Here is a 144179-nt window from a genome sequence, read left to right as displayed (position 1 = left end):
CAATTTACGAATTCATAATTAACAATATAAATGTTAATGAATCAATTAAATTATTTTATTATGGCACGTAAATGAATGTTAATGTATTGGATTTAATTTGTTTAAATGAATGTTAATGTATTGGATTTAATAATGGAAATAATATAAGTATTAAATATTGTGATCCCTTAAATCTTGGAGTAATTGAATCTTGAAATGTAAAATTACTTAATAACCCTAAACTAAATTGACGTGTAGTTTATAGCTGAAAAAAGGGATTAAATCTGGCCATCCGATTTTTTAGATCTAAAGGTCCATATTAGTTCCTATTTTATAGTCTAATCTTAGTTTTTATTTTAGCCTCCCCTATATATATATATAGATCTAGAGAGAGAGAGAGAGATACCTGGGCACGGCGGCGGCGGTCGGCGGGTGGAGACCGGAAGCAGCAGCAGCAGGGGGAAGCGGGGGGGGGGGGGGGGTGTCTGTTGTGCAGCGCAAAACTGAAAAAGAAGGGAATACGCGTGACCTATATTTTACACATTACCGACGGCAAAATCGCCGTCGGTAATTGTGTAAAATTAAAGATTTATTGCAAATTATAAAATCACCGGCGACAATTTTGTCGTCGGTAATTGGCCGGTGATTGCGAAAGTGTGGGTCGCCTGAAATGCCGCCGCCGTGCCGCCGATAATTACCGACGGGAAAATCGCCGCCGATAATTGTGGTCGCTATTTACGTGTTTTTTTGTAGTGGTACTGAATCTATAATTTTGACAGATACCATTTATAAAATACCAAAAGTTTTTTTTGTTAACGTACGACTACATTTCTTTTATAGTACATTGTTATGAATATTGTATAAAACTAAATATTTTAAAAATTATAATACTTATGTCTCATATTTTTTTCCCAATTTAGATATATATAATTTATAAGGACAAATCTAATTTAATTTAATCTTGATATTTTTAGTGTATCGATCCTATCATTGAAACAAGTGAATGAGTTTTGACATTAGAAAATGGCTTAGCGCGTTTGAAGCCTAAGATTTGGAGCTTTGGCTATCCATATTTTCAATTTTTATATATCGCCGAATATTCAATTCTCTGCTGGGCAATTTTCTTCAAACACAAAATCTCCTGTACATATCCATGATATTAGTGTTATTTCAATATAACGTTAGTGTCATTTCGAAATAGTGTTATTTATATAACATGATAATTAATGTCTTTTTGTAAAATAAAATAATATTAGTGTAATTTCAAAATAGTGTTAGTGTTTGTATCATTTACATCCGGGTGTACATAGACCACCTCTTCTTCAAAAGCTTCAACCAATTTTAAATTTTAAAAGTACATTTAATAATTGAGTTAAAATTTTACTAAAACTCCAAAAATAGTGACACAAAGATATGGGCCATGTGACATGTCTTCCATAGTAGATAAGAGTGAGAAGATTGCCGCCTTTCATCTGCTGTATACTAAGATATGTGCTGTAAGGCCAATTATTGGCTATTGTTTCACTCATTATTATATTAGTAGAAAGTGAATGCTCCGATGACGGCAGTTTCCGGCAACGGCCACAGATCTCATGTATTGGCGGTTCCACTCCCTGCCCAAGGCCACGTGAAGCCGCTGATGAGCCTCTGCCGCCAAATAGCCAAACACGGCATTAAGGTCACCTTTGTTAACGCCCAATCTATACATCACAAAATACTTTCTGCAGCTGCTGCTGAAGAAGAAGATGATGATTGCGGCGGCAACGTAGTGATGGCGACAGTCCCCGACGGGTTATCGCCCGAGCACGATCCGAACAACCCCTTTATGCTGTTTGAAACTCTTCAAAAGACGATGCCGCAAACATTGCCAGAATTGATTGAGAGGATTAACAGTGACAATCCTAACGAGAAAGTTACGTGTCTCATTGCCGACCTCTCGTTTTCATGGATTTTCGACATTGCAGATAAGATGGGACTCGAGCCTGTCGGCTTCTCTCCGCCATCCGTGGCCTGCTTGGCCATGGCGTTTCACGCTCTCAAAATGTTGGAACGTGGAGATCTCGATACCAATGGTAATTACTCCGTTTATTGTTGAGGATTAGTTTAAATAGATCAAAATTATAAGGTACCTATTACTAGTATTTAGTAAGCGGATTGAAATTTTGTGATAGAAAACTTTTAATAATTTTTACTATTTAAACTAATTTGGGTCATATTCAATCTTGTATATTACCAATCATGACGTCCGGCCTCTTGGTAGTCTTCTGTTAGATAGTGACAATGTTGTTTAGTAAGGGCTAAAGATAATTTTCGACAATATCAACAAATTTTGATAATAGAAAAAGAAAAAAAAAAAATGGTAGGGGCTTAGTGTGTCCGCCCCCTACCCCCGGTATATATTACATAAAATAAGAATCATTTTGATCATTAGATTATGAAATTCAAGATCTGCAGTGAGTTCGTGACTTTACTACACGAATTTGTGGTCTAGGATTCGAATCTCATATGTAGCGATAACCATTTTATTGAATTTATTACTCCCTCCGTCCCATGAAGCGTGACCCATTTCTTTTCGGCACGAGAATTAAGAAATTGGTATTTTGTGTGTTAAGTGTGGTAGGTGAAAAAGTGAAAAGGTGAATAAAGGGTAAATTTTTTACCATTTTTAGAAATAGGTCAAGCTTCGTGGGACAACCCAAAAAGGAAAGTGGGTCACGCTTCGCGGGACGGAGGGAGTATTATTTTAGACAATGAATTCATAATGTTACATAGAAAATTTATAATGAACTTATTTTATACAATAAGAGGACGTTTACTTTACATGATTGATAAAATGAATAATTGAGTATTTTTATCATCAAGAGTAGAATTATTTCAATCCCGCCCTTTTGATGGGATAAGAATAAAGCAAAATTAGCTTAAATGATAAAAATAATCATGGGTCTTAGGATATTCCAAAGTTTCAATCCAACAAAGTAAATAAGAGATTAGTCTTACTATTTTTATCTATCAAAGCTCATCCTTCAAAGTAAATGCCTACCAAATATGATTTGTATAATAATCACTCTCATGCAGTCAAACTCTCTAACATTCGGAACTGCAGGATCGCTCAAGAATGGAGATGTAATTAGCTTGTCAGACGATACACCCGCTTGGAGGAACGAAGAGCTTCCATGGCGCTTTCCCGACAACCCAAAAATGGAAAAAGTGGTGATTGAAGCGATACAAGTTTATAGAAAAGCTAGTAAAGCTAAGTGGTGGCTATGCAACAGTTGTTATGAACTTGAACCCGCAGCTAATGAGTTGCTCCCCAACGCCTTGCCTATCGGGCCCTTAAATTTACTCGACTCCATTACCGACGGATCCGATTCCAGATCCACCAATTTTTATCCTGAACATTCATCCTGTTTAAGCTGGTTGGATAGCAAACCGGATGGATCGGTGGTATATGTTTCTTTTGGAAGTTCAGCAGTTTTCTCCCAGAAACAGTTGGATGAGTTGGCTCTCGGGCTCGAGCTATCGGGCCGGGCTTTTCTGTGGGTCGTCCGACCAGACCTTGTAAACGGGTCGTGCATTGCATACCCTGATGGGTTCTTGGACAGAGTAAGCGGGCTCGGGAAGATTGTGGAGTGGGCGCCTCAGAATAGAGTCCTTGCACATCCTTCGATTGGATGTTTTATGTCGCATTGTGGATGGAATTCGACTATGGAAGGCGCGAGCAGAGGGGTCCCTTTCCTATGTTGGCCCTATATGTCAGACCAATTACATAATGAGAGGTACATTTGTGATAAGTGGGAGATTGGATTGAAAATTACTTTTGATGAAGGGGGGATTAAATCGAGGTATGAAATCAAGAAGAAAATTGAAACATTGTTTTCTGATAATAAGTTTAAGGAAAATGCATTGAAACTGAAGGAAATGTGTGGCAAGAGTGTTAGCATTGGAGGGTCGTCTTGTAAGAATATGAAGAAATTTATTGATCATCTTAGGGGATGAAGGACGATTGTCAGTATTGACTCTAAAATTTATATTTCTTGTCCATGTAAGTATTTTTTTTTTAAATGATCCAACACTAAAACTTTGACATTATTATTATTATTATTATTATTATTATTATTATTATTATTATTATTATTATTATTATTGATGTTGTGGTTGTTGTTGTTGTATACATGAGGTATGAGTTGTACGAGCAAACATTGAATTCAAATTAGATCTTTAGGCTAGAAGAAATTGGACATTTCAACTCTCAATTAATTGTGGTTTGTATGTATTGTATTGGGATGAGATCCAATGTCCCACAATTATATGTTTGTCACTATGCCGTCTCACTCTTATATCTATTATTTTAATAATAATTTTATAAAAATAAAATTTATTACAATTTTATGAATTATTCTTAATATTTATTTCAAAAAATTAAGGTTTTGAAAATTATATAGAGTTATGAATTTATCAACATATTATTAGCTAATAAAAGTGAATTAAATGATAAAAATAATTATATACTTTAGATCAAATAAACTCTCATTAATAATTATATACTCTAGATCGGCGGCGAGCAACGGTGCAGGAGGGACCAATGGTGGGTTGGTTATGGTTTGATAGGAGGAACGACGACAACATCGTGACGAACGGCGACGGCGATGGGCGTAGGAACCAACAACGGCAGTACTGGCGAGGGGAGTTGGAGTTTGAGGGGGGTGAGTTTTGGTTGAGTAATTTTTTATGGGTAAAAAATTGAGAATGTAATTTTGTAATTTTGAATTGAAGATACAAATGAAATAGTTGTAGTTATTTTCTAATTTTAAAACTATGAATATGGGTAAAAAAGTCATAAATGTTAGTATTATTTTCTCATTTTTATTGTGTTGGCTATTTTTCCATTTTTTATATGAGAAAGATTAATTGGCCCATGAACTCATTTAAATATTACTAGGATAGGAAACGTGCGTTGCACGTGTTATGCTTGATAGTAGTATAATATTATGCTAAAAGTTACCATCATACTTAATGCAATACTCAAAATATTATTGAAAAAATGATTGTGAATAAAATTTGAAATAGCTATTGAATTTTTAAAAAGTCAAATATTGCTGGTAAATAAAAGATTAAAAAGTAAAAGCAAATACGTCAACTACTAATTAGTCTAAACTATTAAATGTGAATCTATATTCACATCAAATCTTCTCTACTTTGACTTTGATGGGTGGAGAAAATTTCTTTTTCTTATTTTTGCTTCCAGAGATAATTTTTTCCAACGTTCAATCATCATCATCTTCATCGTCATCGTTTGTAATGTCAATATAATCATCAAGAAGTTTTCTTGTGATTTTTTGTTTCCCCCTTCCTTGCACTTCATAAGGCCGCACTTGTAATTCTGCCACTCCAGTTTTAGCTATTTTTTTAATTTCTCCCACTTCATTTGACATGGCCTTCTTGCCCATTTTTTTTCTTTTCGGCCTTTTGTTTTGTCGTGGGTGCCTTCTTAATTATTTCTTCCCTTCCTTCTTCGTGATCTTTTGAAGCCCTTCCTTCTTCTTGATCTTTTGATTCTTCAATTGATGGTACCATCAATTTGATTACAACATTCATCGGGTCACATTCTATCTTTTGGATTACACTTGCTATAAGAATTAGCTTTCCCCTATCATCGACTTTTGCATGCTTTATAGTAGTCATAAACCGTATTTCTGTTGAATTTTGAGTGTCCAGACCTCTATAGTATGCAAAATCATTTTCATCCTAGAAAATTAGTGTAATACCCGGGCTTTTGATGACGTGTTTAATTGCTTGAGTTTGAGTAATTAGGGTTTAGATCCCTTGTTTGATTTACTTTGTAAATAGATGAGGAGTTATATGAAGTTTTCTTGTTATTTTTTTTAAGATGTTGAGATGTTCTTTCGATGATGTGAGAATGATGTGGGATTTTATATCCGTATTTGAGTTTGAGTATTTGAATAATTCGAGATAATTATTTGAATGAGAACGATGAACTCGGAAGTGAGATCTGAGTCCGTTAAGACGTTTTTGAAAATTTTGACTTTTTGACGATGAATAGTAAAATACTGCTATTTCGTCTTTTTGTCGACTTTCAAAATCTTACGTGCACGTCGTCGAGAAATATTCTTAGTTTTTCGATACAAGTCCAATAATGAAAGTTTTTATTTTTGGACGACGAGTGAATAGTAAATCGGGATTTCTCGATAAACGAACCGAGCTCGTTTATCAGAATTTTGAGAACGAGCTTGCGTTTTCTATATTTATATAGAATTACGAGTGCAATGAAAGTGAGTAGAGGTTGAGAGGGCGAGTAACAAAGAGTATGGGTTGTTAGTTGTTAAAACGAGACGAGACGAGATATTTAACGACTAACGGGTTAATATCCTAAATATCTAACCTACCCTACCCCTAACCACCCCCAAACCTCCCAAAACCCCTTTCCCCTCACTAACTCACGCTATATCAGCCCACACCACACACACAACTCACATATTCACACACACAACACCTAAAACACACACTACACACGCCATTTTCCATTTAAGCTTGGACGGAGCTTTGACCTCCGATTTGAGCACCGAGACGAGCGCCGATCATCTTTTCGATCACGTATTTTATTTTCGATTTTCGTCGACGTCGAAAAACGTCGATTCTCGACTTTATTTTGAAACGACATCGGATCGTCGTGAAATTTTAGTATGTTGTTCTTGGGTAAATGTTGAGCATGTTTAATGAAGGGAGTAAGAACGGAACGAACCGTAGCTATGAAACCCATGAGGGCAGCCCCGTTTTTCACATATTAGCTTGTCTTTCGATTTTTGTTTGATCGTTTTGACTTGATATTTGTGCTTAGGGGTATGCTAGAATCGATATATATTAAATTCGTATTTTTCCAAGCACGAAAATTGTATAAATTTTTAGAGTATGATTATTTAAATTCGTGAAGTTTGAGACGTTGCATAATGAATATTATTGCGTATATGTGTTCTACGATATCACATGAGCATGCTAATTGATTTACAATTTATGGATGATAATTGTTGAACGAAATTAAAACTGGAATTCTGTCAAAATTTTACAGCAGTTTCAAGCTTATGTTTCGATGAGTTTTCATTGCTTGATGGCTCTGAAATTTTAGTATGTTTATCTATGATATGTGTATTTCGTTGCTGCAAAATTTCATGTCTTTTGGATGATGTTTGCTATTTTAAAGATATTTTGAAAAATCCTTGACAGAATCTGTCAACTATTGGTAGACTTCACAAAAACGTTTATATCTATTAATCCATGAAGGATTTTGCATCACCGTTTTTTTTAAACGAAACTAGACTTCAATACCTTTCTAAAAACATAAGATTTCGATTTTTATGACCTCTGAAACAGAGCAGTTTATTATTTCAAAAATGCCCTGTTCTGCTGTCATATTTGTCCAACAGTAAAAGTGTATGAGTTTCATTGTTTATTTGGCAGATCATATGAACGTTTTCTCTTGTGAAATTTTAACCAAATCTTCAAGGATACCTTTAGTTTTGGATGATTAAATTTGATGGAATTTTATTAAGGTTTGCCTTGGTTTCTAATGGCCTAAACAAAATTGGCAGAAACTGTCAATCTTTGACAGCCTGCACTAAAAGAGCAATATCTCCAAAAACCTTTAACCTTTTTGGTTAACTACCATTTTTAGAGTGAACTATACTTCATGGAGTTTTTGAGATCAATTGGTATGAGAGTTTATGATGATTGAGTTGGTTGTTATGAATTTTTAAAGATGACACAAAAACAGCAAAACTTTCTAGAAAACAACTTGATTATATTTGTTTTGATGGATGATACGATATGACTAAATGGTGTGAGTTGTGAGAGTTATGATTAACGCACATAAATGTTGGTATCTGACACTCGAACAATTGGTGTCGAGTATAAATGATAGTTTACTGATAAAGAGTTTTGATGATTTTGAATTGTTTGGTTTGCGTTGAAAAGATGTCAAGATGTTAAGTTTTGAGTCGAGAGACGAGTTCACGTAGTGAGATTCACGCGTTGAAATCTCGTGGCTGACATTATATATGAATAGGTCATGTCGAAATTTTTAGTGAAATTAGAATTTGAGCATAGTCAATTCTTGTTGACCTGTGACTCAAATACATACCTAATGGAAAGTTTAACTTTCTAATTGGTTAATTAGACGAGATGAGAGCGAATAGATCTGCTAAGAAAGTGGACTTTTCGATGTGTTAAATATTTCTTTTAATTGAAGCGCTGCTAATTATAACATAAGGATGTTATAATTAATGAGTAATGACGAGAGATAATAATTGTTATATTGATTAACAATCAAGAGAGATGAACATTAGAGATACTAATGTTTCATAAAAGAAATTAGATTATTAATCGAGGTTTCTTTTATAACTTCTCACCAATTCTTCATAACGATGAAGGTCCTGTTGGGAAGTAACGACTTGAGGGAGAGAGTGACGTTACTCATTGATACAGAGACACAACGAGGTGGGCATTACTTTTACTATACGTATATAGAGATCCCCTGCGTGTCGTAGGCCTCTTATACGAATGAATGCATGAGATGATTTAACTGTTAATTTCAGTTTTATATATCTATCAAATGAGTTTAATGTTACATTTGAGCAAGTTATTTCGTTACAAAATATTTGAGTTAAAGTTATTTCAAGTATTGTCTTGCCATAAAATGTTTAAATTTTAGTATGATATCTATCTGCTTTGGCTTTGCCAATGATGCAATCGAATTCGGGTCCTGAGCAGTTGATAGCTATCCTGCCAGGGCTAGTGTACACCAGTGACCGTGAGTCATCTAGCGGGTTGGCCGGTCAAGTGACCGTGAGAGGTGGCCACCTCTCCGGCACAAAGTTCCAGATATGATAGATTACAAGAGAACTTAGTCTGCAGACGAACTTTAAGAATCACAAATGAACTTAGTAAGCTTGGGCCTTTTTAGCGAAAAACTCCCTTGCTGTACTGTTTATGATGGCATGACAATTTACAGTTTTGAAGCATGTATTTTTATACCTAGGCATACGTGCCCACTGAGTGCTTTCGTACTCAGCCCTGCATATGTTTTCTAAATGTGCAGGTTGAGCTGATGTGATGATGGTGCTGCAATGAGCGGAGTCTCCAGGGTTGTTAATAAATAGTTAACCTGTCTAGAATATGTCTTCATACATATGTCTAGCTACTTTCCGCTACAAGATGTTGTTGATGTTATAGTATGTTATGTCATACTTTGAGTCTTAAGAGAATGGTTTCATACGATGTATAACTTGATTAATGATATTAATTAAGTTTTATGCTGTCTTTCATAGACTGTTTTCAATTGAGTATTAATGAATAAAAATGACGAGTTTTATTAAGATGAGTAAGTTTTACGGCTATAAATGACGCCCCTTTTCTTCCCCTTCTTCTTTAACCCCATCCCTAGTCGTGGATCACTCGACCTAACTATCCATAGTTAGGGCGGGCTGTGACAGAGTGGTATCAGAGCGAAGGAAAGCTCTGAATTAGAAGTCTTGAGTTTAGTCTAGAATGAGTCACTAGACTAATAGTTATTAACAACCGTGAGCTCAGCGCACCATCACACCAGGCTCAACGAGGTATGTAAAATTTCAAAGTTTGTTTGACGTTAAATTTTGAAGAGCATGTTGTTGAGGTTATATGATGAGTTATGATGTTATACTTTGAAGATGCATAGTTTGAGTTTGAGGATTACAACATGATTAATAATGAGTTATTATGTTGTAAGAGCATATGTTGACGTTACATGATGAATCATGAGAGCGTTTATATCATATGATGTTATATGATTGAGGATGCATAATTATGAGTTATGATGTGATGTATTTGAGATGTTTTGTGATGAGAATTGTTTGAGCAGTTGTGATAAGTCACAATGATTTAGATGAAGGAATCTAATGTCATTGTTAAGAGAGATTTTCTACTAAGTAGAAGGATGAAATGAGAACTTAGAGCTAAAGCTTGAGAGAATTAGCAATTGCTTTAAGTACTTGTTTGTATGAGTTATGAGTTTGAGTTATGAGCTTGAGTATAATAGCATGATTAATGATGAGTTATTAACATGCTGCAATGAGATATTGTACGATATGTTTGAGATGTTTTATGACGCGAGTTTTGCTCACGCAACCTTAATGGTACTTGAGGAGGTATCATGAGCCATAGTCTTTGGAGATGGCTTTGAGAGAGAATTGTTGAGTTGTCTTACTGAGTCACGATGATTTAGATTAAGGGATCTAATATCATTCTTTAGAGAGATTCCCTACTAAGTAAAGATGGGACGAGATGAGAATTTAGATATTTTGAGCTTGAGTTTTAAGATAACAGTACTACTTAGTAGGAGTTTTGCTAAGTTATGTTTTGTTTATTTCTGTTGCTGGAGCCAAGTAGAGTTAGTTCCTAGAGTCACCTTTAAGTTCTCCTTATAGGTTGGCCAGGACTGTTGTGAGATCGAACTCAGGGAAGATCAGATACGAGGACGAGGCGTACAGTATGTGGTACAGAGATACCCTAGCAGATTTTCAAACACATGTTCATAGACTATGAAAGGATGAAAGCCTTATGGTTGTTACTAGACTGGATGGCATCGTGCACCTAGTCCCCGTGCTACCAATCGAGTGGTAGGATTGAGCAAGGAAGAAAGCCACTCAATATGATGGGACATGTTGTCTTGAGCATTGGACCCACAGGAGATGAGATTTGTTACAGATACCCAGATTTTCTATGCGGATCTACTGACCGGATGCTTGTTTTCTACCAGGGACTCTAGAAGAGTGTAGTAGATATCGAGTCGATCCTTGAGTATCAGTTACCAAAGATGATAAAATGATAAACGATAATGAGGATGAGAAGTAGCCGAGGAGGGCTAGAGTTGATGAGGATGAGAAGAGAAGTCGATGTAGACTAGAGCTAAGGATGATCTTGAGAGTATGAGCGGTACACCCTTGTTTTTGATTAGTTTCAATTACATTGCGATCTATATAACTTACTTAGAAGATACTGATACTTGAGCTTTTGACATGCTGATAGATAAGCATGCTAATATAGTACCCTACTGATGTTAAATAGATGGATGTTCCTAGTGTGCTTAAGTAGCAACTAGATGAGTTAACTGGTAGCAATTACCGTAGGAGGTCCAGACCGAGACATAGTACTATTAATGGTGTCGGTTTAGAAGGGACATTACGATAGATACTATGGTTTTTGTAGGGTTTTTATAACCCCTTTATGTAAGTCCTCTAAAAAGAGGCATTCTACTGATGGATATATTAGGTTGACCAGAGTGGTCTTTTTGTTAGCATTTCGTGAGTGCTTATTGCCTTACAGATGAATGTTAAGGTGACCGTGAGGGTTTCCTTAAAGTGAGTTAGTAAATTGAACTTGAGTTTCAAGGATGCTTAGAGCGTTGGTCGAGTTGAGTTTTCCTTTTGTGATTTCAAAATGCCTCAAAGATGTCATCAAGAGTGTGATGTGAAGAATAGGCGGGATAATACTCCGCCACCACCACCGCAACATGAGAGGAGAGTAAAAAAAAATATTGAACTTTCGAAACAAGAGTCTAGAACATAGGACCCTGAGTTTAAGCTTTTAGCTTACTGGTGTGAACTTAAGTTTTGTTATGTATAGTATGTTGAGGGTTTAGAAGACACAGAATTTCCAAGTTCGGGATAGTATATCCCGTGTGACTGGGGAGTGATTATGTTGGACCTGGCCAGTCCGCATGATCCAAATCTCAGTAGACGTGTTTTGGGTTTATAAACCCACGTGTTTCAACTTTCGGTTGAAAAGCCAGATGGGTTCTTACTCTAGGTCATTTTTGTTCGACCTGGTAGTTACTTCATTCTACCCTCTGGTCATTCATTTGAGTCTCTTGAACAATTTGTTTTGATGTCGTTCTATGGTTGAACCCTTACAACTTTTGAGTTATCCTAGTAGATTCTTTTAATGTATAAGACTAGTGAGAGGCACGTCAGAGGACTTTAACACCTGAGCAACTGGTAAACTATACTTGAGAACAATTGAAGACTACTCTTGAGAAGTATATATGTACCAAGGAGTACAGTAAGCAGAGAGAGGCTGATTATCGAAGTTTGATGCAAGGAAAGAAATCGGTTGTAGAGTATAATTGAGAATTCTGTGAGCTATCACGTTCGCTCATCAGAAGATGGATACTGATGAAGAGATGTCTAAGTTTTAAGTGTTGGTTTAAGGCAGGACTTTAAGGTAGTATGGGCAAGTTATTGGATGCACCAGTTAGAATCCTGTTTAATACAGGAGCCTCGCATTCTTTAATTGGTTGAAGCATGTTACCTTCAAACTCGAACCAAAAACAAGCTAGTCCCGAGTTGAGAGTAATCACTCCTGTAGGAAGAGCTACTACAGTTTCTCACATGATTTCTAACTTAGAGCTTGAGTTAGGATCACTAAAGATGAAAGCAAGAACCTTGCACTTAATGCCTATGTGGAACGTAGACATTATTCTAAGGATGGAATGGTTAGCAGAGAACTTTGGCCCGATTGATTGTAAGAAGAGACAGATAGCTTTCCAACCACCTGGGAAGGAACAGACATGTTTTCACGGCATTGATAGAAAGAAGAGAGTTCCAATCATTTCGGCACTTCAGGCGTCGAAATTGGTAAAGAAGAAAGGAGCACAAGCTTACCTAGTTTACTTGAATGATGAAGGAGAATCAAGTAAAAACTTTGAGGATGTAGTAGTGGTAAGGGAATATAGAGATGTATTTCCCGAGGTCTTACCAGGATTGCCACCAACAAGATAGTTGGAGTTCACTATCGACCTAGAACCTGGATCAGCACTAGTGTCGAAGGCACCCTATAGAATGGCGCCTAAGGAGCTACAAGAGCTGAAGATTCAGCTACAAGAATTGCTTGAGTTAGGTTTTATTAGACCTAGTGTATCCCTGTGGGGAGCACCAGTCCTTTTTGTCAAAAAGAAGGATGGCACGTTGAGAATGTGCATAGATTATCGAGAGCTGAATAAATTGACACTCAAGAACAAATATCCTTTACCAATGATAGATGACTTGTTTGATCAATTACGAGGAGCGAGCTTTTTCTTGAAAGTTGACTTGAGATCATATTACCACCAGTTCAAATTTTGACAGAAGGATATACCTAAGACAGCTTTTCAAATGAGGTATGAACACTATGAGTTCATAGTTATGCCATTCGGTTTGACGAAGGCACCAGTAGTTTTCATGGATCACATGAATCGAGTGTTCCATCAATAACTGGATAAATTTATCCTAGTTTTCATAGATGATATTCTCATCTATTCGAAGAATGAGCAGGAGCGCCAAAACATTTGAGAACGATGTTGGAAACGCTAAGAGTTGAGAAGTTTTTTGCCAAATTCACCAAGTGCGAGTTTTGGTTGAACGAAGTAACTTTTCTAGGACATATTGTATCATCCGAAAGAATTAAAGTTGACCCCGTCAAGGTACAAGTTGTACATGAGTGGAGATCACCAACTACGCCTAACGAGATTCGCAACTTTTTAGGTTTAGCAGGATACTATCAGAGGTTTATTAAAGGATTTTCCATGATAGCAAGACCGAGAAAAGAAGTTAAGTACAATTGGAAAGAGGAGTGTAAAGAGAGTTTTTAAGAGCTTAAAGGAAATTGACTACAGCACCAGTGCTGCTAGTCCCGGAAATGGATAAAGAGTATACCATCTACACAGATGCGTCAAAGAATGGGCTAGGATGTGTTTTGATGCAAGAAGGAAGAGTTATAGTCTATGCATCACGACAACTTAGATCCCACGAGATAAATTATCCAATGCATGATTTAGAGCTTGCAGCCGTTGTGCATGCCCAAAAAAAAAAAAAAAAAAAAAAAAATTTGGAGACATCATCTCTACGGAGTTAGATGTGAGATTTTCACGGACCACAAAACTTTGAAATACTTTTTCAAGCATAAGGATATTAACATGAGGCAAATGAGATGGCTCGAATTAGTAAAGGATGTTAACTGCGACATTAATTATCACCCTAGCAAGGCCAATGTAGTAGCCGATGCATTGAGCCGAAAAGACTCGTCAAAGTTAGGATGTCTTCTCACGAGAGAGGATGAGCTTATAAAGGACTTTGACAAGATGAGGATAGAGATGATAAAACCACCAGGGACGATAGCGAGTATTGTTGCGACGATGCCTAGTTTGAGGAAAATGGTAATTGAAGCACAAGGAAAGATGAGACAATGAACAAGTTACGAGAAAGGATAAGAGCAGGAGATCTCAAGAGTTACAAAAAAAAAAAAAAAAAAAAAAACATCAGACAATGCTATCTTATTTGAGGGGAGAAGATGCATTCCCCGCGATGATGAACTTAAGAATACGATCATGAGTGAGACTCATGACACGCCTTACACCGCCCACCCAGGAGGCACAAAGATGTATCAGGTTGTGAAAAATAGATTTTTGTGGGACGGAATGAAATGAGACATAGCTTCGTTTGTAGAGCGATGCTTAGCTTGTCAGCAAGTGAAAGCATTACACCAACGACCCTATGGGAAGTTAAAATCGTTGGAGATTCCCGAGTAGAAATGGGATCACATAACGATGGATTTTGTGACAGCTTTACCCAAAAGTCAAAGAGAAAATACAGCAATTTGGGTGATTGTAGATCGACTAACAAAATCTGCACATTTCATACCGATCCTAATCGCGTATGGACCAGATAAGTTAGCACAATTGTACGTTCGTGAGATTATAAAATTGCTTTGAGTACCGATGTAAGATCACCTCAGAAAGAGATCAATAAAAAAAAATTTACATCACGTTTTTGGATGAGTTACAGAAAGAGTTGGGTACAAGGATGAATTTTAGCATAGCAGACGATAGAAGATATGATAAGAACTACTATCCTTGATAGAGGAGTACATCGGGAGAATGTGTTGCCACTAATTGAGTTTGCCTATAAGATGTGAGACAAAGTTTTGAGATAGGAGACAAAGTTTTCTTGAAGGTTTCACCCTCAAAGGGGATGAATAGATTTGGAGTTAAAGGACAGCTTAGACCCAGAGTTATAAGTCCTTACGAGATATTGCAAAAGATAGGTCCAATAGCGTATAGGTTGGCTTTGCCACCTAGCTTTGGAAATGTGCATAACGTGTTTCACGTGTCACAATTGAGAGGATATATATTTTCGACCCAAACCATGTGGTTTACTAAGAAGAAATGATCTTAGAACCAGACTTGAGTTATGAAGAGAGACCTCAGATGATGCTAGATCATAAAATTCGGCAATTGAGTAATAAGTCGATTGCATTGGATAAGGTCCAATGGAGATATGATAGTTAGAAAGAAGTGGAAAGAGAGCTTGAGGATAAGATGTGAGAGAAGTACCTGAAACATTTACAAGAGGTACAAATTTCGGGACGAAATTTATTTTAAGGGGGAGGGTATGTAATACCCGGGCTTTTGATGACGTGTTTAATTGCTTGAGTTTGAGTAATTAGGGTTTAGATCCCTTGTTTGATTTACTTTGTAAATAGATGAGGAGTTATATGAAGTTTTCTTGTTATTTTTTTTAAGATGTTGAGATGTTCTTTCGATGATGTGAGAATGATGTGGGATTTTATATCCGTATTTGAGTTTGAGTATTTGAATAATTCGAGATAATTATTTGAATGAGAACGATGAACTCGGAAGTGAGATCTGAGTCCGTTAAGACGTTTTTGAAAATTTTGACTTTTTGACGATGAATAGTAAAATACTGCTATTTCGTCTTTTTGTCGACTTTCAAAATCTTACGTGCACGTCGTCGAGAAATATTCTTAGTTTTTCGATACAAGTCCAATAATGAAAGTTTTTATTTTTGGACGACGAGTGAATAGTAAATCGGGATTTCTCGATAAACGAACCGAGCTCGTTTATCAGAATTTTGAGAACGAGCTTGCGTTTTCTATATTTATATAGAATTACGAGTGCAATGAAAGTGAGTAGAGGTTGAGAGGGCGAGTAACAAAGAGTATGGGTTGTTAGTTGTTAAAACGAGACGAGACGAGATATTTAACGACTAACGGGTTAATATCCTAAATATCTAACCTACCCTACCCCTAACCACCCCCAAACCTCCCAAAACCCCTTTCCCCTCACTAACTCACGCTATATCAGCCCACACCACACACACAACTCACATATTCACACACACAACACCTAAAACACACACTACACACGCCATTTTCCATTTAAGCTTGGACGGAGCTTTGACCTCCGATTTGAGCACCGAGACGAGCGCCGATCATCTTTTCGATCACGTATTTTATTTTCGATTTTCGTCGACGTCGAAAAACGTCGATTCTCGACTTTATTTTGAAACGACGTCGGATCGTCGTGAAATTTTAGTATGTTGTTCTTGGGTAAATGTTGAGCATGTTTAATGAAGGGAGTAAGAACGGAACGAACCGTAGCTATGAAACCCATGAGGGCAGCCCCGTTTTTCACATATTAGCTTGTCTTTCGATTTTTGTTTGATCGTTTTGACTTGATATTTGTGCTTAGGGGTATGCTAGAATCGATATATATTAAATTCGTATTTTTCCAAGCACGAAAATTGTATAAATTTTTAGAGTATGATTATTTAAATTCGTGAAGTTTGAGACGTTGCATAATGAATATTATTGCGTATATGTGTTCTACGATATCACATGAGCATGCTAATTGATTTACAATTTATGGATGATAATTGTTGAACGAAATTAAAACTGGAATTCTGTCAAAATTTTACAGCAGTTTCAAGCTTATGTTTCGATGAGTTTTCATTGCTTGATGGCTCTGAAATTTTAGTATGTTTATCTATGATATGTGTATTTCGTTGCTGCAAAATTTCATGTCTTTTGGATGATGTTTGCTATTTTAAAGATATTTTGAAAAATCCTTGACAGAATCTGTCAACTATTGGTAGACTTCACAAAAACGTTTATATCTATTAATCCATGAAGGATTTTGCATCACCGTTTTTTTTAAACGAAACTAGACTTCAATACCTTTCTAAAAACATAAGATTTCGATTTTTATGACCTCTGAAACAGAGCAGTTTATTATTTCAAAAATGCCCTGTTCTGCTGTCATATTTGTCCAACAGTAAAAGTGTATGAGTTTCATTGTTTATTTGGCAGATCATATGAACGTTTTCTCTTGTGAAATTTTAACCAAATCTTCAAGGATACCTTTAGTTTTGGATGATTAAATTTGATGGAATTTTATTAAGGTTTGCCTTGGTTTCTAATGGCCTAAACAAAATTGGCAGAAACTGTCAATCTTTGACAGCCTGCACTAAAAGAGCAATATCTCCAAAAACCTTTAACCTTTTTGGTTAACTACCATTTTTAGAGTGAACTATACTTCATGGAGTTTTTGAGATCAATTGGTATGAGAGTTTATGATGATTGAGTTGGTTGTTATGAATTTTTAAAGATGACACAAAAACAGCAAAACTTTCTAGAAAACAACTTGATTATATTTGTTTTGATGGATGATACGATATGACTAAATGGTGTGAGTTGTGAGAGTTATGATTAACGCACATAAATGTTGGTATCTGACACTCGAACAATTGGTGTCGAGTATAAATGATAGTTTACTGATAAAGAGTTTTGATGATTTTGAATTGTTTGGTTTGCGTTGAAAAGATGTCAAGATGTTAAGTTTTGAGTCGAGAGACGAGTTCACGTAGTGAGATTCACGCGTTGAAATCTCGTGGCTGACATTATATATGAATAGGTCATGTCGAAATTTTTAGTGAAATTAGAATTTGAGCATAGTCAATTCTTGTTGACCTGTGACTCAAATACATACCTAATGGAAAGTTTAACTTTCTAATTGGTTAATTAGACGAGATGAGAGCGAATAGATCTGCTAAGAAAGTGGACTTTTCGATGTGTTAAATATTTCTTTTAATTGAAGCGCTGCTAATTATAACATAAGGATGTTATAATTAATGAGTAATGACGAGAGATAATAATTGTTATATTGATTAACAATCAAGAGAGATGAACATTAGAGATACTAATTTTTCATAAAAGAAATTAGATTATTAATCGAGGTTTCTTTTATAACTTCTCACCAATTCTTCATAACGATGAAGGTCCTGTTGGGAAGTAACGACTTGAGGGAGAGAGTGACGTTACTCATTGATACAGAGACACAACGAGGTGGGCATTACTTTTACTATACGTATATAGAGATCCCCTGCGTGTCGTAGGCCTCTTATACGAATGAATGCATGAGATGATTTAACTGTTAATTTCAGTTTTATATATCTATCAAATGAGTTTAATGTTACATTTGAGCAAGTTATTTCGTTACAAAATATTTGAGTTAAAGTTATTTCAAGTATTGTCTTGCCATAAAATGTTTAAATTTTAGTATGATATCTATCTGCTTTGGCTTTGCCAATGATGCAATCGAATTCGGGTCCTGAGCAGTTGATAGCTATCCTGCCAGGGCTAGTGTACACCAGTGACCGTGAGTCATCTAGCGGGTTGGCCGGTCAAGTGACCGTGAGAGGTGGCCACCTCTCCGGCACAAAGTTCCAGATATGATAGATTACAAGAGAACTTAGTCTGCAGACGAACTTTAAGAATCACAAATGAACTTAGTAAGCTTGGGCCTTTTTAGCGAAAAACTCCCTTGCTGTACTGTTTATGATGGCATGACAATTTACAGTTTTGAAGCATGTATTTTTATACCTAGGCATACGTGCCCACTGAGTGCTTTCGTACTCAGCCCTGCATATGTTTTCTAAATGTGCAGGTTGAGCTGATGTGATGATGGTGCTGCAATGAGCGGAATCTCCAGGGTTGTTAATAAATAGTTAACCTGTCTAGAATATGTCTTCATACATATGTCTAGCTACTTTCCGCTGCAAGATGTTGTTGATGTTATAGTATGTTATGTCATACTTTGAGTCTTAAGAGAATGGTTTCATACGATGTATAACTTGATTAATGATATTAATTAAGTTTTATGCTGTCTTTCATAGACTGTTTTCAATTGAGTATTAATGAATAAAAATGACGAGTTTTATTAAGATGAGTAAGTTTTACGGCTATAAATGACGCCCCTTTTCTTCCCCTTCTTCTTTAACCCCATCCCTAGTCGTGGATCACTCGACCTAACTATCCATAGTTAGGGCGGGCTGTGACAATTAGATATTTAAATTAACATCACGAGTAGAATTATTTAAAATTGATACTCCCTTCGTCCCACTTCAATTGGCACACTTGCCTTTTTTGTTTGTCTCACTTCAATTGGCACTTTCCTAAAATAGTATGTTGTCCCTACTTTCTCTACTCACATAAAATAAGTGGACCCTACCTACTTTACACTCTTAACTCTTTATTCTTAATCTATGTGCCCAACTCAAAAGTGCCAATTGAAGTGGGACGGATGGAGTACTTTTTATTTTGACAAACAACTATTGACGAAAAAAATATAAACTTACACGACTAATTGAAGAAATATACTCATCCACCAAGCATCCTTCATATAGTGCTGCAACCTCATCGAACATTGTAATATTTGCATCATAATCTCCTTGTGTGACATTTAAGGCTATTCTATTAAAAATGTTAATCATAATGACATATATTTTTGTATTAAATTTTTATGTGTTTGTACTTTGGTCATTACCTCAGTGTTGTCTCAACAACCTCCTTATTGCATTTTTTGCATATTGTGGTTTCGGCATTCTTTGGGCATGATATTGAGTACTTTTTACAAGAATTATACCATATTGCTGCTTTATTTTCAACCTCTTGAACTATTCCCATAAAACAATAGTAAGATTCTTGAAAGAGAAAAATAGAAAATTGTGATAATTAAAAATAAATCCCAATTAATATATAAGTATAGATCAACGAAAAGGAAAAGAAACTAAGCAACTAATCATTTGCAAGATTATTCTATTCGATTTCTATTACTTATTTAATTTGTTAGCATGTACCTTCACCAATATATGTTGATTTTCTTTAAGGTCTTTCAATGTCACTTCCTTTGCATTTGTCATTTTTTGAATCATTTTTGATGTTGTTATCATTAATGGATCATAAGTTTCACATGATCTGCATTTAACATAAGTATAAGACAAGTTAAAGGATTGATTTGATTACTATATTAATAAAATAATAAAATAAACCTTTAAATTAATAGTTTTTATTATTTATTCCATACCTTTTGCTCCATATGTTTAATCTCTGGACATTCTGGTGAAATTTACAATACGAATCTCACTATAGCTTGCAATTGCAAAGCACCTGACATGCAAAGTATTTTGTTATTTATGGTGCTAATATATATGTTGTTATTCATGGTGGTAAATCATGCATGCATAGTTAAAATTTTAATTTATATATTACCACCATGAATAACAACATACATACATACACACACACATATATATATATATATATATATATATATATATAATATAAATTAAAATTTTAACTATGCATGCATGATTTACCCAAAAACTTTTTTGCAGTGACATTTGTGATGACAAAATAAATTGGATTTTGATCTAAAACTTTTTGTAGCTTATCTGCTTCATTTATGGCCATATCTTTCCAAAGATTGATTTCCATAAATTGATTCCTGTATCATTAAAAAGAATTAAAAGTGAATAATTGTGAAGTTTTTTTTATTTGAATTTTATAAAAAAATAATTTTAACCAGGAATAATATATAAAACTTAGCAAACATACATACCTTGTTCTTCGAAGATGATATCATGTGCACTCATACTTGTTGATAGTGATGAAGTAGTATTGAGATTCTTGTTACCAAAGAAAGGTGTTGTTGCAATTATCTTTTTGATGTTTTGATACCAACCTGTTTCACATCTTGGAAAAAGGAGTGGATATTGCAATGGATCATAACATCCGTAATAATGTTTTATTCTATGTGTCTCACGTGAATGAGCAAGAACCACAATATCTCGCTCAAATGGTATGTTATCATTATTACCTTCGATCCATATCGCTGCAACTTGATCTGCAAAGTTCACATCTTTTGAAATATGATGTTGAGCATTATCCATTGATTTATAATCTTTCAATCTTCGAAAAACTTTTGCATGTGGATTGACTTCCAAAATTTTTATAAGCTTCTTCACTACTATCTCTGAGATATTTTGATTTTGCATTATGCTTATTCTGTGCTCTACCTCCCTTCCTGTTCCATAAAAATATAATTGAAAAAAGCAAGGGGTTGAATCTTGTGCTATCAATTCCGAAAGATCATGATAAACCATTCCTTTGTGCTCCGAAAGAATAAATTCCTCGTGTTGAAGATGCAAGCTCTTTATCCAATTTCACTTCAAATGAAGTAAATGAGAATATACAATTGTATGAGCGGATATTTTTTCGGAAATTCATAGCTTCTTGTGATTCGGATGTAAACAATTCATATAATTCTTAGGGAATTTCAATAAATGGAAGTATAACCTTTTCATTATCGCAACAAAAAGTAGGAGGCTCGTATTGAAATTTTGTAGCTCCGCAATAAATGTAATCAGATACATTTTTTAATGCATTTAGTATAGAACCTGGGTGCATAAACAACAAATTTAAATTTAATAAAATATTATGTATCAATAAATAAATATGATTCTCAAAATATTGTATTACATACTATTAATATAACATGAATTCTGTTGTTTTAAGTTCGAACATTTTCTTTTCATTTGTGAAAGTCTTCTTTGTCGATATACCTCTGTAGCTATAATATCACATATAAAATTAAAATAAAATTAAGCAAAAAAATCCAATTCATGAAATTAAGATGCAGTTTAAGGACACATGTTTGAGATTGATCATGCTATATTGGCATTATATTTAAGATCTTTTTTTTTTTCACCTAGAAGTGAGTTTGATGTAGACAAAAAATTCTGAGTACTCATACTTCAGCACAAAGAAGAAAAATAATAGAAAACCTGTAATATTGAGGTTTGAATCATAATTGATTAAAATATGATAACAAACTTATTATAAAAAATAAAATAAAAAATAGCAAACATAGAATTGTGAGAAGCATCAGATACCAAAGGATGTCAAAAATTAAAAAACCTTTTTTTGTTTTTGTTTTGAGGGCTCATCCCCACCTTTTACGTATGTATACATTATAGAACCATTTAAATATAATGAATTGTTGCATCTATATATCTTGTATACTCATGAAACTTACATTCAACTATTCAAGGCTTCAAGCGAAAGTGCAATAGATTTCAATTTAACGGAGAGTTACTTATATTTGATCATAAACTTTTAAAGGCTTCAATCCGATTTACTTATCTTTATTGATAAAATAAGATTCCTCTTTTTTCTTTTATCTTTTATAACTAGAACGATCTCCCGTGCGATGCACGGCGAGTATCAAAATTAAACGACATCAATTACTCAATAAAATCATGTGCATCGTTATTAAACGACATTAATGACTCAATAAAATCTTGGATTTGAAAATATAAATTTTCAACTTTTTATAAAGTGTAATGATAATTATAGTTATTAAATAATTAATAATTATTTGATAATGAAAATTAGCATTATACATTATTATAATTATAAAGTATGATGCATCATAGTAAATAAATAAATAAGTAATTCACAAATATAAAAAAAATATTTAAAATTACATTTTTTAATATATATACTAATTTCATCTACAAAGTTATATTAAAAATAATACAAAAAATCTATATATATGTAAACACAAACACATGATATTTACTTATTTTTATCTAAAAATACAAAAAATTGAAAAATAACTTAAATTAATATAATAAAAATACGTAAACATGTCATTAAAGAGAAAACTAACACTCATTAAAATAGAGAGGAAAGAACAAAATATATTTTAAATTATCATAACTTATTCATTCTAAATTAATTTTTCATCAAAAGAGGAAAAATAAGAGATAAATTTTCTAGTAGAGAGAGAGAAAAAAAATATAATAACAACAATTATTAAATTACGATAAAACAATTACGAATAACAACAATAATAATAGAGTATAAAAATAAAAGATAAAATAATAAAATAATAGAGAAAGAGGAAGAGGAGAGAGAAAAATAATTACCATAAAAATTTTAACTACAATAATTTGTTTGTTTCAAATTCATATTTTATGATTCTTATACCAAATTAAAGATCTTGTCATTATCTTTAATTTAAGATGCATATTTAATATCTTTTCATATATCATTTTTTTAAAAATCACTAAAATATGAAAGATAGAATAGAAGAGAGAAAGAGAGAAATTGTATGGAAAAAAATAGTGTAAAATGTGTGATAGAGAGAGGAGAGAGAAAAAGTGAAAAAAGTGCATGGTAGAAGGAAAGAGAAAAATTGGCGAGAACAAAAACTGGCATTTCATATATATATAGATAGCACTATTTAATAATAAGATTTCCATTCAGGAATAAGTTTTACTTATTTTGGCTCATATTATTTTTAATTATGAAAAAAGAATAATAATGCAAATATATATATATATATATATATATATATATATATATTGTTGCCCAACCATGCGTTTGATTGAACGTGGTAACGTAACAGTATTTGAAGACAAAAATAGACATACAATAACATGAACTTTACATATATATAACAGAGATGTAATTCTCTCCTGATAGAGTGAAAATTAAAAAAGTTTACTGCCATAACACGAATATAAGAAAGGTCAAGTGGTTTCATATAGAATCATAGAACAACAAAGTCTACATCCCATGAAAAAGGAAGAAGAAATTGCACTCAAAGGTAACCATATTATCATATCTTCTTCTGTTAATCATCTCCTATTTGCTTTTCTGCCCAAAAGTCATTCGGATAATAACCTGGCTGAATTGGAAAGTGAAGCTATCAAAGAAGATGAGCGAGCAGTATTAATAGAAGGTGGTCTTGCTAAATCTGCATCTACAAAACCATCCAGTCCATCACTTAAGAATAACATAATAAGGTCGGTTATCCTAGTGACTACTTGAACAAACTTATAATTAGATCTCTTCTCATAACTTAGCCAAGCACATACGAAGCAAAAAATAAAATAAAAATTAATACACGCCCCCTCACGCACAGAGGGGAGAGTAATTGTGAGATAAATCATAACAAACCACAGGTCCGTGGATGGGATCAGATGCGATGAATTGCTGGACGGCGGCACTATTCCGATGGTGCAAAGGTCTACCCGGATTGAGAATTTTGGAATAATCGTTGAGATGAAAACTCTTCTTCACATAATGTGTCACACCCCAATTCTTGAAACAAATACTTTAACCGGGGTACGACTCATCATTTAAAATGAACAAGGGAAAAACCTTGTGAAATCCAAATAAAAGGGATAACAATAGGGCTTAGCCCCTTTGGATGAAGAAAGACAGGTATTCAAGTGATACAAATCCATCAACAAATATAATAACTTTAGGATCACAAGTTTAGTGTCATGTTTCAGATAACCAACATTTATAGAATGAAATGCTTGCGAATTAAAAGTCTCGGCTCAACAAAAGATATTGTTTAGAGTCACAACATAATAGGTCTTAAGTTAAGGAAAACAAAAGACAGATACTGGCTAATTCTACAGCGGAAGTCAAAATATGGAGTTGAACCTTAGCCTCAGCTCTGCCCCGTCATCACTTGCCGTTAACCTGAAAACATTTGAAAATATTTGGGCTAAGTACTAATGTACTTAGTGGGCTACAACTTTAAAACATTTCATAACCTGAAGAACAGTTTATCCAATCATACTTGACATGACTTAGAAGGTTTTAAAGTGAAAGAACTTCTAAGCATGTTAAAACATTTCAATTATATAGATACATATATATATATATATATATATATATATACTTAGTTTGCGCGCAGATGTCACACTTATTTCTGTTACTCGCTATGATCCCGGACCTTTTAGCCACCGACGGATCCATTTCTCCCATTTACTTGAACTGAGGGCGTAACCCAGACAAGTTTACTTTTGACCTCGGGACGCTACCCAGGCAGGCCCTTTCATTACATGCTTCGGAACACATCCAGCAAGCACCCTTATAACGCCTCTTAGTTAGTGCCCGAATGGAGATCAACCCACCGAGTCAGCTAACGGTGTACACAATTCTCAAATAACGTGTTAGGCTATAAGAGAACCTCAATTGATTCGTTGTGGCGAGCATTAAACAGAGCAGAGTGCACATAAACATTTTATTGGATAAACAGTTTATATTTCACGAACATTTAAGCTCAATAGCTAAATCATACATTTGGAAAAAATAAGCCCACCTGTTTAGGCAAAGCCTGTCGTTTAACCTTAACTCTGAATCGGAATAGCAGTGCTAATCCTCCTGACGTTCAAAGCCTACAAGAAATCTATTCTTAATAGGTCTCTTTAATCTAAACTCAAGTCACGGTAAAGTGCTTAACATTCTATGATTCACTTAGCCCGGTTTTCAAAATTTAATGAATAAATAATTGAAAACATTTCTCTTGAGTTAAGAACACCAACAATATTCTTACTCATCGTTCTTTAATAATTGGAATTATAAATAAAACCAATTACATCATAAATACTTTTATTGCAAAGTAAAAGCAATTTCATGTCATGCTTAGCATATAATAAGTAATTACTTAAAATATGTACATAATAATAATATCATATCATTATGCAAATTATTCTTTAAATAAATTAATCAAACTAAGTAAGTTTAATTAATTAAAAAATAGGGCAGCCCAAATACATAAGAAGAATTGGGCCTGATCATTTAAATATAACCCAGCCCAACAAATTAAAAACTTCAGCCCACTTCACTAAATAAATAAAATGGACCCAGCTAATTAAATGAAATAAAATCAGCCCATCTGAAAAAAAGAAAGGCCCAAAGAATTGGCCCAAACCTTAACCCTCCTCCCTTATTCAAACACACGACACACACACGCAATTGAAATCTGCTCTCTCTCCCTTCGACACCAGAAAATTCGCCCCCTTCTCTCTCGGAAATTCCGCCGCCGCGGAGACTCGCTGGGGAAGTAGCAACGACAAGCCGCGCCACCCTCGGCTCTCCCTTCACTCTCTCGAATTCCGCCCCCATCACTCGCCCTCTATCTCACCGAACCCAGAACTCCCTCCGACGACTGCACCAGACCAGCCGCCGCCGAACTCCCACCCTCCTCACTCGAATCGGCCGACAGCAGCAGAAGAAACGGACTGCCGCCGCGCCCTCCATCTCCCTCGTCTCTCTCTCAACCCTCCCCTGTTCACAGATCCGGCGGTCGCAGCAGCGGAAGCTAACCACCGCCGCCCTTCTCACTCTCTCTCTCTCTCTCTGCGCACTCCGGTCAACAGTGGCGCGGAACCACCGCCGACCGTCGCCGGCCCTCCCCCTTGATTTCGACTCACACACAGCAAGCACACATACTCAACATCATAAGCTTCTTCACCCTTCTATTTTCGATTCAACAGAAAAGGCATTTTGTAATTGCTTTTACACACATATGTATTGTAGATATACAAAGATATATGCATATATATATAAAGTTTGCATCTTTACAGCTTTTGAAGTTCAAACTCATACAATTGTTGGTTTGCTATGGATTGAAAGTATGAATGCAATTTCCAGCATTTTAACATATGAGAAAAAAATAAGTAGCTACTGATTCTTGAAACAACAAGACCGAGTCTCAAAGAGTAAGGTGGTTAGAGGTATAACCTCTAAGTATGGATTGCTTGTATGGTTTCGATTGAAGCTTGTTGATGAGAAGAGCTTGCTGTTTAGAGTTGTGGATGAGAAGAGCTCGAGAAGAGCTTGCTGTTATGAAGGTGAAAATCAAGTGGGGGTGGGTTTCTTTTCAAGGAAGAAAGAAACAGTGCAAGCTACGTGGCTTAGCCCTCTCCACAATCCCCTAATCACCATTAATAAAATATCTAGAGGATTAAGGAATAGATTGGGCTACATGGGCTTGGAGGTGTGGGTTGGATCTATAAGTGAATGAGCTCTCATTTGGTTAATCAAATACTTAACTTAAGGGGTCCAATATAAAAATCAAAGCTCAACACATAAAATAATTAAAGTCCAACATAGACTTTAATTTAAATCTTGTAAAAATAAATATTAATTATATGTAAAATATTTCACATATACACATGCTCATATTTAAATTAATATGCAATGCACAAAAATTTAAATAACTTAAAAATTTACAAATGCTTTCGTAAATCATTTTTGTTGGAATTTAAATAATTTCTTTTTCTCAATCCGGCGTGAATCATCTTAAATCTAAGTTCAAAATTATTCTAAACTTAGCTCGAGGAAACGGGGTATTACATAATGCAATAAGCTTTAGAGTTCAATTAGTACACAATATGTATAATAATAATATATATCGCTTAAGAATACAAAGATTTGTGATTAGTGTAGGATTCTTCTTCTTCTTCTTCTTCTTCTAATAATAATAATAATAATAATAATAATAATAATAATAATAATAATAATAATAATAATAATAATAATAAAATGATATTACATTATTACCCTAAAAATAAATTAAAAAGTAGGGACATAATAGGCAAATCAAATTTTGTAAAACAAGGCTCTTTTATAATAGGTATAGATTCTTTGAAACTGACTTATGTCTTCTTTACCGAACAAAATAAAACTTATAAAAAATTAAGGAAAATAAATTAGGATAAACAGAAAATAGGGGACACAAATTAAGGAAATGGTCTTAATTTATTTTCTTTTTTCAAAAACAAAAAATAAAAAATACTAAATAAAACTAAAAAAATTTTCTATTTTGAGCTTGAAATGACAAAGTTGACCTTACTTAAATCGCAAACTTTGCTGAAATCGCAAATTTTAATTGCCCGACATGCTCAATCAATGCAAGCTAGTCAAGCATTAGTGATAAATGCAATATTAATGCTCAACCATTGCGTGTCAACACCGTCATGTATATCGAACATTAGTGTATTTGTGGTAAATACATTAATGTTTGATATGCTCGCCCTCTCGAGTAGAGTATTAGTTGTAAATACATCAATGCTCGATATGCTCAATCATTGTGAGTTCAACAATCGATCATTATTAGAAAATTCACCAATGCTCGACATTTGTCGATTGCGAGTCGAGCATCAATGAAAAATAAAATAATGCAATATAAGGTTAAAAAAGTCTTAAATAAGTGTAATTATAAAAGATCAGTATTTCTTAGGTTTTATCTTTCAGATTGAGTGTATATAATTTTGTCCCTAAAAAAAGTTGATTTGCAATACCCTACTCTTTCCGTCCCTCTAAAGTTAGCCCCAAGAGAAACGTCACGAGTTTTATTAAACGTTGATAAAAAGTTGTGTTGAAGGGTTGTAATCATAAAATTGACGATAAATCAAGTATAATAATAGAATGTAACTAAATTGGGGCAAATTTTTTAGGTAAGGAGGGAGCATAACTTAATAAAAAATCAGTTGAAAAACAAAGAATCCACAAAAATATCTATCAGTGTACTATCATTGTGCTATCACTTCATGATTGCCTTCTTGTGGTTGAACGTAGATCTGAATTTTGAACCACATTAGAAAAGCTCAAATTTCGTTCTAAACTCTTCAAATTTTAGTGAAAAGAGGGGGCGATCGAGCTCCGATGGCGGCGGTAACCGGCAACAAACCTCACGTATTGGCCGTTCCACTCCCTGCCCAAGGCCATGTGAAGCCGCTCATGAGCCTGTGCCGCCAAATAGCCAAACACGGCATCAAGGTCACCTTTGTTAACGCCCAATCCATACATGACAAAATAGTTTCTGCCGCCGCAAATGCAACATCTGCTGCTGAAGAAGATGATTCCGTGTCACAGCCCGCCCTAACTAGGGATAGTTAGGCCGAGTGATCCACGACTAGGGATGGGGTTAAAGAAGAAGGGGAAGAAAAGGGGCGTCATTTATAGCCGTAAAACTTACTCATCTTAATAAAACTCGTCATTTTTATTCATTAATACTCAATTGAAAACAGTCTATGAAAGACAGCATAAAACTTAATTAATATCATTAATCAAGTTATACATCGTATGAAACCATTCTCTTAAGACTCAAAGTATGACATAACATACTATAACATCAACAACATCTTGCAGCGGAAAGTAGCTAGACATATGTATGAAGACATATTCTAGACAGGTTAACTATTTATTAACAACCCTGGAGACTCCGCTCATTGCAGCACCATCATCACATCAGCTCAACCTGCACATTTAGAAAACATATGCAGGGCTGAGTACAAAAGCACTCAGTGGGCACGTATGCCTAGGTATAAAAATACATGCTTCAAAACTGTAAATTGTCATGCCATCATAAACAGTACAGCAAGGGAGTTTTTCGCTAAAAAGGCCCAAGCTTACTAAGTTCATTTGTGATTCTTAAAGTTCGTCTGATCAGACTAAGTTCTTTTGTAATCTATCATATCTGAAACTGTGTGCCGGAGAGGTGGCCACCTCTCACGGTCACTTGACCGGCCAACCCGCTAGATGACTCACGGTCACTGGTGTACACTAGTCCTGGCAGGATAGCTATCAACTGCTCAGGACCCGAATTCGATTGCATCATTGGCAAAGCCAAAGCAGATAGATATCATACTAAAATTTAAACATTTTATGGCAAGACAATACTTGAAATAACTTTAACTCAAAGATTTTATCATGAAATAACTTGCTTGAACGTAACATTTAAACTCATTTGATATATATGAAAGTAATGCCCACCTCGTTGTGTCTCTGTATCAATGAGTAACGTCACTCTCTCCCTCAAGTCGTTACTTCCCAACAGGACCTTCATCGTTATGAAGAATTGGTGAGAAGTTATAAAAGAAACCTCGATTAATAATCTAATTTCTTTTATGAAACATTAGTATCTCTAATGTTCATCTCTCTTGATTGTTAATCAATATAACAATTATTATCTCTCGTCATTACTCATTAATTATAACATCCTTATGTTATAATTAGCAGCGCTTCAATTAAAAGAAATATTTAACACATCGAAAAGTCCACTTTCTTAGCAGATCTATTCGCTCTCATCTCGTCTAATTAACCGATTAGAAAGTTAAACTTTCCATTAGGCATGTATTTGAGTCACGGGTCAACAAGAATTGACTATGCTCAAATTCTAATTTCACTAAAAATTTCGGCATGACCTATTCATATATAATGTCAGCCACGAGATTTCAACGCGTGAATCTCACTACGTGAACTCGTCTCTCGACTCAAAACTTAACATCTTGACATCTTTTCAACGCAAACCAAACAATTCAAAATCATCAAAACTCTTTATCAGTAAACTATCATTTATACTCGACACCAATTGTTCGAGTGTCAGATACCAACATTTATGTGCGTTAATCATAACTCTCACAACTCACACCATTTAGTCATATCGTATCATCCATCAAAACAAATATAATCAAGTTGTTTTCTAGAAAGTTTTGCTGTTTTTGTGTCATCTTTAAAAATTCATAACAACCAACTCAATCATCATAAACTCTCATACCAATTGATCTCAAAAACTTCATGAAGTGTAGTTCACTCTAAAAATGGTAATTAACCAAAAAGGTTAAAGATTTTTGGAGATATTGCTCTTTTAGTGCAGGCTGTCAATGATTGACAGTTTCTGCCAATTTTGTTTAGGCCATTAGAAACCAAGGCGAACCTTAATAAAATTCCATCAAATTTAATCAGCCAAAACTAAAGGTATCCTTGAAGATTTGGTTAAAATTTCACAAGAGAAAACGTTCATATGATCTGCCAAATAAACAATGAAACTCATACACTTTTACTGTTGGACAAATATGACAGCAGAACAGGGCATTTTTGAAATAATAAACTGCTCTGTTTCAGAGATCATAAAAATCGAAATCTTATGTTTTTAGAAAAGTATTGAAGTCTAGTTTCGTTTAAAAAAAACGGTGATGCAAAATCCTTCATGGATTAATAGATATAAACGTTTTTGTGAAGTCTACCAACAGTTAACAGATTCTGTCAAGGATTTTTCAAAATATCTTTAAAATAGCAAACATCATCTAAAAGACATGAAATTTTGCAGCGACGAAATACACATATCATAGATAAACATACTAAAATTTCAGAGCCATCAAGCAATGAAAACTCATCGAAACATAAGCTTGAAACGGCTGTAAAATTTTGACAGAATTCCAGTTTTAATTTCGTTCAACAATTATCATCCATAAATTGTAAATCAATTAGCATGCTCATGTGATATCGTAGAACACATATACGCAATAATATTCATTATGCAACGTCCCAAACTTCACGAATTTAAATAATCATACTCTAAAAACTTATACAATTTTCGTGCTTGGAAAAATACGAATTTAATATATATCGATTCTAGCATACCCCTAAGCACAAATATCAAGTCAAAACGATCAAACAAAAATCGAAAGACAAGCTAATATGTGAAAAACGGGGCTGCCCTCATGGGTTTCATAGCTACGGTCCGTTCCGTTCTTACTCCCTTCATTAAACATGCTCAACATCTACCCAAGAACAACATACTAAAATTTCACGACGATCCGACGTCGTTTCAAAATAAAGTCGAGAATCGACGTTTTTCGACGTCGACGAAAATCGAAAAGAAAACCATCAAAACGTAGGTAGAGATCTTACCTACTTAGATACGTGATCGAAAAGATGATCGGCGCTCGTCTCGGTGCTCAAATCGAAAGTCAAAAGCTCCAACACCAAAGAAAATGGTGTTATACGTGAAGTGTGTGTGTGTTTTAGGTGTTAGTGTGTGTGTTGTGGCTGATATCAACGTGATATAGTGTGAGTGAGTGGGTTTGGTTGGTTGGGGGGTGGTTTGGGGTAGGGTAGGTTTAGATATTTAGGATATTAACCCGTTAGTCGTTAAATATCTCGTTTCGTCTCGTTTTAACGACTAACTACCCATACTCTTCGTTACTCGCCCTCTCAACCTCTACTCACTTTCATTGCACTCGTAATTCTATATAAATAAAGAAAACGCAAGCTCGTTCTCGAAATTCTGATAAACGAGCTCATTTCGTTTATCGAGAAATCCTGATTTACTATTCACTCGTCGTCCAAAAATAAAAAACTTTCATTATTGGACTCGTATCGAAAAACTAAGAATATTTCTCGACGACGTGCACATAAGATTTTGAAAGTCGACAAAAGACGAAATAGCAGTATTTTACTATTCATCGTCAAAAAGTCAAAATTTTGAAAAACGTCTTAACGGACTCAGATCTCACTTCCGAGTTCATCATTCTCATTCAAATAATTATCTCGAATTATTCAAATACTCAAACTCAAATACGGATATAAAATCTCACATCATTCTCACATCATCGAAAGAACATCTCAACATCTTAAAAAAAATAACAAGAAAACTTCATATAACTCCTCATCTCTTTACAAAGTAAATCAAACAAGGGATCTAAACCCTAATTACTCAAACTCAAGAAATTAAACACGTCATCAAAAGCCCGGGTGTTACATACCCTCCCCCTTAAAATAAATTTCGTCCCGAAATTTGTACCTCCTGTAAATGTTTCGGATACTTCTCTCACATCTTATCCTCAAGCTCTCTTTCCACTTCTTTCTAACTATCATATCTCCATTGAACCTTATCCAATGCAATCGACTTATTACTCAATTGCCAAATTTTATGATTTAGCATCATCTGAGGTCTCTCTTCATAACTCAAGTCTGGTTCTAAGATCATTTCTTCTTAGTAAACCACATGGTTTGGGTCGAAAATATATATCCTCTCAATTGTGACACGTGAAACACGTTATGCACATTTCCAAAGCTAGGTGGCAAAGCCAACCTGTACGCTATTGGACCTATCTTTTGCAATATCTCGTAAGGACTTATAACTCTGGGTCTAAGCTGTCCTTTAACTCCAAATCTATTCATCCCCTTTTGAGGGTGAAACCTTCAAGAAAACTTTGTCTCCAATCTCGAAACTTTGTCTCACATCTTATAGGCAAACTCAATTAGTGGCAACACATTCTCCTGATGTACTCCTCTATCAAGGATAGTAGTTCTTATCATATCTTCCATCGTCTGCTATGCTAAAATTCATCCTTGTACCCAACTCTTTTTGTAACTCATCCAAAAACGTGATGATTTTTTTTTCGGATCTCTCTCTGAGGTGTGATCTACACCGGTACTCAATGCAATCTTATAATCTCACGAACGTACAATTGTGCTAACTTATCTGGTCCATACGCGATTAGGATCGGTATGAAATGTGCAGATTTTGTTAGTCGATCTACAATCACCCAAATTGCTGTATTTCCTCTTTGACTTTTGGGTAAAGCTGTCACAAAATCCATCGCTATGTGATCCCATTTCCACTCGGGAATCTCCAACGGTTTTAACTTCCCATAGGGTCGTTGGTGTAATGCTTTCACTTGCTGACAAGCTAAGCATCGCTCTACAAACGAAGCTATGTCTTGTTTCATTCCGTCCCACAAAAATCTCTTTTTCAAATCCCGATACATCTTTGTGCCTCCTGAGTGGGCGGTGTAAGGCGTGTCGTGAGTCTCACTCATGATCTTATTCTTAAGTTCATCATCGCGGGAATGCCTCTTCTCCCCTCAAATAAGATAGCATTGTCTGATTTTTTTTTTTTTTTTTTTTAACTCTTGAGATCTCCTGCTCTTATCCTTTCTCGTAACTTGTTCATTGTCTCATCTTTCCTTGTGCTTCAATCACCATTTTCCTCAAACTAGGCATCGTCGCAACAATACTTGCTATCGTCCCTGGTGGTTTTATCATCTCTATCCTCATCTTGTCAAAGTCCTTTATAAGCTCATCCTCTCTCGTGAGAATACATCCTAACTTTGACGAGACCTTTCGGCTCAATGCATCGGCTACTACATTGGCCTTGCCAGGGTGATAGTTAATGTCGCAGTTAACATCCTTTACTAATTCGAGCCATCTCATTTGCTTCATGTTAATATCCTTATGCTTGAAAAAGTATTTCAAAGTTTTGTGGTCCGTGAAAATCTCACATCTAACTCCGTAGAGATGATGTCTCCAAATTTTTTTTTTTTTGGGCATGCACAACGGCTGCAAGCTCTAAATCATGCATTGGATAATTTATCTCGTGGGATCTAAGTTGTCGTGATGCATAGACTATAACTCTTCCTTCTTGCATCAAAACACATCCTAGCCCATTCTTTGACGCATCTGTGTAGATGGTATACTCTTTATCCATTTCCGGGACTAGCAGCACTGGTGCTGTAGTCAATTTCCTTTAAGCTCTTAAAAACTCTCTTTACACTCCTCTTTCCAATTGTACTTAACTTCTTTTCTCGGTCTTGCTATCATGGAAAATCCTTTAATAAACCTCTGATAGTATCCTGCTAAACCTAAAAAGTTGCGAATCTCGTTAGGCGTAGTTGGTGATCTCCACTCATGTACAACTTGTACCTTGACGGGGTCAACTTTAATTCTTTCGGATGATACAATATGTCCTAGAAAAGTTACTTCGTTCAACCAAAACTCGCACTTGGTGAATTTGGCAAAAAGCTTCTCAACTCTTAGCGTTTCCAACATCGTTCTCAAATGTTTTGGCGCTCCTGCTAATTCTTCGAATAGATGAGAATATCATCTATGAAAACTAGGATAAATTTATCCAGTTATTGATGGAACACTCGATTCATGTGATCCATGAAAACTACTGGTGCCTTCGTCAAACCGAATGGCATAACTATGAACTCATAGTGCTCATACCTCATTTGAAAAGCTGTCTTAGGTGTATCCTCCTGTCAAAATTTGAACTAGTGGTATTATGATCTCAAGTCAACTTTCAAGAAAAACTCGCTCCTCGTAATTGATCAAACAAGTCATCTATCCTCGGCAAAGGATATTTGTTCTTGAGTGTCAATTTATTCAGCTCTCGATAATCTATGCACATTCTCAACGTGTCATCCTTCTTTTTGACAAAAAAGACTGGTGCTCCCCACGGGGATACACTACGTCTAATAAAACCTAACTCGAGCAATTCTTGTAGCTGAATCTTCAGCTCTTGTAGCTCCTTAGGCGCCATTCTATAGGGTGCCTTCGACACTAGTGCTGATCCAGTATCTAGGTCGATAGTGAACTCCAACTATCTTGTTGGTGGCAATCCTGGTAAGACCTCGGGAAATACATCTCTATATTCCCTTACCACTACTACATCCTCAAAGTTTTTACTTGATTCTCCTTCATCATTCAAGTAAACTAGGTAAGCTTGTGCTCCTTTCTTCTTTACCAATTTCGACGCCTGAAGTGCCGAAATGATTGGAATTCTCTTCTTTCTATCAATGTCGTGAAAACATGTCTGTTCCTTCCCAGGTGGTTGGAAAGTTATCTGTCTCTTCTTACAATCAATCGGGGCAAAGTTCTCTGCTAACCAGTCCATCCTTAGAATAATGTCTACGTTCCACATAGGCATTAAGTGCAAGGTTCTTGTTTTCATCTTTAGTGATCCTAACTCAAACTCTAATTTAGAAATCATGTGAGAAACTGTAGTAGCTCTTCCTACAGGAGTGATTACTCTCAACTTGGGACTAGCTCGTTTTGGTTCGAGTTTGAAGGTAACATGCTTCAAACACTTAAAGAATGCGAGGCTCCTGTATTAAACAGGATTCTAACTGATGCATCCAATAACTTGCCCAATACTACCTTAAAGTTCTGCCTTAAACCGGCACATAAAACTCAGACATCTCATCATCAGTATCCATCTTCTGATGAGCAAATCGTGATAGCTCACAGAATTCTCGGTTATACTCTACAACCGATTTCTTTCCGTGCATCAAACTTCGATAGTCAGCCTCTTGCTGCTTACTGTACTCCTTGGTACATATTTCTCAAGAGTAGCCTTGAATTGTTCTCAGGTGTAGTTTACCAGTTGCTCGGGTGTTAAAGTCCTCTGACGTGCCTCTCACTAGTCTTATACATCAAAAGAATCTACTAGGATAACTCAAAAGTTGTAAGGGTTCAACCCTAGAATGACATCAAAACAAATTGTTCAAGAGACTCAAATGAATGACCAGAGGGTAGAATGAAGTAACTACCAAGTCGAACAAAAATGACCTAGAGTAAGAACCCATCTGGCTTTTCAACCAAAAGTTGAAACACGTGGGTTTATAAACCCAAAACACGTCTACTGAGATTTGGATCATGCGGACTGGCCAGGTCCAACATAATCACTCCCCAGTCACACGGGATATACTATCCCGAACTTGGAAATTCTGTGTCTTCTAAACCCTCAACATACTATACATAACAAAACTTAAGTTCACACCAGCAAGCTAAAAGCTTAAACTCAGGGTCCTATGTTCTAGACTCTTGTTTCGAAAGTTCAATATTTTTCGACTCTCCTCTCATGTTGCGGTGGTGGTGGCGGAGTATTATCCCGCCTATCCTTCACATCACACTCTTGATGACATCTTTGAGGCATTTTTGGAATCACAAAAGGAAAACTCAACTCGACCAACGCTCTAAGCATCCTCAAAACTCAAGTTCAATTTACTAACTCAACTTTAAGGAAACCCTCACGGTCACCTTAACATTCATCTGTAAGGCAATAAGCACTCACGAAATGCTAACAAAAAGACCACTCTGGTCAACCTAATATATCCATCAGTAGAATGCCTCTTTTTAGAGGGCTTACATAAAGGGGTTATTTAAACCCTACAAAAACCATAGTATCTATCGTAATGTCCCTTCTAAATCGACACCATTAATAGTACTATGTCTCGGTCTGGACCTCCTACGGTAATTGCTACCAGTTAACTCATCTAGTTGCTACTTTAGCACACTAGGAACATCCATCTATTTAACATCAGTAGGGTACTAAATTCGCATGCTTATCTATCATCATGTCAAAATCTCAAGTACCAGTATCTCCTAAGTAAGTTATATACATCGCAATGTAATTGCAACTAATCAAAAACGAGGGTGTACCGCGCATACTCTCAAGATCATCCTTAGCTCTAGCCTACATCGACTTCTCTTCTCATCCTCATCAACTCTAGCCCTCCTCGGCTACTTCTCATCCTCATTATCGTTTATCATTTTATCATCTTTGGTAACTGATACTCAAGGATCGACTCGATATCTACTACACTCTTCTAGAGTCCCTGGTAGAAAACAAGCATCCGGTCAGTAGATCCGCATAGAAAATCTGGGTATCTGTAACAAATCTCATCTCCTGTGGGTCCAATGCTCAAGACAACATGTCCCATCATATTGAGTGGCTTTCTTCCTTGCTCAATCCTACCACTCGATTGGTAGCACGGGGACTAGGTGCACGATGCCATCCAGTCTAGTAACAACCATAAGGCTTTCATCCTTTCATAGTCTATGAACATGTGTTTGAAAATCTGCTAGGGTATCTCTGTACCACATACTGTACGCCTCGTCCTCGTATCCGATCTTTCCTGAGTTCGATCTCACAACAGTCCACTTTCGTGCAGTGCCAACAGTCCTGGCCAACCTATAAGGAGAACTTAAAGGTGACTCTAGGAACTAACTCTACTTGGCTCCAGCAACAGAAATAAACAAAACATAACTTAGCAAAACTCCTATTAAGTAGTACTGTTATCTTAAAACTCAAGCTCAAAACATCTAAATTCTCATCTCGTCCCGTCTTTACTTAGTAGGGAATCTCTCTAAACAATGATATTAGATCCCTTAATCTAAATCATCGTGACTCAGTAAGACAACTCAACAATTCTCTCTCAAAGCCATCTCCAAAGACTATGGCTCATGATACCTCCTCAAGTACCATTAAGGTTGCGTGAGCAAAACTCGCGTCACAAAATAACTCAACATATCGTACAATATCTCATTGCAGCATGCTAATAACTCATCATTAATCATGCTATTATACTCAAGCTCATAACTCAAACTCATAACTCAAACCAACAAGTACTTAAAGCAATTGCTAATTCTCTCAAGCTTTAGCTCTAAGTTCTCATTTAATCCTTCTACTTAGTAAAAAAAATCTCTCTTAACAATGACATTAGATTCCTTCATCTAAATCATCGTGACTTATCACAACTGCTCAAAAAATTCTCATCACAAAACATCTCAAATACATCACATCATAACTCATAATTATGCATCCTCAATCATATAACATCATATGATATAAACGCTCTCATGATTCATCATGTAACATCAACATATGCTCTTACAACATAATAACTCATTATTAATCATGTTGTCATCCTCAAACTCAAACTATGCACCTTTAAAGTGTAACATCATAACTCATCATATAACCTCAACATCATGCTCTTCAAAATTTAACGTCAAATAAACTTTGAAATTTTACATACCTCGTTGAGCCTGGTGTGATGGTGCGCTGAGCTCACGGTTGTTAATAACTATTAGTCTAGTGACTCATTCTAGACTAAACTCAAGACTTCTAATTCAGAGCTTTCCTTCGCTCTGATACCACTCTGTCACAGCCCGCCCTAACTAGGGATAGTTAGGCCGAGTGATCCACGACTAGGGATGGGGTTAAAGAAGAAGGGGAAGAAAAGGGGCGTCATTTATAGCCGTAAAACTTACTCATCTTAATAAAACTCGTCATTTTTATTCATTAATACTCAATTGAAAACAGTCTATGAAAGACAGCATAAAACTTAATTAATATCATTAATCAAGTTATACATCGTATGAAACCATTCTCTTAAGACTCAAAGTATGACATAACATACTATAACATCAACAACATCTTGCAGCGGAAAGTAGCTAGACATATGTATGAAGACATATTGTAGACAGGTTAACTATTTATTAACAACCCTGGAGACTCCGCTCATTGCAGCACCATCATCACATCAGCTCAACCTGCACATTTAGAAAACATATGCAGGGCTGAGTACAAAAGCACTCAGTGGGCACGTATGCCTAGGTATAAAAATACATGCTTCAAAACTGTAAATTGTCATGCCATCATAAACAGTACAGCAAGGGAGTTTTTCGCTAAAAAGGCCCAAGCTTACTAAGTTCATTTGTGATTCTTAAAGTTCGTCTGATCAGACTAAGTTCTTTTGTAATCTATCATATCTGAAACTGTGTGCCGGAGAGGTGGCCACCTCTCACGGTCACTTGACCGGCCAACCCGCTAGATGACTCACGGTCACTGGTGTACACTAGTCCTGGCAGGATAGCTATCAACTGCTCAGGACCCGAATTCGATTGCATCATTGGCAAAGCCAAAGCAGATAGATATCATACTAAAATTTAAACATTTTATGGCAAGACAATACTTGAAATAACTTTAACTCAAAGATTTTATCATGAAATAACTTGCTTGAACGTAACATTTAAACTCATTTGATATATATGAAAGTAATGCCCACCTCGTTGTGTCTCTGTATCAATGAGTAACGTCACTCTCTCCCTCAAGTCGTTACTTCCCAACAGGACCTTCATCGTTATGAAGAATTGGTGAGAAGTTATAAAAGAAACCTCGATTAATAATCTAATTTCTTTTATGAAACATTAGTATCTCTAATGTTCATCTCTCTTGATTGTTAATCAATATAACAATTATTATCTCTCGTCATTACTCATTAATTATAACATCCTTATGTTATAATTAGCAGCGCTTCAATTAAAAGAAATATTTAACACATCGAAAAGTCTACTTTCTTAGCAGATCTATTCGCTCTCATCTCGTCTAATTAACCGATTAGAAAGTTAAACTTTCCATTAGGCATGTATTTGAGTCACGGGTCAACAAGAATTGACTATGCTCAAATTCTAATTTCACTAAAAATTTCGGCATGACCTATTCATATATAATGTCAGCCACGAGATTTCAACGCGTGAATCTCACTACGTGAACTCGTCTCTCGACTCAAAACTTAACATCTTGACATCTTTTCAACGCAAACCAAACAATTCAAAATCATCAAAACTCTTTATCAGTAAACTATCATTTATACTCGACACCAATTGTTCGAGTGTCAGATACCAACATTTATGTGCGTTAATCATAACTCTCACAACTCACACCATTTAGTCATATCGTATCATCCATCAAAACAAATATAATCAAGTTGTTTTCTAGAAAGTTTTGCTGTTTTTGTGTCATCTTTAAAAATTCATAACAACCAACTCAATCATCATAAACTCTCATACCAATTGATCTCAAAAACTCCATGAAGTATAGTTCACTCTAAAAATGGTAGTTAACCAAAAAGGTTAAAGGTTTTTGGAGATATTGCTCTTTTAGTGCAGGCTGTCAAAGATTGACAGTTTCTGCCAATTTTGTTTAGGCTGTCAAAGATTGACAGTGGCTGATATCAACGTGATATAGTGTGAGTGAGTGGGTTTGGTTGGTTGGGGGGTGGTTTGGGGTAGGGTAGGTTTAGATATTTAGGATATTAACCCGTTAGTCGTTAAATATCTCGTTTCGTCTCGTTTTAACGACTAACTACCCATACTCTTCGTTACTCGCCCTCTCAACCTCTACTCACTTTCATTGCACTCGTAATTCTATATAAATAAAGAAAACGCAAGCTCGTTCTCGAAATTCTGATAAACGAGCTCATTTCGTTTATCGAGAAATCCTGATTTACTATTCACTCGTCGTCCAAAAATAAAAACTTTCATTATTGGACTCGTATCGAAAAACTAAGAATATTTCTCGACGACGTGCACATAAGATTTTGAAAGTCGACAAAAGACGAAATAGCAGTATTTTACTATTCATCGTCAAAAAGTCAAAATTTTGAAAAACGTCTTAACGGACTCAGATCTCACTTCCGAGTTCATCATTCTCATTCAAATAATTATCTCGAATTATTCAAATACTCAAACTCAAATACGGATATAAAATCTCACATCATTCTCACATCATCGAAAGAACATCTCAACATCTTAAAAAAAATAACAAGAAAACTTCATATAACTCCTCATCTCTTTACAAAGTAAATCAAACAAGGGATCTAAACCCTAATTACTCAAACTCAAGAAATTAAACACGTCATCAAAAGCCCGGGTGTTACATTCCGACAACAACTTAGTGATGACGACCGTCCCCGACGGGCTAACGCCGGACGACGATCCAAACAGCCCCTTCACGCTGCTTCAAACTCTCCCGAAGACAATGCCGCAAAGCTTACCAGAATTGCTTCAGAGGATCAACCGTGAGAATCCAAACGAGAAGATCAGCTGTGTCATCGCTGATCTCTCGTTTCCATGGATTTTTGACATTGCCGAGAACATGGGAGCCGAGCCTGTCGGTTTCTCGCCGCCATCCGCCGCCTGCTTGGCCATGATGCTGCACACTCTAAAATTGTTGGAAGAAGGAACTCTAGATGCAAATGGTAATAAAATTATATCCTAATCTTTCCATATTTAAGCTTCTAAAGATATTCTTTACCATGAAATCCCTTCATCCAGTACTTGATATTTTAAAATTCAAAAAAATCCACAAATTCCTAATTATTGTTTTTAATTTGATTTAACAAGCAATATTTTTTTATTAATTTGCAAATTACTATATTATGATGTATGTGTGTTGTCGGTCTAGTAGTAGGGTGCTTAATCATATTACGAGTCCACTTCAATAAAAAAAATTACTCCCTCCGTCCCAACGAAAGCGGTGCGTATTCCTTTTTGAGCCGTCCCAACGAAAGTGGTGCATTTCCTTTTTTGGTAATAATTTTACACTACAAACAATGTGGCCCCACACACCTTTACACTACAATCTTATTCTCCTTAAATCTCGTGCCGAAAAGAAGCGCACCACTTTCGTTGGGATGGAGGGAGTACTATATTCTATTGAATGAAGTTAATTTTATTTTAGCTAGATTTAAGCTTCAATTTGTTGTAATTGTAAAGTTCATTTGATTCTTTAAGATGTAAATATCAAAACATATTTGGGAAGCAATTTATAATGATTATTAGTTCTTCTCAAATATTGATCGCAATTTTTCTATTTAAAATTATACGTACCTAAAATTATATTTATGATTTATTTTATTTCATTTCATTTCATTTTTCTTCGATGGATTATTTTTTATAACAAAATATCTTATATTGTGGATGCTTCAATAATTCATCGGTTGATTATTTTTTCTTATTATTATTGTGAACTAATTAAAAAGATTATGACTGCATAGTCTGTATTAAAAATACTAACTTCTAAATAATTTTGAACTTCTACATATTGCCTTATAAAATTCCTCCCACAAATATTTATGGCTCTATCGCTATACCTTCATCTATTAGGAGATTTATTGGGAGAGTCTTGCGTTGAATTGTATAAAGTTGTTTTATTAATTGCAGGGCCACTCAAGAATGGGGATGTAATTAGCCTCTCAGATGATATACCATCATGGAGTGGAAAAGAGCTTCCATGGAGCTTTGCCGGCGACCTAAAAGCGGAAAAGCACTTCTTTGAACTCGTGAAAGGATACAAAGACGCTGGGAAAGCTAAGCTGTGGCTCTGCAACACTTGTTATGAACTTGAACCTGCAGTTGCCGAGTTGCTCCCAAACATCTTACCCGTCGGGCCGTTGAATTTACTCGACTCCAACAATTCAAGATCCACCAATTTTTATTCCGAAGATTCATCATGTTTAAGCTGGCTGGATAGTAAACTGGATGGATCGGTGATATATGTTTCTTTTGGAAGTTTTGCAGTTTTCTCTCAGCAACAGCTGGATGAGTTGGCTCTCGGGCTCGAGCTATCGGGTCGGGCCTTTCTGTGGGTCATCCGACCGGACCTTGCGAACGGGTCACGGGTTGCGTATCCGGATGGGTTCTTGGAGAGGGTGAGTGGGCTCGGGAAGATTGTAGAATGGGCGCCCCAAAATAGAGTTCTGTCGCATTCAGCAATCGGGTGTTTTGTATCGCATTGTGGATGGAATTCGACTCTTGAAGGCGTGAGCAGAGGGGTCCCTTTCCTATGTTGGTCCTATTTTGCGGACCAATTGCATAATGAGAGGGACATCTGTGAGAAGTGGGAGATTGGGTTGAAAATTGAGTTTGATGAAGTGGGCATTAGATCGAGGCATGAGATCAAGAAGAAGATTGACATGTTGTTTTGTGATAGTAAGTTCAAGGAAAATGCATCGAAATTGAAGGAAATGTGTGGCAAGAGTGTTAGCGACGGTGGTTCGTCGTGTAAGAATCTAGAGAAATTCATTGATCATCTTAGTAGGAGATGAAGGATTGATTGTTATTGTTGATGATTCTAAAATTTACATTTTCATGGCTAGGTGATGATTATTATTGTTATTGTCGTCGTTATTATTTCTATATGGATGTATATATATATTATAGAAACGAAAAGCAAGGAATTGAAGATGCTGAATTGTAGATGGGGACTATGTTGGAGATTCATTACATTTTCGCTATAAAAAATGAATACTCCCTCCGTCCACGAAATGAGTACCCATTTGGGGGTGGCACGGGTTTTAAGAAATTTATTAAGTGTGTGTAAGTGGAATAAGGGACCCACTTTTATTGTGAGTGGGATGTGTGGGGTACACTTACCAAAAAAAGAAATGGGTACTCATTTGGTGGACGGACCAAAAAGAAAATATGAGTACTCATTTCGTGGACGGAGGGAGTATAAAATAGTCACATATGAGCTTTTACTGCGCACTAGTGTACCACCCGGCAACGTGCGATAATAATAATTTTATATTCATGTGAGCTGCACACATATATAGGGCTGTAAATGAATAGAGCTACTCGCAAGCTATTCGAGATTCGACTCGAAAAAAACTCGTTCGGAGCTCGATTCGATAGTAAACGAGCCGAACTCAAACTTGATTTCGAGCTCGAAATTTTTATCGAGCCGAGCTCGAGCCTGATAGTACTCGGCTCGGCTCGGCTCGTTTACAGCCCTACTTGACATATATAATATATAATATTATCTTCTTATAATAATGATATTGTATCATATTAATAATTTTTCAACGTAAAATTATGCAAATAAGAAAAAAAAAATGAAACGATGAGTATTATTTTGTAATTATGTTTAGAGTGAAATATTTTTGAGAAAACGTCTAAACGATAGACTAAAAATTGATATTTACCCTAAACTAATTGTTTTCATATGCAAATACAAATTTTATGATATTCAATCTATTTTATTCCATCATAAATTGTAGACAAAATTTAATATATCACCCAACTATTTCGACTATATATCAAATTTAACATGTGACTGAAAAATTTAAAAAGTAAAAAAAAATCATATTTCATTTTAAAATTAATTTTGAATTAAAAAATACCATATATGTTTATATAAATAATTAAATAAATCATTCATAGCCAAACATAACTACAAATTAAATAAATTTAAACCAAATAATAAAGCTATATACTTTCGATATTCATCTCTAAATTTATATTAATAATACGAATTCTACTTTTTCATTTTTCTAAGAAAAATAAAGAGTTCTCATGAATGAATACAATCACATTCTTCTTCGTCGCAATAATAATTATTATAATTCAAAATTATGTAAATAGAAATTATAAAAATTGATATCTTATAAAAATATAGACATATTTAAATATATAATAATATAGAAAAAAATAATATATACTACAAAATAATAAAAACATATGTTCACATCAAGAGAAATGAGTGAGAGGGAGAAAAAAAAATTAAAAGAAGAGAGGGAAAATAAAATAAGTTAAAATTTAAATTTAATCATAATTTATTCATTTTAAAATTATTTTTGATCTTTTTTGCATCAAACTAAAGTTCTTGTTACGATCTTGATAACACTCACTTTTCCATGATTTTTAACGTTCATATGATGTCAATTTTATAGGGAATTGAGTGTTTGATAGTTGTTTTGTGCTTAAATTATTTTATCTTGTGAAATATAATATTTGCTCGAACTTTTGATGAAATTTATAGAAATATTAAAGCAGAATTTGAAAGAATGGTCTGAAATAAAAGTTGTAGATCATCTTGATACGAGTTCCTGAGCGCAAACGAATCAAAAATCGGAGTTTGAACACGATAGATATGACCAAAACAAAAATGCTGCACGCTTTGACAGACAAACCCCGCGGCCGTGGCACGTGACCGCGGACGGAAGGCAGAAATCCTCCAAAATTTTGGCCCAAACGCGAGTATTTTCAAGTTCTGTATTGATTTTTTTTCCTCTGCCTATATATAAGTCATTTTCTTGACCAATTAGATACTTTTCTTCACCTCTATTCTTCTTTTAATATTTTTCAGTTTGTAGACTCTACAATTTTATAGTTTTCATAGATTAGATTTATTTCCTACAAGATTGAAGATTTCGGTTATTAATCCTGAATTCTCTCTGGGTTTTATCAGTTTTATTAATTTTAGTTGCTTTCTTTTATATTATGGCTTTTATTTATTTATTTATGTCTGATTAGTTTCGTTTCTGATTCTAGAGTTTGTACATAATTGATTGAATATGTGTTTTTAATTTATTGATATCAATTTACCCTCCAACTTGTGATTCATGATTTTTGATACTTGATTTCTTGTGAATTACGTGATCAATAATTTGCATGTCTAGCTGTTTAGTTTGAGACTTGAATGTGATAATTGTTTAGCCGATTCAGGAATGCATGATATAGTTTTACGTTGAGACTTGAATGTGATAGGTTGGCTATAGGAAGCTATATATTCTTTGTGTGCTATTGGGAGTTAATTTATTCTCTTGAGATTTGAATGTGATATGAAATTTATTAATCTTCTTTCATAGTTGTTGATTAGAGAAAATTATTAATAGGACTGTGATATTTCTTCAAGGCTGGATTAAAATTGGTAATTGATTCAATAGGTTGAATGCATGTGTTTGATTAACGATAGTACATTCCTTATAGTCAGAGTCTTTTATACTTGAATTATTTATCTGATTTTTATTTGCTCTGTTTTGCATTATTGAGTTTAGTTTCAATTCATCCATTTTATTTATGTTTGCCTGAATATTGTTAGAGTTTTTATTAGGACTTTTCTAGAGAAGTTTTTATTAGGATTACTTAGAGTGATTTTATTTATCAGCCATCGTGGATATGATACTCTGCTTGCTGTTTATTGTACAATTACATGTGTTAGTTACTTTTTTTGTCACTAAGGGTGCGTTCTCTTTGATTGTAAATTTATCATGAGAAAATGAGGGATAAATAAAATTTCACCCTTTAAATCCTTCAAATCTTTCATTTCCTACTTGACCCTTAATCATTCCTCATTTTCACTACATCCCTCCAAAAATGATGTGATAATATTGTCACTCATTTGTATTGAAAATGAGGAATAAGTAAGGGTCAAGTAGGAAATGAGGGACAAGAAAGGAAGGATTTAAAGGGTTAAATTTTGGTTATCTCTCGTTTTCCCATGATAATTTTACAACAAAAAAGAACGCACCCTAAGAAAACAATGATCAAATCTCTAATTTCAGATCCATGTTGAGTATTTTTTTTATGAATCAAATTTGACTATATTTAGAATATAATCAAAATAAAATATATAAGAAGATAAGAGAGAGAGAGAGAGAGAGAGGATTTAAAGGGTTAAATTTTGGTTATCCGTCATTTTCCCATGATAATTTTACAACAAAAAGAACACACCCTAAATAAACAATGATCAAATCTCTAATTTCATATCCACGTTGAGTATTTTTTTTTATGAATCAAATTTAACTATATTTAGAATATAATCAAAATAAAATATAAAAGAAGATGAGAGAGAGAGAGAGAGAGAGAGAGAGAGAGAGAGAGACTTAGTAGGAATAGAGATAGAAAATTGATAGAAGATAAGATAGCTAATTGGTGGGAAAAAGTTCACGTTAAAAACTCTATTTTCACATATATATATATATATATATATATATATATATATATATATATATATATATATATATAGGGGCGCGCTCCAATGAGATTCCCTATTTTTCGTGTAACATGAGGACAGTGAATAAGACATATAATATTAATGAACAAGACGTATATCTAACGAACAAAATTTAAAATATTATGCTCCCTCCAGGATTCGAACCTTGCGAAAAAAAAATCACCCTCCAGATACAATATCATCTATAGGATTGATAAAATATACGCACCAGATCGTGCCCTAGATCTCACTAAAATTAGGGGGTCTCATTGGAGCGGCACCCTATATATATATATATATATATATATACACACACACACACACACACACACACATATATAGGGGAGAGTTCAATGGAGACCACTCCCTTAGATAAATAATAAAGACCAAATCTTGTGCGCTAAGTGTGATAATTTAACCTTTAATTATCATTTTATTTCATTTATTATATATAATAAAGGTTAGGTTTGTCATTGTGTATTTTCTTCTCCCAACTCATTCTCTTTCTCTTTCTCCCAACTCATGCTCTCTCTTTCTCTCTCTCTCCACTCACGCTCTCTCTCTCTCTCTCTCTCCCACACTGTTCTTCTCCGGCGAAGCCGCTGGCATCTCCTCCTGCCGCTGCTCCTCGCCTCCATCTCATCCGATGTCCCCTTCGAGTTCGAGACCGCCGTAGTCCCCTCTATTCCCCATTTCCCTGGCCTCGCTCCCCAATCTGTCGACGCCGGCATCGCCAAGGAGCGGCCGACGAAGACGGCGACGGTGAAGAGGGAGTTCACGTTCACCAGGCCGTCCAGGGCGGTCACGTGGACGCTCGTGGTGGCGACCGCCGCGCCGTCGCCGGATCTGCAAATCTGTAATGTTCGTAAAAAACACTAATGAACATACTAATGTTCGTCGATATGTTCATTGGAAAAACAAATGAACATACTAATGTTCGTCGATATGTTCGTAGGAAAACAAATGAACATTCTAATATTCACCTATTTTGTTCATTGACGGATCAGGTCACGCCACATTAAATGCTCAAGTACAACAACATTAAATGTCGAAGATTTAAAGATCGTCCTTGCAAGTACCAGAGCTTCCCTTTATATGTAAAGATGCAGAAGCACCATACTCCAAGTACAAGACAATTCAAATATTTGCTACATGGAGTATCTGAAGATTGCCACCTCAGCCCCAGGAAGTGACATTCTCTCACAACGGCAGAAATCCTGAAGACCATCTCTCCAATGCATCTATTCAAGGCTTCGGCTATATATAGAGCTTGAGGAATGCCTACAATCTTCACCGATTCGAAGACATACGCTGAAGCTCTGTCAAATTCACGAGCCAACATCTTTATAGATAGAACTTTCGAATGGAAGAAGAGAGTACTTAATTGTTGTAAAATCAGTCTAGTTGATTACCTAAACTCTCTTAGAAAACTAGACAATTCTTGTTTTATTTAAAGCCTAGAATAAATTACTTGAGAGCCTGTTCTCAGTAGTCTTAGTTGGAAGAGTCCAAACCCCTTTTCAAACGAGTGAAAAGAGTTTTTGAGTCGGTTCTTTGGCACCAGTAAGCCAAGGGGGAGTTCAGACTAGGGTTCTGACTCCAGAGATCTTAGCTAAGCGCCGATAGGGCAGGAGTGTGTCTAAGCGTGCTAAAAGTGAACGAGAAATTCAACCTAGGGTGTTGGCAGGTTTGCTGTGCACCTATATGCATTAGCCCAGAGTGTTTGTCAGACTAATCATCTGGCCGTGTAGTAGGAATGTTGTTTTCGAACCACGTAAAAATCCTTGTGTTCTTTATCTGCTTTCAGTTATTTCTTTATCTGTGTTAAATCTATTTTCAACTGAATTAGATTAACTGAAAAGTGTAACTGAGAATTTTACAAGTGATAAACATTTTCTAAAGGCTATTCGCATTAAGTTCAAATTCTGCTGCTAAGTTATTTGTCTAACCGACTATTCAACTGATAGTCAGTGAGATCAATAACTCTACTCTGTTTACAAACTCTAGACTGAAGTGTTTCTTGGATATCAATTAAGCTCAATGCTCGACTGATGTCAAATTACTGAAGTCAATTCAATATCAGTCTTGGACCAATTTTCTAACTGAAATTTGATTAGTTTGTGTCACGATCGGACCTAATTAAGGATAATTAAGCCGGAAAATCGTGACTAAGGGAGGGAGGTTAGAAGCGAGGATAGAAAGGGAGTGAATAAATAGTAGGATCGAACTCAACTCATTGTTAATAAAGGAAAATTTATATGATAACTGGTGTTTAATCACAAAGACTCAAATAAACTTGTGAGTTTGAATGAATCCGACTTAACCTAAAAGACATAGTACTTAAGAGTACGCAGCGGAATTGAAGGAATATTAAACTGAATTAATACTCTAATGCCCGATGATCGTTTCTTGGATTATTATTAATTTATCATACAACGATTAAATCCTAACATGCTCCTATGAATTTAACAGCTGCACATAGGTGTTAGGAAAATTACTTGAGAATCGGATGCACAAGTTGTTGATGATCGTGTCGAAAGAATCTGACTCCAGCTCTGATCTTCTCGACTGTATCCCGCTCAATTCCCAATGTTGGATGGACAACGAGCTATGGAAATTCCCAAGACAGAATGCTCACCCACGTTTCCTGCGCCCCGCTCTGCTCTCAAAAACCCTAATTTTATCAGTGTGTTTCCCTGAGAGCTGACAGCTGTATTTAATAGAGAATTAAATACGTATGGGGCGCTTATTTAGTGTGGGGGGCGATTTCTGGCTCTTCTAGGGCTAGGAGACATTGGGCCAGCCCAGGGACCAGATACAAGGAATAAAGATGGGCCTCAAATAAATTAATTTATCTATGGTCAGCCCAGACCATAATTAATTTATAAATATCAGTTCATTCCACTAGAGAACCGATACTGACTTACCCCTTTATTGCCGGTGATGAGTCGGGGCTTGTATAGACTTATTAAATCTCCGTATTTAAAATATCCGACATCCATTAATTAATTAGAGCTCTGACAGCTTAAATTAATTAATCTCTTAATAATTCCTTAAGCAGTACCACTCAAACTTTATTATTACGCCTGAACTTAATCAACCTGCAGGGTTTAGCGTAATAAACCTTATTGAGCTCCTTAAGGGGATGTCATTATCCTATACCGGATACGGGTACTAATACAGATAATCAAATATCATATATTAACCGCTATCACCCAAGATACAGAGTACTCGAGTTAGTATATAACTTTCACCCATAGTAAGTCAAAGTGATATACGAATTAACATATATATCTGAATACTTATTAGTATTAAGATCTTATAAGTCACCGAGATCTTGATTCTTCATTTAAGTCAGACAGAAGAATACATCTCAAACTGTGGTCCTATCAATACGTAATGACGTACCAGTATAGACAAGTAGCCAAGACAAACTACTTTCATCTATACTGCAGCCTAAACCAATAACTTGTCCTAGAGTTATTTCGGCTGTGATCATATTATATCTCTTAAGGTTATTCCAATTATATGGTCTTCTGTGATCTACAACACACCATATAATCTACTCATACAGAGATAAAGAACATACATATGCAATCATGAACACAATCAGATAGGAGATAAGAATAGTGAAAACAGGAATCATTGTATACAAGCATAAAGTTCTTGCTTTCAGTATACAAATCCAACAATCTCCCACTTATACTAAAGCAAAACTTTTAGTATACAATGTGTCTAATTACTAGCTATTACAAAAACTTCACTTCATCTCTCCCACTTATACTGAAAGTTTTTCTCTAAGTGGGTGGCATCAACCGCAATCCCATCCCTCGAGCATGCTTCTCATAGGTCTTTTGCGGTAAGCTTTTCGTGAAAGGATCAGCTAGGTTCTCCAATGTGTCAATCTTCTCAACTAGCACATCTCCTCTGTTTACGATTTCTCGTATGATGTGGTACTTTCTCTCTATGTGTTTGGACGCCTTGTGGCTCCTGGGTTCCTTAGAATTTGCCACTGCACCCGAGTTATCACAATAAATTATGATACTCTTAGGCAAATTAGGGACCACTCCTAGATCCAAGAGGTAGTTCCGGAACCATACAGCCTCCTTAGCAACTTCCAAAGCAGCTACATACTCGGCTTCCATGGCGGAGTCTGCAATGCACTTCTGCTTTGCACTCCGCCATGATACGGCTCCACCTCCCAAGGTAAACACATAACCAGAGGTAGATCTCTTCTCATCCCGGTCAGCCTGGAAATCCGAATCGGTGTAACCCAAAGGAAATAGACTGTCTGACTGGTAAACTAGCCTATAATCTCGAGTCCGTTTCAGGTACTTGAGAATATGCTTTACCGCAGTCCAGTGTCCTGGTCCAGGGTTCGACTGATATCTTGCAACCATGCCAACGACATAGCAAATATCAGGTCTCGTGCATAGCATCGCATACATGAGGCTACCTACGGCGGAAGCATAGGGTATCTTCCTCATCTCCTCAACCTCACTAGGCGTCTTAGGACACATGTCCTTAGACAGAGGAATGCCATGTCTAAAAGGTAGCAAGCCTTTCTTGGCATTTTGCATGCTAAAACGAGCAATCACAGTATCAATGTAAGACGCTTGAGATAAGCTCAACATCCTTTTCTGGCGATCACGAACGACCTTGATCCCCAGGATGTACGCTGCATCTCCTAAGTCTTTCATTTGAAACTGTTCGGATAACCACTTCTTTATGTCTGATAATAGCTCAACATTGTTGCCAATGAGGAGGATATCATCTACATAAAGTGTAAGGAAAACCACGTCACCATTGGCATCTAAACGGTACACGCAACTTTCGTTCTCACAACGAGTAAATCCATAGGATTTAATGACCTCGTCAAAACGTTTGTTCCATGACCTCGAAGCTTGCTTAAGTCCATAAATGGACTTCTTAAGCTTCCACACAAGATGCTCTTCGCCCTTCTTCACAAACCCTTCAGGTTGCTGCATATAGATGTCCCTTCCTTCTTCAAGGAAACCGTTTAGGAAAGCGGTCTTGACATCCATTTGCCAAATCTCAAGGTTCATGTGGGCTGCTATGGCAAGGAGTATTCGGATAGACTTGAGCATGGCAACCGGCGAAAAAGTCTCATCATAATCTATACCCTGTTCCTGGGTATAACCTTTCGCCACCAGTCTAGCTTTAAAAGCTGCGACTTCGCCATCCGAATCTCTCTTTCTCTTGTATACCCACCTACTACCTATAGCTAAAAAGCCATCTGGTAGTTCGGTCTTCTCGTATACATCCATAGCACCCATGGATTCTATCTCAGAAACCATGGCTTCGTACCAAGAATCTGCATCTTGATCTTCCATCGCTTGTCTAAAGTTGTCAGGGTCGATATCCTTTTGTTCATCAACAGGGAGAAGATCCGAAGATTCTTCCAAGAACATAAATCGATCGGGTTGAACTATAACCCTCCCACTACGACGAAGCGGTGGTGGTACAGCTGTGACAATGGTTCGTGCAGTGTCTTGTGGTGCATTCACTTGCACACTTGGCTGGGGTAATGGAATCGCCTGTCCATTGCCTTCGATTTCTTGAAGGACAATCTCGGACTTAGACTTGTGATTATCTTCATAATCGTGCTCCAAGAATCGTGCGTTGGTGCTAACAACCACTTTCTGATCCTTCGGATTATAAAAATAACCACCTTTCGTTTCCTTAGGGTATCCTATAAACAGCATTAGTTCGCATCTAGGCTCCAATTTCCTCGCTTCCTTGTCTAGCACGTATGCAGGACAACCCCATATCTTTATATGATTCAAGCTGGGCTTACGCCCTGACCATAACTCAATAGGAGTTTTAGGAACCGATTTGGACGGTACCCGATTCAGCAAATAAACCATTGTTTCCAAGGCATATCCCCAAAACGAAATAGGCAATGATGCATAGCTCATCATAGATCGTACCATTTCCATAAGAGTCATGTTTCTTCTCTCTGCTACACCGTTCTGTTGGGGAGTACCCGGTGCAGTCAATTGGGATGTAATCCCAGAATCTGACAAATATTGCAAAAACTCGTTCCCGAGGTATTCGCCACCGCGATCAGACCGCAATGACTTGATAGATTTACCCGTTCTCTTCTCCACCTCCGCCTTGAATTCTTTGAATTTCTCAAAGCATTCAGACTTGTGTTGAAGTAAGTAAATGTATCCATATCTTGAGTAATCGTCAATGAAAGTGACAAAATACTCATACCCTCCACGAGCTCTAGTGGACATCGGTCCACACACGTCAGAGTGAATCAATTCTAACACATGCGAGGCCCTATTCCCCTTTGCCTTAAAAGGCCTTGCCGTCATCTTTCCCTCTATACAGGATTCGCGCAGGTTCTAAATGGAACCGCTTGAAAGTCTTTCAAGATTCCATTTGAAACGAGCCTTTGGATCCTATTTAGATTGATGTGGCCTAATCTTAGGTGCCAAGTATGTGTATATTGTTCATGAGAATAATACTTCCTCTTATTCGGATTTGAAAGGATTTGTGATGTAGATGCAACATGGACAGAGTTGTTAATTGGACATGTAATAGTATAGAGAGAGTTGTTCAAAATTCCAGAACAAATAGTCTTGTTATCTCTCATGATAGAGACACCCCTATCAAAAGTAACAGAATATCCATTCAAAAACAATTTTGAAACAGAAATTATGTTCCACCGAAACTCCGGTACATACAAAATATCCCTCAAAACTAAAATGTCATCACCAAAACATAAAGATAAATCTCCAATTGCAACAGCTGCGACCTTCGACGCGTTGCCCATGGAGATGGTGATCTCATCACTTGCCAGTTCCCTTGTCGGCTTGAAGCCCTGCAAGGTGTAACAAACATGGTCAGTTGCCCCCGTATCCACTACCCATGAATGAGTAGAAAACGAAGCTAAACATGTTTCAGTTACTAAAACTTGTGACGTACCTTGTCCCTTTGCCTTGAGCACTGGACAATCTTTCTTCCAATGCCCAACCTTGCCGCACTTGAAGCACTTTCCCTTGGCCGTTGGCTTCTTCACGCCGCCGGTAGGGCCATCTACTTTGGCTTTACCGCTCCCACTAGCCTCACGGTCATGTTTCCCTTTTGGACCTTTCCACTTCTTTTTCCCGCCTTTCGACGAAGAAGCAGATCCCTTGGCAGCAACAAGGACCTCTTTCCCACGGCCCATCACTCCCTCTGCCGCAACTAGAGCATTCAACAACTCATTAAGAGTGTAGTTGACTTTGCCCATAACGACATTGAGACGGAAGTTCTCATAGGCTTTGGGGAGAGTATTGAGGATGATATCGACCTTGGCTTCGCCTTCGATACCCTCTCCTAGCAGATCAAGCCTGTCAAACAAATTTGTCATATGCATGACATGATCGTGCACAGGACTGCCCTCGCTCATCTTACAAGATAAGATTTCTCTCATCAAGTTAAAGCGAGCAGACCTCTCGGACTCCCCATAAACCTCCTTGAGGTTTAACATGATGTTAGCCGCGTCATCCATGACCTGATGCTGGAGTTGCAAAGTTTGTGACATAGTCATCATAATATAGCACTTGGCCATATTATTCGACTTGTGCCACCTTTTATGCGTCTCTCGTTCCGCATCAGTCGACTCATCAGTTAAGGCTGCGGGACGTGGAGTGGTAAGCACAAAACTGTGCTCATCAGCGTCAAGTATGTACATAATATGGCGTTTCCATTCGGTATAATTAGGACCGATGAGAGGATTGTTTGCTAGAATGTTAATTATCGGAGACATAGACATATCTGAAAGTAAACAAATAAACATGTAAGAACATGAAGCACATAATTCGTAACAATAATATTGTAACCTTTTGATAAAACAATATTAATGAAACCTCCAACGGCTCAAAGAATCCCATGTGCAAGCCACGTTGGGTGGACGTTTACACACGAACTCCTTAACCAGACTATTTACCTAGTCATTTAATTTCCATCCATGTCAACTTAACCTTTTGACAAAGGAAATTAATAGTTGGCACCTTAACTAGACCATATCATCATCAAGAAGGGACTCCTTTGGGAGTTGTACATTGTACTTGATATGATATCTAAGCAATGACCACATTTTAACCTTAAAAATTAAATTCTCGAAATTAGCATACTCACTCGGACCATGCCGCTTTAAATTTAACTTTCTTGGTTATCTTATTTAATTCCATTCTCCAAAGTACTTGTGAAAATTACACAAGTAAGCCACGTTGGGTGGACGTTTACTGCATAACTCCCACTACTTCAATGGTTTAAATATTTTTTATAGAAACCTCTTCTGACAAACTTATGAAAAACAAATATGAAGTAAGCCACGTTGGGTGGACGTTTACTCACATTGCTAATCACTTTGTCTAGAGACCGCATGTGGAGGTCTAAAATAATTTTTAATTACTATAAAAATTATTAAACAGCTTAGTCTTTTTCTTTCAAAAGGTTTGTACATGCTCAAGCACATAAACCTAAACATGCTTCTCTAGAACGCAACATGTAAATCATGCTCGCAGAATTCTAAAACATGCTTAAGAAAACGATAAACCTACTATCATGCTTGTCTAAGCGCAGTTAATAAACAAATATTAACAAGCAAAGACGTGCAAAAGCAGGTAAAGAGCATAAGGGATTAACAACCACGACATGCAAAGAACATAATTAAAGAATTAGAATTCTTCGTGACCCATTCGTGGAAACCCAACTATTCTATTACATTTAAAATAGAAAAACAGGCCCAAAACTAAAACACGGCCCGAAAAACTTCAAGCCCGTCGTAGAATTAGGGTTTGGGCCCCCTAGGGTTCGAAAATCGCAGCTAGGGACCCTAGCTGCCGCCGCCTTCTAACACAGCCGCAGCACAGCGCCGCCCGGCAGCACGCGGCAACCCGACGCTGGCAGCAGCCCGGCGCTGCACCAGCTCCCTTCTGGCAGCCTCCAGCAGCAGCAGCTCCTCGGCAAACTCGGCGGCAGCAGACGGCAACAGCAACGGCAGCAGCGGCAGTGCGCCGCCCGCCGGGCGCGCACCGCCCCTGCCGGTGGCTTCCAGCCCTTGCCCAGCTCCTGCCCTCCTCGCCTTTCAGCGCACAAATAGACCAGAGAACAGCAGCGGCCGTGCGGTCGCTGACCTGGGCGCGCTGCACGCGGTGTGCACGCACCCGCGCGCGCACCGCCCCTCGGCCCCCGCAGCCCCTCGCTCTCGGTCACCCTCGCCTCGCCACGATCCGGCAGCCTCGGTGACAGCAGCACGCGGCAGCGTGGCAGCCTGACCAGGCACGCGCAGCACACGGTGCCGAAGCGCCCGTGCGCGTGCGGCCCTCGGCGCCGGCAGCCCGTGCCGCACCGTGCCCGTGACGTCCTCCTTACACCGTTCTTCGTCATTGAATCGTTGTCATCTTAGTCTTGTTCCTCAGTATTTACAGATTACAAAGGAAAAACAAATACAATTTGAAATCCTAATCTAACCACGGATTTTCTCGTGGTGAAAAATAATTACAACGTCAAAACGACGTATCCCACGAATCAACGAACCACGAAGAACAACAACAGTTAAACAAACGCACATTATTAATCGTACATAAATTAATAATAGAGCCAAGAAATTAATCCTGAGCTCTAATATCAATTGAAGGAATATTAAACTGAATTAATACTCTAATGCCCGATGATCGTTTCTTGGATTATTATTAATTTATCATACAACGATTAAATCCTAACATGCTCCTATGAATTTAACAGCTACACATAGGTGTTAGGAAAACTTACTTGAGAATCGGATGCACAAGTTGTTGATGATCGTGTCGAAAGAATCTGACTCCAGCTCTGATCTTCTCGACTGTATCCCGCTCAATTCCCAATGTTGGATGGACAACGAGCTATGGAAATTCCCAAGACAGAATGCTCACCCACGTTTCCTGCGCCCCGCTCTGCTCTCAAAAACCCTAATTTTATCAGTGTGTTTCCCTGAGAGCTGACAGCTGTATTTAATAGAGAATTAAATACGTATGGGGCGCTTATTTAGTGTGGGGGGCGATTTCTGGCTCTTCTAGGGCTAGGAGACATTGGGCCAGCTCAGGGACCAGATACAAGGAATAAAGATGGGCCTCAAATAAATTAATTTATCTATGGTCAGCCCAGACCATAATTAATTTATAAATATCAGTTCATTCCACTAGAGAACCGATACTGACTTACCCCTTTATTACCGGTGATGAGTCGGGGCTTGTATTTAGACTTATTAAATCTCCGTATTTAAAATATCCGACATCCATTAATTAATTAGAGCTCTGACAGCTTAAATTAATTAATCTCTTAATAATTCCTTAAGCAGTACCACTCAAACTTTATTATTACGCCTGAACTTAATCAACCTGCAGGGTTTAGCGTAATAAACCTTATTGAGCTCCTTAAGGGGATGTCATTATGCTATACCGGATACGGGTACTAATACAGATAATCAAATATCATATATTAACCGCTATCACTCAAGATACAGAGTACTCGAGTTAGTATATAACTCTCACCCATAGTAAGTCAAAGTGATATACGAATTAACATATATATCTTAATACTTATTAGTATTAAAATCTTATAAGTCACCGAGATCTTGATTCTTCACTTAAGTCAGATAGAAGAATACATCTCAAACTGTGGTCCTATCAATACGTAATGACGTACCAGTATAGACAAGTAGCCAAGACAAACTACTTTCATCTATACTGCAGCCTAAACCAATAACTTGTCCTAGAGTTATTTCGGCTGTGATCATATTATATCTCTTAAGGTTATTCCAATTATATGGTCTTCTGTGATCTACAACACACCATATAATCTACTCATACAGAGATAAAGAACATACATATGCAATCCTGAACACAATCAGATAGGAGATAAGAATAGTGAAAACAGGAATCATTGTATACAAGCATAAAGTTCTTGCTTTCAGTATACAAATCCAACAGGAATAACATAATCTGATTACATGTATGAAGACATGTATCCAAGAGTTCATTCATCTAACTAATGACAAGAGCTTTGCTCGTCACTTCATCCCCATCAGCCACTGCTCAACCTGCACATTTAGAAATATATACAGGGCTGAGTACGAGAGTACTCAGTGGGTACGTATGCCTAAGTATAAATATGTAAAGAAAATTGACGAAGAATTGCGATGAACACAAAGGATTTACGTGGTTCGGGTTGAAACCCTACATCCACGGGACCAAGAACACGGAGCTTCGTTTATTGATTCACAAACTGAGAAATTACAAAGTGTTACGAGTGTTAGAGTATGAGACACTCAATTGCTCGTATATATAGCAAACTTAGAATATAACGAACAAAACAGACTTCAAAAAACCGTTATGCAAATAAGCTCCGACTTTCAGATCTGCAAAGGTATTTTGACTCTGACTCTGTGAGTGAACTCTGCCTTGGCTAATCTGACTCTGATCTGCCTCGGCTACTCTGACTCTGCCCAGACTATACAGCTCTGGATCTGAGCCCTGACTCTGGAGTGTTAGCTCTGTAAGTTGACTCTGAAAAAATAAACTCTGCGAATCAACTCTGACTCTGGCTCTGGAGTTAGCTCTGACTCTGACGACTCCACCAGAGTAAACCACTCTTCATCAGAGTATACAAACTTGATTATGAATTTATGAAATCATAAACAACAAATCTCCACCTGATTTCTAAGCTAATAATCGACAACAATAACAAAGAAAAAAAACTCCAGTCCTTCCTCCGAAACACTTCAATTCTGTGTCAGACCTTAGAATAGTAGATTCACCAACTCAAAACAATGCTAAAACTTAGCAGTAGGCAAAGCTTTAGTCAGTGCATCAGCTGCATTCTCCTCTGTTCCAACTTTCTCCATCTTCACCAATCCTTGATCCACTATATCTCTTATAAAATGCATTCTGACATCAATATGCTTAGATCTCTCATGAAATGTTTGATGTTCCATAAGATATAAAGCACTCTGACTGTCATACTTCAAAACTACAGAGTTTTCCTCAATGCCAAAATCATGCACCAAACCTTTGAGCCACACAGCTTCCTTGACAGCTTCAGTTGCAGCCATGTACTCTGCTTCAGTGGTTGATAATGCAACTACAGACTGTAGTGAGGACTTCCAACTAACAGCTGATCCAAAGAGCGTGAAGATGTAACCAGACTGAGATCTTTTGTTGTCTAAGTTAGCAGCATAGTCAGAGTCAGTATATCCCATCAGAAAGGGCTTGCTAATATCTCCCTTCCTCTGGAACAATATAGCTCTGTCTGCACTGCCTTTTAGATACCTCAGCACCTCTTGAGAGCTTCCCAATGCTCTCTTCCAGGATCCACCATATACCTACTCATTACACTTACAGCTTGTGCAATGTCTGGCCTAATGCAGACCATTGTGTACATCAAGCTTCCCACCAGATTTGAGTAAGGTATTTTCTCCATTTGATGTCTCTCTGCATCATTCTTTGGCTTATGGTTATCTGAGAGTTGAAGATGAACAGCTAGGGGCACTGTGACTGTCACACCACAATTCTTGAAACAATAACTATAACTGGGGTACGACTCATCATTTAAAATGAACAAGGGAAAAACCTTGTGAAATTCGAATAAAAGGGATAACAATCGGGCTTAGCCCCTTTAGATGAAGAAAGACAGGTATTCAAGTGATATGAATCCATCAACAAACATAATAACTTCAGGATCACATGTTTAGTGTCATGCTTTAGATAACCAACATTTATAGAATGAAATACTTGCGAAATAATAGTCTTGGCTCAACAAAATATATTGTTTAGAGTCACAACATAAAGGTCTTAATTTAAGGAAACAAAAGATATATACTGGCTAGTTCTACAGCGGAAGTCAAAATAAGGAGTTGAACTCTAGCCTCAGCTCATCCCGTCAGCACCAGCCATTAACCTGAAAAACATTTGAAGATTTTTGGGCAAAGTACTAATGTACTTAGTGGGCTGCAACTTTTGAAACATTTCATAATTTGAAGAGCAGTTTATCCAATCATACTGACATGACTTAGAAGGTTTTGAAGTGAAATAACTTCTAAGCATGTTAAAACATTTCATATAATACTCCCTCCGTCCCAAACGAAATGTCATGTTTCCTTTTTTGGCAATACACTCTCTCTCTATACTTAATATTTAAATAATTTCCACCAACCCACTTTATCTACTTTATACACATTTCTTAATCTTCGTGCTGAAAAGAAATAGGACATTTCGTTTGGGACGGAGGGAGTACTTAATTATTTTACGCGCATTTGCACACTCCATTTTGTAACTCGCTGTGATCCCAGACCATTTAGTCACCGACGGATCTCTGTCTCCCGCTGACTTGAACTGAGGGCGTAACCCAGCCAAGTATAATAAACCTCAGAAATTAATCCAGACAGGCCTATCATAACTATGCTCTGGAACACATCCCGTTGAGCACCCTTATAACGCCTCTGGTTAGTGCCCAATGGAGATCAACCCACCGAGTCAGCTAACAAGTGTACACAATTCTCAAATAACGTGTTAGGCTATAAGAGAACCTCAATTAATTCGTTGTGGCGAGCCTTAAACATGTTAGAGTGCACAAAAATATTTTATTGGATAAACAGTTTATATTTCACGAACATTTAAGCTCATTAGCTCAATCATACATTTGAAAAATAAGCCCACTTGTTTAGGCAAAGCCTGTCGTTTAACTTTATCTCTGAATCGGAATAGCAGTGCTAATCCTCTTGATGTTCAAGGCCTACAAGAAATCTATTCTTAATAGGTCTCTTAAATCTAAACTCAAGTCACGGTAAAGTGCTTAACATTCTATGATTCACTTAGCCGGGTTTTCAAAATTTAATGAATAAATAATTGAAAACAATTCTCTTGAGTTAAGAACACCAACAATATTCTTACTCGTCTTTCTTTTGTAATTGGAATTATAAATAACCAATTAAATCATGATGCAATGCATGACTCATTTCATACTCAAGCATATAATAAGTGTTTACTTAAAATATGCACAAACCCAAATAAAAACAAAGGCAGTCCACTGCCGTATCTCCCCCGCTCTGCTCTACTATACTCTACTCTGCTCTGCTTCAACCAGCTCTGCTATCCAGCTCTGGTCTCCCAGCTCTGGTCTTTCAGTTCTGGTCTTCAGCTCTGCTATTCCAGCTCTGCTATCCCAGCTCTTCTAGTCAGCTCTGCTATTCAGCTCTGCTAGTCAGCTCAGCTCTTCAGCTCTGCTCTTCAGCTCTGTTATTCAGCTCTGCTAGTCAGCTCTGCTCTACAAATCTAGCTCTGCTCTGCCCTCTCAATCTGCTCTGCACCTCTCTACTCTTCTCTACTCATCTCTGCTCTGCTCTCATCTCCCTACTCTACTCTCATCTCCCTACTCTGCTCTTATCTTCCTACTCTGCTCTCCTTTCTCAGCCCCAGTACACCTCACGCCGATCACCTCCTTGGCAACGGCGAAGCACCATCACCTTTCTCTGTTTATCCGGCGATCGCAGCAAGCCACGGCCGCTACCCTGACTCTCCTCTCCTCTCCTCCAGATCTGACAGAATCGCGACCTACAGGCCACGCCTTCGCCGAGCCTTAGATCCCCAAATAAGCCACCGATCTCCCTCCCTTTCTCTACCCCTGATTCTCTCTCACTTCGGCGACAAACGACGAGGTTGCCGCCGACAGCAAAAACCCCTCCGACTCGGCACCTCAGACCCAACACAGCCAAAACCAACTCAAAACTCTACCTTTCTTCTTATTCTTTTAACACAGACAGTTTCTATTGCAAGCATATAAACATAACAGAGTATATGCACAGCTCAGATATACATGTATGCGTGTGATTCTTGTTTGTTATGTTTGAAAGATCATTCATTCGATCATGAGTAAGAATAAAAAGGGCAATGGAGTTCATAGATGAAACCTTGGCTTGATGAACTTGGTAGATGTTGGGAAAACTGGTTTGGTGTTGTGTGAATCGAGAATCGAGCTATGGTTGCTGCTTGAATTTGCTGGGCAACTGTTCTTGATGCTCAGTCCGGGGAGTTGAAACGAGAGAGAGAAAGTGAGTGAATTGAGAGAGAGTAATTTCGGTGAACTGCAGAGGAGGTATATTTGAGAAGAGAGAGAACAGTGAGGCGGCGTAGGGGTGAGTGGAAAATATCAGGAAATATCTCCGGATTAAAATATCAGGACTGTAATATTCGTCAGGCTTCGTCGGGCTTTGCTAAATAAATAGCTCGGATAAATGCTTGAATGCTTAATTAAATAAATATGCAATGCATATAAATTTAATAACTAAATTTACAAATGCTTTTGTAAATTATTTTTGTTGGAATTAAAATAAATTCTTTTTCTCAATCCGGCGTGAATAATCTTAAATCTAAGTTCAAAATTATTCTAAACTTAGCTCGAGGAAACGGGGTATTACAGTGACAGCCTTTGATTCATGCGTATTGAATTTCCTTAACATCTTCAATATGTAATCCTTTTGACATAATCATAGCTTTCCAGCCTTCCGATTTCTCATGATATCCATTCCAAGAATCCTTTTAGCTGCACCATGATCTTTCATTTCAAACTCTTGATTCAATCCATCTTTGATTGCTTTGATTTCAGCCTTATCCTTGCTAGCTATCAGCATATCATCTACATATAGTAGCAAGTATGCAACAGTGACTTCATTCATTTTCTTCAGATAAACACAGCTATCATATGCAGATTTTGTAAATCCCATCAACTCCATATGCTCATCAAACCTTTTGTACCATTGCCTTGAAATTTGTTTGAGACCTTATAAACTTTTCTGAAGTAAACACACCTTCATGAACTTCGGGTATATCAGCATTCAACAAAATTTTTGTAACACGATATCCATTCTGCACTCTAACAACACCTGCCATATTAAATATTAAACATAAGATTAGATATTAAATATTCAAGTTATAATTACAAACATAAACTTACCTTGATACAAAAATAACTTACCAACATAAAGTTAAAGTTCAGTACAAAAAATAAAATTTAATTTGTATTTACCTTGATATATACTCAGCCTACAAAACTGTATTATGATAATGTTGGCATCCAATTCGCGTTCTTCAGAGTTTTTCATGAATTCATCAACATAATCATCCCATAGAGTACATGAGATTCTTTTTCCCCTTCAAACAAAAGTTCATTTAAGGAACAACAAAACACAAAAATTGTATTTTATTAATGTAAACAGAATTTGTACAGAATAACTCACTCAGTATCTTCTAGAATGAGATCTAAGAGTTTTTTTTCTTTTCCATCTCGTGTTGTGATTTTCTGTGGATTAGGATTCAAAATAATTCTGCCAATCACATCTGCATACATCAATTCTATTATAAAATGTTGGGAGTAAAAATAGAAATACATAAAAAAAAATCATAAGACTTTTTATAATTACCAATTGGAACAGCTTCCACAATGTTTTCGATGGCTTGAATCTCATCAAAGGATTTGAATGCATAGATGAGTTTAGGAAAACTTTGATTAGTTTCAACTCGCACCTCAGTGTTTCCATAAAAACTAGCTTTATACTTATGTGAAGTGACTCTATACTTGGATATATTATGTGTAATGCCGAAGTTTCGCATAGCATAATGTTCTCCCTCTTGAAACTTAGAGCTGAACTTGGATGCTATAAATTTTGGTGCTGTAAAATGATACCTAGTTCCCTGCTGCATTTCATTATAAAGTGATAAACACTCATTTTGCATGATTTTTATGGTTTATATTCTGTAGTTTAAGTCGATTTTACACCCGTTTCATTATCGTTTAGAGTTTATTGACTATTATTTCGTGATTTCACGTTTGGGTGTAGTTTTGACTGTTTGGATGCAGAATTGAGTGATATTGGAGCATGGAGTGTAAGGAACATGTTGAAGAGAAGAGTTTTGAGAGAATCGAGCCCAAAAATCGAGAAAAGACGAAGATTCTGGAGTCGGGACGGAAAAGGAGCAGTTCGGCGGTCAAAGGGAGTTGACCGCCGAATTTCAGCGTTTTAAGGAGTGAAAACGGCGACCAGAACGGCGATCACCGGCCAGGTCGCCGAAAACCCTGACTGAATTTTGGCCTTCGGTGGAAAAAACGGCAGTCGCCGTTTTCATGAGGAAAAGAGGCCATTTTCGGCGATCAATTCGGCGACCGCCGAACGGGTTGCCGATTTGGTGGCGTGTTTTATTTCCTTCCGCGTTTTTACGATTTTTCAAGTTATTTTCGGTTTAGAACTTGGTTTTTCACCCTAAGACTATAAATAGGTCCTCTTTAGACCTATCTAGGGTTCCCAGCTTTAGTTTTTCAGTTCCCAACTTTCATATTTCAGTTTTATAGCTTTAGAACTTTTTAGCTTTCTAGTTTTCATTGCTTGGATCAAGATTGAAGATTCAAGTCGCTACAATCGTTTTAATTCGGTTTTATACAATTTGTTTTTACAATTGCGTTCAATTTAATTATGTTTATGTTTGATTTTATTATGTCTGGCTAGTCTTTTAATCTGAACCTAGGGTTTGTACATAGCTGATTGATTATGTGTTTTTGACTTATTGATATCAATTTTCCTTCCAACTTGTGATTCATGATTCCTGGTGCATGTTCTCTTGTGAATTATCTGATCAATGATTTACATGTCTAGCTGTTCAGTTTGAGTCTTGAATGCGATAATTGTTCAGCCGATTCAGGAATGCATGATATAGTGTTAGCCTTGAGTCTTGAATGCGATAGGTGAAGCTATAGGAAGCTATTCTTTATGTACTATTTGGAGTTAATTTATTCCTTGGAGTCTTGAATGTGAAAAGGGATTAATTAATCTACGTTCATAGGTGGTCGTTAGAGACGCTTGTGAATAATATAGTGATCTTTCATCAGGGTTGGATTAAAATTGGTAATTGAATCAATAGGTTGAATACATGTAGTTGATTAGTGAAAGTACATCCCTAGGGTCAGAGTTTTCCATATTTTTGAGTTAAGTAATTGTTATTTATATGCTCTTTAATTTTAGTTTGGTTAAATTTAGCTCGTAATTCACCTTCATAATTGTTTACTTGCATACTGTGAGAGTCTGTTTAGGAAGTAGATAGAGTAATTTCGTTTTACAGTCTCTGTGGATACGATACTCTGCTTGCTATTTGCGTACTACAATTACACTGTTTAGTTGCAGTTATTGTTGCTATAAAAATAGTAATCATAAAGTAATAAGTATTTCATTATATTAATGTTATTCTGAAATGAATTATCCATTTTGAAATAGTTTATCAGAATTGAAACTGAGTACTACAGAAACTTCATATGGTCATGAACGAAGAAAGTCAAAGGTGGTATTAGTTTGCATATTTTATTGATGATAGTCATTAGTGTGTTGATTATGCACATACTTACTATGTCAATATATATGTGCTGATTATAATTCATGTTATGCTTGCTTTGTCCTATGATTCATTACTAATATTTCCTATTTGCATATAAGTAGAAATTTAAAAAAGACAATAATTTTAATAAACCTCAAATAATGAGTTCAAGTACAAAAAACAGGTTGCTCTTTGAGTTAGACCCTGAAATCAACAAGACCTTGCGCAATCTAAAGAAGTAGAACGATCAAGTTGAGACAGAAACGATGGCTACTCCAGAGCAAATCCAAATTCGAGCTCTGCAAGAGCAGTTGAAAAAGCTGCTTGATGCACAGGAGACGAGAGAGGCTCAGAAACAACCAGCCATCAATGAAGCGTTCATTCCACAGTATGTGTACCAGGAGCCCCCACGAGTGAACGTCAACAACTTTGAGCTGAAAACGGGTTTGATCACGATGGTCCAACAGAGCCAATATGGTGGACAGGCGATCGAAGACCCTAATGCGCACCTGGCGCATTTCCTGGAGCTGTGTAGCACGGTGAAGATGAATGGTGTCCCTGATGACATTATCCGTCTTCGTCTTTTTCCCTTTTCACTGCGGGATAAGGCGAAGCCGTGGTATCATACGCTGCAGCTGGGAAATAATATCGTGTGGGAGGATTTGGCTCATGCATTCCTACGCAAGTTCCATCCGCCTGGCCTTACATTGAAGTTGAAGATGGACATCGTGCAGTTTCAACAGTACGATGGAGAAAAGCTAGCGGAGACCTGGGAGCGGTATCAGGAGAAGCTCAGAAAGTGCCCAAGCCATGGATTTGATGAAGGCACGCTAGTGATAATGTTCTACAATGCCTGCGGGGAGCGTACAAGGATGCACATGGATACAGCTGCAGGTGGCTCTCTACTTCAGAAGAGCAGTTCTGATGCATGGAACATTATTGATAGTATGGCTTCTACAAGCTACCAATGGCCATCTGAGCGAATACAATTGAAGAAGGTTGCAGCTGCTTCCAGTTCTGATCCTATTGCAGTAATGGTTACTCAACAAGCAGCGATGGTGATGCGTCTTCGACTTTTGGGCCATTTGGCCATATTTTTCTCTTTCTTTTGTTTTGTTTGAGTCGTCTTAGGGAGAAAACAGGTATTCAGGAGGAAGAAGGCTCAGTCAAGGGCATATGCACGAAATGTGGTCAGAATGGGCATTACCGGAACAAAACTATCCAAACTTCCAGAAGTGAAACTTACCAGGAAGAGAGCTCGGCGAAGTACCCCTCAGAACCATTCGAGGCGCGGGAATCTCCGAAGTGTACCACCTGGTGTGAGGCTAACCGAAGGAAGCAGTTGGTAAGGCCATAACAGCAGTCGCAGTCAGCAGAGATGAGCTATACATGAACCAGGAAGTGAGCTCGGCGAAGTACCCCTCAGAACCATTCGAGGCGCGGGAATGTTCGAAGTGTACCACCTGGTATGAGGCCAACCGAAGAAAGAAGCTAGTATGACCATTCCCGTCAACAGCAGTCAGCAGCTGGAGCTATATATGGAAAGACGTGTGGAGGAGATTGCCCGGAAGATTCTGGCGAATTCTAGCAATTGAAGGATCTGGAATAATGTGGAATCAACCCCAAATCCACTGGAGATCCATTAGCTATCAAATCAAATCAAGGATCAAGCTAAATATGGAAGGAAATAATCTGCCAGATTTGGTCTGCCGGCTAGGGTTTACCGAATTGCTATATAAACTCCAGAACGTGCGGCTGGCAGAGGGCAGTTTGATAAGAGTTTGACAGCAGTTTTAGAGGAACGAATTTTTACACTTATACATCAGCTTTTAGTGCTCTTCTAGGTTTAGACTTTTGTTAGTTCACCAAGAAAACAATTTACTTTTAGTTCTTTTATATTTTTCGCACCAAACAATTTTGTTGCTTTTCGTATTTCAATTCCGTTGTGACGAACAAAGCTAAGGTTGTTGCCTTAGGTATTTTTATATCAAGTATTTTAAATTTCCTTTCATTCATGTGTTTATTTTATTTCGCATTTACGTTTTTCAATATGTGTGAGTAGTTCCCTTGGTGAGGTTTAAGGGGTGGAAATAATTGTTGTCAATATGTAAACATTCGTGAGGCATTTGTTCTTTCGGTTGAGTCTCGTGGTTCCGGAAGGATCTGTTCGAAACCATGGACAGTAGGGGCCTAACGGGTGATCTCCGTTCGGTAAAACGCTGTCCGTGTTAAGCAAAGGCCAGGGTATACCAAGGTACAACAATCAGTATGCCCAAGACCGAGTAGCTGAGCAGCGTCAACAAAAGGCGTTGTAGATCCAGAAGGTGGGGAAAGGGTTGATGGGATACAATGCCCTTCCTCAGTCTTGGGCTTTTCTAGAGACTATCCATCAACTGTGACGAGGCATAAAGCCATGGTTATCAAACGAGGAAAGCAATCTCGGCGCCGTAGCATGTCTATGACTGGTCGGCTGACAAAGCCGGAAATAGTTGAGTCCAGGAGGCATGTGTCACTAAAAGCGTGGAGTTGGGGACCTCGGGAGAGAAGGTTGGTGAGGGTCATACTTGGTGAGTAACGGGTATGACTGCTATCTAAGGAGGAGTGAAGCACTGCCTTGTGACCGGGGATTGTGTGACCTTTGGACCAAGTGACTACAATGGACTCAACCATCCTAAGTGTGAAGTATGATCTCTTGAAACGCCCCAATGTCTTTGGGCCACGCTTTGAGTTTATACGGATCATGGACGGATCATCAGTATGCCTATGACCGAAATAAATATTGACAATAGTTATGACCTAACCGAAAACCTTACCCCTTGTTATATTTGATCTTTGTTTAAGTTTACTTGTGCAGATAAACAGGTTGAGACCGTGACAACTCAATTTGTGCACTCGAAGAGTAAAGTAGTTCCTCACTCTCCGTGGGATCGACCCTATACTTGCTGCTAAGACTGTTCTTTGGTTGCGAGCAATAGGAGCGTGTACTGTCCGTCTAGGGCATACACAAGTATTTTGATCGTACCGCACGACGGGTGCGTGTCAGATGGCTACGCAGCAGACAGCAATGGCTACACAGCTGGCAGAGTTGACTACAAAACTTGGTGAGTGGAATGTTGGACGTCCTGAGCAAGCTGTGATAGATCCGTCAGTCATGGAAGATGTAAATTTTGTGAATGGCAGAAATTATGGGAATTTCCAGCGAGGACAACCAGGAATGTATGGCAGAAGTCAACAATTTCAGCAGGGTCATCAGCAATTCCAGCCAGGAGCACGCCCGCATCCTAACCTTTCTTACGGCAATCCGAACAATGCTTTGCAGCCTCCACCTGGATTTTCTGTGTCTAGCGGAGGAGTTATCAATGAGCAAAAGAAAGATTCGATGGAAGACATGATGAAGCAGGTGTTGGGAAAGATAGGTGGTTTGGAAACGAATGTAGGTGCGTGGAAGACCAACATGGAGACCCAAGTGAGTCAAATAGGAAATCATGTTTCATCACTGTCCAAACAAGTGCAGATTTTGGAGACTCAAGTTGGTCAAATTGCCAACCAAGCAGCTGCGCAGCACACACCAGGAAAGTTTCCTAGCAACACTGAGATCAATCCTAAAAATCAGTGTAATGCGATTCATCTAAGGAGTGGGACTCAATATCAAAATCATTCAGAGCTGCAGGATGGAAAAGGAAAAGGTGTAGAGATTGTTGAGGAGGATGATTTGGAGACGATTGTTTGTGATCCGCCGCCTACTTCTAAGGCGTCGAGTTCTTCTGCTGTCAAGGAGCCCATTCCTACTCCTACGTTTCCCAGGCCAGAGTACAAGCCTGTAGCGCCTTTCCCGAATCGCCTGGGAAAGCCAAAGATGGATGAGAAGTTAGCCAAGTTTATGGAGGTATTTTCAAAGCTGCATATCAATATTCCTTTACTTGATGCTTTGAGAGATATGCCAGGCTATGCCAAGTTCCTCAATGATGCAGTCTCCAACAAGAAGAAGTTGGGGAAATATGAGACGATAAATCTTTCCGAGGAATGCAGTGCTGTGCTACAAAGAAAGCTACCATTAAAGCAGAAGGATCCTGGCAGCTTTACTATAGCTTGTGTGATTGGAGGGCAGAATTTCTCCCGTGTTCTTTGTGATTTAGGGGCGAGCATCAATTTGATGCCTCTCTCTATTTTCAACCGGTTGGAGATTGGAGAAATCAAGCCTACATCTATTGCTTTGCAGATGGCAGATCGTTCCCTTACTTATCCCAAGGGAGTTGTGGAGGATGTTCTAGTGCAGGTGGAGCAGTTTATCTTTCCTGCAGATTTCGTAGTATTGGACATGCCGGAGGACAAGAATACTCCATTGATCTTGGGGCGTCCGTTTCTAGCTACGGGCCGTGCGTTGATAGATGTTCAAGAGGGAGATCTGACTTTCCGTGTCAATGATGAGAAGATGACGTTGTCTATCTATGATGCGATGAAGAAGCCAGCTGAACCACAAGTTGAGGATTGCAACCTAATTGATATTATGGTGGATTTTCCTGCAGCTGTAGATGATCCTTTGGAGGAGTGCATCACACAGTCCTTATATCCTTATTCCGATCTTGATGAGGCGTGTGATGAGATTTTAGATTATATTGCAGAGCTGGAGGCCGTTGAGAGCCATCCCATCGATCCTGTGCCCTACATGGATATTCACAAACCTGTTGATGGGGGAAGCAAGTCCACGGAAAAGGGAGCTGATTTTCCTGCGCCAGCTGCAGCTGCAGCTGCACCCAAACTTGAGCTGAAGCCACTTCCTGAGCACTTGAGGTACCAATTTTTGGGTGAGAATAAAACGTTTCCTGTTATTGTGTCTGCTTATTTATCTCCGTTGGAGTTGGAGAAGTTGATGCGAGTGTTGAGGAAATACAAGTCTGCTATAGGATGGTCTATTTCTGACATCAAAGGAATTAGTCCTTCTATTTGCATGCATCGTATTTTATTAGAGCAGGAATACAAACCTAAGGTGCAGCCGCAGCGACGTTTGAATCCGGCGATGCAAGAAGTTGTGAGAAAGGAGGTGCTCAAGTGGTTGGATGCAGGAATCATATATGCCATCTCTGATAGTGAGTGGGTGAGCCCAACTCAAGTTGTCTCTAAGAAGGGAGGCATGACTGTGGTTAAGGATGAGAGAGATGAGCTTATAGCTACGAGGCTAGTCACAGGATGGCGCGTGTGCATTGACTATCGAGCTTTGAATGCAGCCACACGTAAGGATCACTTTCCTTTGCCATTTATTGATCAGATGCTTGACCGCTTGGCAGGATATAAGTACTATTGTTTCTTGGATGGGTACTCGGGCTACAATCAAATTATGATAGCCCCGGAAGATCAGCATAAGACCGCTTTTACTTGTCCCTATGGCATTTTTGCTTTTAGGAGGATATCTTTTGGTCTCTGCAATGCTCCTGCCACTTTTCAACGCTGCATGATGGCGATTTTCCATGGGTTGATTGAAAACATTATGGAGGTATTCATGGATGACTTTTCTGTTTTTGGTTCCTCCTTTGATAATTGTTTGGACAATCTTGCTCAAGTGTTGCAGCGTTGTGAGGAGACGGCACTAGTGCTCAATTGGGAAAAATGTCACTTCATGGTTTGAGAAGGCATTGTTTTGGGGCATAAGGTTTCTGCCCAAGGTTTAGAGGTGGATCGTGCTAAGATCGTGGCTATAGAGAAGTTGCCGCCTCCTACGTCTGTGAAGTCGGTGCGGAGTTTTCTGGGGCATGCAGGATTTTATAGGCGATTCATCAAAGACTTCTCCAAGCTGTCCAAGCCACTTTGTGCTTTGCTAGAGAAGGATGTGAAGTTTGTCTTCACCGATGAGTGCCTCGTCTCCTTTGAGAAGTTGAAAGCTGCACTGACCACTACGCCAGTTTTGATCACGCCGGATTGGAGTGCCCCGTTTGAGTTGATGTGCGATGCTAGCGATTGGGCCGTGGGAGCTGTGTTGGGGCAAAAGAGAGATAAGCTGTTCAAGGTAATTTACTACACAAGTAAAACTTTGGATTCTGCGCAGATGAACTACACTACCACGGAGAAGGAGCTGCTAGCTGTGGTGTATGCTTTTGATAAGTTCCGTTCTTATTTGATTGGAACTCATTCAATTGTCTACACTGATCATGCCGCCATCCGCTACTTGTTCACGAAGAAGGACTCAAAGCCCCGCTTGATTCGTTGGATCTTATTGCTGCAAGAGTTCGATATGGAGATCCGAGATCGAAAGGGATGTGAGAATGTGGTAGCTGACCACTTGTCTCGATTGGAGAATCCGATTGAGGGGGATGATCCGAAGATGGCCATCAATGAGTCTTTTCCCGATGAGCAGATTTGGGCAGTGCTATTTAAGGATCCATGGTATGCCGATTATAGCAACTACTTGGTTATTGGAGCTCTTCCCGAGGGGTTGTCGCACTATCAAAAGAAGAAGTTCCTCCATGATGTCAAGTTTTATTATTGGGAGGATCCTTACCTATACCGGAGATGCGCCGATGGCTTTATTCGGCGATGTGTTAGGGAGCATGAATGGCCAAAGATCATTGAGGAGTGCCATAGCTCACCTAGTGGAGGTCACTTTGCTACCAACCGCACCGCCATGAAGGTAAATCATAGTAGATTCTATTGGCCTTCAATTTTTGCAGATTGCCATGCTTTCGTGAAGTCTTGTGATCGATGCCAACGCATGGGCAACATTACCAAGCGGGATGAGATGCCACAGAACATCATTGTTGAGGTAGAGTTATTTGATGTTTGGGGAATTGACTTCATGGGTCCTTTCCCTCCTTCATGTGGTTTTTCCTATATATTGCTTGCGGTTGAGTATGTATCTAGATGGGTGGAGGCGATCCCGACTGTCACCAATGATTCAAAGGTAGTCATTAAATTCTTGCAAAAGAATATTTTGACTCGATTCAGAGCACCGAGAGCGCTGCTTAGTGATGGGGGTTCGCACTTCAACAACAAGCTGCTAGCAAGTGTTTTGGCGAAGTATGGAGTAAAGCACAAGGTGACGACTACATATCATCCTCAAGCTAATGGGCAGGCAGAGTTGGCAAATCGAGAAATAAAGCAAATTTTGGAGAAGAGTGTCGCCAACAAGAAAGATTGGGCCAAGCACTTGGATGATGCTCTTTGGGCGTATCGCACCGCCTACAAGACTCCAATTGGTATGTCTCCTTATCAACTTGTTTTGGCAAATCCTGTCATTTACCTGTTGAGATAGAGCACAAGGCATATTGGGCGACGAGGAGAATCAATTTGGAGTTCAAGGAGGCCGGTCATACAAGGCGAGATATGTTGACAGAGTTGGATGAGTGGAGGAATGAAGCGTATGAGAGTTCCCGTATCTACAAGGAAAGGGCGAAGAAGTTCCATAATTTGAGTATTCGCACAAAGGAATTGAAGCCGGGACATGAGGTACTCTTGTATGATTCTAAGCTTCGACTTTTTCCTGGCAAGCTGCAGTCTAGATGGAGAGGTCCATATGTGGTTCACAAGAGCAATTGGAATGGGACTTATGAGTTGCTTGCATCGAATGGGTCCACTTTCACTGTTAATGGACATCGCCTCAAACCATACTTCAAAGCAGAGTTGGACCACGACGTAGAAGTGGTCAATTTCATTGATCCGTGATTGTGAGGTATCGTCAAGCTATAGACGTTAATTTTAGCACTTGTTGGGAGGTAACCCAATTTTACGTGCTTTATTAGTTTTTGCTTGTTTTTCTTTGTTTTCGTTTGTCGTTTCTTTCTTCTCGTTTTTACTTAGTTTCTTTTTGTTAGTTTATGTTCGTTTTTTATGTTTTACCTAGTGTGTTTCGTTTTTGCAAAAAAAAAAAAAAAAAAAAAGGGCAAATTTCAAATCGGCGACCTAACCTCGAAAACGGCGACCCAGCTCTAAATTCGGCGACCCAGACGGCGATCGCCGGCCAGGTCGCCGAAAGTCCTGGATGAATTTTACACTTGATACTGAAAAACGGCGATCGCCGTTTTCATGCCCAAAAACGCCGAAATTCGGCGACCTACTCGGCGGTCGCCGAGTCGCGCCAGGTACGTTTTATACGCGATTTTGCCCCTTTTCTCCCACTTTTCACCTAAAACACACACTCAGCACACATAGTAATAAGAATTTCAAAATTTCTTCATCCAATTACTCCCAAACGGCTTTGAATCTTCACAATTCCTTCCGTACATCCACAACCCACATCATTATCTTCCATTCCATCCGATTACTTCGGGTTTTTCATCCACCAAATCGGAAGATTCACGAATTTGGGGTTTTTGCTCAAGAACACTTGAATTTTCGTTTTTCACTCCTAAATCCTCAAGGTATGTGCTTCTAACTCTTAATCTAGTATCATTCCTATGCTATTACTACGTTTCTTTGGTTTGATTGTGGAATTTGTGATAGGTTAGTAGAGCTAGGGTTTCTGGTAGTTTTTTTTTTTTTTGTGAGCTTAATTGTTTAGGGAGTTTGAATCATATGCTTTGTGTTGATGTTTGAACTTATTGATAGATCATTGTTGGTGTTGATGAGTGATGGAATCCACAAGAGCATGCTAGTTCTAGAATTGTTAAGTCTCAAGGGGATATTGTCTTTGCTTTGATTTTGATTGGTCTTTATTTGAATATTATATGTGATGTTGATTGTGGCATTGATAATATTTATGAGGCTTTGTATCTTTTGAAAGACTTAGCATGATGTGGGGGATTATGATAGACGTAAGAAGTTGATTTTTTGTCAAGAGAGATGGAAAGGGGGTGCTAGTTGGCTTGTTTTGAAATCTTGTGGATGTTTACATGGTTTCTAACTAGCAATTAATCCAGGTACCATGGCCCCAAAGAAGCGTAGAACCGCCGGTGCCTCAAGCTCCCGCCAACCGGACGAATATACACGGGAGGACCCCGAGTTTCATGGGGTAGTCCTGATATCCGACGATGATAGGGTCCGGTTTAAGAAGCTTGCCAAGAAGGGGATTGAAATCACGCGGTATGCCGATCACGACCTTCTCCGGGAGATGGGAATTTATGACGACGTGAGAGACTTGTTCTACCATGTGGGGTGGGTCCACATCTTTAACGGTGGATGGCCCACCTATGAACGAGCAACGCTGGAGATTCTAAGCTCGTTGGATCAGTCGGCCTTCAAGGAAAACAGACCGAGAACCATCTCTTTCCAGCTCAACAATATTTGGGAGGCAGATATCGCGGTGACCGAGATCACCACGACACTCAATTGCAGGGTAGGGGGCTACACCGTGCACTCTATTGGTGCCGAGTTCAATGATGGAGCATTCTGGAGAGAAATAGCCCTGCCGAGCGCTGGGTCATTTGTGTCGGGGACGTCGAATGCGGCGGACATAAGAAATCCTGTCCTCAGAATGGTACACCGCATCTTAGCTTATACGGTGTTGGCAAGGAAGGACAACACTCATGTGACGAGGCAGGAGCTGTTCATCATGTGGGGGATGCTCACACGCACCCCAATGGATTTGACTTACATCCTCCTCAAGCAATTGTTTAAGGCATCCAGCGCGACCAGAGGAGTGATTACAATTGGAGGAATGCTCACACCACTTGCCCGCCGTATTTGTCCTGCCGTTGCTCAATGGGATGCGTTGGCAGGTGATACGCTACTCAACGGTCGCCGAATGGTACACATGAGATTCTTGACGAGCGCCCAGCCCCCATTCAAGCTGGTGCAAAGTGATGGCGACCACTTTCCCCTGCCAAACCGACCTCTCACACGTGTGACCGGGCGATTCGAGACCCAGAACTGGCTCATGAACACTGAAGCCCATTTGAGGGTTATTGCAGGGGAGCGGGTCGATGAGCAGGACCTTCAGCAGGAGCAGGTGCATGAGGAGGAAGAACAAGAGGAGCCCGCAGCAGAAGCCGAAGGAGAGCAATGGGGAGCAGGAGCCCATTTTGATGTGACTGACCTCACCGACAGGATGCAGCGGTTGCAGGCCTTCGCCGAAGAACAAGCGGCGCAGCTCACGGTGATGCGCACTGACGTCACAGCGGTCCGCCTGCAGCAGCAAGCGATGGATGCATATCAGCGCGAGCAGTTTGCTCATTATGGCACTTTTGAGACGTACGCCCGGGAGGAGTTTAACCGGCAGGCAACCTTTGAGGCGTGGCAGCGGGCTGAGATGGCGAGGCAGCAACAAGAATATGCTAGACAGATGGCTATGCAGGAGGAACTCATACGACAGTTTCAGGAGTTCCAGAGGAGACAAGGATGACCGCCATCTTGAGTGATGTGTAAGTATACTAACCATAACTTTTATCTATTTTTCCCTCCAAACTTATTTTCGAGCATTCGCTCCTTAATAAGTTTGGGGGAGGGGGATGGAGATTAGTTATGGTTTGCATTTTTAGCCTAGCATATCTTTGATCTTTTTGATGTTTTTGAGGAGATTTGTTTCTTAGTTTTTTAATTCGTGGGCCTGTAATTAAATTGATATAATCTCTCAGACTTACTCCATAGTTTCTGTGCTATTTGAATGGTTGTTGCTCCATTTAGTTGATTGGTAAGGTGCCTGTGACGATTTCTGCGAAAAAGAAGGTAATTCTCAATTTTTCTTGATATGATGACATGATTTGAACCGATGTGTGTGATTGATGAGTAGATTTTGCCTTGACTTTTGACGTTGAACAAGCTAGTGAGGAATTGAGCCTTAACTGCCCATATTTGCAGTTTGTTCTTTGTTTTTTAGTGTTGTCATGCATGTAGTGCACTTCTAGAACTTGCCATGAGTCTTGGTCGAGGTTGTTTGTTGTGTTCAAGAGTTTGAGATGATCTTAGGCCATTTTTCGTGATCCACGTTATATCCCAAACACTGTCCTGAAAATATTATTCCCTTGTTAACCGTGTTTGAGCCTTTTTAAGCTTTGATTCATTAACCGGATGATAGGGGGTGATGGAGTATATGGGGATCGTCGTGTGATATTGACTGTGGGTTGATTGAAATAAGGGTGAAACATGATTCTAGTCATTCTTATAAGCTCTAGAAAAGAAAAAGAAAGAAAAAAAAACGGCGAAAAAAAGAGAAAAAGAAAGAAATTTTGAAGAAAGTTGATTGAGAAAGTCGAGTGATAATTAAAAAATTCATGGATAGTCGACTTTGTTGCTATGAGAAAAACGAGAGCATAAAAGAATGTCTAGTTTGATTTATGATGATTATATCCCTTGGTTTGTGATGATTATGGAGATGTTGTTAGGTGGAAGATGGAATTTATTCCATGTTTGAATGGTGAAGTCATAAGGTTGGTGAGAGCAATTTAATTTGAGTCACTTAGCCAAATTTCCCTACCTAATCCAATGTCCCTACATTAGAACCCAAATTTAAGACCTATTTGATCTTACCCTTGACACACTTTTAGCGATGGAGATTTTGAGACAATTGGCAAGCATATGGTAAGTAATCTGCAGTTCATGAGTTTCGATGAGTGATACATGTCCTTTTTCCATCAATTGAGAGTTGAGCGAAACACTTTTATCTTGAGAGTCAATTGTTGGAATGTCGAGGTTGAATTTGCCATTGATTATGCTTGTTGGTGATTATTGTGTTCATGTGTTGAGAATTTGAGGGAATTCGAAAGGTTTTTATTTTTCTGAGGCATCGATGACCCAATCATCTTACCCATTCGTGTTTATTGTTTTGTTCTTCTCGTTGTTCGAGGACGAGCAACATCTTAAGTTTGGGGGAGTTGATAAACACTCATTTTGCATGATTTTTATGGTTTATATTCTGTAGTTTAAGTCGATTTTACACCCGTTTCATTATCGTTTAGAGTTTATTGACTATTATTTCGTGATTTCACGTTTGGGTGTAGTTTTGACTGTTTGGATGCAGAATTGAGTGATATTGGAGCATGGAGTGTAAGGAACATGTTGAAGAGAAGAGTTTTGAGAGAATCGAGCCCAAAAATCGAGAAAAGACGAAGATTCTGGAGTCGGGACGGAAAAGGAGCAGTTCGGCGGTCAAAGGGAGTTGACCGCCGAATTTCAGCGTTTTAAGGAGTGAAAACGGCGACCAGAACGGCGATCGCCGGCCAGGTCGCCGAAAACCCTGACTGAATTTTGGCCTTCGGTGGAAAAAACGGCGGTCGCCGTTTTCATGAGGAAAAGAGGCCATTTTCGGCGATCAATTCGGTGACCGCCGAACGGGTCGCCGATTTGGTGGCGTGTTTTATTTCCTTCCGCATTTTTACGATTTTTCAAGTTATTTTCGGTTTAGAACTTGGTTTTTCACCCTAAGACTATAAATAGGTCCTCTTTAGACCTATCTAGGGTTCCCAGCTTTAGTTTTTCAGTTCCCAACTTTCATATTTCAGTTTTATAGCTTTAGAACTTTTTAGCTTTCTAGTTTTTATGGCTTGGATCAAGATTGAAGATTCAAGTCGCTACAATCGTTTTAATTCGGTTTTATACAATTTGTTTTTACAATTGCGTTCAATTTAATTATGTTTATGTTTGATTTTATTATGTCTGGCTAGTCTTTTAATCTGAACCTAGGGTTTGTACATAGCTGATTGATTATGTGTTTTTGATTTATTGATATCAATTTTCCTTCCAACTTGTGATTCATGATTCCTGGTGCCTGTTCTCTTGTGAATTATCTGATCAATGATTTACATGTCTAGCTGTTCAGTTTGAGTCTTGAATGCGATAATTGTTCAGCCGATTCAGGAATGCATGATATAGTGTTAGCCTTGAGTCTTGAATGCGATAGGTGAAGCTATAGGAAGCTATTCTTTATGTGCTATTTGGAGTTAATTTATTCCTTGGAGTCTTGAATGTGAAAAGGGATTAATTAATCTACGTTCATAGGTGGTCGTTAGAGATGATTGTGAATAATATAGTGATCTTTCATCAGGGTTGGATTAAAATTGGTAATTGAATCAATAGGTTGAATACATGTAGTTGATTAGTGAAAGTACATCCCTAGGGTCAGAGTTTTCCATATTTTTGAGTTAAGTAATTGTTATTTATATGCTCTTTAATTTTAGTTTGGTTAAATTTAGTTCGTAATTCACCTTCATAATTGTTTACTTGCATACTGTGAGAGTCTGTTTAGGAAGTAGATAGAGTAATTTCGTTTTACAGTCTCTGTGGATACGATACTCTGCTTGCTATTTGCGTACTACAATTACACTGTTTAGTTGCAGTTATTGTTGCTATAAAAATAGTAATCATAAAGTAATAAGTATTTCATTATATTAATGTTATTCTGAAATGAATTATCCATTCTGAAATAGTTTATCAGAATGAAACTGAGTACTACAGAAACTTCAGATGGTCATGAACGAAGAAAGTCAAAGGTGGTATTAGTTTGCATATTTTATTGATGATAATCATTAGTGTGTTGATTATGCACATACTTACTATGTCAATATATATGTGCTGATTATAATTCATGTTATGCTTGCTTTGTCCTATGATTCATTACTATTATTTCCTATTTGCATATAAGTAGAAATTTAAAAAAGACAATAATTTTAATAAACCTCAAATAATGAGTTCAAGTACAAAAAACAGGTTGTATTTAGGATATTTCCCCGAATATCAAAGAGCCTTAGATAAAAAAAAAAAAAAAAAACAGATAGTTTTCTTTTCAAGTTACTACATAATAAGACATACAAATAAAATATAAGTTATACTCCATGTTTGGAGGATGGCATGCAAATAAAATATAAGTTATAATCCATGTTTTATTTAATACATACCTCCATATCATGAAATATGCATTCAAAGCTATTTAGCTCCTCATGTTTGGAGGATGGCATGCCATAACATCTTATTAACCTAGCTTTAACTGCAGGCGACATTGCTAAGGAGTGAAGCTCATTAAAGAGTGACCACATTCCGACCATTGTAGAGCTTCAGCGTTGAATCTGCATGATATTCAATGTTAGAATACATGTATGTAAGTAATAGTTTTGAACATCAACTATTTGCTTTGAACTTATTGAAAACGTGAGGAATGAAATATTTTCTTTTTTTTTTTTTTTGCTGCAGATGTATTATAATTGGATTGGGAGTATTTGAAGAGATTGTTGCATTGATTTTTATTGGGGAGAGCAAGAGAAGCATAGGGTTTCTGAAAAATTTAAACATTTTTTGGGTTGGGCCGGCACTTTTGCGCCTGACTTGTTTTTGCTTTTGTTTATTTGATTTATTCCTTTTTTGTAGTGTTGAGTGTATTTAATTTCAGCTAACTTGGATATAGTTATTCTGCATGCGTGTCTTTTTAATAAGTAAATGATGATTGTTTGGGAAAATGTGATAGTGGGCTCATGCGTGTCTTTTTAGGGTGCGTTCTGTTTAGTTGTAAATTTATCATGGGAAAATGAAAGATAAATAAAATTTCACCATTTAAATCTTTCATTTCTTTTCCCACATTTTCTACTTGACCTTTACTCATTCCTCATTTACACTACGAAAGAGTGATAATATTATCCCTCCATTTTATCCCTCTTTTGTAGTGTAAATGAGGAATGAGTAAGGGTCAAGTAGGAAATGTGGGAAAAGAAAGGAATGATTTAAAGGGTGAAATTCTGTTTATCCTTCCTTTTCCCATGATAAATTTACAACAAAAGAGAACGCACCCTTAGTGGGCTGTATTTACAGGCTTATTCTGTCATCATTAAAATAGCATTAAAATAGCAATTTGTGTCATCATTAAAATAGCAATAGAAATTGCAATTGAGCATGTATCTGCATGAATTTGCATGCATTTTTGGCGGAAAAATTTTAGGATACAACTCTCCTTTAGTATAATAGATACTTGGGCTCACAACAGGAAATAAGTCGGCCCACCTATTAACTCCAGCCCATGAATTCGGCCCAAGCAGCTAGCCCATCCTCATTTTCTTTTCTTCATTTTCGGTCTCTCTCTCCTTTCTCGTTTCATCCTCAAAGTCCGTCTCTCTCTCTCTCTCTCTCTCTCTCAATGTCACGCTGAAATAGCCTTCTCTCTCAATACAATTTGCGCCGCCTCTGAAGTCCGCGCCGCCGGCGAGTCGGCGTCCTCATCTCCGGCGTCGCCTTCCTTTTGCTTTCGTCTTACCCTCTCCTTCTCTCCTCGACTTCTTCATTCAATTCCTCAATTCTTCAATCCGAGCCCTAGTTTCCACCATTAAAACCGCCGCCGCCGCTGTTACTGGAGGCCCGGCGAGAGGTCATCGTTCTAAGTCTGCTCTTCTATCTGAAGGACCGGCGAAGCCGCGCCTCTTGACTGTTCCAGCCGCCGCCGCAGCTCCTGATAATCCGGCCAAGCGGACGTCTTCAACGGCTGCCCTCTCTCTACTCAAGTCAGACTCAAGCATGCTCAATCGAAATCAGGAACCGTGCCCTAACTCCTTCCTTTCTCAAATCGCCGCTGGGACCGCCGTCCTATGCACGGGTCCGACGCGTCATTTCTTATCGTCGTGGTTCGCAATCCGCCCCCTGTCTCACCCGAAGACTTGCCGCTGTCGGCGATTCTTCTGTCTCGACGGGGTCAAGGTAGCCATCCTCCGTCCGATTTCAAGTCTCTCACACACACAGGTTTGGTTTTAACCAAGGTGTTCTAAACGAAAATCCATCAGTTTGGTTTCTAGTGTTATTCCAGTTGGTGCAGCCCATAAATCATTTTGATTCCTATTGATTATGCAAGAGATTAAACTAAGCATGTAGTTGTTTCTATATCATAGGAGTTCTGACTGACTTCGTGATTGCTATGCCCCTTATGCATATATACTCATTGTATACTTAGTATTCATTAACTGATCATGCTTGTTGGATGAAATGCTAATGGATTGAATAAGGGAGCTTAGTATATACCTGTATTGTTTGGTGTTGAGTGACTGCTGTGTTGTTGAAACAGGGAGAATTTCTGAAATAATATCAAGGAATTTGCCTTAATGATGCAGGTTGAGTACGAGGGTAATGGGTAGAGTTAAGGTCAAGCTTTACCTCTTGAAGCTTGGCAGCCACTGAGTAAATTCCTCTCTTTTGATTGCTCAAGCACTAAGGAAGAAATGAAAGTGAATGTTGGCTGATGGTCTTAAGGATGAAGTGGGTTGGACTACATTTGAGTGTCTGAATTCTCTTTGTGAGGCAAGAGCAATTGATTGGCCACCTAAGGAGTAGTATGGTGGCTGAATGACGGCTGTCATAGGGTGGCTGATGGAGCAGCTATATATACTAAAAGCATGGCTGATGGGGCAGCTATAAGCATGGCTTGGCAGGGTAAATTCTATGCCGCACAGAGGTGCCTGGCACCCTCATAGCTGATGATCGACACGTGTCCTTGTTCTATTTATTAATTTTTCTTTTTTTTTTGCAGAGTTGAGTTAACGCTGGTAACTCCTCCCGTTAAGCCATCATTACATTCTTGGGGACTGGTGTATTCCGGCATCAGAATTCGGCAATTTTACGTGGCCGAATGTTCGGCAACACATACAAATGTACATTTTGGGCGCCATTTTAGAAATCAGATTTCATATTTGTGTATTTTTCGTCGATCCCTCTTTCATCTCGCATCTCTCTCACCATGCGACCGAAAATCCCCCGCCGCCCCACTCCACCGCTCCCACTGCTCTCCTTCACCACCGGTCCACCACCATCGCCTAGTGTCTATTCTTATCTCTTTATTGTTAGTTTTATATTTTCTCTTTCTCTTTCTCTCACTTAATTTCTCATCTCTCTCTCTCACAGTGGTTTCCGCGTTCCACCTCCGCTCCACCGCCTGAACACCTTTGACGGTGAAGTCTCTCATTCGTCGTCGCCGTCGCCATCCCCTACTCGATTTCAGGTAAGCTTGTCCCAATTTTCGGACAGAGGGCTTTAAGCATAGGGCTTGATTTTTGAAATTTCTGCGGGTTTAGCTAGTAGCTTAGTTCTAATTTCTCATCTCTCTCACAGCTGTTGCCCGCGTCCACCACCTCCGCTCCACCACCGCCTGAACACCTTTGACGGTGAAGTCTCTCATTCGCCGTCGCCGTCGCCGTCGCCATCCCTTACTCGATTTCAGATAAGCTTTGTCAAAATTTCCATTGCTAATTAATTTGTTCGAATTTCTTTGTTGTCTTTCTCTTTCTGCTTGGTTTTGAGTTTCTATGGTTCAGCTTGAGCTTTACTCATTAAGATCTGATTTCTAGAATAGTAAACCAAATCTTTGAATTAATTTAAGTCATTGGTGATTCTCTATTTAGTTAAATTTCTTCCTCAAGCTACATTTCACTCCTTTTCATATACGAATTGGATCTATTTTATGTTGCTTTTCTTATTACATTGTGGAGACTGGAGAATCTGGGGTAGTTGGTGACTTGGTGTATATAATTTGGAAATGTAAGATCATGAATGTATACATGTTGTCTTAGGGGGCATTCGATTGGCTGTGTTATGCAACAGATAAAACTAACCGCCAACATTTGAAATATTAGATCGTAACCACCCCAAAATATAAAGAATCTTAGCCAGAATTCATGCACATCCATACCCACTTTTGCCCGAGTCACCTTTCTTTTAGACCCCCTTCATCGCCCTATCCAAATATTCTATTTCTTATCTCCGATCAATCTCCTTTAAACATCCATTAGTACTAGAAACATTTCATGTAGTTGGCAAGTTGGACACTTGGTCTTGAAGAGAATCTATCATATTAATTAGAATAACATAGTCACATATGTTGAAGTGTAAGAATTCCCTACAATTGTTGGACAGATTGAACTAAATAACTGGAATATACTAAAAAGTTGCCTTCCCATATCTACTGACTACAAAACATAGGAAATGCTTCAGCCCTCTCCCTGTCCTTCTTTTCCAATCACTCTATTCCTGATAGCTCAGAATTTTGGTATTAGGCGCTTCAAGTTATAGTGTAATTTAATAATTTAAACAACTTATGTGAACATACTAGTATATTAACAAATATGCGAACAAATTATATGATCTGCAGCATGTTTCTGAACCTTTCCTTATATACTACATCATCTAAATATACTTGTGCCTTTTGATATAGTTTAATTTGTATAATGTGAATTGCTTGATGTGGTTTCTCTTTGTTGTTATACTCCATTTTTAGGTTGCAAACTACAGTGAAGGACTTTGTTGGGTGTTGCTTTACTTTCTGAAAGATTGTGAAAAAGAGAATGATAAGTGAGAAACAAAAAGAGGTGGAAATGGTGGTGATTCAAATAAGATAGAATTATATATGTGTAGTATGTCAGCTCTATGTTATTGAAACTCACTCTAATTAGCAAATTCATACATTTACACTATAATATGTGTAGTTGAATGTCATAATTTATCTTATCATGATAAATCAACCAAAGATTAACGTTTTTGATTTTATTGCAGATGATTATTATGCAGTTTTGGGTTTGGTAATAATAAAAAGCTCGACTTCAAATTTATTTAGTTAATCTTGATGTATTAGGATTTCCCAATTTGTCTGTATTTTTTTGTGTCTTCTATTATGCTGTCATAAAAAAAATTATAAAAAAATTGAGACGTATGGGTTAGTCTACAAGAAATTGTGCTTGCTTTAGGCTCTTTTGTTATCATGCAGTTACCTTTCATTTGTAGTGACAAGAGAGTACATCATTGGCCGTTGGATTTGGCAAATATGTAGGAAACTATTACTACTATAGGACAAGGTATGCATTGAGGCTGTGAATCACAAGCTGAGTCGAGGAGATGAGAACGCCGTGGGGCCGAGGAGACGTTGGTGGACCGAACGAAACCATTCGTCACAGACGTCCACAGCTGCTCCCAGAATCTGACCTCGAGCTGTGAATCATAAGTTGAGTCCTCATAGGCATTGAGGCAGTCGAGGTAGAGTAGGAGATGCATTTATATTGATGTATTTGGAAATATGTTGGGAGATGCAATTTTTGTTGTGTATTTAGAAATATGGTGGAGATACAAGTGATGGTGTAAATACAATGAGGAGATCTGCCTTTTTTATGTTGTGTACCTCTTGTTACTACATACGAAATAAAAGAGATCATTACACTTTAAATTCTTAACTTTGGATGCAAACTGATTTTGAAAAATATTTGAATAATGTCCCAATATTTTTGATTTGCTACAAATTCGATCTTTCTATAATTTCAAAAGCCTTCAATTAATTTTGAATTTTGACGTTATATGAATAGCTAAATCTCTAACTCGTGTAACAAAATGAGAAGTGTTGAATTGCAATTATTTCCAATTGAAATCTGCAGAAATAGATTGGCATCGAAAGATGGTCTTTTTTGGGGATTTTCATTATATAAGGAGAGAGGTTCTAAATATACAGTTGAGATTGCATTTGCCTAAGCAACACATGAAGTCACATCTCACCGTAAATGTCTCATATTTATACTATGAGACAACAACAACACCACTTCCATTCGAATACCTCATTGCACAGGAAACGTCAGGTGAGAGAACCTCGTTTCTCTCTTTTTTTACTAATTATATCCTTTGCTAAGGATTTAGATGCGAACCTCGTTTCTCTCTTGAATCCTTGCAACCAGTGCCAGGGAAAGCAAAAATATATGAGAGGTAATAAAATAGTTTCATTGTGATAAGAGTTTGAACATCCACAATCACTTGTATCACTAATTCTATCATTTGTTTCTATAATTATAATTCTTGGCAACCGAAGAAATGAAACAACTCACATCTGTTCATCAAATAGTTAATAAATCATATACTACTTCAAATATCAATCTCTCATGTGCAAAGTGGCATCATAAACACCATAAGGTCCATATATCTTATATCAATTGATTAATTGTAAAGAACAATTCATCTTTGAAAAGAAAAAATATTAATTCACTACATTTTTCAATATAATATGTTAAGATCCAGTAAAAGCATTTAAGTCTAATAATCTGATGAGCAGAAACACAACGTAAATTTAAATTGAGAGCATAAAAGAATACATACAGCCAGGTAAATTTATTAGAAAACAAAATTCTTTTTTATTTGATTAGATTGATAGAAAAATCAGATTCACGAAAATTTACCTTCTTGTTTTCAGTAGCAACGCGACGACGACAACCGCCACAAGAACAAGCTCCAAAATCCAATCCCTTCTCTCCCAAACCAGCGATCCGAATCTGAAGGTGGTTTACAGCTTCTGCTCGAACTACTACAGTGCCCCCACGAAAATTTACCTTCTTGTTTTCAGTAGCAACGCGACGACGACAACCACCACAAGAACAAGCTCCAAAATCCAATCCCTTCTCTCCCAAACCAGCGATCCGAATCTGAAGGTGGTTTACAGCTTCTGCTCGAACTACTACAGCGCCCCCACTCAGCGCCCTTTCGGCGGCCAAGGAGAAGCTTAGGTTGCGCGCTTTCCACGACGTGAAGTCCGCGGCAAATACTGTCTTCAGCGACGCCGCTGCGTGCCGAAAAGCGTTTGACATGAGGGTTTTTTTTTAGGGGAAGGATTGTGTAAGGATTTGATTCTTGTGGGTGGAATGAATAAAAAGTTGGTCAGAAAATGGGAATTGAAAAGAACAATAATTAGAAGAAAATGGATGAATGGAAAAATGAAGAAGGAGACGACGCGCACTTTCTTTTGTTTCCGCGTAAATTCAAAATTCAAATGAAAAAAATTGCAAATTATAGAAAAAAAAATTTAAAAACTGTTCATATTCTTAAAAATGAGTTGCCAAATCTCAAAAAATTGTAGCCTAGCGTACAAAATGAGTTGCCAAATCTCATTGCCGAAAATAATAAATTACGTATCCCAAAAAAATCTTAAAATTAATTTCTTTTAAAATACTCCGTAATAAACATACTTCTAAAATTAATATATTTGCCGAACAAAATTAAAGTTGGCCAAGAATACAAATCATCTGCCGAAACGATTTGCCGATACTATGAAAAATCGTGCATATGAATGACAGTTGCACCTTGAACAGAGTAAAGTTGAAAATCAGGGTCATTACTAATAATTACACAGACGGAAGTTAACGGAGTTCATTTTATATAAACTTTAAATTTATGTTAAATACAAAAAGAAGCTTAAACACGTGTCAGACATCCAACGGTGGAAAGTATGAGAGTGCCTGGCACCTCTGTGCGGGGTAGAATTTACCGGCTTGGCAGAGGGAGGAATAGGAAGAAGCTGCAGCACTGTTGATGTCCGTTCCATTTTCTCCCTCCTGATGTACCTCACCCATGTCCCTTCCATTTTCGTATAGCGTAGGTGATGTGCTCGTAAATAAAATCCAGCTTGTAAATGATCCTCCAACCTTCATTGTATATGGTAACACTACTTATGGGCTTTGTTATAAGATCGTGTATTTGTAATACTAATCTTCGTGTTTTGCTAATAATACAAACTAGTGTACCACCCGCGCTATGCGCAGTGATTGTGATTTTATATTCTCGTAAATTATGCACATTACTTTATAATTATTACTTCTCTCGTTCCAATTCGATATATCACATTTTTTTTATTTGGATGTTTCCAATTCAATATATCAAAAAATCAATACGTAACAAATACTCTCATTTAACTCATTATTTACATCAAGTGTCATTGTGGCCCACAAATAATTATCTATCTTTTAACTTAAAAAATAATATCTTCATTATCTCTTCGTACCCAAGCCTCGTGTCCTATTGAATTGGGACATAGTGAATAATATAAACTAATAAAATTAAAATTTACCAAATTTATTATTTGCATAGTGATCAATATAATTCATACAAAAATAACTTGTGACTATACATAGATATAAGACCATTTATCTAGGGTGTTGCTATAACTACACAAATCAAATTCATCGTATGAAATAAGTTGTCTATGAATTCGTTATGTAACATTCCAAATTTGCTATGCAAAACTGATAAATTGAAAAAAAAAATAAAAAAAAAAACACCTAGAGATTCAAACTTTAAACAAAGAATTCATTCAGCAAAGCTATTATTTCACCAAAGATCTTCATGATTTTAACGGATCAAAATATTTACTATTAAGCATATTGGTCTCTGATATCGATATTTCAAAACATGTTTTTGAAATATTAATAGACACATAAAGATATTCGAACTTAATTTAATACATATCAAAGATAATTGTATGGATACAAAAAAATTAAGAAAAAAAATACACGCAATAATAAATTTTTTTTGTCATATTTAGAAAGCTACATATTTCAAAACAAATCCACACATGTATGATTTTCTTTCTCTTATCACTTTTGATTCCATTAAAATTGGATTCTTTAATATTGACTTTAATTTTAATACATTTTATGATGAAATACATATTAAAAATTAAAAACAAAATTAAGAAAATAATAATACCTTATAACATATTTTTAGATTTTTTTCATGCAAATAATTGTTTCAATAATTGATTTAAACAAATAATTAATTAATTAATTAATTATACAAAAAAAAAATCAATGTATTATTGTCTTTAAAATAGTCAGTTTTATAATTTTCTTCTTGACATAAATGAACTAATATATAATATTATCTTCTTATAATAGTGACAATATATTCTACTAACAAATTTTCAGTGTAAACTAAATAGAACTACATACTATAAAAATTGAAATGTCATAAGTAAGAAAACAACGAAGAAAAAAAAGAAAAAAATATTAGAAAAATATTTAAAAAATTGTCTCAAATTCGAGAAAATTAATTAAAAATTTTAAAAATTAATTAATATATACAAATTTTAAACGGTCATAACTTGCTCGTTAAATTGATTTGTACTTTTCATGTATCAAATTAAAGGTTATTCTTTACAAAAAAAAAAAAAACATATATTTTACAATTTTGTGCGAATTGTTCTTGACTATTTAATGTTTTACATAATTACATAATATTCTATTATAAGTTTTTAGTATATACAAAAAATAAAAATATGATTTAAAAAATTTAAATATTACTTGAGAAGAAAGAAAAATAAAGATGCTTGGAGCCCAATTATTCTCGACATTTGTAAATGTAATATATGGCTTAAACAATTTGTTGCGGTTTTTAAGGATGGATTGACTGGTTTTTGTTTTTAAAATTTTTCACCCCAATTCCAATTATATCCTTCTAATTGAATTTATTTACATTTACTTTGCTCTTTATATATATGAAGATACTCTAAAAATCTCGTATTTTGATCGCTGACTTCTCATCTATTAATATTGTGACTCGTAGAATAAATTTAAATTAAATCCGTAGATTTAATTCACTTCACAAGCCGGAATAAACCCACAACTCGAGTAATAATGTTGAATACATAGAAATGATATTTCTATTGCAAGTAATAAATAACCTGACTTTACTAAGTCAGTTATAAATCTAAAATTTTAAATTATTGACTGGCTCAATAATTCGATTGTGATCATGTCATGCAATTGCATCAAATTCAGATTTCTAAGCTAAGTTAACTGAAAATTAATCACTGGATTAATATAACTGAAGGATGCAATAATTTAAATATCGCGTTTACTAATCTTAATCATAAAATAAAATAGCGGGCTACTACAGTTTGTTTTGTTTTGCGAAAAATAGCCTACATATGTATTCTCCTCCCCCCCCCCCCATACTCCTGTCCAGTCAACCCTCCGGGACCCCAACAATATATAACCCCATTGTATTCTATGTTCTTGATACTTTTATACTAGTTATATCTAACTACTTCAGGAGATAAATGAAAAACTTTTTGTTTTGGACCTAAGATTTTTTTTATTTAGACATATTAATATATCAATAAATTTTACTAAAAAAATAGATTGATAAATTAATAATTTTTTAATTTATAGGGTGTTTTTTTTTCTAGAAATTTTTAGTTTTAAATAAAGTTATAATGTATAAAAATAAATGAGAGATAATAAATTTATAATATAAAAAATTAAAAGGTCACACCACAGGGGATTCGTACTCAAGACCTTTAACCTTAGGCATTACCGCTTGGCCAACACACACACACTGTAAATAAATGAGAGATAATATTTAAATTAAATAAATACATGAATCTATCAATTCATTCTGACGTGGAGATAGTAATGATATATAATAAAGTTGAAGATGATTTAATAATAGGTTTATATTTTAACAAGTTACCATAATATTCTTAATTATTATATTTTAATAATTATTAATTTATAATATTAAAAAGGCCCATATATTTATAAAGAAATTCTATAAAAATTATTATTTTATTAAAATTGATGATTTTTTAAAATAACCTAAGCTGGACCAAAGAAATTTATTAGTTTATAGAGTTTATTAATTTATTTGAGTATTATTTTAAAGTAGTTTTACTATAGTTATAGAATTAAATAGACCAAATTGATAATTAAAAATTTAAATATAATAAATATTATATTTATATTTTTTACTTTTATATATAAAAAAATAACATTGGTTATAGAAAAACGTACGCTCTTATGGCTAGTCATAATCTATCTGAAACTGTGTATACAATCTCGCAATCTATCATATATTGCTTTCGAAGCCGATTAAATTGATAAACATTGAATTAAAATTTTCATTACTCTTCAACAGCTAATACTATGGTATGAAGACTAAGAACAATGGTGCATTTTGATAATTAAATGCACGGTCATAAATGAGTGGGAATATTTAACATGACCTTTTAAATAAGAGATTAATATAAAATTCTTGTGTGTGTGATACACATCAAATTAGACCAAACTACCTAAGAAATAAATCTAAGCAATGGAAGAATCAGTGGTGCCGACTGCTCCACAAACTCTTTAATTTTTATCCCTAATTTCTCAATTTATTAACAAAAAAGTCATTCATGGTCCACCCCTCCACTCGCATAACAATCACCTACGTTCCTTTAAACTCGTTTTATAAAAACTATGCATATTTTGATGGGATATAGGATTAATATTTATTCAAATATATATAAATATATATTTAAAATATGGCACCTATTTGGGTACGGGTGATGGATATTTGGTGAAACATTAATACTTCATCCGTCCACGAATTAAAGTCCTATTTGTACTTAAATTTTTGTCCATCAATTAAAGTCCTATTGTGTTTTTTGTACTCTTTTACTCTTCTTCTTTTCCTATATTTACTACCCTTTGCCACTAATGGACCCACCTAACAACAACTTTATCATTTTTATATTCTATATTTATTACATTTTATCACTAGTGGACCCACCACACAACACCTTTAACACTTTAGTCAACTACTTTATCACTTTAGTCAACTATCATTATATTTCACCCACTAACACCTTTTTCAGTTTTCTTAGTCTCCGTGCCCACCCTCAAATAGGGCTTTAATTGGTGGACGGAGTAAAAAAAGATGAGTCATCATGATCATAAGAAATTTAGAAAAATTTCTATCGGTGGGGTACCACGACCATGATCACAACCACAAACTCTAACTACCACCAGAAGCACCTTTAACCTTATCTTTTCTTTTTCTTTTTTGACAAATACCTTAACTTTTCTATTTACACTATTCCCGCCAGTATGATCGGTATCAAATGAGAGTGTTCCCTAATCAATTAGACCAAACTATCGAATTGGTGCGATGGCAGAAGCAGTGGTGTCGACTGCGCTAGAAACCTTGCGCGATTTGTTGCTGGAAGAAGCAAGGTTTTTATATGGTGTGGGTGACGAAGTGAGGGAGCTCGAGACGCAGCTAAAAGAGATGAAGTGTCTCCTCAAAGATGCCGACAGAAGACGACATGAAAGCAGCGTTATTTTGAATTGGATCTCGGAGATTAGAGATCTTGTCTACAGAGCGGAAGCTGCCATTGAAAGACACGCAGCTTATCAAGTGTCTTCAAGGAGAAGGCGAGGCCTCAAACAGCTCGTACGCAAATGTACCTGTGTTGTGGAAGAATGCTACTCAATCCACCAATTAGGCTCGGACATTTCACCGATCAAATCCCGTCTTGAAAGGATAAACAAGGAAATGTTAGAAAGCGGCATTAAGAGCATCATCAACAATCGAGATGAAGGGGAAAGCTCGTCCGCCAACAACAGGACAAGGAAGAGCTTCCCCGATTATGAGATCGGGGACTGTTTCGTGGGGATGGAGGATGAGCTGAAGCAGTTTGGTAATCTCCTAAGGCAAGACAACGAGGATCGAGTTATTTCAGTGTGGGGAATGGGGGGTTTAGGCAAGACCACCATTGCCAGAAAGCTCTACAACGAGACCAGCTTTGATCTTTCCGCATGGGTTTGCATCACTCAACAATGTCAGTTTCGATCAGTTTGGGAGGATGTTCTGAAGCAGCTACAACATCAAAACAGGAATGATGGGCCACAGATAAGGGAGGACGTTGTTCCAAGTCTGAGCGAGTCGGAGTTGAAGGAGCGACTATGTAAGATACAAAGAGAGAAGCGATGCCTCATTGTTTTGGACGATCTTTGGAAAGTTTCTGATTGGGATGAGTTGAAGCATCCCTTCGTTATCCAAAACTTGCAAAGCAAAATCTTGGTTACCACGCGGGAAAGAAAGGTTGCAGAGATTGGATTCCCAGTAAAACTTGGGCTTCTAAATGTGGAAGATGCTTTAGAACTACTCAAGAAGAAAGCATTCCCTCGTACCAACATTCCAGGTCAGTTGTGTTCTTTCAATGGATATAAATCAAGTAAAATTATTTCAAATGATTGACATAATGAAGGGCGGCCTTGGGATATCCCAAAGTAAGTAATCAGGGCATCTCCAACCATTTACACCAAACTCAAACCCATTTTACAGTATATGTCACATCCAACAGTAATTCTTCTCCAACCATTTACACCAAACTCAAACCCAAAAGAATATTCTTTAAATATTCTCTTTCCACTTACTTTTTATACTTCTTCAATCATACCTATGTATTTCTTTTAAATTATACATTTGCCCCAATTTTTTATTTACAATTTCATATTAAAATAAATATTATACGAAAATTAATTTTATTATTATTATTATTATATTAAATAAGCAACAAAAAAAACTAAACTTTAAAATAAAATTCATTAAATATTACATAACTTGAAAATTATTAGATTAATTTCGTATTTCTCGTGTAGTTTATTTATTTGCGTTTGCTTGATTTTCGAATTATGTTGTTTTTATGTGATGTTGTATTTATATTAATAATATTATTTTAAATATTCTTGTATTATACATTTTAATATGTCATGTAATTAAAAATTAATCTATTTTATTGTTGCAAATTAAAACTCTATTTTCAACTAAATTATTCTCAACCAAATTATTATTATTATTATTATTATTATTATTATTATTATTATTATTATTATTATTATTATTATTATTATAACTTTGATTCCTTTCTTATAAACCTACGAAATTAACAAAAAATAATTAACTTTCAATTTGTAATTCTTAAAATTAATTAAAGGGTTTTGGTGTAGTGAATAGTGTTACACCAAATTTGGTGTAACACTATTCAAATGGTGGCCCCAAACCCATTTTGGGTTTGGGTTTGATGTACCATTGGAGAGGTTTTGGTACACCAAAATGGGATTTGGTGCACCATTGGAGATGGTCTAAAGGGATTAACCTTACTTTTTATTTGTCAAGGCTAATCCTTCCACTAAATGCCTCCTTAATTATGAGATTAATTCAATAATTGTTTATCAAGGCTAAACCTTACTGTTTATTAAGGATTCACCATTCATGATAAAATAATTGACAAACCCAAACATTAAACTTAATTGTTTAGAACTCTAAAAAACACAAATTAAAGACATAAAGTGTTCATAATATTGTTTTATTACTCAATAACAAGATCAAATCATAATCAAACATCATAGTCATCCTAACGCATCATTAACAACACCATTATATGGTGTTTGATTTGGTGTATGAGATAGATAAGATTGAAGGCTAATTAAATAATTCACCAAACCCACTGGCCACCAGGTCCTCACTTAAGTGAAGTGACCCGGGTTCGATCCCTCTTGGGAGCGAATTGGAGATTGGAGATATAAGGTGGATTTGGTGAATGTGAGAGATAAGGTGGTTCTTGGAGTGGATGGGGAGCTAACTACTAACATCTAACATGACTTTGCCCGATCAAAAAAAAAAAAAAAAAAATCACCAAACTTTGGGGAGTACGGGCCTAGTCATTCAAGTCAAATACTTGATTAAATTGAATTATTTTATCATGCCTTATCACTCAAACCAAACGCCTCCGTTGCGTTTCCCCAACAATAAAAGAATTGATGTCATTGCATAACTTTAAATTTTTTTTTGTTTATTTAGCGTTATAAAATTATTATTTTATAACACTGATCATATTATTATAGGATATTGATGTGATAAAAAAATTCATCTTGCCTTATGATCATAAATTTGCAATTAAGAGAACGTACCGTAAGAGTGAAAAATGAAATGCATGCAATAGTTACAAGTGTTTTCATACGCACCCTTACATGCAAGTGCAATTAATGTGGATTTTTAGTTGAATTTGGCTTCTAGTCTATTCTAAGAGGTGTTTACTTTGCATGATTGAGTTTTTTTATCCTTCAAACTAGAATTTTTCCAATTTCACCATTTTAATGGGATGAGAATAAAACAAAACTAGCTTAAATGATAGAAATAATCAAGAACCTTGGGATAACCCTAAGTTTCAATCCATCAAAGTAAACAAAGGATTAGTCTTGGTAGTTTCTTTTCTTGCATCATCGTTTCCAAATTAAACTCCCTCTAAAAGATTTATCCGCCTGGTAGTTTCTTTTCTTGCATCATCGTTTCCAAATTAGATGAGAGGATCCGATTAAGTTATAAAGTTACTATTCAATTAATTGTCATTTGTTTTTTCATACAGATTTTGCATCCGAAGAAAAATTTGAGAAAATTGGGAAAGAAATGGTGCAAAAATGTGGGTATTTGCCGTTGGCAATTTCTATACTCAGTGGGGTCTTGAGAATGAAAAATACGATGATGGAGTGGGAGTTAGTAAATGAGGATATCAAAGAATACATATATAGAGATGAAAATCAAATTGATGGAGTGCTAAATTTAAGCTATGAAAGTCTACCATATTACTTGAAGCCTTGCTTTCTCTATATGGGTTTATTAGAAGAGGATGAAATCATACATGTTTGGGATCTATATAGGATGTGGATAGCACAAGGCATGATTTCATATGAGAATGTTCGAGACAAGGACAAAACTTTGATTGAAATCGCAGAGCTCTACTTGGGTGAGTTGGCCTCCATGTCCATTGTCCAAGTTCAAATTCACGATGGTGTCACGCCTGGAAGAAAATATTGGAGCTGCGAACTTCATGATGTAGTAAGAGAACTATGTTTAAAATTGGGGAAAATGGAGGATTTTGGTGCGCTCAGTTTGGAGTATCAAAGTGGGAAACTTACTACCTTACTACAACGAGCTTCCTCACATATGAAAATACGATATTTGGTTATCCATTTCAGAACAAGAGAAGTCGAAGTGGAACCTGATGAGCTTGGAGAAGCTAGCAGCAAACATTTAAGGTCTCTTCAAATATTCAATGTCAATAATTCGAGTGTTGATGTTGAGTTCCCCCCGCAAAGTATTATTGATTTTCATAAATTCAATTTTCTCAGAGATCTAGTTATGGTGAGATTCAAATTTGCTGGAAGAAAGTTACCAAAAGGAATCACTAATCTTGTTCACCTTAGACGTTTGCGCTTACGAGAATGTAAATTTGATAAGCTACCGTCATCCATAAAGAATTTGGTGTACATGGATACCCTTGATTTATTTGGTTCGAATAATGTCGAAGTTTCAAATGTTTTTAAGAAGATGCTACGTTTAAAACACTTGGCTCTTCCCCAGTATGATGAGGAAAATGCTGGAAGTTATAGATTAACATTGGACGAGGGAGTGGCTGAGTTGGAGAGCCTATGGCAGTTGGATAGTAGAGTGCATGAATTAAAATGTATGAACAGGATGAAGAATTTGCGACGTTTCTCAACAATAATACACGACAATCAAAGCTTGTCAGCCATCATCGACGCCGTTGCTATCATGGACAAGTTAGTGGTTTGTGCGGTTCAAATCGAAGAGGGTTGCGAGTTAGGAACAAATGTGAGAGTGTTGAACAAGGCATTCACATGTCCCAATCTTCATATCTTGTCCATTAAAGTTAAGTTAGGGAAGGCACTGGCAGAGTGCGGGCGTGCCTTCATCAATTCTAAACTTACGAATTTGTTAATGCAAGAATGTGAGATTGAGGATGATCCAATGGGGATACTGGGGAACCTTCCTTGCTTGAGAAATTTGTTTCTATACTCGAAATCATTTGTTGGGGAGGAGATGACGTGTCCATCAAACAGTTTTCCTCACCTCAAGAAGCTTGAACTATATTACTTACCAAAGTTTAGGGAGTGGAGAGTGGATGCAGGAGCCATGCCCCTTCTCTCTCAATTGGTGATCGAAGGGTGTTCTAGTATGGAGATGGTTCCAGATGGATTCAGTGGCATTTCCACTCTTCGGGAACTGAATATCTTTAAAATGCCAGAATTGGGGAAGAGGGTATTGCCATCAGGAGAGGATTTCCACAAAGTCAGCCACGTCCCTTCAATTTTCATCCAAGACGATTTCTAGTCTAGTCTCCACTCAGGTAATGCTCTCACAAATCTCATTCTCAATTACCAATTCTTTTGTTTCAGTTGTAGTTTTCTCTAAAGGATATGTACATCCATAAGATTTTAATAAAGTTCGACCCATTCTAAGCTTGTATTGTCTTTCTTTTGGTTGCAGGTTACTTTTCTTTCCCCTTAAAGCTACAAATCTTGTTGTTGCAAGTCCCAAGTTTCACTTTAATAATCACTTATTTTGAAATAAATGTGTGTATTTCATTGTATCCCCAAGTGTCACATTGGGGTTGTGGCCATATTCTATTCCACGTAGAGTTGGTTTTGATGAGATTCAGATCATGAGTCTTTGTTTGTAATTCCTGCAGGAGATTTTAAGCTTTATTTATGCTCTTGAATTGTGATTTTTGTTGCTTGGTTGTTTAGAATCCAATAAATTGAAACCTAGGTTGGTTAATACGAATATGCTATATTATTATGACCATTTTTTGAGCTCTAAGTGTTGTGGTTCTAATTGATGGACAGCAAATGTGGGACACTAATGAAGACAGTGATGAAGAGGCCGATGTACAACAGTTTCCTAAACTGGACTATTTGCTAATTGATGAATGTGCATGATTTAAAGGAGTTGGTTATTGACAAAGGCAACTTCCCAATATCAACACTTGAACTGTGATTGAGGTTGATCGTGCAAACATGTTGTTGGATTTGTATACTGAAAGCAAGAACTTTGTGCTTGTATACAATGATTCCTGTTATTCACTATTCTTATCTCCTATCTGATTGTGTTCATGATTGCATATGTATGTTCTTTATCTCTGTATAAGTAGATTATATGGTGTGTTGTAGATCACAGAAGACCATATAATTGGAATAACCTTAAGAGATATAATATGATCACAGCCGAAATAACTCTAGGACAAGTTATTGGTTTAGGCTGCAGTATAGATGGAAGTAGTTTGTCTTGGCTACTTGTCTATACTGGTACGTCATTACGTATTGATAGGACCACAGTTTGAGATGTATTCTTCTATCTGACTTAAGTGAAGAATCAAGATCTCGGTGACTTATAAATCTTAATACTAATAAGTATTCAGATATATATGTTAATTCGTATATCACTTTGACTTACTATGAGCGAGAGTTAAATACTAACTCGAGTACTCTGTATCTTGGGTGATAGCAGTTAATATATGATATTTGATTATCTGTATTAGTACCCGTATCCGGTATAGGATAATGACATCCCCTTAAGGAGCTCAATAAGGTTTATTACGCTAAACCCTGCAGGTTGATTAAGTTCAGGCGTAATAATAAAGATTGAGTGGTACTGCTTAAGGAATTATTAAGAGATTAATTAATTTAAGCTGTCAGAGCTCTAATTAATTAATGGATGTCGGATATTTTAAATACGGAGATTTAATAAGTCTAAATACAAGCCCCGACTCATCACCGGCAATAAAGGGGTAAGTCAGTATCGGTTCTCTAGTGGAATGAACTGATATTTATAAATTAATTATGGTCTGGGCTGACCATGGATGAATTAATTTATTTGAGGCCCATCTTTATTCCTTGTATCTGGTCCCTGGGCTGGCCCAATGTCTCCTAGCCCATGAAGACAGAATTTTCGGCCCTAGCACTGTAATTGGCGCCTCCTCCTTATTTCTGTATTATTAAATACAGCTGTCAGCTCTCAGGAAAATACACTGATAAAATATTAGGGTTTGAGAGCAGAGGGAGGCGCAGAAAATCGTGAGGTGCCATTCTGTCTTGGGAGTTCTCATAGCTCGTTGTCCATCCAACGTTGGGAATTGAGCGGGATACAGTCGAGAAGATCAGAGCTGGAGTCTGAATCATTCGACGCGATCATCAACCATCTGTGCATCCGTTTCTCAAGTAAGTATTTCCTAACACCTAAGTGCAGCTGTTAAATTCATAGGAGCATGTTAGGAATTAATCGTTGTATGGCAAATTAATAATAACCAAGAAACGATCATCGGGCAATCGAGTATTAATTCAATTTAATATTCCTTCAATTGGTATCAGAGCCCAGGATTATTTTCTTGGCTCTATTATTAATTTGTGTACGATTAATAATATGCGTTGTTTTTTAACTGCTGTTGTTCTTCGTGATTCGTTGATTCGTGGGATACGTCGTTTGACGTTGTAATCGTTTTTCACCACGAGAAAATCCGTGGTTAGATTAGGATTTCAATTGTATTTGTTTTTTCCGTTGTAAATCTGTAAAATTGAAGAACGAGACGAGGACGACGACGAATCAACGACGAGGAAGGTGTAAGGACGAGCAACGGGCACGGAGCGAGCAAGGCCGCCGGCGCCAAGGGCTGCGCGCGCGCTGAGCGCCGCGCGCCTGGGCAGGCGCCGTGCGCCCTTGCTGCTGCTGCTCGATGCGAGGCGAGGCGGGCGGCTGCTGCTGTGCGGGTCGGGCAGGGAAGGAGGCTGCAGCCGGCAGGGGCTGTGCGCGCTCGGGGGCCGCGCCTGCGCGCTTCGCGCGCTGCGCGCCCAGCGGGCGGCGCACTGCCGCTGCTGCCGCTGCTGCTGTCCACGCCGGGATGCCTGCTGGAGCTGCTGCCGCTGGGAGCGCTGGAGCCCGCTGCTGCTGCTGGTGCGTTCGTGCGGTGGAGGGGCCGGGTGCTGGTGGCGCCGAGCGCTGCTGACCGGGCGGCTGCTCGCGCGGGTGGCCGGCGCCGGGCTGCTGCCGAGCGCGGGGCGGCTGTTTGGGAGATGGCCGCGGCGGCTAGGGTTTCCAAACCCTAGCTGCGATTGCTTCTCAAACCCTAGGGGGCCCAAACCCTAGCTTGACGGGCCCATGTGTTCGGGCCGAGTTTTATCTTCAGTTTTTGGGCTTGTTTTTCTATTTTATTTTGTAATAGAATAGATGTTGGGTTTCCACGAATGGATCACGAAGAATTTTAATTCTTTTATTACTGTTCTTTGCATGTCGTGGTTGTTAATCCCTTATGCTCTTTACCTGCTTTTTGCACGTCTTTGCTTGTTAATATTTGTTTATTAATTGCGCTTAGACGAGCATGTTAGTAGGTTTGCCGTTTTCTTAAGCATGTTTTAGAATTCTGCGAGCATGATTTACATGTTGCGTTCTAGAGAAGCATGTTTAGGTTTATGTGCTTGAGCATGAACAAACCTTTTGAAAGAAAAAGACTAAGCAGTTTAATAATTTTTATAGTAATTAAAAATTATTTTAGACCTCCACATGCGGTCTCTAGACAAAGTGATTAGCAATATGAGTAAACGTCCACCCAACGTGGCTTACTTCATATTTGTTTTTCATAAGTTTGTCAGAAGAGGTTTCTATAAAAAATATTTAAACCATTAAAGTAGTGGGAGTTATGCAGTAAACGTCCACCCAACGTGGCTTACTTGTGTAATTTTCACAAGTACTTTGGAGAATGGAATTAAATAAGATAACCAAGAAAATTAAATTGAAAGCGGCATGGTCCTAGTGAGTATGCTAATTTCGAGAATTTAATTTTCAAGGTTAAAATGTGGTCATTGCTTAGATATCATATCAAGTACAATGTACAACTCCCAAAGGAGTCCCTTCTTGATGATGATATGGTCTAGTTAAGGTGCCAACTATTAATTTCCTTTGTCAAAAAGGTTAAGTTGACATGGATGGAAATTAAATGACTAGGTAAATAGTCTGGTTGAGGAGTTCATGTGTAAACGTCCACCCAACGTGGCTTGCACATGGGATTCTTTGAGCCGTTGGAGGTTTCATTAATATTGTTTTATCAAAAGGTTACAATATTACTGTTACGAACTATATGCGTTTCATGTTCTTACATGTTTATTTGTTTACTTTCAGATATGTCTATGTCTCCGATTATTAACATTCTAGCCAACAATCCTCTCACCGGTCCAAATTACACCGAATGGAAACGCCATATTATGTATATTCTTGACGCTGATGAGCACAGTTTTGTGCTTACCACTCCACGTCCCGCGGCCTTAACTGATGAGTCGACTGATGCGGAACGTGAGGCGCATAAAAGGTGGCACAAGTCGAATAATATGGCCAAGTGCTATATTATGATGACTATGTCGCAAAATTTGCAACTCCAGCATCAGGTCATGGATGACGCAGCGACCATCATGTTGAACCTCAGTGAGGTTTATGGGGAGTCCGAGAGGTCTGCTCGTTTTAACTTGATGAGAGAAATCTTGTCTTGTAAAATGAGCGAGGGCAGCTCGGTGCACGATCATGTCATGCATATGACAAATCTGTTTGACAGGCTTGATCTGCTAGGAGGGGGGGTATCGAAGGCGAAGCCAAGGTCGATATCATCCTCAATACTCTCCCCAAGACTTTTGAGCATTTCCGTCTCAATGTCGTTATGAGCAAGGCCAACTATACTCTTAATGAGTTGTTGAATGCTCTAGTTTCGGCAGAGGGGGTCATGGGCACGCGCAATGGGAAAGAGGTCCTTGTTGCTGCCAAGGGATCTACTTCTTCGTCGAAAGGCGGGAAAAAGAAGTGGAAAGGTCCAAAGGGCAAGCATGACCATGAGGCTAGTGGGAGCGGTAAAGCCAAGGTTGATGGCCCTAGCGGCGGCGTGAACAAGCCGACAGCCAAGGGAAAGTGCTTCAAGTGCGGCAAGATTGGGCATTGGAAGAAAGATTGTCCAGTGCTCAAGGCAAAGGGACAAGGTACGTCACAAGTTTTAGTAACAGAAACATGTTTGGCTTCGTTTTCTACTCATTCGTGGGTAGTGGATACGGGGGCAACTGACCATGTTTGTTACACCTTGCAGGGGTTCAACCCAACAAGGGAGCTGGCAAGTGATGAGATCACCATCTCCATGGGCAATGCGTCGAAGGTCGCAGCTGTTGCTATTGGAGATTTATCTTTATGTTTTGGTGATGACATTTTAGTTTTGAGAGATATTTTATATGTGCCGGAGTTTCGGCGGAACATAATTTCTGTTTCAAAGTTGTTTTTGAATGGATATTCTGTTACTTTTGATGGGGGTGTCTCTATCATGAGAGATAACAAGATTATTTGTTCTGGAATTTTGAACAACTCTCTCTATACTATTACATGTCCAATGAATAACTCTGTCCATGTTGCATCTACATCACAAATTCTTCCAAATCCTAATAAGAGAAAATATTACTCTCATGAACAATATACACATACTTGGCACCTAAGATTAGGCCACATCAATCTAAATAGGATCCAAAGGCTCGTTTCAAATGGAATCTTGAAAGACTTTCAAGCTGTGCCATTTAGAACCTGCGAATCCTGTATAGAGGGAAAGATGACGGCAAGGCCTTTTAAGGCAAAGGGGAATAGGGCCTCGGATGTGTTAGAATTGATTCACTCTGACTTGTGTGGACCGATGTCCACTAGAGCTCGTGGAGGATACGAGTACTTCGTCACTTTCATTGACGATTACTCAAGGTATGGGTATATTTACCTACTTCAACGCAAGTCTGAATGCTTTGAGAAATTCAAAGAATTCAAGGCGGAGGTGGAGAAGAGAACGGGTAAATCTATCAAGTCATTGCGGTCTGATCGCGGTGGCGAATACCTCGGGAACGAGTTTCTGCAATACTTGTCAGATCTTGGGATTACATCCCAATTGACTGCACCGGGTACTCCCCAACAGAACGGTGTAGCGGAGAGAAGAAACAGAACTCTTATGGAAATGGTACGATCTATGATGAGCTATGCATCATTGCCTATTTCGTTTTGGGGATATGCCTTGGAAACAGCGGTTTATTTGCTGAATCGGGTACCGTCCAAATCGGTTCCTAAAACTCCTATTGAGTTATGGTCAGGGCGTAAGCCCAGCTTGAATCATATAAAGATATGGGGTTGTCCTGCATACGTGCTAGACAAGGAAGCGAGGAAATTGGAGCCGAGATGCGAACTAATGCTGTTTATAGGATACCCTAAGGAAACGAAAGGTGGTTACTTTTATAATCCGAAGGATCAGAAAGTGGTTGTTAGCACCAACGCACGATTCTTGGAACACGATTATGAAAGTAATCACAAGTCTAAGTCCGAGATTGTCCTTCAAGAAATCGAAGGCAATGGACAGGCGATTCCATCACCCCAGCCAAGTGTGCAAGTGAATGCACCACAAGACCCTGCACAAACCATTGTCACAACTGTACCACCACCGCTTCGTCGTAGTGGGAGGGTTGTAGTTCAACCCGATCGATTTATGTTCTTGGGAGAATCATCGGATTTACTCCCTGTTGATGAACAGAAGGATGTCGACCCTGATAACTATAGACAAGCGATGAAAGATCAAGATGCAGATTCTTGGTACGAGGCCATGGTTTCTGAAATAGAATCCATGGGTGCTATGGATGTATACGAGAAGACCGAACTACCAGATGGCTTCCTAGCTATAGGTAGTAGGTGGGTATACAAGAGAAAGAGAGATTCGGATGGCGAAGTCGCAGCTTTTAAAGCTAGACTTGTGGCGAAAGGTTATACCCAGGAACAGGGTATAGACTATGATGAGACCTTTTCGCCGGTTGCCATGCTTAAGTCTATCCGAATACTCCTTGCCATAGCAGCCCACATGAACCTTGAGATTTGGCAAATGGATGTCAAGACCGCTTTCCTAAACGGTTTCCTTGAAGAAGGAAGGGACATCTATATGCAGCAACCTGAAGGGTTTGTGAAGAAGGGCGAAGAGCATCTTGTGTGGAAGCTTAAGAAGTCCATTTATGGACTTAAGCAAGCTTCGAGGTCATGGAACAAACGTTTTGACGAGGTCATTAAATCCTATGGATTTACTCGTTGTGAGAACGAGAGTTGCGTGTACCGTTTAGATGCCAATGGTGACGTGGTTTTCCTTGCACTTTATGTAGATGATATCCTCCTCATTGGCAACAATGTTGAGCTATTATCGGACATAAAGAAGTGGTTATCCGAACAGTTTCAAATGAAAGACTTAGGAGATGCAGCGTACATCCTGGGGATCAAGGTCGTTCGTGATCGCCAGAAAAGGATGTTGAGCTTATCTCAAGCGTCTTACATTGATACTGTGATTGCTCGTTTTAGCATGCAGAATGCCAAGAAAGGCTTGCTACCTTTTAGACATGGCATTCCTCTGTCTAAGGACATGTGTCCTAAGACGCCTAGTGAGGTTGAGGAGATGAGGAAGATACCCTATGCTTCCGCCGTAGGTAGCCTCATGTATGCGATGCTCTGCACGAGACCTGATATTTGCTATGTCGTTGGCATGGTTGCAAGATATCAGTCGAACCCTGGACCAGGACACTGGACTGCGGTAAAGCATATTCTCAAGTACCTGAAGAGGACTCGAGATTATAGGCTAGTTTACCAGTCAGACAGTCTATTTCCTTTGGGTTACACCGATTCGGATTTCCAGGCTGACCGGGATGAGAAGAGATCTACCTCTGGTTATGTGTTTACCTTGGGAGGTGGAGCCGTATCATGGCGGAGTGCAAAGCAGAAGTGCATTGCAGACTCCACCATGGAAGCCGAGTATGTAGCTGCTTCGGAAGCTGCTAAGGAGGCTGTATGGTTCCGGAACTACCTCTTGGATCTAGGAGTGGTCCCTAATTTGCCTAAGAGTATCATAATTTATTGTGATAACTCGGGTGCAGTGGCAAATTCTAAGGAACCCAGGAGCCACAAGGCGTCAAAACACATAGAGAGAAAGTACCACATCATACGAGAAATCGTAAACAGAGGAGATGTGCTAGTAGAGAAGATTGATACATTGGAGAACCTAGCTGATCCTTTCACGAAAAGCTTACCGCAAAAGACCTATGAGAAGCATGCTCGAGGGATGGGATTGCGGTTGATGCCACCCACTTAGAGAAAAACTTTCAGTATAAGTGGGAGAGATGAAGTGAAGTCTTGTAATAGCTAGTATTTAGACACATTGTATACTAAAAGTTTTGCTTTAGTATAAGTGGGAGATTGTTGGATTTGTATACTGAAAGCAAGAACTTTGTGCTTGTATACAATGATTCCTGTTATTCACTATTCTTATCTCCTATCTGATTGTGTTCATGATTGCATATGTATGTTCTTTATCTCTGTATAAGTAGATTATATGGTGTGTTGTAGATCACAGAAGACCATATAATTGGAATAACCTTAAGAGATATAATATGATCACAGCCGAAATAACTCTAGGACAAGTTATTGGTTTAGGCTGCAGTATAGATGGAAGTAGTTTGTCTTGGCTACTTGTCTATACTGGTACGTCATTACGTATTGATAGGACCACAGTTTGAGATGTATTCTTCTATCTGACTTAAGTGAAGAATCAAGATCTCGGTGACTTATAAATCTTAATACTAATAAGTATTCAGATATATATGTTAATTCGTATATCACTTTGACTTACTATGAGCGAGAGTTAAATACTAACTCGAGTACTCTGTATCTTGGGTGATAGCAGTTAATATATGATATTTGATTATCTGTATTAGTACCCGTATCCGGTATAGGATAATGACATCCCCTTAAGGAGCTCAATAAGGTTTATTACGCTAAACCCTGCAGGTTGATTAAGTTCAGGCGTAATAATAAAGATTGAGTGGTACTGCTTAAGGAATTATTAAGAGATTAATTAATTTAAGCTGTCAGAGCTCTAATTAATTAATGGATGTCGGATATTTTAAATACGGAGATTTAATAAGTCTAAATACAAGCCCCGACTCATCACCGGCAATAAAGGGGTAAGTCAGTATCGGTTCTCTAGTGGAATGAACTGATATTTATAAATTAATTATGGTCTGGGCTGACCATGGATGAATTAATTTATTTGAGGCCCATCTTTATTCCTTGTATCTGGTCCCTGGGCTGGCCCAATGTCTCCTAGCCCATGAAGACAGAATTTTCGGCCCTAGCACTGTAATTGGCGCCTCCTCCTTATTTCTGTATTATTAAATACAGCTGTCAGCTCTCAGGAAAATACACTGATAAAATATTAGGGTTTGAGAGCAGAGGGAGGCGCAGAAAATCGTGAGGTGCCATTCTGTCTTGGGAGTTCTCATAGCTCGTTGTCCATCCAACGTTGGGAATTGAGCGGGATACAGTCGAGAAGATCAGAGCTGGAGTCTGAATCATTCGACGCGATCATCAACCATCTGTGCATCCGTTTCTCAAGTAAGTATTTCCTAACACCTAAGTGCAGCTGTTAAATTCATAGGAGCATGTTAGGAATTAATCGTTGTATGGCAAATTAATAATAACCAAGAAACGATCATCGGGCAATCGAGTATTAATTCAATTTAATATTCCTTCACATGTCACTTGTGAAGTGTGTCCAAGGGATCCACAAGGTATAAAAAGAGGAATTTGGCAACACAGTCTTCAAGTTCGAGCTAGCATTATAAGGTTAGTCGATTCTCATTTAGATCGACTTCTATTAGGCATCAACATTCATATATAGGCATTCCACAGTGAGCCAAATTAATTTGTTGAATTTGATGATCTTCATATTATAGAAATCAAGGTTTGATAAAAACAAAGGTTGCAAGGGTACGTGTTCTGGAGAAGCATCACCCATTCATATATACTTGTTTCTCGAAACACTGTTTGTTTAGTATCTTTTTATCTATTTCTTGATTTGGAAATGAAATGCAGTCATTCTATATATTTTAGTAGACAAAAAAGCTTGTTCAATAAACACTCGAAAGATCCATTGTTTATAAACTCTTTAAAATAAGCTTAGTCGTCAAACACATTTTAGACGTACGTTTAAGAAAAACCCTATACTCCAACCCCGCCCTCCCTGAACCGCAGCCCTAAACCCGTCCAAGTCTAGTTCCTTGCAGTCCCCCCTCCCCAGTACTGGGAACAAAATAGGCCTGACAATGTTGGGAGAACATAAATATGATATTGAGATGTCATATCTTAATAACATGATTTTATGCTTATCTAGTGGAACAAAATCCATTCTAGATTTGAATATACTCGGGAAATATAAAGAATTTAAATTTGATGAAAATGATTTGGAGGTCCTTTGATGGCTGTCTTCTTTCTTTCTATATTCTTCAATTTCTGGTTCTCATTTTTCACCCACCTCACCGAGCAGAGACTTCGTTGTACCATGGGCAAGATGGAACTGAACTTTAGGAGAGAGTGTTGCAGCTTAGACGATTGTCGTAACAATCACTCAGAATCATAATTCCATCCAGGGAAAGCAAACAAGAGAATGAAGGAGAGGAAAAGTGACCGGCGTTTTTCACCACCCATCTTGCTAATAGGCATGCAGGCTATTGCAGCATATTAATGTCTAAATCTCAAAGTTTATCTTGTTAATCTTTAAATTGTTTATTAGTAACATAGTTTTCTAAATTAAACATTATTGACTCATGATTTTAGGAACAACCTTCTGCACGTGGAGTGGAAACGATTAGATTCCGTGGCTGACGAGGACCAGACCAACAGCAACTGATAAATTTGTAGTGTGTCGACACTTAATATCCTTATTACAGCGAAGAAATCTGTAATGAAATTAGAAACTTTAGCATTCTACAATCTATTTATACTAAATCTATACTATATTCAAAATGGAGTTTTCAATTTAAAATCAATTTCAAATTAATTTCAAAATTGAGTGGCAATTTTGTAGTTATAATAAAATTGAAGGTTTATATTTAAACTATATATTTTACTTTTTATTTTCATTTTCTTTAACTTCTTATTTGTTGTTACATTTCTTTCCAAAATTGTGAAATTCGATTAATTATAAAATACTCACTCCGTCCACAAAAGAACTTCCTATCTTTCCATTTTGGGACGTCCACAAAAGAACTTCCTACCTATTTTTGGACTATACCCTACCACTTATAATCATCTTACTTTTCACTTTAATTTTCACAACTCACAATATTAATTATAACACATTTTCACAACTTCCAATACACTCAATAATATTTTTTCTTAAAACCCGTGCCACTCCCTCCTAAGAAGTTCTTTCATGGACGGAGGGAGTATTTAATATGCATATCAAATTAAAGATCACGATAAGTGCTTTAATATGATATATTTTATGAAAATATTTGATTTAAAATGTAAAAATTAAATTTGTTTAAATATTAAAGTTTTATAAATTTCTCTCTCCTCTATCATCTTTTTTGAATAAATATATTTTAAATTCTTTTTAATTAGTATTTTATTAATTTTTTTAACTTATTTTTTTGTTTTTGTTTTTCATAATATCAAATTTTATAATTGTGAATTATTTTTAATTATTTCAATATTCAATTCAAATATATACAATTAAATTTTTTTTTTATTATTATATTTACAAGTATAATACTCCCTCCGTCCCTGAAATGGCTTTCTCTTTGGGGACGGCACGAGTTTTAATAAAAAGCTGTAAAGTATATTGATAGTGGAGAAAAAGTGATATAATTATTATTGAAAGTTGTGAAAAGTGTTATAATTAGTACTGAGAGTGGTGAAAAGTGAAAAGTAAGAATAAATAAAGTATTATTATTGGTGGTATAGGTGTCCAAAAATGGAAAGAAAGAAAGAAGAAGTTATTTGAGGGACGTCCCGAAATGGAAAAAGATGAGGTTATTTTAGGGACGGAGAGAGTAATTGAATTAGTATTAATTTTATATAAATATAAAAATTAAAAATATTTTCTCGTGCATTGCACGGGGTGCAAATCTATACTACATTAAAAAGGGAGTTTTCAATTTGAAATTGATTTCAAATCAATTTCAAAATTGAGTGGTAATTTTGTAATTAAGATAAAATTGAAGGTTTATTTATAAGCTATACATATATTTTTTTTCTTTTTCTTTAACTTCTTATTTTTCTACTTTATTTCTTTTCTAAAATTATGAAATTCGACTAATTATAAAACATTTGATATGCATATCAAATTAAAGATCACGACAAGAGCTTTAATTTTATACTATATATTATGTAAATATTGGATTTAAAATATAAAAATTATATTTATTTAAAGATTAAAACTTAAGAAAATTCTCTCTCTCTCTCTCCTTTTTTTTTGAATAAATCTATTTTTTTTCAATTGTCTTTTAACTTATACTATTGCTTTCTTTTTTCACAATATCATTTTTATTAATATGAATTATTCATTATTATTTTTATATTAAACTAAAATATATTTATCTTAAATTATAGTATTTTTAATTATATTTAGAATTTTTATATAATAATCAAATGATAATTAATTTTTTATATAATAAAATATAAAAATATTTTTCGTGCGTTGCACGAGTGCAAATGCTATTGCTACTTAAAAAAGGAGTTTCCAATTTCAAACTGATTTCAATGGTAATTTTGTAAATAAATTCAATTAAAGAGGGTGAAATCAATATTAAAAAACTGCCAACAATATACATCCATTTCCGTTAACCCACTACTTTAGCAGATTGTGTTATCTATCTTCTACTAATATTAGTATTTTATTACATATTATTTTTGGCGAATTTAATATCATGTATCTTTTATTATTCATAAATAAATGTAAAATTAATGATGTAAAATTAATGATTATCAATTATGTGCTGCGATGATATACATATTTACACATAAGAAAATTAACATTTAAAAATATTAGTGAAGATCTAAAGTGATGAGAACAAAATAAATAAAAATGAAATGGAAATATAGAAAATACAATGGAGCTCAAAATAAATTTGTTAAGGTTATAAGAAATGAGGATTGAAATTTTTGTTTGATATTTTTGTTTCAAAAATAATATCATATTCCATCCGTCCACAAAAAATAGTCAATTTTTTTTTTCATTTTGGGATGTCCACAAAAATTAGTCTTTTATTATGAATATTAAGATAAATAAATATATAAAAAAAGTAACACTTACTATTTAAAATTAAAATATATGTGTGTTTTCTCCAAAAAATTAATAATTATATGTAGTATTAATTGCATTTAGTTCAATATTATATTATATATTTATATATGATCTTATAATTGGTTGATTCCATTCCGACCAGGTTTGCCTTAAAAAGGGTTTTAATGAGGCTCGGCCCTTAGTTTGTTGTTTGTGCACTCAAGGGTTCTTGGTTCGTTTTTTCTCTTTCTCTTTTTAATAAAAATTAATTTAATAATAATTGGTTGATTCCATTGAATGAATAATGCATCTATAATTTTGACTAATACTATATGTAGTCTTCGCCTAAATTAATAGATTATTCATGTATTATTGAATTGAAGATTATCTATATCTAATATATAAAAAAAGTTATGACTTTTTCAAAAATATTAATTGTGATTATTCTGTCAATACGTAAATGTTCGTTTTTAAAAAATAATCTAATGAAATATTAAAGTTTTTATTTTGTTAGTGTACTTCTCAATTTTTTTGTAGTACAACTATAAATATTTGTATAAAATTAAACATTTCAAAATTAACTATGTGTTATATTTAATAATTTTTCTAATTTAATATTATATATATATATATAATTTTAATAATAACTATGATGCACGATGGGCAAATCTAGTTTTTAAAGTAAAATTCATTTACGAAATATCAATCAACTTAAAATCATGCTTCAATTGTTTCGCATTATGCAATTCCCTAATTCAAATTAATCGCTCCATTATTGTCTAATCTGGAAGGTAAAGTTTTACCAACATCACGAATAACCATTATTAGCTTCAACAATTGGCATAATAATATAAGAGAATTTTACATCACTAAAATAAAGATTTGTTCAAGATTTTCATAGAACTTATCCAATACTCCCTTCATCCACAAAAATTAGTCATAGAGGGGACAACACAGCTTTTGCTAAAAGCGGATGAGTGTATTGTAAGTGGAGAATAAGTCTCACTTAAAAAGTAGCGTTAATAATGATAATTAATTGTATTGTAAGCAGAGAAAAAAGCCCACCATATGATAAAAAGTTTTTAAAAATGGAAAGAGACTAATTTTTGTGGACGTCTCAAAATGGCAAAAAAATACTATTTTTTGTGGACGGAAGGGAGTATTATCCAAATCCCAACATATATATTGAAGCGACTCCTAAGCATTGTTACTAGGGATGTCAAAAAAGTCTGAAACCGACGGGTCGACCCGAATAGACCGATAAAAAAGGTGGGTTGGGGCTGAAAATTTTTAGCCCGAAAAAAATTTAGCCCGAATGGCCCGAACCGAAAATAGCCCGAGCCCGATAGGGTTGGCTCGAAAACCGAGTGGGTTGGCCCGATTAACCGAACACATTTTTAATAATTGATTTTTAAACTTTAATACTTACTTTTTAATTCGATAATAGCATTTTGATGCTTGTAGAATATGTTTTGATTTTTTCCAACGGTTAATAACAAACATCTATAATATAAAAGTCAAAGAAAGATAGTCATTTATGTTAAATCTATATACAATTTTTATCAGAAATGAAATTAAAGTTAGATATTATGTAAACTTATGCTAAAGAACACTAATTTTTGTATCTAAAATAAAGCGAAATGTCTTGATTTAAAAAATACGACATATTTTTATCACAAGAATATGAATATCTATAAAAAAATAAACATATACAAAAATCGTAAAACTTGTGGGCCCGAAACCGAGTGGATTAGGGTTAGGGTTAAAAAAATTTAGCCCGAAAAATAAAAAAACCGACTAGCCCGAACCGAAAATAACCCAAAATCGAATGGACTGGCCCAAAATCGAGTGGGCTGGCCCGATTGACATCCCTAATTGTTACATTCATGAAGCAATTCATTTCATAAATCATTTCAAACACTTGCACGTGTATTCTAACTAATTATTTCAAATGAAAAATCTTCGAACTGTAAGCATGAAATATCACGTGGACAATTAGCCGGACCTCAATGACACATACAAATTAAGAAGTAAAAAATATCTAATCTGCATATTGCGAAATAAACAAATTAATGGGCATTATATTCAACACAATTGACCACACAATGTCTTCCAAGTTCAACATACACTACCAAAAAAACAAAACGCGGACGGAATTTTTCGTCGTTAAATATAATTATTAATTAACGAGAGATTAACGATGAATTCGTTCCGTCATTATTTCTATTGTAGAAAATATATTTTCCGTCGTTAAATTTATTTTTTATTTTTTATTCTTATTTTATTAATTTCAATTTTTGTACTATAGATTGTACTCAACATTTAATTAAAATATTATTTAACGACGGAAAATATAAAAAACATTTTCTAGAAAGATAAATATTAAAATAAATTTAATTTCAAAATTAAAATAATATAAAAACATTTTAACGACGTTGAATAATAAAAATATTTTTTACGAAAATAGATATAAAAATAAAATTAATTTTAAAATTTAATTAATATAAAAATATTAATTAACGTTGGAAAATAATAAAAATATTTTTTATAAAAATAGATATTAAAATTAAATTAATTTAAAAATTAAAATAATATAAAAAAATTAACGACGGATTTGCAGAAAGTTATAAAAATATATTTTTTAAAATGAAATAGTAAAATTACATTAATTATAAAATTAAATTAATGAAATAATATTAATTAATGATGGATTAACGACGGAAATAATAAAAATAAAATTAACTTTTAAATTAAAATGTTATTTAACGACAGATTAATGACGAAAATAATAAAATAAAATTAATTTTAAATTAAAAATTTTATTTAATGACGGATTAACGACGGAATTTAATTTAAAAAATAAAAAATCTGATCCATCGGGAATTCGTCGTTAACTCCGTAGTTTTAATTTCGTCATTAATTTTAAGTCTTCTTGTAGTGATAAACGTGTAGTGATAAAAGTGTTGTGTTTATTCTTGTTGGAATATAAGAAAATATGTATAGGATTTTATTTTGGAGAATGAATAATTTATAGTGGAGAAACTAATTTGTATAAATGTGTATGTGTGTGGACGTGTAAATTGATAAGAGAATAGGAGTTTGATTTCTTAAACTTCTTTTTCCTCACACTCCCAACAATACAAATGCACACATATATATATTGGCATAGGTCGGTGATATAGCTCACCATTTTAGACTAGTTAATTAATTTTAGCTACTAGAATAGTCTAGGACTACTCATTTGCTAGAATAGTCTAGATAATTAATTAAATATCTTAGGTTCTAGATTTTTCTACTTATTTCCTATATTCTAGATATTTCTTTACAAAATATTTTACTTACAAATCAAGTTTATATTTCAACAATTCTAACCCAAGCGAACTATAAGCTAGATTATTTGAAGAAGGGAAACAAAGTTGAGCATAATGAGAAGAACAAATTGAAGTGCTACAGTTATTCAACCAAGCCATACAGTTTGGATGGTACCCCTGCAATTGTAAACATCACGAGTCGTTAGTTCGAATATTGTATTGGTTTGGGATTCTGTTGGATTTTTTTGGACTTCAAAAGTTCATGGATTTTCATGGATTTAGGAAATTCATAGACTCTATCAGAGTTTGATTGACTTTTTTTTTTTTTATTGATTTTCATGAATTTTCATCGACTTGATAGGAATTAGTAAGATAACAATCCAACTGAAAATCAAATATATTTATTTTTCACTTATTTTTTTGCTACTTTAAGCATCACTGTATCTCCAACACATAAATCATACTCCCTCCGTCCACCAAAAATATGTCACTTTACTTTCGGCACGGGTTTTAATAAAATGTGAGTGAAGTTGGTAGTGGAGTAAGGGTCCCACTTTAAATGTGAGTGGAATGGTGTGGACCCTACTACTAAAAATGGATGTGACATATTTTTTGTGGACGGACGAAAAAAGAAATTATGGCATATTTTTGGTGGACGGAGGGAGTATTATTTATTCTGTAGGTTAGAACAAAGTTGTGATCCTACATTTCCTTGCAAGAAAGTACTTTAATTTGCTAGCCTTACCTAGGTGTAAGGTATTTAGTTGTGATGGCAAGCTGGTATATTTCTAGATCATGACCACATCCTCTTATTGAGGCGCCGTCTATGCTATTAGATCATTGTGTTCTTCTTCCTGCTGATTTGTGTAAAAGTTTAGTTTGTTTACGGATCTGAGTTTTTTCAATGCCTACAATCTGTAATACGGTTTCACTGGGGGTCATAACTTAGTTGCATTCATAAATCAGTCCTTAGCTGCCCCCTTTTGCAGGAAAAGAATGGAAAGAAAAACAGATACGACATATCAGCAACAATGTTTTTGACCGTGTCAATAACGATGATGGGATAATTTGACATTTGAAGAACTCTATATTGGTGTGTTGCTAGTATTCAAGTGAGATTAATAAAGTTCTGATTTGTGAATGATTTAGAAGATGGGCAAAGCGAGGAAGGAGGCATATGAACAGCTAGGTAATATCCAAGGCTTGTCGATGGACGAAAAAATTAACCTCTGGTGGGTTTATATGAATGCAGTGGTAACTCCAGTTCCGACGTGAGATCCAATTATGTAGTTTGCCGAAACAATAGGGTTTGGATGGCAACATTTGCGGAAATAGATGTAAGGAAACGGTAGCATATAATATGAACGTTATGAACAATATGAAATGAGATTTGTTAGACGAACGAAGAATCTTGTGTTGATGATATAGATCAATATTTACCTAGTTGAATTTCACGTTGCCAAGAATTAGTTTATCCCTCTGTGATTTCAATGTTCGTAACCCTAAAGTGGGCGATGTTGTGTTTTAATTCTCGATTTCAAATTTGAAAACAGATGTTAATTTTGGAAATCTGAATTCTAATAAAAAAAACAGTGTAGCAACCAATTAAACCAATATGGGGGTGGGGGCGATATTCATTTTCCTATTCAAACAGTAAAAAGTGAAACAGGCCACTGCTATGGCTAGGCATGGGCATCAGGGTCGAGGCCTTGACTACGTTTGATTATGAGTCTGCTCCCTGATATTTTCTTGCTCTGGTTAGGATGGATCAGCTTGGTTAATCTAACTTCAGATTTAGATATCATGTTGATAGTTAGTTTTCGTATTTTTTTTACAGTTGTTTTTGTCTCCTTTTTCTTCGGGATGTAGTCACTTTCGGGCTACATTTTCGTATGGTTCTGTCTTGTCAAGTTTTTATCTCCTTCTTTGATTTTTTTTTTGGCATTGTCACTTTTGAGCAACGTTATGTATGAGATATTTGTGGATGTTTATTTATAGGTTGGAGGTCTACCTAACCCTCCACCCTTGGGTGTTTAAAAAAAAAACTCGGGCTTCAAACATTCTCTATACCGCCCACCAAACGACTGATTTTGCCGAGTTTGGTATTCAATCGGGCCATATATAAGCTACCAAACACGCACTTATTGGAAATCGATAATTTCAGTTGAATTTTCAAAAAGTATTTAAATGTAATTGCTAGTTTTGGCACAAATGACGAATTTCATGTTTCCCTCCCAACAGTAGCATCACCCTTTCCCCACTCAGCTTCTCTTTCACTCCCTGTAAACACAAATTTTATTGTATTCAATAAATAAAATACAAAAATGTGAACAAAAATTCAAAATATATGGATTGATATGAATTTGTTGCAGGTTGCGATCCTCAATCTCTGATTCTTTTCTTCAAACTTCTTTAAATTCTTGGAGAGAAATGTAATATCTTGATCTCCTTGAACTTGATTGTTGACTTGAATGTGATTTGATGACGTCAATCCAGAGGGCTTGCACATTATTTCCGAATCAAACGTTGACTTGGATGATTTTGACGAAGAACGTGACAATCTTCTTGTAGAACGCCTTGATTGTTGGAGAAGACTTCGTAGTAATAATTCATCCTTCAATGCTTGAGCTCTTCAAATTATTTATGTTCATTTTAACTTCACCAATGAAAATAGGTTCAGAATGGAGTGGACTTGTGGGCTTTGGCCTGTCATATTGGGCTTTTAGGGCTGAGGTGACGTGATTTGATTGGCTTTCAACATTTGTATTTATCTACATAAGATGTTTAATATTTTATTTATGTAGAATGGACACATGTCAATTTCTAATTGGTCGATAAATCCACATAATCAAATATTAATTATATATTTATTTAATCTTGAAATAATATTTAATTTAATTTCAAAATATAAAATATATAATTTCATATTTAATTTATAATTTCGACATGGTAGGATTTAATAGGCTATAAATTTAATTGCCTACACTCCCCAAACTTCCACCCCCATAATCCAGCCACCCATCCAATCCAATGCCAATGTTGGTGACTGAAAATAGGTATATATAGCAGCTCTACTTTCTTCTCGGTGGAAAAAATTACATGCCTTAGCAATCTCATCAGTTCACCAGTTTCAGCTTTACCAGAGCTCAAGCCCATCTTCTGTGACACGAGGTTGGGCCCGAAACGAGACTCAGCTATAGCCCAGGGGCCCGACCCTGATGCGATGAAACTATGGCCCAATTCGGAAGAGTCCATTGATAACCAAAACACCGGTTGTTGTAAATACAAAAAGAAAAACCCTCGCCTCTTCATACACAAAAACCTCGAAACATACATCGCAGCTTTGGATATGGAGATCCAAAGCAGAAGAAGTCGGGAATCTCTCCACCTTCCAGAAGAAATCATCGAAGAAATACTGTCAAGACTTGCGGCGAAATCCCTGTTGAGATTGAGATGCGTTTCGAAACCATGGGGTTCTTTAATTGGCAGCAAAAGATTTATAAAAACACACCACCAAAATGCCATGAAAAACCCTAGTTCCCCCCAACAAAGGTTCATTATACAGAAGAATGTGGTTGAATGGCCTGAGCAATGTTCTCTGCAGTCGGTTTTGAGTGAACCAATGGATACTATCTCTTTATCACCTTTACCACATCCAACGAATACTACAGTGATGCGATTTCAGATTGTGGGGTGCTGTGATGGGCTGCTCTGCATTATCGATCAATTAATGAGAATCCACTTGTGGAACCCATCCACTCGAACAGGGACGGAGCCAGGAATTTAGTTCGGGGGGGCTGAACCTGTACGGGCCCCCGAGAAATTTTTTTTGGGCATTCAGTATATTTAAGGTATTTTTTTTATTAAAATACGAGCATAATACTAATAATAACGAACATTATTTTCATAGATTATATAGTTTCAATATATCACAAAACTTTTTTTGGAAATTCCGTATATTTAAGACATTTTTTATTAAAAGGCAAGCATAATAATAATAATAACAAACAACATGTCCATAGATTATATATTTTCTATATATTACAAATTAGTTTCAATACATTATAATTTTTTTTAGCATTTCATACATATTAGGCATTTTTTATTAAAAGACAAGTATAATAGTAATAATAACAAACAATATTTCATAGATCATATAGTTTTAAAAAACAAAATTATCCTTAAATTAAGTATATATGAGAGAATATAATAACCAAATACTCTTTTATAAAACAAAATTATTTTATAATAGGTATAAACATATATCTATATATATTATTAAAAAAAAAAACTCAAAATTTGGGAGGGGGCTCTAGCCCCCCCTAGCTCCCCCCTGGCTCCGTCCCTGCACTCGAATCTCCAAGAAACTTCCAGCAATTTCTTATGTCGGCTATGCTAGGAATTGTGGGTTTGGTTCGGTTGAATCGAGTGGTGATTATAAGGTGTTTGTGCATGTGATTCATTATGATTTTGACCTGAAGGACATCAAATGGGTTGGTCAAGTCTATAGTTCGAAGACAAAATCATGGAAAACAATTGAGCATTGCGCGGATTTACTTTTCTGTGGCAGAGAGGGGGTGTTTGCAGGTGGGAAGCTTTACTGGACGAGTTTTAATGGACATAAAGAAGATATTATTTTCTTTGACTTGAAGAGTGAGGTGTTTGGAAGGATTGAGCTTCCCTTTGATCAGGAGAAGTACGGGTTCTGCTCGGTGGGTTCGATTGGTGGTTTCCTTTGTGTGCTGTCTTGTAATTATGAAAGAGGCGTTCGAGTTTGGGTCATGGAGTCTTGGGAGAAAGTGGTGACTCTTGATCGTCTTCTTGAGCTTCTTCAACCACCACCATTGTTGGTGGGTGTAAAGGGAGAGATTTTGGTAAATTGTGGATCCACTGTGTTGGTTTACGAATGTCAGGATAATGTGGTCCGCAGCCTCAAGTATTGTTCCTGTTGTTGGAATAGTGTGTTCACCAAGCTCGACGATTGTGTTCGTTCCATTTCAGAACGTGTCTATGTTGAAAGTTTAGTCTCGCCACAAGATTTATGAAATGACGTTTCATAACATTTTTTATGATATACAAGTGTTTTCTTTCTTAAGAATTGAAGCTTTTTATATATATATATATATATAGGAATGGGATCATATAGATCCCAATGCTTATAATAGATCCCTAGATCCAAATCTTGACCACACATTTATGACATGTGGCGCATCAAGATGGTGACACGTGGCAAGGATTCCAAGGCAAAATCTGGAGGGGTAAAATTGGAATGTAATTTTCGGATTTAATAATTAAAAAAAATATTTTTTTTTAGATTTTCTCAAAATAGATATATTTTAGATGCATATAGTTTCACACAAAGATGCAACAGAAAAATGCATTTAATTTTTCGAGTTTTGGTATTTTCACCACCCCACCCCATACCACCCCCCAATCCAGCCCACACCACCCCCCAACCCTCCCCATTACCACCCCCAAAAATATGCATGTTTCACATGCATATAAAATCAAACAAAAATGCATAAAGTTTTCACATAAAAATGCATTAAATTATACAAAAAATGCATTTCATTTTAATAAATCTGGTAGTTTCGCCACCCCACCCCTGCCTCTACCCCCCCCACCCCCACCCCCCCCCCCCCAAAAAAAATTTTTTTTTTTCAAAAACTGATTTTCTAATTGCTGGCCCACCCCCACCCCCCACAAAAAAAAAAATTTATTTTTTTATTTTTTAAAAAACTGATTTTCAAAAAAAAAATTGTGGGGGGTGGGTGGGTGGGGGGAGTCAGTGGTCAGAAAATCAGTTTTTGAGAAAATAAAAAAAAAAAAAAAAAATTTGGTGGGGGGTGGGTGGGTGGGTGGGGGGGTGGGGGTAGGGATGGGTCAGTGGTCAGAAAATCAGTTTTTTTTTAAAAAAAAATTTTTTTGGAGGGGGGTGGGTGGGGGGTGGGGGGGTAGGGGGTGGGTGGGGGTGGGTTCTGGGGTGGGGTGGGGTTCTGGGGTGTGGGGGGTGGGGTTGGGGTGGGGTGAAATCTTATGCATATTTATATGAAACTTTATGCATTTTTATATGAAAGTTCATGCATTCTCGTATGAAACTTTATGCATCTAAAATATACCTATTTTGAGAAAATCTAATTTTTTTTTTTTTTAATTTCGAAAATTACATTCCAATTTTACCCATCTCCAGATTTTGCCTTGAAATGCCTTGCCACGTGTCACCATCTTGATGCGCCACATGTCATAAATGTGTGTAATGGGCAAAATTCGTCAACTTGGCTCAAGCCCAATTAACCTTCCAAGCTGGACCAATGAGCTAAACAGCCCGATCAATCCAGCCCGACAAACTTCGAACCAACTTGGATCAATAACGGGGCTGACCCAATTACTTGAGAAAACTCGTTCGCCCAGCCTGATAAGTCAAGTTATACTTATCTCGAGATCAACCTGGACCGACCCAGGATGACTATCCCACTTCAAGTCCAACTTGTCTCAACAGTCCGGTTGAATAATTCGCACCCAGCCTGACCCATCAAGCTAGTCCGCCAAGCTAGCTCGCCAATCTGGCACAACCTTAAAGGCCTAGTTAGTCACACGGATTGGCCCATCTAGCCAAAAAGCTATAGATCAACTTGAATCGATAACCAGGCCGGATGTATCACATCCGGCCCAAAGGTTACCGTCCACCTAGTTGACGAAGTCACACGACCCAACCGTCAAACCCTAAAACACGTCTCCCACCAAGCTGACGCGGTCAGACGGGTAAATCTTTGTGATCCCGTCCAAATCGCAACAACCTGGGAGATAAAGGCCTTGACGAGGCCAGACTGTAGAAACCCTAGCGGCCGGATACCCACTATATAAATAGTCCGGCTAGGTCATCAAAGGGCACACGAGAAAAATCCTACTTGCTCCCTATTCCTTGAACTCTCTCTCTACTCTGCCGCCAGGCTGATCTCTCTTCCAAACCGGAAATAGCCAGCTTGGCCTACCGCCGCCTAGCCAACTTGGCCTATCTCCGCCTCCCATATTCCATTATCACAACACACTGTCACCGTTTCCACCCTCCGACGCCGCTTACAGCCTGGAGTAACCGCACACTCCAGCCTGCCTTTCTCTCTTATTTCAATTTGTTTATCATTCTATTTTTCTATTCCGCTACTGACTTGAGCGTCGGAGGCTCTACGGTCGACACCCCCACCCGGTGCTCAACCTAGGGCTCTTACGTGTTCTTGTGTTGACAGGTTGCTAGTGCCCAATCCATCCGGACGTGCAGACGTCAACTTCAATTGTAGATTTTAGCCTCTACAAGTTGGCGCCCACCGTGGGGCCCTAGCAATCAAACGAATCAACGCGCTTTCACAACGCCCGCATTGGTGCAAGCACATGATCTTGGCCAATTCAACTTAGACGCCAGACCGACTGGAACACTCCGACAAGATGGAACAACCATCATTGGGGGGACAACCAACCCGAACCAACTTTACCACCCCGGGCGTAGCAATTAGCGATGCCGTCATAAGACACATACAACCCACCATACTGGGGTCTAATCAGACGATCACGCCAATCCAAGTTAACCAACAGGCGGACGGACACGATCCGAGCAACCGGAGTGCAGCCACCAACCTCAAATCAACGTGTCTTAGACTGCCCTACGACGTTAACACCTTGCAAAATACAAGTCGCCAATGATGATCCGTCTGCGACGATAATATCAACCTACGTCAATAAAATCATTTTGATCATCAAATTGGATGGACTACCCAGCTTGAAGCAATCAACTAGATAGACAAGAAGTTTGTAAACATTTATCTTTTTGAAAGTCTGAATGTGCCACATGTTCATATATTCTCATCATATTGTACTAGCCACAATTGGTCGAAGTCAGTGCGACCCAATGAAAACCAACTTGGTTCAATTTTCAAGTATTCAACTTAGGCAATTCAGAGCCGACAACTCTACAATTCCAGCATTTGATTCAAAAAATAATCCCAAGCTGGCATGCTGCATAAAATTATTTGATTAGCTTGCACTCCAAGATAAGGCACAACTTGCCCAAGCCAAACGCAATCACAAGTTGGCTAGTGTCAACCGGTTCCAGCTTGGATTACCAAATAAAATCAGAAGTATTATTCCAATTCTTGAGAGCTCACTCTGCAGCCTCTACAATAACTCGTCTCGACTTGGCAAAATAAATACAAATGTCAAAACTATATACAAGACGACACATATGAATCCAGACTGGCTTGGCCTAAATACAATAATTCTCCAATATTAACTCCAGGCTGGTGGAACTCAAAATGAAAAGAGGACAAGTTGTGTCTATGCGTCTCTTTGACATATTATTTTTTCGATATACAAGTTGCAATATGTTGCACCAATCCATACGTTATCGAAACCATGATAATCAAGGTATTTACTTCATCAAATGGGATATTCAAACGTGTGTACATTTATGCTCTAAACAAATTCACATGCAAAATGGTGATACAAGATATCAACAAACCACATCAATCTATAGAATAAGGCAAATATCTCAAATATCTAGCAATGTCGACTTTCCAAAAATTCACGAATGAAACATCCTAATAAGATAAATAGCTCAAACTGACCCAATGGTCTAAAGCTCAAGATGGAGGTAAAACAGGCACATGCCAATCTAGGAAAGTCACTCCCCCGTCTGAGGTCGGTCGTCTCCGGTGGTCATCCCGGCAAAATTGCTAGCAAGCTGCTCCTGCTCCTCCTTGTCAGCCTTCCACTCATTAAATTCATCTATATATTGCTAGACATCCCAAGTCCTGGGGGGCTGATTCTGGAGATACGCCAAGGCCATCTCACCCCGAACTCGAATCTCCGTCTCACAGCTTGCATAAAGGATTTGTTGCTCCAATGCAACAACCTTATCTTTGAGATCCTTGCAGTCCGCTGCAGCTCGCTCCAGCCGACGAGCGTCTTACAACTTGGCAGACTCCAATTTCTTGACAATCTTATTGGCCTCATCACGCGCCTTCTTGACGGCTACCATCTTGTCTTGCCAACTTGCTCGTTCAGCCCTCAACTCATTAAGCTCTGCCACCATCGCAAGAGTTCTTTCCTTAAGGAAGGCAACTTTTTGCATACTCTACAACAAACACAAAAGTGAAACAAGTTGGTGTCCCTATTTCGACAATTCCACATTGGTGTACGGCGCAAATTTCGTACAGTTAAATAGACTCAGCTCGACTCACTTAACTACAGGCTGGTATTTAATTCTTGGTTCACACATCTACAAATAATATTACATATCGGTGCCACCAACTTGTGAGATCCCAACTTGTGAAGACAGATACAAGTTGTATTTCTTATTTGAATAACTCCAAGCTGGTAAAACACCACTATTCATATTGGCAAATGGCTACATGCTATACTTTTTCTTTGAATAGTTCCAAGCTGGAAAATCATCAAATTCCATATTGGCAGACAGGTCTAGCCTGACTCACTTATGTATAAGCTGATACTTTGATCCCAAGCTGACAGACATGTCCAGCCTGACTTACTTATTTATAAGCTTACACTTTCCCATGTTGACAAATGGGTCCAGTGTGGCTCACATATTTACAGGCTGATGTTTAATTCTAAATTGGTCCACGCCATCTACCTTCGCGATAATCTCCAGGCTGACAAGCCAATTATATATATATGCATATATGTGCTAAGCACAATGCCAAAAAAAAAAAAAAGCATACATAATTCAACACTTGAAGTCCAAACTCATGAGCAGGTTCTGTACAGAAAAACAGTATCTCATTTTGAGCTCCAACAGAATTGCTCATTTAACATCTAAGAGCCAAAGACACCATACATCCAAAGATCTCTTTATCGTTGTAGAAAGCTCAAAACCTACGAGAGGCAAAAGAAAAATCTGCTCTCCCTATTGTCGAGCTTACCTTTCACAAACTAAATGAATTGTTTGTGAGGAATGGAGAGTGAGGCTTCTACTATTTTTCTGCAGACAATGATACAATACTAATAAACTCACCAAACCACCAAAAAGCTGGAAAATAAGAGATTTGAAAAAATTGTATATTTGCTGATGAAACTAAGCAAGATGCTCCAACTGCAAAGACTGAAATCAGTCCACTTTATTCCTTACATGATGGATCTTACTTCATTACAAACAAAAAGGAGAAAATAATTCTATTCATTAATAGGCAAGATTAATACACCAAGCTCAGCTGCTATACAATTGCTAGTGATAAACACAAACCAATATCCAAGAAATTTCCTTTTGCTGTAAAGGCCACACAAATATGTCTAAGTAATGCATTTGCAGAAAAACTCCACCACCATCTCCCTCTCAAACTCTCTCTCGGCTGGAGCGTCACCTCCACCGCCTGAATCCAGCTCGTCTTCCTCACCTCACAACTCAGCTACGGCCGCCGGCAACGCCGCATCGCCGCCCCTTGACCTCTCTCTTCAGCCGAACCAACCACAGCAGCTCCTCTTCCGGCGAAGGCACCGCCACATCCAAGTGATACACAATAGCAACTTGAGATAAGATATTTTATAATACACAGATCCAACCCAACTTTCTTCCCCACTGAACACCGGCGAAAATCGGTTGGAGCGTCACCTCCACCGCCTGAATCCAGCTCGTCTTCCTCACTTCACACAATAGCAATGGTTTGAGACTTTACTCTTTGATGGACAGCGACACCACGCCGCCGCCGCGCGTCTCGCCTCGGGCTGCCACCGTCCATTCTGAGGAACAATGAGAAGAACCGACCACAGCCTCCCTCTGTCCTCCGGCGACAGCAGCGCCGCGGCCGCTGCCGCACACCTCGCCTCTCCATCCATCAACAACAACAATCATAGCACAGAGAACTCCTTACTCGAATCTATCCCAAATTACAAGAACTCCAAAAGGGATTAAAAAAAAAAAATTAAAATTACAGCATGATTTGGCCCGGAGAGCCGCTGGGTTCGGCTCCCCCAGCTTGTATCTCTCACCTCACAAAATAGCAGCCACCGCTGCGACACCACGTCGCCGCCGCGCTCCTCGACTCTCCCCCATCCACGACTACACAGCACCGCGAACTTGTTGAGAGGCCTAGATCTGGCGAGACTCGCCTCAAATGTCTGGAGAGAAGACCGAGAATCCGAGGGAAGCAAGACGGGAGCACCACGCCTGAGCCCTAGATCTGAAATAAAATCACAAATTCGGGCAACAAACCCTTCTCCCTCGACTATCCGGCGAAGAACGCCGCCTCCTGGCCGGTCCTCACCCAATAGTCGCGACCACGAAGCCGCGAATGAAAAATCCTAGGCACCAATCGCCGCCAATCGACCGCCACCGCAACGGCCCTCATTCCGGCAAAGCCAAGGTCTGAACAGCTCCAGCCAAACGAAGGTGGCTGCCGTTGTTGTTAACAGCGGGAATGAGACGGGAAGAAAGGGATATCTCCCCTCTTCTTCTTTTTGCACTAGATGAGATAGAAAGGGGATCTGCCTCTTTTCGGTTTCAAACGTGAAGTCAAACAAAATATTACGGCTGAAACAAAATAAATAATTCCATTTGAATAATATACCAGGCTGGACTTCACATTCACAATATACCAGCTTGGAAGACAAATTGTTTATATATATACCAGCCTGACTTTAAAACATTTTTACAGGTTGTATCCCTATTTCAGTAATTCCATGCTGGCAACACCGCAATTTCCATTCAGATTAATGAGTTCTCCTTGACTCACACATATACATGCTGGTATTAAGTTCTAAATCGCCCGAGTTATCAATTTGTGCAACAATTTCCAGGCTGGCTGGTAGCCTTACTTTCGAAAATTCCAAGCGGTGAAACACCAAAACTCATGTTGGCAAACGGATTCGACTGGCTCATATACACGGGCTGTCATTAAACTCCAAATAGACTCACGTCATCTACCGTCGCAGCAAATCTCATACTGGAAAGCCAAACGAGTCAATTGGTGTCCATATTTCGACAATTCAAATTTAATACAATTAAATAGATTCAGCCCGTCTCACCCTACAGGCTGATATCCCTATTTCCAGGCTGGCTGCATGCTGCTCTCATCGGGAATAACTTCAAAGTGGTAAAATACCAAATCCAAACAGACACAGGCTATATTCTTATTCTAAACATATGTCGTTTAATCTTCTATCTCCGCAAATAATTCAAGGCACACAGCCGCGGCAAAAAATGCGACAAACCAAGTCATTGAAATTTTGGTTGGACCTCTGCCGCTGCCTGTGAAAATTCCGGCAGAAGGCGAAAATTTGATTGGACCTCCGCCGTTCCTCAGCTCGTCTCTATCACCTCGAAAATTGGGAAAGCCGGCCAGCGACACCACATCGTTGCCGCGTGACTCACCCTCCACCCGCGACTACACATTGCCGCATCAAACTTGTTGAGAAAATTAGATCCGATGACACTCACCTCAAGTTTTTAAAAAAAAAATGGTCAAAAAACCGAGTTGGGGCACCGCACTTGAGCCCTAAGATCAACAGCCGCCCACCTCATTCCCCTTCTCGGCGGAGTTGCCCCATTTTTCTTCTTCATTTGGACCAGACGGAGGAACAAGAGAGGATATCTCCTTTTCCTCTTTTTGCGAGCCAGGCTGGAATCAGCCCATTTGAAAATTGAATTCAACGGATTGCTTACAAGTTGGAGCATTGGAAATTTGCTCCATTTCAAAATTTCAAGCGGGGGCCGTCTAAAAAAAAAAAAAAAAATCCAAGTTGGAAGATATTCACCTATTTCAAATTATCAAAGCTCCAAATTTCGATAGAACAAGGGGAAAAGAAACCCCCAAGCTGGTGAAGCACTCCAAAGCTCTACAAGCCGTATTTCGAAGAAAATAAACTTCAAAATTGATTAATTGCGCCAAGCTTATAAAGTACCAAATCCCACGTTGGCAAACCAATCCAACCTAACTCACATATTTACAAGCCGGTCTCGAAATTTAATAGCGAGTCAACGCTAACTGGAGTCATTTTCTTTCTACAAACCGATTGGTTATATCAACTTAGACAACCCGACGTTCCGAGAAATTCACCTCTACGGAATAGCTATAGTCAAATTAACTCTCCAATTAGAAAATTCTAATTGTAGAGTGGGGGCTAACTGTAATGGGCAAAATTCGTCAACTTGGCTCAAGCCCAATTAACCTTCCAAGCTGGACCAATGAGCTAAACAGCCCGATCAATCCAGCCCGACAAACTTCGAACCAACTTGGATCAATAACGGGGCTGACCCAATTACTTGAGAAAACTCGTTCGCCCAGCCTGATAAGTCAAGTTATACTTATCTCGAGATCAACCTGGACCGACCCAGGATGACTATCCCACTTCAAGTCCAACTTGTCTCAACAGTCCGGTTGAATAATTCGCACCCAGCCTGACCCATCAAGCTAGTCCGCCAAGCTAGCTCGCCAATCTGGCACAACCTTAAAGGCCTAGTTAGTCACACGGATTGGCCCATCTAGCCAAAAAGCTATAGATCAACTTGAATCGATAACCAGGCCGGATGTATCACATCCGACCCAAAGGTTACCGTCCACCTAGTTGACGAAGTCACACGACCCAACCGTCAAACCCTAAAACACGTCTCCCACCAAGCTGACGCGGTCAGACGGGTAAATCTTTGTGATCCCGTCCAAATCGCAACAACCTGGGAGATAAAGGCCTTGACGAGGCCAGACTGTAGAAACCCTAGCGGCCGGATACCCACTATATAAATAGTCCGGCTAGGTCATCAAAGGGCACACGAGAAAAATCCTACTTGCTCCCTATTCCTTGAACTCTCTCTCTACTCTGCCGCCAGGCTGATCTCTCTTCCAAACCGGAAATAGCCAGCTTGGCCTACCGCCGCCTAGCCAACTTGGCCTATCTCCGCCTCCCATATTCCATTATCACAACACACTGTCACCGTTTCCACCCTCCGACGCCGCTTACAGCCTGGAGTAACCGCACACTCCAGCCTGCCTTTCTCTCTTATTTCAATTTGTTTATCATTCTATTTTTCTATTCCGCTACTGACTTGAGCGTCGGAGGCTCTACGGTCGACACCCCCACCCGGTGCTCAACCTAGGGCTCTTACGTGTTCTTGTGTTGACAGGTTGCTAGTGCCCAATCCATCCGGACGTGCAGACGTCAACTTCAATTGTAGATTTTAGCCTCTACAATGTGTGGTCTAGATTTGGATCTACGGATCTATTATAAGCATAGGGATCCACCGGAACCCAACCATATATATATATATATATATATATATATATATATATATATATAGGGGGCCGCTCCAATGAGACCCCCTAATTTTAGTGAAATCTAGGGCACGATCTGTGGCGTTTATTTTATCAATCCTATGGCTGATATTGTATTTGGAGGGTGATTTTTTTTCGCAGGGTTCGAATCCTGGAGGGAGCAGAATATTTTAAATTTTGTTATTCATCAGTATATACTCATTGTTCATCAGTATATACGGCCCTGTTCATCAGTATATATGTCTTATTCATTACGAATTTTTAAAATTTTATTTTTCATCAGTATATACATCTTGTTCATTAGATATACGTTTTGTTCATTAGTATTATATGTCTTATTCATTGTACTCATGTTACACGAAAAATAGGGGGTCTTACTGGAGCGCGCCCCTATATATATATATATATATATATATATATATATATATATATATATATATATATAGGGGGTGGTTATTCAATAAACCACCCTTATTTTATGAATTACGAACCAACAAAAATGCATGAATTTTATGTATAACACGCATGAATAAACTGTATAAAGGTATGAATTGCAAAAAATATTTTTTTGTTACCTTTGGGATTCGAACTCAAGAGCATTAATTTATCCAACAAGGTGATGAATCAACCGTAGATCTTGATGATCTAAGGGCTGAAAATGGTTCCTAATTTATATTTTAAGAAGCGTTCTTATTTTAGTCTTACCCTATATATATATATATATTGAGGTCTTAATATAGTTCATAAATATTCCTAACATGAGGAAATTTAATTTCCTTATGTTGTGGAAAATAATGATATACTATCACGTGAGAATACATAAACCAAATCAATATATAATACGATTAGCGATTCCTGGCTTCTCCTTAATCCGGGGTCCCGCGTGGCATATCTAAGAATTCACCATTCAAAATCCCTGTAATTCTAGAGTCTCTAGCTCAATTCTCTATCGCTGACGTGTAATATAATTCCACATCACTTATTTTATTTATTTTATTCTCAATTTTAAAACACAACTCACGCCCCTCTTTTGCTCAAAGAAAAAGAAACTCACGCCTCTCTTCCTCACCCCATCGAAGCCGCCCCTGAAACTCCAGGGAAAGTGCCGCCGGCGAGCCACGGCCATGGCCACAGATTCTCTCTCGACCCCCATCTCCATCTCTCAGTCCCTAATCTCTCTCCTCTCTCCCAAACAAAGCCTAGATCTCCAAATCCTCACTGCCTCTTCGCGATTTCCGGCGACCACGACAGCCATGGCTGTCGCCTCCGGCGATTCGCCCCAAGCTCAGCCCCGATCTGCCACCTCGCCGCTCCCCTTTCCCCTTCACCGCCGTCCGCCCCGTCACCAAGTCTTTGCCAGAGATCTGCTCGGTAACGAAATCTGCTCCGATCACTGCTGCAATACGTCTCGGTGATAACATCGCCACTCCCGTTTCCCCTCCACCGCCATCCGCCACCGTCGTCTCCGTCTGCCCTGTCACCAAGTCGCCGCCAGCGATCTGCGCCTCTCCATGGTAAGTATTCAATTAGGAAAGATTGACTACTATGATTAGTGCTCAATTTTAGAATAATGAAATTTTGGAAAGATTTACCAATCGATCAATAATCTGTCAATTTTTAGGATTTAGATTTAACAATGGAAAATTATTATGTTAGGAAAGATTATATTTCATTATGATTAGTACTAAATTTTAGAAATGTGAAAATTTGAAAAGATTTACCTATCGATTAATAATCAGCAAATTCTTAGGGTTTAGGTTTAACAATGGAAACTTTATAACCTACATTTTAGTTATAAATTCATTAGTTTAAATGAGAAATCTTATTGCCGCACATTCTACTGTCTTCTTGCTTATTGCTCCTTTTGCTTATTTCTCAAGGTATACAATATATCGATTTTATTTTATTACTATTTTTTTTACTCAATTACCAGAATATATGTATGATGAACAATTTGGCAAATTAACTGTATTTGAGAAATAGAATTATACATATCAGTTGGGTATTTTTGAAATGTGAGCCTTTATCTTTTTTGGTTTTGTCAAGATATGATGGGTGCAAAAGAAATGTCTATATGAATTTTCTTAAAATTTTTGAGGATGTGTTGTGTTCTTATGCTTTCATTAATGCAATATTAAGATTTGTACTTATAAAGGCTTCTTGAGCTTCACTATATAATGAATTATCTGAATGATTTAACTTATTTGTCCAATTATCTTAAATTGATAACATCTTCATTGCCTGCATTCTTGGGCATTTTCGAGCTCTTCATTAGCTCATTACTATGATTTGGATATTATTGAAGATATCTTCCAAGCAGGTTCGCAAGTCATTAAGCATTGGTATTGTATGTCTGTCAATCTAAACTTGGTGTTAAGGCTACGTGGAGTTTTTCTGATTTCATGCACATCAAAACTTAGCAAGTAAAATAAGGAGTGTTGATGAGAATTACCTGCTTACTTGGTTGCTGTTATGCTAGCAAGAAATGCTGAAATAAAATTCGCGTAATTTGTTTAAACAATTGCAGGCTGAACTCATTAAGGAATGGTGAAGGGGTTAGGCTAAATCTTACCTTTCGAGCAGCTGAAACCATGGTATGGCTTTGGCTGAAAATGGTGATCAACTAGGTGATTGATAGTATTCTGTACATAGCTGATAGAGTAGGTGATTGATAGTAAGCGTAGGGAAAGTTGTGAGGTGACTAATGGTGAATAAAATCCTTCCGTTGCTACCTGGTACTGGATTTCTAAGATAATTTCTGGTCTTTCTGATATTTTTTGCTCTTTTCTGGGAATTAAATCTATAATTACAACTTGTGCTACAAGTTGTAATTAAATAATGACTTTTAAAATAAAAGAAGAAAAGAACTTGCTGAATGTTGTATCTGATATTATTCATGGTGTGTTATTAGTCAAATTGAGTTAGCATGTAAATCCAGTGTCTAATGTTTGCTTTTCCACAATCTCCTAATTAAATTTTGCAGGCCAACATCATTCCCATTAGTTAATGGCATTCATGGTGATTCTTCTAAGATAAAGGTTGGTATAGAAACTGTATTATTAATATATCTTACCATTTGCACTTCTTCTAACTATACTTATGGGGTGTCTACAGTTCAGTATCGGTATCCGCTCCTTTTCGTCTGCTGGTACACCTCTTTTCACTTAACTTGATCTTACTATTCAAAATTTTATCTGACACTCTGTACAATTAAAAGTAGAAACCAATGGAATTATGTGGTTCATCGACTAATATTTTGGACTGTAAGTGTCATTTAATTCTATGCGCACGTGGTTTTCTCTTTAACTGGTATCTTGAGCTATGCGGTTCATTTTCTCTAAAGTAAGCCTACTTTCTCTTTTAAGGTCTCAATGCATTATTTGTCTTCATAAAACAGTGGTGCTGCGTTACGTTATTATTTTTTATCTTTTTACTACTTAATTGCAGCCTTAGTTGGCGAGAAATTGTTTCCTCTCGCCTTTTATTACCCGCAGAAGCTTCTCCAGCTGCAACTCAACCTTCTCTGGGGCCTCGATCGCGTCCGCAAAGCTTGCCATCTCTTCGGTGTGTGCATTGTCCTCTTGGTTGGTTGTTGTTTTTGCTAATGTACTGTGGCTCGAGTTTTATATGTTGTTTGTGCTTTGTTATTAGCTGCAAACTTTTGATTTTTTGTTGTTTTTTTAGTTTTCCCGATGTGACCAGTTGTTAGTTGCGTATTTTAATTCATTTTAATGTGTGTTGTGGTGTTATATCGGGTTATGGAAATCTAACGTTATCAGGAATTTGAATTTGCAATTACTATAAGATAATACACATTTTCGCTTGTGGAAATCAACTAATCACATTCTTTTTTCCCACACACTTTTTCTATTCTATGTGGTAAAAATTTTAATCTTTAAATGAATATAACTTTTATATTTTTAAAATATAAATTAAAAATAAGGAGATAAATATAACTGAAATAGAAGAAAAAACTATAATTTACAAATAAACATTCAATTTTATTATAACTACAAAATTGCCACTTAATTTTAAAATTAAATTTAAATTTTATTGAGATAAATAATTAATTATCATTAGAATTTATGTTAATTGATTAGATACTTTATAAATACAAATAAGTGATGGGTCCAAATGCAATAATAATAATAATGAGGGTTATACTTATTTAAGTGAGTTGTGTGGGTGGAATAATGATTCTAATTTTATTACAGTTTTGAATTAATTAAAATAAAAAATGTCTATAATTCATAAATATATTATGAAATAATTTCTATATTTTTTTAACATCAAATAATTTCCGTCGACGGGTAATGGGTGGCGGGTATACGACGGGTAGCGGGTATCTGCGGGTCGCGGGTAATAGGTGGCAAATAGTAGTGTACAAGAAGTTGAAATTTTCTCTAAAATTTGTGGTGATTTATTTATTGGGTTATTGCATTTGTTGGATGGTTGATTGCAGGATGTCGACGCCGAGAAGCAGCAGCGCCCCTAACTCTGAAGCCTCGACGGATATTCGACGGGTAGAGAGTGGCGGGTATCCAACGGGTAACGGATGGCGGATACCCGACGAGTGACGGGTATTCGCGGGTTGCGGGTATGGGTGGTAAATAGTAGTGGTGACAAATAATTTTTTCGAATATATGTTTCGCTAAGTCATGTTGAGGATGAAAGTCCTCATTAATTTACTTTTTCATTTTATTTTGATGTGTAACGTAGACCTATATCATATTAACAAATGTTTTAGTGAATAATTTTCATAATTTATAAATATATTAAAAAATAATTTTTATATTTTTTATATAAATTAATTATAACACCAAATGATTCCCGTTGAAATTCGACGGGTTACACACTAGTTAATCTAACTCAAATATAAGAAGTCACATTATCAGCTCAAAATATGGATTTCAATTTGGTCATGTTGTCGCTGTTAAAAATTTAAAGAGGAATGAAATTTACCCGTCTCCCAAAAAGTTTGCCTTAAGGGGAATGGTACAAGTTTTAATAAAAACGGGTAGAAAGTCATTTGATGGTGGAGTCATATACAAAAATAGTATTTAAACGGTTGTAATTATAAAATTGGTTGTGAGGTCATGTACAAAAATAAAAAGTTAGTAGATTGGGGCAAACTTTTTTAGGACACCTTGAAAATGAAATTTGGACAAACTTTTTGACGACGAATGGAGTATGAGTTTATGGATTTCAATATGCGTATATACTTTAATTTTCACATTTATATTATAGCAAAAGAGGGAATATATTTGTGTTAAGGTTATGTGTGAGAGTGTAACATGGATACTGATACACAATAGAACTAGAATGAAATCTAACTTAAAAGACCTTCCACTTATTTAGATTTTTTCTTTTAGTAGACCAATTTCAAATTTTTGATATGTTATTATAATTGAATACAATTTGAACGGGCGGTATTATGGGTTGAATTTTGATTTTTTTTTTTAATTGGGCGCGTCCTCCGGACGTGCCACACATTTCTCGCCTTCGACCCGTGTTTTGGCTAAAACACCGCCTCGCACCAGGGTGGGTCTCCAATGCAGCCTCACTCCCTAAGCCTCGGATCGATCCTCCACTCGCATCGGCGAGTGGAGATGCTCTTAGGATTTTAAATTTAATTATGTTTTATTCTTAATTAAGATTTCTGAGTTCCAAAAGAAGATCCAACCACACAGCCTGCGGCGCGTGATCGCATCATTCGCCAGATGGATGACGACGACTCTGAAATCGATATTCAGCCAGGAGCAATTCGCGACAACCACTTGATCCAAAGGGAAAATAATAATGGTGGCCACTGAGGGTTGCGCTAGAAGCCAAATATTAGAGCAGCGGGGTAAACGGTAATTCTATCATCAAGGCGTCACATTCAAAGAATTCCAAAAGCTCTGACGGGTTTTGTCAAAGCAGATTTTGGCTCAATGACGTTCCAAACGATCGCATTCATCAGAGAATCATCAGAGAATTAATCTTCAGTGGATGAGGTTTTCCCCATCTCCACTTCGTACTCAGCCCAACATTTATTGACTATGTTGCTCATATATAGTGCGGATGTTTTTGCGGTCAGTGCTTTCAATGACGTAGTCCCTAGGTTGGTGGCCAGTATCCACCGCTTTCCTTAAGCGGCTCTTGATGTTATCCTCGGCTTGGGCGTGAGCTGCACTTCAACAAGAATATTATTATCAAGTACTAAATAAAAATATTTTTTTAATTAAACTGCGATTTTATATAAAAAAGAAAAGAAAAAACCTAAAAACACCCTTGAAAGCACAAGAAAAACAGACTAATGGCCGAGCCTCATTAAAAACCTTTTTACGGAAAATCCAAAGGGAAAAACCGTAAAAAAGAAAAAGAGTACTCGTCTACAAGACGAAAAAAGAACGAAGGAAAGTGCGGAAGAGAAAGTTTCCGGAACTCCGGCCTAACCATCGTCCCCAATCAATATTTGTGATTCAGACTAGTAGTTTAAAAACATACTGAAACAATCAATATTTATGATTCTTCAAATACATCTTTCATGTTACAGCTACTTTCAACATCATCAACATATATCCTGTAGAAGTTAAAGAAGAAAATATAATGAGAAACACAACCTTATTTAAAATTGTATTATAAAAGAGATGGAAATTATTATCATATCATTAAAATCAATTTTATGTTTCATCACAATATTCAGGAGCATTGAAACAAAATATATATGTATCTTCTATTTTACCTTGAAAAAAGAAAAATAATATTATGAATACAAATAAAAATAGATAACAACAACAACAACAACAATAATAATTATAATTATAATAATAATATAATAAAATTTAAATTAAGATAATTCATCCATCCACAATAAAGTGTAGTATTTTCATTTTATAAGGACATATAACTTTATACATTTACTCCCATTCACACATAATTAATATTTACAAAAAACACATCACAGGCTATTATTTAGTTAACTAACAATTCAACTTTAGTGGGAACTTTATCTACTTTATACACATTCCTCAATATTTTTTTAAAACTCGTACCCTTCCATTCACACCACACTTATCATGGAGGGAGAGACTATTATTTATGTATAGATTAGCCATAGATATTTAGTGTAGAGTTACATAAAATAAAAATAAAATTTTATATTTTTTATACATAGCTGGATCTGTGGGTTGGATCCGGACCGGATATGGGTCTCAAAACTCTTGCCCCATATCCACATCCACCGGGTCCGATTTTTGCAAGGTCCAGATTCAAAAAAAGGATTTGGATATGAGGATATGGACCGTTTCCAAGATCCACTGTCATCCATAGTCTTCCATTGTTAATTTCATTTCATTTGTTTACTTTAGTTTTAAAAACAAACTCAATTAAATTTCCATAAGTTTGGGTAGAGGATAGTAGTTCGGGATAGTGTTCTCAATGTCTGTGAAATACGACTTTACTTGTTGTTATACTTAATCGTACCCATACACTTGCCACGTGTTAATAAGTAAGCATACATGAATTCATCACAAATTTATAATTAGTCGTGAGTTTAAGAACATTAACAACAGAAACATTACCATGCAAACTCCTCATTCTAGTTTTGAATTAGTAGTTTTCGGGTATCAGCGCTTAAATCTTCCTGCCCTCCTCCCCCGTCGCGTTGTCATCGCTCCCAGTGCTCATGCATCTACTTGCACGGCGACAACTTCTGCATTTGCTCCACCACTTAGTTTGACTACCGTCTTCCCCTCGAGAACAAGCCTACGACCCTCTCGAATGGTTGGGTTTCGCTGTCGCCACCATGCATGCTCGACTCACATATCAATACCATGGCAGTAACTACCAACAACACTTTCTTCATCTTTGATGCCTCCACTAAACTTGTGGGGAAGGTGTGTGTGTGTGTGAGAGAGAGAGAGAGAGAGACAGAGAGAGAGGGAGAGAGAGAGAAGTAGGTTATTGGTGTAGTGTAAGGAGATGAGTTGAGAGTCTTAAAATAGTTAGAAGGGTAATTATGTAATATTATAATAAATTTGATTATTTTTTTTATCCTTCTAAATATTTTTTAGTTTTGTTATATGAGATTGGATAGTTTCATCTATTAACTGTATTATATGTATATCTAATAATTAAATTATTCCACCCTTTTGTGAAATATTTAAGAGGTTAAAATAAAAATAAAAATAAAAATATGTAAGAATTGTGCGATATATGACTAATTTTATTATAATTTGAAGAATTGTACATACAAAAGTATTTTTTTTATCTTATGCATATATTCAAAATTACTAAATAATCTTACAAAAATAAATAAGCATAATAATTAATACTATAATAAATATATATTGTACGAACCCACATTTTTATAATAGTAATTTCAAAATATTCTACAATCCAATAAAAGCATCCAATATTCCGATCAAGGCATAACTAATCAGTTCATGAGATGCAATGTTCCACAATTTTAGAGCCTAAAGTTTTTTTAGGCTCGTAACTCTAGCCATTTTGCAAATGTAGGATAAATTTATTCGACTTGCAATTGCAGGATTTAACAAAAAAAAAAAAATCGGCATCTGTAGGAAAAAAAATAGCCTGATCGTTGAATTTTTGAAAGTTTGTCCTGCAATTGTAAGCCTGATTTTTTTTTTCTACATTTGTAAAACAACCAAAGTTATGACCCTAAAAAAAATTTGGCTCTCAAATTTAATTTAATTCATCATATTTTATTTTCTTCCCCAATATATTATGTTCACGTTTTAAGGTTCTCTTTCTCCCTTAGATATATTTCCCTACTATTTTATATAAGTATGACAGTGTTGAGTCCCGGAGGGTCACTCAATAGGTGTATGGAGGGGGGGGGGGGGAATACACATGTAGGCTATTTTTCAAAATTCTTTTATAAATAATTGAAGGAGTATCGACTGATACTAAAGGAGGTTGACTAAAGTCAACGGTTAAAGAAATCTTCAGTTGAAAAGAGGTTGTAGACTGGTATTGAAATAACTTCAGTATTTTGATTTCAGTTAAGCACAAGGCTGTACGTAACTGATAATCCACATAAGGCTTCAGTCTAGATTTATTAAACAGATGAGTGTTATGAATCTTAGTGATTATCCAAAGATTTTATCAGTTAGACTAATAACACTAGCAGCGGAAAAATAAACTTAGGAAATAGCCTATGTGATTAACATGTTGTCAAATTAAAGTTTCACTTTGCAATTTATCAGTTTTAGTTCAATAAAGAGTTTGTGCACAGATAAGAACAGTAAAACTGAAAGCGATAAACAACAAAGGATTTTTACTTGGTTCGGAACAAGTTCCTACGTCCACGGTCAGTTAAACACACTGACAATCACTCTGGGTCTTGTGCTTGCGGGTGCACAACAAACCTTCAACCGAAACAAAGTTTCAGTGCCAATATATTGGATTAGACTTCTCGTCTCCTTCTTAACTCGCAGTTGCAATGACTACACTTCTTCTTGTGTGCGGGGGTTAAGAACTCTTGAGTTCAGACCACTAGCTATCTCGAACTCTTTCAAACTCTCTTTTCGCTCAGTTGAAAAGGGGTTCGAATTACCAACTAGATTACAGAGAACATGCTCTCTGTAATCGGGAACTTAGGCTTTGAATGTTACAAAGGATTTGCCTAAGAAACTAAGAGAATATATGAAATCAGAGAACTTATTTTGGCTTTGAGTATTCTCTTCTTCGATTCAAACTTTGAAGGCAGTGACAAACTGAGTTGCGATTTTGGCAGAGGTTCAGCTTGAGCGTTTGAATCGGTAAAGATTGCGATGTTCCTCGAGCTCTATTTATAGGCGAAATCTTGAATAGATCCGTTGGCAAGATGGTCTTCAAGAATTCATCTGTTGTGAGAGAAATTTGAATTGGGCTGAGGCTTCAATCTTCGAGGTACCTAATTTGGTGAAGAACGGCGTCTCAGGTATAGAAATAAAGCGCCTCTGAAAAGTTAGCACCAAAAAGCAATGCTCTGTAGAGAAGGACGATTTTCAAAATCTCTGCATTCAATGTGGCTATACTTATGTGTACGTAGCTTCCTTTTAACTTAAAAGGTTCAGTTCGAGGAAGAATGTCAACTGATACTTGACCTGAGTATCACTGTCCGCGAATTCCACATGGCCAACATTAGTTAATCAGTCATAACTGATTATTTAGTGAGATCCTCGTCTAGTAAATACATCAGTATTTGACTTGGTCTTTTCACATGCTATCTTCAGTCGAGAGATCTTCATTCTCCAGTCTTCAGTCCTCCGATCTTCAGTCTTTAGGACAACAGTCTAACTAGAAAACATGAACTCTAAAACTTGAGTTCGAAAAGTTCTAGTCTATTGAAAGAAATTCTAAGGGGTTTGGTATCCTCAAAACTAGGGCTAGAATATTTCATTAAGTTCCCAACAGATAGAAAAAGTTAATAAACATGGATAAAGGTTATTGATGAGGACTGTAATACCCATTAGCGTTGTGCTTAGCAATATAGGGACATTTTACCTAATTATTATTATTATTATTATTATTATTATTATTATTATTATTATTATTATTATTATTATTATTATTAAATAAACTAACCAGAGATCGCCTTGCCAGAATGCAGGTTGGCACAGACCGCCTCGCCAGAGTGCTGCGTGGCAGAGCCAACCTGCAGATCCAGAGCTGGCTTTTCCAGAGCAGAGCTACCCGTCTTGCCAGAGCGCAGGTTGGCAGAGACCGCTTAGCCAGAGTGCGCGTGGCAGAGCCAACCTGAAGCGCCAGAGCTGGCCTTGCCAGAGCGCAGAGCTACCGGAGACAACATTTCAGAGAAGAGCTACCAGAGACAACATTCCAGAGCAGAGCTGCCAGAGACAACCTGACAGAGCCAGAGTTCAACCCGAGACAGCTCTGCCGAGAGCCAGCTTCACCACCAAGTTGGGCTTCACCGGCTTTAGGGTTAGGCCCTAAAGCGACTCAATCAGAGCAGAGGAAAATGGGTCGAGGAGTTAGACACTGTCCTTTGGGCCTACCGAACTAGCCCAAAGACAGCCACCGGTGAGGCGTCTTTTACCATGGTATACGGATCCAATGCAGTGATACCAGTGGAGGCCAGATTGGAGTCGTATCGTATTACTACCTATGATACAGAGCAAAATTCCGAACTCCGAAGAACAGAGCTCGATCTTGTTGAAGCACAGAGGGACGAAGCGCAAGTCAGAGCGGCGAAGTACAAAAGCAGCATCAAGGCGGGATACGACAAGAGGGTCAGAGCAAGGAAACTAGCCAAGGGCGACCTAGTCCTCAAGAGGTCCGACGCATTGAAGCCAGTGGGCAAGTTTGAACCCAATTGGGAGGGTCCCTTCATCATCACCGAGGTCCTGGGCGGTGAAGCATACACTTTGTCGGATCCAGACGGCAGAGCACTCCCCAGACCATGGAACATTAATACTCTGAAAAAGTTCTATGTGTAATGTTGATTCGATGATATGTCAAATTGTAGACCGAATACTCTTTTTCCCCACAGGGGTTTTAACGAGGTTCGGGGCCATGATATCAATAAAATCGGATACGTGGTTCTAGGGAATTCCCTGGTGTTGACTCATTTATTTTAATTATCGCTTTTCAAATTGAATATTCTACTTAACATGTTCATGCAGAGCATTGCACATGTCACCAGAGGGGGGAGTAGGGTGTATACCCATAGTCCACAATTTACAAATTCAAAATTGCTGCTTAGCAAGTCAAGGGAAAAAACAAATGCAAAATTGCTTCTTAGCAAGTCAAGGGAAAAGCAAACATCAAGGGCAGATCAGAGGAATCATTTTAACCGTAAGCCATGAAAGTTGGTTGCACCCCCAGGGTCTTCCATGCTCCGTGCAGGGTGTTACTGTTGAACCGTAAGCCACGAAAGTTGGTTGCACCCCCAGGGTCTTCCATGCTCCGTGCAGGGTGTTACTGTTGAACCGTAAGCCATGAAAGTTGGTTTCACCCCCAGGGTCTTCCATGCTCCGTGCAGGGTGTTACTGTTGAACCGTAAGCCACGAAAGTTGGTTGCACCCCCAGGGTCTTCCATGCTCCGTGCAGGGTGTTACTGTTGAATCGTAAGCTGCGAAAGTTGGTTGCACCACCCGGGTCTTCCATGCTCCGCGCAGAGGGTTACTGTTGAATCGTAAGCCGCGAAAGTTGGTTGCACCCCCAGGGTCTTCCATGCTCCGCAAAGAGGGTTACTGTTGAATCGTAAGCCGCAAAAGTTGGTTACACCCTCCGGGTCTTCCATGCTCCGCGCAGAGAGTTCCAAAGGGAGGCAGCGAGAGGAAGCAGCAAAGGGAAGCAGCGAAAGAAAGCACCAAAGGGAGCAGCGAAGGGATGACCCAGAAGGAGGAGTTAGAGAAATCCTCAAAGTTAGAGTCAGAGAAACCCCTGAAGGAGGAGTCAGAGAAATCCTCAAAAAGGGAGTCAGAGAAATCCTCAAAACAGGAGTCAGTGAAACCCTCAAAGCAAGAATCAAAGAAATCCCAGAAGGAAGAATCAGAGGAACACCCAGATAGTGGAGACAGAGCAACCACAGAGGGGCGAACCAGAGACATTCCCGGAAGAGGAAATCAGAAGAATCATTTAGAAGGATCATCCAGAAACATCAAACGGAAAGCATAGCCAGGAAAGCTGCCCAGAGGAAAGCCGACTGGAGGAATCACAAACACTTCAAAAAAAATAATAATAATAAGAATTCTACTCTACACAACAAAATCATACATCATATCTCGAGATCCTGGGATGCAAGTTCACATCGACCACAACAAGCAATAAAATAACATGAAGGACGAATGAAGGCAGAGCCAGTACAGAAATTAGAAGAAGAGATGAGTCATAAGCAAATTCCATTCATAACGCCACAACAGCATAATTGTACATCAAGATCAAAATGGATACTAAACATTTACAAATCTGAGACTACAAAAAATGTCGATTAGGTCAGAGGAAGGGATAGCAGGGCAGTCAGGAGGGAGGAGCAGGGACAGCAGAATCCGGAGCAGGGACAGCAGAATCCGGAGCAAAGATAGCAGATTAAGGAGCAGGGACAGAGGAGACCGGAGCAGCAGGGGCAGAGGAGACCGGAGCAGGGACAACAACTGCAGAAGCCCCGCCAGAGGAGGCTCCCTCTGCGAGTACCGGCAACGTGCCAGTATCTTTCACCTCGGGGAGACGGGCCTCCATGTCCAACAACTTCAATGCCTCCTGTGCATAATTTGTTTCATCTTTATACAGTGCATAGAGTTGATCCACCGCGGCAGAGTAGGAAGAGGGATCCCCGAGGGCGGCCGCCTGGAAGCCGGAAGGCAGAGGAGGCTCCATGCTGAACTGTGAGAACCCCAAGTAGCTCTCACCAGCGTGACCCTTCAATTGGTTCACGAACTTCACCAGGGAAGCGCATAAGGGAGGCCGGTATATGGGAGTAGCAGGCACCGGTTCAGAGCAAAACCCCAAAGCAAATTGGGGAAGGGCCTTCTCCAAAACCGGATACCACCACTCCGGCTTCTTGGGGGACTCGGCAGTGATCCCCAGCAGCTGGTTCAGATCCTCATCCTTGATGTTTTCCATCAAGGCAGTCATGTCCAGGGCAGCGATCTGCTCCGCGGACGCACCCACCGTCTCCAACGCCTTCGTTGCGGTCTGCTTTATTACATTGGAGAAGATAGAGCCAAAGCCCTCCAGATAATCCGGAGTCCGCTGAAAGGTCGCCAAAGTACCCTCCAGCATCATACCCAGGAACTGTTGGCCTTGGGGAGACGAGAAAAACTCCAGGCGCTGGTCCCGGGCCCCCAGAGCATAACCACGGTTCTGAGCACCGGCACAGGCTCTCCTCCAGCCACGCTTGGCCTCCTTATACTCTTCCTCATACCTCGCCTTGAATTTGGCGAGGTTTTCATAGCCTTCCTTCTTGGCTCTCTCTAGCTCGGAGGCTAAGGAGGCCTTCTCCATCTCTGCCTGAGCGAGCTTGGCCTGCAGCTCGGCCACGTCTGCCTAAGGAGAAATCCTCAAAACAGGAGTCAGAGAAATCCTCACAGCAGAAGTCAGTGAAACCCTCAAAGAAGGAATCAAAGAAATCCCAGAAGGAAGAATCAGAGGAACACCCAGATAGTGGAGACAGAGCAACCACAGAGGGGCGAACCTAGGACATTCCCGGAAGGGGAAATCAGAAGAATCATTTAGAATGATCATCCAGAAACATCAAACGGAAAGCATAACCAGGAAAGCTGCCCAGAGGAAAGCCGACTGGAGGAATCACAAACACTTCAAAGAAAAAATAATAATAATGAGAATTCTACTCCACACAACAAAAACATACGTCATATCTCGAGATCCTGGGATGCAAGTTCACATCGACCACAACAAGCAACTAAATAACATGAAGGACGAATGAAGGCAGAGCCAGTACAGAAATTAGAAGAAGAGATGAGTCATAAGCAAATTCCATTCATAACGCCACAACGGCAGAATTGTACATCAAGATCAAAATGGATACTAAACATTTACAAATCTGAGACTACAAAAAATGTCGATTAGGTCAGAGGAAGGGATAGCAGGGCAGTCAGGAGGGAGGAGCAGGGACAGCAGAATCCGGAGCAGGGACAGCAGAATCCGGAGCAGCAGGGGCAGAGGAGACTGGAGCAGGGACAACAACTGCAGAAGCCCCGCCAGAGGAGGCTCCATCTGCGAGTACCGGCAACGTGCCAGTATCTTTCACCTCGGGAAGACGGGCCTCCATGTCCAACAACTTCAATGCCTCCTGCGCATAATTTGTTTCATCTTTATACAGGGCATAGAGTTGATCCACAGCGGCAGAGTAGGAAGAGGGATTCCCGAGGGCGGCCGCCTGGAAGCCGGAAGGCAGAGGAGGCTCCATGCTGAACTGTGAGAACCCCAAGTAGCTCTCACCAGCGTGACCCTTCAATTGGTTCACGAACTTCACCAGGGAAGCGCATAAGGGAGGCCGGTATATGGGAGTAGCAGGCACCGGTTCAGAGCAAAACCCCAAAGCAAATTGGGGAAGGGCCTTCTCCAAAACCGGATACCACCACTCCGGCTTCTTGGGGGACTCGGCAGTGATCCCCAGCAGCTGGTTCAGATCCTCATCCTTGATGTTTTCCATCAAGGCAGTCATGTCCAGGGCAGCGATCTGCTCCGCGGACGCGCCCACCGTCTCCAACGCCTTCGTTGCGGTCTGCTTTATTACATTGGAGAAGATCGAGCCAAAGCCCTCCAGATAATCCGGAGTCCGCTGAAAGGTCGCCAAAGTACCCTCCAGCATCATACCCAGGAACTGTTGGCCTTGGGGAGACGAGAAAAACTCCAGGCGCTGGTCCCGGGCCCCCAGAGCATAACCACGGTTCTGAGCACCGGCACAGGCTCTCCTCCAGCCACGCTTGGCCTCCTTATACTCTTCCTCATACCTCGCCTTGAATTTGGCGAGGTTTTCATAGCCTTCCTTCTTGGCTCTCTCTAGCTCGGAGGCTAAGGAGGCCTTCTCCATCTCTGCCTGAGCGAGCTTGGCCTGCAGCTCGGTCGCGTCTGCCTCTGCCTTGCTATACCGCTCCACGGTACCAGCGACCTCCTCGTCGCGTTCTGCCGTCCGCTTTTTCTCTGCCTCCAAACCATTCTCCAGTGCACCGTAGTCATCGATGCACTGGACCACCGCCCCAACACGGGACTCCAACTACAGAGAAACAAAAGGAAAGGGTCAGAACAGAGAAACCAAGAGGTTAGTAATAACATCATTTAAAAATGGTGAACTGTGCAGGGTACCTGAAGAACCAACTGGCTAAGTTGGTTAGCCAGCACCTCCTTCTTCACCTTATTGGTTGTTTCCTTATCCTTGGGATGGATGTGGGAGAGCAAGGTGTGGACAAAATCCCGCCCTTTCAGAGCCGAGATGGGCCTGGAACCTGAGGCCTCTGACTCCCCTGCAGGCAAGGCCAATGCCTTGCCCCCTTCAGCATCCACGGAGGTCGCCTCCGCTTCACCTGCCGACCCAGCCTTGGGGTCCACAAACTTGCTGCCCTTTTGGAGGCTTTCCTTGCGCCTCTTCTGTGCAAGGGCCAGTGTGGCAGCCTTCCTTTTCTTTTGGACTAAGCGGGAGTCGGGAGTAGGGATGGCATGGAGCACTTGGGAGAGGGGCACATCGTCTTCAATATCCACCACTAGAGTGGTCTCCTTAGGAACAACAGGTACCAGCCGGGAGATGTCCACCCCGGGGTCCACGGGCTGCCCAGAGCCATGTCCCTCCTCGCCAGAGGGACGGTCGGATGTGAGATCGGCTCTGCACTTGTTCCTCCACGACATCCCTGCAAACAAATAGGGCTTTATCAACCAAGGCAAGGTAATAAATAATTTTTTCATATCTGCTAACGCCTATTTTTACCTATAGATCCAGGAGGATACAGGGGAAATAGACCGGTGGCAGCTAAGGTCGAGTTATCCTCGGTTAGCTTCTTACAAGGGAAGGAAGCATCTTCATTGAGGGAATTAAGAAAGTTTAGCACATTCAGATCAAAATCGGAGGGCTTTCCGGGAGTAGGAGGCTTATAGGCGGTTCGAGACTCATGCCACTGCAGCTCTTGGGCATCATATTAACGCCAGGAGCCCTAGTTGGTTTTCACATAACAGTAAAGGGATATGAAGCCCTTGTCATGAGAATTGAGGGAGCTAAGGAAGGTGGTGGGGTAGGTTTTGCGGGCTGCAAAACTGTATAATGGGTGGCCCTACCATTGAAAGGTTTGAGTTTGAAGAAATAATTTGGCGGTGTCTTGGACACCGTGGGCCGTGCAAAGGATATGAAACGCGAATAACCTCCGAAGAGCGGAGGGGGCCACCTGGAAAAAGGGAATGCGAAAATGGTTGCAGACTTGTGTTAAGAGCGGAGGAGGTGGAAGCCTAAGTCCAGCATCTACTTGTGCTTGGAAGAGGGGGATTTTATTCATATGAAGTTTCGTGAAGGGCTCCGAAGCCTTGGAGTAGGGCTCAAAAGTTAAGCCCTCCAGGCGTTTGCACCTATCAAACATCTTCTGCATCGCCGCCACACCTAGGCGGGATGGAGGAATGGTTTTGGGGGATTTGGGAGTGGAGGGTTGAGGCTCAGACGAGGCCGGGGAATCTTGGGGCGAACTAGGGTTGGAAGGAGGGGGAGAATTAGTCAGAGAAGCTAGGGGAGAGGGAGAAGGGGAAGGAGAGAAGTCGGGCTGGGCAACGGAGGTAGAGGCCATGATCATAATTTTTTTTTGAAAAGTGCTAGGGTTTCACGCTCAGTCAGAGCACCAACAATTCCAGAAAAAACTATACACTAAAAACAAATATCGGGAGGGGAGGATATGCGATTTACCTAAGACAAGAACTGGAGCGGAAAGATTGCAGGAAATACGCCGGAACAGGGAGGGGAACGCTGGAAATCGAGAGAAAATCGCGAAGAAGTAAAATGGAAGAAGGTGAATAGTGGAGAGTAAAAATTTGAACCGCCTAAGTATAACGTACGCGAGCAACTACCAACACGCGGGATGAGTGACACGTGGCATCAGGGAAAGGATCAACGGCCAAGAATTCCTACGGAGAGACGAAAAGACGCAAAGGTTAAAAAGTAACCTCGAAAAGCGGAAAAGTACACTGTAAAAGGGGCGGGCATTTAATGCGGATGACGTCAGCCACGCGGGCAAACACTCTGACTAGATTACTCTGCTCCAGAGCGAACTAGTCAGACCAGAGGGGGGAGTAGCTGATGAGGAGTAATATGTGCAGAGCAGAGAAGTGGTCTCAGCCAGAGGAACGGGCTTGACAGAGGAGCGGGCTTCATCAGAGAAACGGGCTTCCGTAGAGAAGTCAGAGGGATGGGCCTTATCAGAGGAACGGTCTGCA

At 37.8% G+C, this 144179-nt stretch overlaps 5 protein-coding genes and 6 long non-coding RNA genes across 14 annotated transcripts; 9 read left to right on the top strand and 2 right to left on the bottom strand.

The window, feature by feature from the left end:
- The first annotated feature begins 1384 nt into the window (after nt 1-1384).
- Nucleotides 1385-4025, top strand: LOC131018007 (UDP-glycosyltransferase 83A1-like). Its single transcript, XM_057946756.1, has 2 exons — nt 1385-2051; nt 3083-4025. The coding sequence occupies exons 1-2, from the start codon at nt 1538-1540 to the stop codon at nt 3973-3975; spliced, it is 1407 nt and encodes a 468-aa protein (XP_057802739.1). The 5' UTR covers nt 1385-1537; the 3' UTR covers nt 3976-4025.
- A 3734-nt stretch (nt 4026-7759) lies between these two features.
- On the top strand, nt 7760-9328 carry LOC131018006 (uncharacterized). The gene is made up of 2 exons (XR_009099975.1): nt 7760-8487; nt 9089-9328. It is a non-coding gene; the product is annotated as an uncharacterized LOC131018006 (long non-coding RNA).
- A 15170-nt stretch (nt 9329-24498) lies between these two features.
- On the bottom strand, nt 24499-26847 carry LOC131018005 (uncharacterized). The gene is made up of 3 exons (XR_009099974.1): nt 26746-26847; nt 25322-25397; nt 24499-24696 (listed from the first exon to the last, which is right to left on the bottom strand). It is a non-coding gene; the product is annotated as an uncharacterized LOC131018005 (long non-coding RNA).
- A 2193-nt stretch (nt 26848-29040) lies between these two features.
- LOC131018004 (uncharacterized) lies at nt 29041-31834 on the bottom strand. Its single transcript, XR_009099973.1, has 3 exons — nt 31702-31834; nt 29782-29848; nt 29041-29266 (listed from the first exon to the last, which is right to left on the bottom strand). It is a non-coding gene; the product is annotated as an uncharacterized LOC131018004 (long non-coding RNA).
- A 9253-nt stretch (nt 31835-41087) lies between these two features.
- Nucleotides 41088-43339, top strand: LOC131018003 (UDP-glycosyltransferase 83A1-like). Its single transcript, XM_057946755.1, has 2 exons — nt 41088-41402; nt 42367-43339. Exons 1-2 carry the CDS (start codon nt 41102-41104, stop codon nt 43248-43250), a joined length of 1185 nt encoding a protein of 394 aa, XP_057802738.1. The 5' UTR covers nt 41088-41101; the 3' UTR covers nt 43251-43339.
- A 36869-nt stretch (nt 43340-80208) lies between these two features.
- On the top strand, nt 80209-84364 carry LOC131018002 (uncharacterized). The gene is made up of 4 exons (XR_009099971.1): nt 80209-80904; nt 81270-81588; nt 81686-82153; nt 82264-84364. It is a non-coding gene; the product is annotated as an uncharacterized LOC131018002 (long non-coding RNA).
- Nucleotides 84365-84710: 346 nt separating this feature from the next.
- On the top strand, nt 84711-85834 carry LOC131018498 (uncharacterized). The gene is made up of 3 exons (XM_057947216.1): nt 84711-84767; nt 85326-85488; nt 85640-85834. The coding sequence occupies exons 1-3, from the start codon at nt 84711-84713 to the stop codon at nt 85777-85779; spliced, it is 360 nt and encodes a 119-aa protein (XP_057803199.1). The 3' UTR covers nt 85780-85834.
- Nucleotides 85835-90707: 4873 nt separating this feature from the next.
- On the top strand, nt 90708-96597 carry LOC131018000 (probable disease resistance protein At1g58602). 2 transcript variants are annotated; one of them, XM_057946754.1, is made up of 3 exons: nt 90708-91915; nt 94142-95923; nt 96064-96305. In XM_057946754.1, the coding sequence occupies exons 1-2, from the start codon at nt 90880-90882 to the stop codon at nt 95905-95907; spliced, it is 2802 nt and encodes a 933-aa protein (XP_057802737.1). In that variant the 5' UTR covers nt 90708-90879; the 3' UTR covers nt 95908-95923; nt 96064-96305. The 2 variants fall into 2 exon arrangements, with proteins under 2 accessions (XP_057802737.1, XP_057802736.1); XM_057946753.1 differs by lacking the exon at nt 96064-96305 and adding an exon at nt 96423-96597 and having other exon boundaries at nt 90757-91915.
- Nucleotides 96598-105183: 8586 nt separating this feature from the next.
- Nucleotides 105184-106485, top strand: LOC131018001 (uncharacterized). The gene is made up of 3 exons (XR_009099970.1): nt 105184-105276; nt 105977-106175; nt 106267-106485. It is a non-coding gene; the product is annotated as an uncharacterized LOC131018001 (long non-coding RNA).
- A 6696-nt stretch (nt 106486-113181) lies between these two features.
- LOC131018497 (F-box protein CPR1-like) lies at nt 113182-117074 on the top strand. Its single transcript, XM_057947214.1, has 2 exons — nt 113182-113283; nt 116511-117074. Exons 1-2 carry the CDS (start codon nt 113182-113184, stop codon nt 117072-117074), a joined length of 666 nt encoding a protein of 221 aa, XP_057803197.1.
- A 10212-nt stretch (nt 117075-127286) lies between these two features.
- On the top strand, nt 127287-131090 carry LOC131017999 (uncharacterized). 3 transcript variants are annotated; one of them, XR_009099968.1, is made up of 5 exons: nt 127287-127810; nt 128824-128890; nt 129280-129334; nt 129411-129860; nt 130759-131090. It is a non-coding gene; the product is annotated as an uncharacterized LOC131017999 (long non-coding RNA). The 3 variants fall into 3 exon arrangements; XR_009099967.1 differs by lacking the exon at nt 130759-131090 and having other exon boundaries at nt 127289-127810; nt 129411-129638; nt 129744-130131; XR_009099966.1 differs by lacking the exon at nt 130759-131090 and having other exon boundaries at nt 127291-127810; nt 129411-130131.
- The last annotated feature ends 13089 nt before the right edge of the window (nt 131091-144179 follow it).

This window comes from Salvia miltiorrhiza, chromosome 3 (assembly GCF_028751815.1).
Source record: "Salvia miltiorrhiza cultivar Shanhuang (shh) chromosome 3, IMPLAD_Smil_shh, whole genome shotgun sequence".
Lineage (NCBI taxonomy): Eukaryota > Viridiplantae > Streptophyta > Magnoliopsida > Lamiales > Lamiaceae > Salvia > Salvia miltiorrhiza.
Note: the sequence above shows the minus strand (reverse complement) of the source record. Positions and strands in the feature narration are given on the sequence as shown.

What these genes read in the sequence shown, in the direction of transcription:
- LOC131018007 (XM_057946756.1), top strand. Translation starts at nt 1,538, where the DNA reads ATGACGGCAGTTTCCGGCAACGGCCACAGATCTCATGTATTGGCGGTT. An exon ending in TGGAGATCTCGATACCAATG is followed by an intron (nt 2,052 to 3,082) that starts GTAATTACTCCG and finishes TCGGAACTGCAG; the next exon opens with GATCGCTCAAGAATGGAGAT.
- LOC131018003 (XM_057946755.1), top strand. Translation starts at nt 41,102, where the DNA reads ATGACGACCGTCCCCGACGGGCTAACGCCGGACGACGATCCAAACAGC. An exon ending in AGGAACTCTAGATGCAAATG is followed by an intron (nt 41,403 to 42,366) that starts GTAATAAAATTA and finishes TATTAATTGCAG; the next exon opens with GGCCACTCAAGAATGGGGAT.
- LOC131018498 (XM_057947216.1), top strand. Translation starts at nt 84,711, where the DNA reads ATGAGACAACAACAACACCACTTCCATTCGAATACCTCATTGCACAGG. An exon ending in CATTGCACAGGAAACGTCAG is followed by an intron (nt 84,768 to 85,325) that starts GTGAGAGAACCT and finishes TTATTTGATTAG; the next exon opens with ATTGATAGAAAAATCAGATT. An exon ending in CTTCTGCTCGAACTACTACA is followed by an intron (nt 85,489 to 85,639) that starts GTGCCCCCACGA and finishes GAACTACTACAG; the next exon opens with CGCCCCCACTCAGCGCCCTT.
- LOC131018000 (XM_057946753.1), top strand. Translation starts at nt 90,880, where the DNA reads ATGGCAGAAGCAGTGGTGTCGACTGCGCTAGAAACCTTGCGCGATTTG. An exon ending in CCCTCGTACCAACATTCCAG is followed by an intron (nt 91,916 to 94,141) that starts GTCAGTTGTGTT and finishes TTTTTCATACAG; the next exon opens with ATTTTGCATCCGAAGAAAAA.
- LOC131018497 (XM_057947214.1), top strand. Translation starts at nt 113,182, where the DNA reads ATGGGCAAAGCGAGGAAGGAGGCATATGAACAGCTAGGTAATATCCAA. An exon ending in GGGTTTATATGAATGCAGTG is followed by an intron (nt 113,284 to 116,510) that starts GTAACTCCAGTT and finishes TTTGACCTGAAG; the next exon opens with GACATCAAATGGGTTGGTCA.